This window comes from Seriola dumerili, unplaced genomic scaffold (assembly GCF_002260705.1).
Source record: "Seriola dumerili isolate Sdu_G_001 unplaced genomic scaffold, Sdu_1.0 BDQW01000449.1, whole genome shotgun sequence".
In the NCBI taxonomy this organism is placed as follows: Eukaryota; Metazoa; Chordata; class Actinopteri; order Carangiformes; family Carangidae; genus Seriola; species Seriola dumerili.
In genome coordinates, this window is record NW_019174704.1 from 8262862 (window position 1) to 8367642 (window position 104781).

Here is a 104781-nt window from a genome sequence, read left to right on the forward strand (position 1 = left end):
CCGACGGGAAATTGTCACAGACAGGTGGGTCGCCAAAACCGTCAAAAAATATCCTTGTTTGTGTTTGTCATTCAGATCAAGATAATCCTCCCCACTAGCCGATATGTAAAACTCCAGACGACCTGTGTCTGTTATTGCCCAAACCGGAGGGATTTCAACAAATGTGGATTTTTCAATAGACGTCTGAGTGTATGGAACGGTAAACAGTTCCAGCTCGGTCTTTAGACATTCTTCTGACTGATTATGAATGAGAGCCATGGTTATTTGAAAAAAAACCCAACAACTTTGGTTTAGAATATGTCTTTTGACAAAATCCCGGAGTGCCTGATAAGTGGTCTGCCTCCTTTGACAGCCGACTTCTTTTTGACACCTTTGCTTGTTTTGGCAGCTGTTTTACGTTTGTTTTGACAAAATAAAAGGGAATGGAGCTACTCATGTCTTTTATTACTGGTTACATTTATTCACATATCAAATATTGACATCCAAAACTCTCATTTAGTCCCAAAAGTATCTGAAACTCAGATCAGACGTCACATCAGTGTCAATGTTTCTGTCAAAAATCTCAGTCATGATTCAGTCAAACCTGAACACACAGACATGATAACCCCAATGCTAATAAACGTCCATAAATCTGCTTAACAATCTTTAGTTGTGTTTCGAGTAGATTTACTGAGTGAAGTTGTGTTGCTTAAAGTTTGTACTGTGCATCCATGGTTCATACAGACTATATTATCAGACCTTTAGGGTGAGCTATGCTCTAAAACTGTGGGTGAGCTACTGATAGTTCACGGGATTCCTGTTGGAGACCCCTGCCCTAAATAAAAAATAACTGAAACAAAAACAATAGGATTCTACCCCTTCAGGGTTAGAACCCTAATAAAAAAATGTTTATTTGAATTTGAAAATTTTATCTACTATACCTGAAGATATCAATTGCCACTTCTCAAAATAAGAGGAGCAGGTAATTTTTCTATTGCTTTCTCTTCTTTCTATGGGTTAGATTATTATTATTGTCAGGGTTAGACTGCGTCTATCCACAATTCCTTGTTTTTTCTCCTGTCTCTTTATACTGGTGCAGCCATTTGTGTTTTTAAAGGCTGTATGTTTGCTTTTTTGAGAAAGAAAATAAATGAATATTGTTAAAAATCCATTGTCCAAAAATGAAAAACATCACAAATATTTTTGTTATCCTTCATTTTTATTTTAATAAAAGGCATAGAGCAAGAAAACATAACACTATGATTAATACAAGTGGAAACAGAAACTAAAGAATGAGCACAAAGGGTATAAGCTCAAGAATACATACATATGTGCTACATAGTTGATAACCCAATTAAAACTAATTAACTTCATTTTTATTTTATGAATGGCTTATGATACATTTAAGATTTAGAATGAGCACTACATATAATATGCAGGGTTTGAGTACAACAAATAGGGATTGAGTTTACGGTCGGCTGATGTAAAGCTGCTGTTCTCATGGGCCTGACGGCGGTAGTACCTGCGCAGGGCGGGACTGCCAGGGTGGCACTGTCTCACATGGAGGAAATACTCATCAGGGCGGCTTGAGGTGTAACCACAATCCTCACACACAAAGATCTTAGACCGTCGCTGGCGGTAGGCATACTGTTGGTGAATGCCATGAATCTTCCTCATATGGGACTCCAGAGAGCAACGCTGTGTGAAGGCTTTCTCACACAGCTCACATTTGTAGGGACGGATACCTGCAGCAGGGGGAGACAAAAGATGTTTTTTTCCTGTGTGTTTGTGTTGATGCACTTGTACATTCAGATTGGCACAAGTGGCTTCGCAATTGTGTGACACACATTGCCAAGACTTTTTCGTTTTAATTCTGAATTCCACCAACAATTTTATGTTTTGAGCTGATTTTTGCTATAAGCAGTGGTGAAAAGTAGCTTTACTACTCTACTTTAATAATTAGTGCCTCAAAAATGTCCTTGAGTTTTTCTCCACTACATTTATTTTACAGGTATAGTTCAAGTTAATTTGCAGATTAAATTAACCTGGTAGTATTTAAAAAATGAAGGCTCTTTTTTCATTGTGTGTGTGTGTGTGTGTGTGAGAGAGAGAGAGAGAGAGAGAGAGACAGGGTGTTCATTCCTGACCAGTGTGTGTTCGCATATGCCTTTTGAGGTCGAAGGTATCGTTAAATCCTTTTCCACAGAATCGACAAGGATGTCTTTTCACCAGGCTGTGGCACTTGAGGTGGCGGGTCAACATGCGCTGCAGAGGGAATATCTTGTGGCACACTGAGCACACAAAATCGCCCGAGCCTGGGGAAGTCCGGGGATGGGGCTGGTAAGGAGAAATGATATGGTGTTATAACTGAAAACTATTCACAAATAAATGTCAAATTGGTTTGATGAATATTAAAATTATGTGAATCATATGTTACAGCCTTCACAGTCACCATGTCATTCTCTGGCAAAAACGCACATACCACTTGTGCTTGTAGTCAATCCCACAGGTTATGGTTAAAAGACACTGTGTGCTGATCCCAAGTCGGTCTTCCAAATGTTTGGAAGTAAGTTCAAGGGGAACAGTTCAGGGAATACAGCCTCAGAATGCAGGCATTAGCTGTGACATGTGGTCTTGCACAATGTTAAGAGGACATTCATTGACGCACAAGGTTCTACAGAGAATGTTCTTTCTACTACCCAGAAAACACCTAAATTTCCACAGTTCCATCACAAGATTTATTTCACACTTCTCCTCATATTGCCTGTTATAAAATATGTCTAACATTGTGATGCGTTGTCTAATGCACGGATTCACTCAATCCGTTCTTGCCCCTCAGCCACATTAATAATGGTGCAAAAAATTTTTTTTGAGACGCATTACCATGAAAGTTTTAGACACAATGTTAGAGACAGTGACACTGCGAGAAAGCAGCAAGCTGTGGGATAGTGTGCATTGAGATTTTGTTGTTGACTTACCTTTGATGTTTCGATAATTATTTGACTTAAATAAATTGCATCCAAAAGGCCTTAAAATCCTATAAGCTATGAATAAGGATATATAAATTTTTGTTTCATAAAAGTGTTTCAAAATACATTTTAAAAAGTAAGATAAAGATGGATAAAAATGTTGTAAAATCCATGCTTTAAAAAAATTTCCCACAACCTTTTAAATTCCCCTGGCTTAGATCATTTGAGATCAGAAGTGACTTAACACTTCTTATCTGGGTTCATGTTTGAAATAGTCCTCATGGAGTCCCACAACCTTTTATAATTCCACCTTCAATACCAAGCAGCCCTCGGTCCCTAAAGCCATTTCCTCCTTTGTTATGTAAGCTTTGTTGTCAGGATAAATATATATGAATTTGGATTACTTGATATTATAAGAGTGACACTATTCTTGACAAGAAATGTCAGATCTTACCTTTGCTCTGCTGACCAGGGCCAGTGTACTGGAATGATAGAAAGAGCCCTGGAGCATCAGTGTGGACCAGTCCAGCCTGGCATCAGCCCCGCGTCCTCCTGATCCTGCCACAAGCACTGGCACTCTCATTCTTGCTGCTGTCCCATATCTTAAGGTTGCTACTGGCTGAGGCACAGTGGCAGACTGTTGGGTGTCAGGACTGCAGGATATCTGCTCCTTAGTATTTTCACTCACTAAAAAGAGATAAAAAAAAACTTGTTTACATTGAGGAAATTAGGTAAAAGTCAGATTAATCACTACATATAAATTATGCATCCTAACAGGGATAAACGAACTTGTATGTTACTGCTCACTTTTGATAGGTAAAAACAGATTTAAAAGTACTTGAAATTCTTACCTACTGCATTACTTTCTTTCCACTCATGTTGTTCTGGTTCTTTCCATTGCCAAGCTCCACACACCCCAGGTTTCTTTTTAACAAGAAAAGACCTTGGCATCCTTTGAATTCTCTTGATCTTATTCTTCTTTTTCTGCTACTGAGCTACTTGATCCGTCATCAGTGTTGAATTCTTAAGAGCTCTGTATGGGGGTAAGAGGCAGTCCGTGTTTTGACTGGAGAACACCTGTGTTGACTGTGCGTGTGTGCCATTTTAACTGGTCCCCCACTGGTTTTGCATGTCAGGTAGTGAGAATCCGGGGAGCTTCGCATTCAAGTGGCCCTTGACATGCAAAGTTTGGCCCCAGACAAAGGGCATGGTTGGAGTAACAGAAGCAAGAACAGAGGAGCCACAGCTTTAACTGCTAGGTAAATCAGCTCTTTCGCTTTCTTTTTTTCTTTTCTTTCAGCTGCAATTGCATGGAGGGATTACAGAGCTTCTAAAAACACATACGAAAGCCATTCACACACTCTGAAAGGATGTCAATCATTTGTCCATTGACTGTCTTGTTTACTTAATTGCACAAAACATGATAGCACATTCTATCATGTTGTGTTGTTCCCTGCCACTCGTCCAGTGCTTGCTGAACAGAAAAAAGTTAATTTTGAGAATGAATGGATTAATTAAAATGTTCAAAACAAACAAATCTCCAGCATGTTTCCCAATATATTACTTATCAATGTATTATTTTTTATGTTATCAAATTCGTCTAATGAACAACCGCAAATTGTTAGTGTTGCTCAACCCTTGTCTAATTGCCTGAACAGTCAGTGTATACTTAAGAGGAAAATGAACTGCGTGCATCTTCATCTTATTTTACTGGACTTGCATAGTAAATACAAATTCAGCCCGAGACTAAACCCCATCATGCAAATAGCAATAGAGGTCACTCCAAGAACATCAGGAGGATAATGTACTACTACAAACTGTAAAGAAGTATAAGCCCATTGAAGTCTTGCCTCATAGCTACATTTAGCCACTTTTATGGTCCATTTATACCCCACATGTCAACAGTGCCTACTAAGCATTCACAATACTGCTGATATTGGTCCACTGAAAAAGAAAGTACAGGAATGCTGCATGTTAAAATCAAACAGGTATGGACTGAACTCTTCCAGTTTGTCTGTCAGTGACTATCAATGAGATGATAACAACAGAAACAATGTGATGTTACAAAATTCAAATTGTCAAATAATAGAGAAACTCCCACTGGAGCAACAATATTTAGTTTTTCCTACTAGAAAACTGTAGAGTTTACAGAATACTATGTCATTAGGTAGAAATTGAAGTCGAAGAACTAATGAATATGTCCTCTGTGCTGTATCCATTAAAAATCATTTTTGATAAGTACTTATCTTATTTGTTAATTTGCTGGGGGAGCATATGACTCACAAATATTCATTATATTATGATTTATTATCAAAAGGGTCATGTCTTGAGACATGTTGCTTTTGGTAATAAGTCTCAGTATTGTAAGATGATATGGGCTAATATGTAGTGTTTCCTAAAGAGCCTGTAGGAAACTGTTGACTGTACTGTGTATTGCTGTCCTTCAGAGCTGCTCTCTAACTGTATGCAAAATGCCAGTCTGTCATGAAAATGAAATGGTAAAACTCCAGCTCCATTTTGTAAAAGACAACTCCCCCCTGGCACTGGAGGTACAAGGAAACTATTGTTTTTGGAAAGATTATTAGGGCAATTTCAGGACTCTATTGAAACCTTGCTGTTTATTATTAGGGCCAGATAACTAAAGTGCAAGGATCCTATTGAAACTGTAGTGTTAATTAGGGCCTGAGCGCCCGAGGTTGTAGTTATTGACTTGTGTCTGTGCAATAGAGAATATCCAAAGAGAGAACATTTTACAGATGAGCAACTTTCATTGCATGAATTCACATTCTGATTTGCAGATGTGCAAATTTTGTCCATGACATTATTTGATACGGGTGTGTGAATGTGTTTTGCACCACATTTACTGCAGCAACTGCAGCAAAAATGTGAGTGTATGAGTTTCTTAATTTGTGATTCGTAAAACAGGATTTGTGCACCTGCAGAAGAATTTGAAGAAGGTGTAACTGTTGTGTTGTGTTTGTGGGAGAGAAAAAAATCTACAAGTATGCAACCCCTAGAGCATCTTTTCTCTGTGACCTCAAATTTACTGATACACATGCTTGACTATTTTATACAACTACTAATTCCACTGTCACAGGTGCTTAGTTGTTTTGCACCAAAAATACTGTCATAGAGATCACCCCTCTGGTTCAGATCGACCCTGACAAACAGCTTTGCATCACTGGTCTCTAAAGAGACGCGAAAAGTGCAAAAATGACTAAGAGCCATGAGTTTGTGGCTAGCAGCTTAGAGCTAAGAGTTTACATGGCTACAGAGCCGGGGTTTGAGCCGGGACTCTGAGCTTTGAGCACAGTTCCCAGCTTCTAGTTTCTGCATCGTTTTGTAGCTTCAGCTTTTCAGCCTCGAGCTTTTAGCTTCGTTTCTCGCATCTTCATCCTCCTCGTTAACGCTACACAGCTGATGTGAAAACTAGTTTTTGTCAGTGCTGAAACACAGGCTTGGACTCAAATGCAGACTCAGACTCAGTTCAATAACTAGTCTTTTTAATCAAACGAGGTCGGTACACAGGTGATCAGAAGAAGGGCAACAGTGTCCAAATCGGCAGGCAAGAGGCAATGTCCAAAGATTATGTACTCAGGAGAAGGGGAGACAATGAGAAACAGGAGAAACACATTAGGGCAGGGCAGGTAGTTACACAGGAGGAAGTAAAGGACCTGAAACGAGACAAGAGGGGAGTATCAAAATAAAACAGGAAGTACGAGACAAAGAACACTCGGAAAAACAAAAAGGTAACTAACTATCTAGACAGGGCGTGACAGTTTTAGCTCAATAAACACCAAATTATTTTTTTTAGTCCACCAAGTTTAAAACTTCTGCATACTCAAACTGTGAAGCTCAGCGATAGTTTCCAAGTGGGGACATATTAAGAATTAAGTCAATGAAAAATCCAGGGCTGTCCTATTGAAAACAAATAATCTTGCATTTTAATATGGTGGATGTTTTTGTACAGAGCAAGGGGAATAAAAAAACACCTTTAAGGTAAGTCTGACTTTGTGTTCATACTCACTGGTTTGTCTAACTTTTGGCAATTTGTATAATCAATGAACAACAAATCCTGATAACATAACGATGATCTGTGTGCAGATATGCAGCTGTCAATCATAATTAAGTTTGATGTATGCTACAGCAGCTTTGGATGGATGTATCCTCAGTGTTCACATGTTGTTCAATCTGATTGTTTGTTTCCCCATGAGAAGTGACTAATTTTACAGTGGGTCCTGCTTGATACAATATTGTCAATTATAGTCAATACACAGTAGGGTCCAAAAATCTGACACTACTTTCCCATTCAAGTAAATGGGAACTTTTACTTGAATGAGAAAGTAGTCTCAGAAGTCTTAGACTTATAACGCCACTGAATGAAATCTATGTTTGCTGCAATTCAGCATAAGTTTCATATGATGTTCATGTGAATACACAAAAACAGAGAAAATTTGTACAACTTCTTTATTTCTTTTACTGTGGGAGCACAACCCCTCTGTGATTAAGTTTGTGGTTCTGTTAAATTGTATTGTGTAATACTTAGAGGTGTTTGTGTTTTTTGGCCCTTATTGCTTTACATCGCAACCCAGACCCTAGTGTGCTTTGCTGCAAAATACGTTCCTTATAAGTGTTTGTAAAGTGTTTTCAAAATTGAATGAATAATAATAATATTTCATGCTCTATAAAAAAGAAATGTCAAAGAAATGTTAAGTACTTAAATTCACCGGAATAAGAGCTGAATTTCATTTTCTGCATCTTGACGGACATGATACACCTTTAGTGCACTACACTAATGAATACAGATGGGTCCCGAACTTTCCGAGAAGTTCCATACAGTCAAAATCTCTTTTTTCGTTTGTTATACTACATCTACCAATTATCTTTCTCCTCGAGTCAATCAGGTGTCACAGGCTGTTCTTTAAATATCATGGTTGGCTGTCAGACTGTCATGGTTTCGCAATACACCTCCTCCTGTCACCACCTTATCCCATAGGATGAGCTAGGTGTTTCAATTGAAAACTTCCATCTTCCAGCTTTACTCCACTATTGTATTGCATGTAGACTTGAGAGGATTCTACCTACCACTTATGGTCATTGATCTATTGGAAATGTACACATCAGTAGAGTCTAATTGCCAAAGTTCTCTGTTAACCTCAATAAGACTTGTTTATACACTTTCCATCAAGATCACTATATTGATTTTTTATTTACGGCATATGAATATGTGACCTGTAAGCTTTAAAGATTTACACATGTAGCAATTTGAGTTTAACAGGAAAAAGTTCATGCATTTCCCAGCTATCTTCCATTCTGTAGTAAAATGGCTGCATGGCTGTTTTAAGCTTTATAAAAGCATGTTTGGACTTTTGGCCATTGCCACAGTATGCTGCTGGTATCAGACTAGTGCATATTACCAGAATGTTGAGTAGCCATCAAATAGGAATAGTAACAGCAGTAATTTATTTCTTTCTGTCCGATTCTGGCCAGACGTGCAATTGAGGTTAAGTTGTTTAAAATTAACTCTAAAACAAGCTAGTACAAGACAGTAAGTCTCTGGTCATCTCCATTAAATTTTTTTATTTTAAAAAGAGAACAAAAAAACAAACAAAAAAAAACAGTGATGAGTTTCTGTACACATATACAAGTTACACTCAATTGACTACATATATGGCCATCAAAATAAAAGACTGACACTGATATCATGAAAGAGAGAAAATAGGAGAATGGTATTGTGCATATTGTACGGTGAGCTACTGTAGAGGAACTTTCATATTTACACAAAGACATTACTTTGTATTGAATGCATATAATACAAGCCCAGAATCAAATGGAGAACCAAATAGATATAATATTTATGAATTTAAAGTTTGATTTATGTAATTATTACAACTATATGGTATATGTAATGTTATATAGAATAATTTCTACATTATTATAAGCAACAGAACTTGTAGTTCAAATTTCATTTAGTATCTATAAATTTCATTTAGTATCTATAACATGCATATAACCATCATCAACATTGTTTTTATTGGGAGGTTTTACTCCATAGATTTTAAATTTACATTGTATGCATTGTAGGAACCCAAATGTGACTCATCTCGATTCCTGTTTGCTATGCCAAACAAGTACAAACTGGACTTGTACACATCCAAGCCAAAAATAGGGCAGCTGCTTGGCCGAACCAACCAGAAACAACCAACAAACACCTAACACACTGGAGGGCTTCACTTTTCACTATTCATTGCACCATAAAGCCACTGTTGTTTCCATTGATCAAGTAATGCTTGAAATGTCACCCTTTTTTGGAGCAATTACCCTAATGCAAAGATGCAAAGAAAATCAATCATGCTGCATCATATAACACTCAATGGCTGCAAGAGATACATTCAGTAATCTAAATGACCTGGCTCCACTGGCTTTAGGGGGCATTCAGGGCAGAGTTTTTTGTTGTGTAGAGCCCTCAGGTGCTGGACTTTGTCTTTGAATGATGTGCTTTTCAGCCACATTCAGAAATCAAAAGTGTTTAAAACTCACCCAAGTATTCATTGAATTTGTCATTTGATTTTTGCATCCTCACTGAAATGAGCACAATGGTGGCATGATATTATATGTTTCTTTAACAGATAAAATGAACATTTATTATTAGAGTGAACTCTAACTGGACAAATTATTGCCAACATTATAGAGATAAAATTAAATAACAGTTTTTACCATTATAAAAACAGTCAAATTCTGGTTTAGTAAAGTCGATATTAAACTGAAGTTTTATGTAGTGAACATAAACAAACCCTTGTGCTAAACAGTAGCTTAGCTTCATACAACAACAGTTAGCTTTCAACCCTTAGTTACTGGCTACTTTATTAATTATTGAGCAATCGCCACCAGCCTGAATTATTCATCCCAACACTTACAATTGCTTTACTTGAGTGTAAAAGCAGGGAAAAGGAAAAATGTAATTGTTGTTGTAACAAAAAGTGCCAGTATTTCTGGTAATCATTTATAGAATCTACAGAAGCTGACTCAAATGGCCACAATGGAGGTCAGGGTACAAAAAGTGTCAATCATGGATAGGTAAAGACATGATATTGTTTTAGGGATAAGAGCATACATTTTCAGCCAGTCTTGCCTCAAAGGCATTCATAGTGTTCACTTATGTGTTCACTTGAAAATTCATTCCTACTGTTGAACTTATGTGTTCACTTGAAAAGTGACAGAAATAGTTGTGTCAAAAATGAAGAAAAAAGCTTGACAGAAAAGTTCAAACCATCTTAATTTCTCACCTCCAAAACTGGCATATCTAGATTTCGGAAGATTGTCAGTTTATCACCTCAGGTATTTAGGGACCGATAGAAATTATCACCCTCAAGTTCCAAAATATATTTTTACTTCCAGTGCTCTGTGCTTGAAATGATGATTGATGTGTGGGTACATCTGGTAGTTTTGACAAAATTTAGAAGACATACACTGAGAGAGAACTTAATGCTTCTTTTATTACAATACTATTAAGGTTATTTGGCCATAATAACCAACAGGTTAACAAACGTAAATTGCTGTCGCATTTTCTTTTGAGGTTAAAGTTTTGTAAAATCCCAAGAATGTTCTGGAGACAGATGGAAGCCCAATAAGGCCAGAGTTATTTTCACATCATGTACTGTAAGTTAAAATCTTTCACCTCTACCTTTTAAATTTAACTAACGGTATGTCATGTATTACTTAAAATTACTTTTGTTTTTGGTATAATTTTTCCAGATGACTACAATGAAGCTAGGCTTAAACTCCCTCAGTCTGTCGATTGGAAATGATGGAGGGGACTTGCTGAAAGATTGTATGTGTTTTGGTTGTGTTTTTCATTAATCTGTGGTGCCCAACATGAATAAATAATGCACATAAATAAAGTTCTTGAAATTATTCAATGTGTTATTAGACGCAAGAACATTCTTTTCCCTAGGCAGGGAGGCACCAGGAAAGTAACATCGCCCACTGTGCCAAAGATCCCTAGGCCGTACAACACTCCTTCATTAGACCCAGGGAAGCAAAACAGCCCCAAGCTCCACCCAAGTGGCCACAGCACTCCCTAGTTTCACCTAAGTAGCCACAGCACTCCTGAGTTCCACACAAGCTAATTTTCAGTCATCTGCAAAATTAGTGTCTACATGTTAATATCACACCACAATTTCTGTCAATAGGGCGTGGGTTTAGTTTTAATGGAACAGTTTTTCAACAGTTCCATTGAAATCAAGTGGCCACATTAGCCGGTGATACAAAAAGTTAATTTCAAACCATGTGCATTTGTGTTTTAGCTGCTGTAAGGCGAAACAGTCTGACGTATGGGGCCACTGACCAAGAAACAGATTCCAGCATCAAAAGATGGCTACATCTGGCTCCAGACAGGGATGGTGACAGGAAAAGAGAATGAGGAGAAAAGAGCGTGATTAGAGTGTGAATGCTTCATGGAAGGAGGTGAGAGGAGATGAGAAGCGGGGTGAGGATGGGACTGGAAGAGATGAGGGGAAGAGAGACTGTCTCACAAATAGCATTTTAGTTTTGATTTGAAACGGGTTGATGTGAACATCAATAAATATTTGTTCATAATACAGGCATTTAATTCATTCATTGTTTATTTCATTCTTATTGTTAAAAGTTAAGCCAACAAAGTTTAATCAGTGATCTACAAAGTGATCTTGATCTGCTAGTCGGCGATCAATTGTTTTGGTAGTTCCTGATGTTGGTGATGGTGAGATGAAGCTTCATGAAGAACTGAACCATTCCAGCATTCCATGTGCTTCACCAGAAAAGTGTACTTGACACACACTAAGAAGCCTCGACGTCTCACGTAACATCACCACCTGTTGTTCAGAAAAGACACTCACTGAAAAAACTTCACTTGTGATTATTTTGATTACTTTTCTGCCTGTTTTCTGATGGGTGCAACAAGCGGAGCACTGCAACAGGCAGGAAGAATGGAGGAGAGAAGGAGAGAAGCACCATGGGAGCTTGCTCAAGAAGGTAAGCTAAATCAGGTAAAATATTGTAATACTTAGAAGTATTTATGTTGGTTCTGGTGCTTTTTGTCAAATATATTCTGTGTATGTGGCATATAGTGAAGTTAGCAAGCCTCAAACCTGGACCACGTGTGGCTATGACCTAACGTTAGCTAACTGTTAGTGCAGAGAATCACCTTTTGTTATAGTTGTATCTTAAGCTGAGCCCACTACACGCTCTGTGAGACTGTGTATCGGCCGGGGTCGTGGCTTCCCCATGGGTTTTAAGAGGTTGACCTCATGAATTCTGCTGAGGAAGCCAGCGATGTCTGCCAAAATACTGTCTTTCATCTAGCTAGAGTGAAAATACTATTATCATACGAGACGATCTAAGGTATCCATTGGTACAAAGCCAGCCATGCTAGGTTGTTGGCAAGTGGGCTAAATAATGCTTCAAAGTGAGGCTAAATTTTGGTGAGGGAAAAACTGGCAAAGCTATTTTCAAGTGAGTGCCTTGACATCTCATCATAAGATATGTGAATATAAATGGCTTCTGCAGACATGCCCACTTTATGTTAATAACATGCAGTTTGGGCAAAAACCATGCTATTTTTTGCATGCAGTATAAATGTGTTATTTTTAACCCTATCCTATAATGGTGCATTAGATTATTTCAGCATACTGTGGCCTTAAACAGTCCTGGAGCTACATAAATTGGGTATGACTGGAAAGCTGAGACACCTGTAGATCCAATAAGCCTAACTGTACTCGTGTACTCAGACCCCATAGTAGCTATTTCATTGTAGTGAGACCTTTTAGACCTTATGACACAATGAAATCATAAAATTAAATATCAAATATTAAATATTAAAAATAATTTCAGAAATAATAAATTACATCATAAAAAAACTACACTGGATTTTTAATTACACTTTAACTGCACATGTGGCACCAGGGTGGTATTTAATGGCAGATGGTTAAAAAACACATAGTCTAATCCTGACAGTATACTCAAGCTTCAGTGTTGATATATTTAAACTTCCCAGACAATAAGAAATGTTCTCCACAAGATTCCCAAATTGTCAGTGATCATGACAGGCATAATCCTAATCCTAGAATCCTAGAATTAAAAGTAGGGAATGAGATTGTCTATTATTGTCACAATCTATATCATGCCCACCTATAATATATGATAATGTAATATTTCTAACACAAATACCAAAGTGTGACCACAGTGGTCAGTGCTCTGTGATTGCTGTCCATGCCACTAGCTTCCCAAAAATAAAGCCCTGTTGTTCTGCGCTTAAAGTAGTGAAAATGGGGAGTTGCGCACATATACACATGGGCACACATACATTATTTTTCAGTGTCATTTATGTCAATGTTCATTGTGTGACATAGGTGTTGATGGATGTATGAAGTGTCTGCATAAACTCTTTTTATACGAGCACAGCCATTCAATTCAGCTATATACTGTAAGAACCTACTGTGAAACTACTTTAATCAGTTTAGTCACAGGTGCAGTTATTTTAATTTACAACTGGTGTAAAGTGGTTTATTATATGTAGGAAGGTGTTCAAGATTGTTTGATTGTTGAAAATATACTGTAGTAGATGTGAGTGCTCCCTTATTCCAGTGGTTTGTATGATCATTTCCTTCCATTACCAGCCAACTGCTGCTTCAGGTTCAGCACCCCCTTTAAAAACAATACTTATACACATGTTGTTCAGATGACAGTGAACAACACCAGAAGAGGCTTGTTCCTAGAAGAAAACTGGTGACATTTTCCATCAGACTGTGAACTCTGAATATAGCTGGATAATATACTTTTTGTCTACCTCTTGGGTTCAGCTGGCTGCCTTGTTCTTTTCCTCTCTGTGATTACAGTTTTTCTCTATTTCTTCTACACAGTCTGGAAGGCCTTGGTTTGGGCAGGGATCATAACAGGAGTGGCCCCCATGCGGGTAAGGTTCCCAGGACTCAGTTTAGGGGGAGGGCAGGGCTTGGAGTTGGAGGTACAAATAGGTGTTGAACGGGGATCAGGAGTCTTAGGAACTGTCTGATTGTAGCCAGGTGGAGACTGAGGGAAAGTGGAGGCTTGGCAGTTTTCTTTGAGGGCCACCACAGCAGGAACACAGCCTTGTTGGCCTCGAGGCCCCATGTTGTGTACCATGGACTGAGTGGAGGAGGTGTCTGAGCGAGAGCTGCCAGAGCGGGATGAGGAGATGGAGTTGGGCTTTACCAGTTTGGCTTTGGGAGCCTCTGCATCCTCCCTGAAATGAGCGGTGGTATGAATTCAAAAAGTTTCTTTGACAGATCAAATAAACATTTAGTAAAAGTGTGAAACTAAAATAACACTGGACAAATTATTGCTAACACTATACAGACAATTGTTGCAGACAATCTGTTTTAGTAAATAAGATATTAAACAGAGGTTATATCTAGTGAACATAAACAAAATCTTATGTTTTTAATGTTTAGCTGTTGACAACAAAAGTATGATAGTTTTCAACCTTTGGTTATTTGCTACTTTATTAAGGAGAAACCCTCCCCTGCCTGAATTGTTCAGTCTGACACTCAAAAATGGCTAATTGTAGGATTGCTTTAGTTGTGTGTAAAAACAAAAAAAAATACTGAGTGAAAATTTTGTTTTCCTACTTATGGAGCAATGTTGGGATTAAAGGCAGGGTGTCCCACAAGTTAGTATATAGCAATCAACATAGCTAGTTCTCTTTCTTCATAATGAAAGTGTAGGAGTTCAACTTAACCCCTGAGCTCTATTGTATACCTGATTTCATTTGGAGTGTCTTCTTCTTCATATTTCTTCATCTCCTTTTTGTGACACACCAGCCAGATGATGAGGATGATGATGAGGACACCAAAGGACACACCAACCACTGCCCCTGCTGCTACACCCATTCCCCTTACATCTACAAACAAGTGAACACACAAAAAATACATAATGCACACAGAAACACATATTCACTTGTGTAAGAAACAGTAAATTGGAAAAAAATGAGTTTAAAAGATCACACTGAAATACAATTTCCAATGTGTTCTTTTAATGATATTAAAGAGTAAAATAATTATGAATAATGCTTTCCCTAATTCAGAATTGTGAATACTACAACCTTTCCATGTTTTCACAAGTCCTCATGTCCCTCAAGCATGAACGGCTGAGCATGCTAGGAGTTGGAGTCTATGGGGGCAGCCTTTGGCGCTTTGTTCTTTGTTCAGAGGGCTGAAGACAAAAATCAGGCAGAACAGGCCTGTCTTTGTCTGACCACATGTTCAGGCAGAACACAATTCTATTCTATCCAACGACACCCCCCACCAGGCCAACAACAGGCCAAAAAAGATTTTATTTTAAATACCAAATATCATAGATTTTTTATTCATATGGAAATGATCATAAGCATTTGGGAGCCTCTGAGGTGCGCTGTCGGCCTTCCTCTCTGTGCCTCCCCGATGGCCTCCCCCCTCTCCCACTCAGAGGCTGTCTAGCTGGCTCTGTCATAACTAGTAAACAAACCCATGTCTTTTTGAATGAATGCTGCACTGCAATGTAATGATGGACTGGACCTGAGAAATGCTGGACTTCGTCTTCATCGATTCTTCTCCCAGGATTCTCAAAGATATAGTAAGCTTATGATATTTCATATTTTCTCATGTAACCGCAATGTGGCTGTATTTGGCTGATTGCTTTCACTGTCAATAAGTTCCAACCTAACGTTACAATGTGTTCACGATCAGTATTATGATTGTGGTTGAACTTTGAACCTAACTTAATGCTATTTAAGAAATCAGCTAACATTAGCTAGCCAATCAATATCATGACGAACGAACTCATTTAATAATCTTGTGCGTTCAAATAAACTTGTGCGTGAAAAATAATCTAGACAATGTCCCACAATCCTATTAGGTTTAGGATCAATTACGGTAATTAACATGCGCATGGCTAAAAGCTAAAAGAAGCTAAAAGAAGCTCAAAAAGAATAAGCTAAAAGCAGGGAAAGGACAACACGATATTTCAAAATTTTTCTCCAAAACACGGCAGCCAAACCAAAGTACAGGTGAGGAAGAAGGGAGAGGGACAGATGTGGAGGAAGAAATGAAAGGAGATGGGAGGGAAATGAGAGGGGCAGAGGGTGGTGGGGACAGCAATAATTGTGAAGATAATATAAATATACTGACTTTCTTAATTGACATAATCTTCATTTATAGGAATGTTCTGTTGCATATTCCATCAGAATAAGCAGGCTTTCAAAAGATGATCATCCCAAAGTATGTTCATTGAGGTCCCCTCTCAGATGTACAGGAAAGATGTCCTGGATGCCAACATGGGGTCAGACCACCATACTGCAGCCTTTCAGGCCCACACAACTTTGGTTGAAGGTAACATTTAATCTAATGATTTGATTTCAGTGATATAATTTGACAATATATGCCTATAATGATTTTTAATGTGAAACTGATGTTTGTTGGCCTACTTTGCTCATTGTCTAGGTTTCTCTGTCACAGCAGCCTTTGAGCCAGTGCTGATTGTCAAACATGAGGCTGTGGTGGGTGCTTTCAAATGTCAAATCAATCAAAGAGAAATCTTCACTTTTGGTAGGTGAAAACCGACCTCTGGAACAGGCTAAAGGGAGAGCACTTTGGAGCCTGTATGAAAATATCAATAAATGGGCCGCCTGTGGGAAACTTTCCATACTATGGATGCCATAGTGAAATTTTTCTCCAAGCCGAGGAAGATCAAGTGCAGCAAACAGCCATGCACACTATGTTCATAATAAAGGAGTTTTTCGAGTTATTCTCACTGTTACGGCCGCCACTCTGGCCATTTTTGTTGTGTTTAATTTTCCTGTCTGCCAGGCTGCCTGCCGAGCTGCCTGCTCCGTCCAACCAGATGCTCCACCCTCTCTGGCCTGATCGGTGCGGCCTGTTTGCAGCTGGCCAATCCCTGCCGCCCAATCAGGAACCACCAGCTATAAAACTCCGGCCAGCCTGTCAGTCAAGGCGGCTGACTGTTGGTGGCAGCTCGCCTTGTTGTATTGTTAGAGCTGGTGAATTTAAGATAGTGAAAAATAACAGCTATTGTTAGCTTGTTTTGTGTTTAGTCCTGCCTGTGTATTCCTTAAAACCTGGAAGTGGGGCCAGGGTTAGACTCTGAAATACTGACTACACTACTGATTTCTCCACCTGTTCACACTACTTTTGTTAGACACACTAGGTGCAGGGTTGCTGCTTCTGTTGTGTTTTTTGGTTAGTTTTTGGTTCTTAGTTAGCTTTAGTAGTCAGCTTTTGTTTTCCTTTTACCGTGAATTAGTTAGATAAGAAAGTATTAGCTCATAGAGAGTCCTCCTTTTTTGATTTGAACAGCACCCACCGGCCCCTTTCCTTGGTTTTATTTGTCCCCGTTAACCTTTACCTCCACGAATTTATGTTGCAATAAACAACTCTACACCTGTCAACAACTGTTTTTTGTGTTGCTTCCCTTTCCCCTGTGAGCCGGGTTGTGATCACTTTCTTTTAAGTGTTTTACATGGAAATAACCAACGAAAAAAAAATTGCATCATGCTAAAAAGGAATGAGCAAAACTTTGGTATGCGCACATAGTCTCTATCAGCTTTTGCCAGAGGGATGATGTTGACAATGACAACGACGACGACGACAATGATGATGATGATGATGATGAAAACCAAGTTGCAGTTGACATGGCACAAAGTGGACTGGCATACAGGGATCACTTTGTCAATATGCACTTTGGGTAAATTATCACATTTGCACACAGATCAGTCAAGACACAAATTGTTGGCTATTAAAGTTTATTCTGAGTTAAGTTTTTTTTCCTTTTTTCAATCTGGAGGCTGTAATACTCAATCTTTAACTTGAGGAGCCTCTCTTTTGCCTCAAGAACATCTTCTGCTTCTTTAACACTCTTATCTCCAACCTCATATTCTGCTACAGCAGGGGTGATGGGCCAGCACCAGCAGCAGGAGGGAGAGGAGAGGCAGGAGCTGAGAAAGGTGCTTGGGAGGACCAGATGCCGGAAGGGGAAGAGGAGCTGCTGGAGGAAAGGGAGCTGGGAGGGGAGCAGCTGGAGGAAGGGGAGCCGAAAGGGGGAGAGCAGCAGGATCAGGGTCTTGATTTGCCCTAAGGGACAGAGATAATAAAACATTAACTTGTGACCACTTATATTTCATTGGTGGTTTCTTGTTATGCCAGTATTGTTATTTGATGGCTTTCATAAACAATCACAACAAAATTCTTTGTCAGGATTGCAATCATTACATACATACCCATGCATCTCCACAACTAATTGCATTGCAGGATCAATGCACCCCTCCAGGCCCGTTAAGCTTGTGTGTGATTCGCCTAGGACACTCACTGGGCTGCAGGGGATTAATAAAGTATTTCTGATTCTGATTCTGATTCTGATATATACCATGGAGGCAGTTGGGGGTAGTGCCTTAGGTGCCGAGCCTCCCCCTTACCCAACAAATGCATGAATGTTTTTATTAACTACTGATATAACTACCAGTAGTTCATAATACTACATGTGTGGCCTACATGTGAAAATATATAAGTGAAAATAACAAAAAAAAGTTTGCCATGTGTGTAATTGAAATCAATCAAGCTATGTTATTAGTCTTACCTGTTGCAGAATGCTGCAATCTGCTCTTGGTTGAGCTTGTAGCACGTGCCACCTCTTCTCTCAGTCATCAGCTTTCCCCTGGATGAGTAGGAATGCTGCGTTTATGTTGAAGCTTATTTGTTGCCACGCTTCGCGTTTTGTTTTCGATGTAACGCCGGTGCCAAATTTTCCTTTTATAATATGCCGTTTTTCGAACACCAATTGTGCAAGGAGCAGCAACTGGTGTTGTGTCCAGTTTGGTTTTTGTCATAATGGGTCTACCACCATTATTATGAAGCTACTTAACTACCATTTTGTTAATTATTTTATGTGCTGCCAGACTTGTTGGCTAATAGGCTAATAGGTTTAGTTAGATAATCTATGTCAAGTGAGTTTTTCTTTTCTCCAGTGAGTGAATTGAAGTTTTTATTATAAAAGTAAATTCTCCCGGGTCTACAAAAAACTATCATACAGATGCATTTTGGAGAATGCACTACTTTTGTAAGCCGCACACAATCACAATCTATTATTATTTAATTTGTATTATTTTATTTCTTAGAGCATTTTTTATTATTACTGTTGGATGTTGTTCATGCGTTTTCACTGGCACACACTGGTCTTTCATTAACCAATCGCTGTGGTTCCTGTAAGTGAGCTTGTCGATGAAAATTGACGTCAGCCATAGCAATGGAGTTGCACTCTTGGGATAAGAATTTTCACTTGTCTCAGCAGCTTTGTGAATAGATAGATAGATAGATAGATAGATAGGTAGATAGATAGATAGATAGATAGATACTTTGTTAATCCTTTAATAGTTAATAATAAATAAATATTTAATAGTAATAGGACATAGGCGAAAACCTTTAGTTGAAAACGTTTAGTTAAAAACTTTTAGTGCAGCTTAGGAGTACTCTTAGCGGTAAAATAAAATGCTTTCTGAATACGGGCCCTGATCTCCAGCTTTGTTATGGCCTTTGCTGTACCATTGAGAGCCGGTTGTCTTAGGGAGGCCTGGGCCTGTGTGAGAGGAACCTGGCCAATATGCATAGATATCCTATCAATTCCAGATAAAGATTAATTCAAATTAAAGTCTCACACAGACTGCACTACTCTAAAACTGAACTTAGTAAGATATTTGAATCAGTTTCTCTTATGTGTGACAGATGTGGCACTGCTGAAGGATTACTATCACACTTATTGTCCAGTACTAGGTCATTTCTGGTGAAATATGTTTAATTGGCTTTCTAAACAATATGGAACTAACATTCAGCCAGATTATACCATGGCACGATTTGGCTGTTCTGATAGGACTAGGGCTCTTCCCTCCCATCATAAGCAGGCTTTTAAAGCAGGCATGGTTGTAGCTAAAAAAATAATATTACTAGTCTCAATTGCCCCCATATTTCAATAGGTGGCCCAGTGAAATGCTTTCCATTATTAAGATGGAACAGATGTGTTATAACAAACATAACTTACAAAATGTTTTCCTGAAGGTGTGGAAGCCATTTTTGACTATGCTTGATGAGACATAACTACATAATCTATGAGCCTTGCTGCTATATTGTATCTGTCCTCTGAATAAGATCTGTCTTATATCATCAATACTTTGCTCTTGGGATTTCTCAGTATGAATCCCTTGTCTCTTTATCAACTTGTGTAATTGTACTCAGCGCTTTGTCTATTGTGTTTAATGTGTGTGTGCTTGTTCCAATGAAAGAAAATCAGGAATAAAATAATACAAAAAAACCCTACGAAATCCTCAATGAGTCAATTACTGCTGGGTCACGTTATCCTTTACTGACATGAACATACCTATCGTAGTTTATCGTGATTAAGTCCCACGTACACCATTCCACTGTATTAACCCATCAACTAAAGATAGTCCTCAAAAAATTATGATGAGGATGAACTGACTAGATTTGGTTTATGATTCAATATGATATCTCAAGAACGCTTTGCAGGAATTTCTTCAAATATGGCACAGACATTCATTTGGATTCAAGGAAGAACTGATTTGATGTTGGTGATTAAAGGTCAAAGGTCATGATCAGTGTGACATCACATCCGTCCCAGTCTTGTAAACATAATATATCAGCTAGGCTTAGAGAGAATTTCATTACATTTGGCACAAATGACCAATTGAACTCAAGCATAAACGTATAAGAATTTAGTGGTCAAAGGTAAAAGTTCGAATTATGACACAATTTAACACAAATGCCATGGTGACATCATAATGTTCTACAAACATACTTATCACTATTATTCAAAATTATAACTCAGGAAGAGAAGCACAAGTGACCAGTTTTCCTGCAGCTTGACTAGTTGGTGGAGGCATACAACTGCAATTCTAGTTACAAAATTAAACTACATATTTGCAAGCAATTTCTAAAGATTCACATCTTCCAAATGAAACCAATTAACTTGGGGCTGAAAGCCACAGGTGGGATATGGGACATCTGAAATTGAGGGATGGACATTGTTGGTTGGTAAGAAAATATACAATATTCCTGGCCCCAGCCATTAAATTTCTCGTGACCAATTAACTGAAGATTGTGGGACAGCAATGTAATTCAGTTAACCGATTTTTCGTACTGGTTCTAAAATATTACTTAAGTCAGTCACATATAGTAAGTGTGGCAAATTAAGGTGAGTGATGGTTTCAGTGAGGGACTAGAGGAACTGTGTGTGAAAATCACTTCTGAGAAAACGTGCAATCAAGTGGTGCAGATTTTATGCCCATGCAGTGTTCAGTGATCAGCAAAGGTTGTCCACTCACAGTGCATCTTAACCTCCACCGTGCAGCTTTCTTCTCCTACATCGTTGCTGGCTGTGCATTTGTAGACTCCAGTGCTGTCCTTTGTCAAGTTCCTCAATGTCACAATTTCTGGGTTTTTCAAGTCTTTGAGTTACAACAAAGAAAACAGAGTGTATTCTTGTCTTATTTTGGGGTTTCAAACTAAACTAGAAAATAATTCAATAATTCTCCCAAATGCTTTGTGCAAGCTGAAATTTATTTCATTGTCAACTTATGAAACTGTATGTGTGCTTAACAGTGATCAGAAAGAGAAGAAAAAGAATAAGAATATTGAAATAATAATGTCAAAGATCTGAAGGTATGACCACACATTAACACATTTCTTGAACGGACTCCCTGTCCACTCTGGCTGGATGACAAAGAGAGACACCCAACTGATAAATCACAACTCTATCACTGCTACAAATCTGTTCAAGTCACGTGTGGTTACACCCTGCTTAGTGTCTTTTATTCTTAATGGTCTTCTTTTTTGCTGTAACATCTTGTTAGTTTTGAATTCTTAGATTTTAAACTTTGAACAAAAAAATAAAAAAAATAACTCTTGGTCTTGGTCTAATCTTGGCCACTCGAGTATCTTGGTAGACAAATACTCCAATATATGAGTTGACTTACCTATCATGGCCAATGGAGGCAGCTTGCCAACATACTTGACTTTGTCCAGTACCCTCTCCCACTTGTAGTGAATAGGATCAGAGCCATCCGCAGACTTGCAGCTCATCTTAACATCACCTCCCTCCAGAAGTTTGCCCTCCAACCAGCACTGTGGCTTGGATGGCTTCACTGCGGATAGACAAAAACAGATATCTTCACGTTTTATCTGTGGTGGCAGACGTCTATCAATAGTTACTGGAAAGGGGAACTGTTTGCTCCAGAACTCATCAATCCACAACCACAATCGCGTACACAAGAGATGTGAGGTGTTTGTGTTGCTCTATAAAAAGTAGGATTTGGTAATAGTCGCTTGCGTCTATCTGCATATATATCGTCTGTCATCGAGCACTTGTGTTCAAATAAACTATACTCTGAACTGGCAAGACTGTCTCAAGAATTACCTTTAAACTACTACATATCCTCACCCACCAGTTTTTCCACTGAAGATTGATGCTCTCTGTGCTAACAAGGGCTGAGCAGATTTTTGCTGCAGTACATCCTTGTGTAAAATAGCAGGCAGCTGACTGGAGAAGCAGTTAGCAGATATACTTTGCTTTAGACAAAGTATATGTACGTGTATATGTGGTACATTATACAGGAAACATAAACTTGGCAGATTTAATATTCTATAATGTTTCTTTGATCCACAGGGTTGGTTTTGCAAGTAAGGAGGAAGAAGAGAGGTTTGGTAAGCCCAAAGCACGCTTGACATCTAACTTGACATCTAGCTTGACATCTAGCTAGAAGAGCTAGAAAAAGAAGCCAGAAAAGCAAGAACACTTGTGTACAACCACTATTCTGAGTGCCAATGTGGTGCAACAGGGAATGGAATTGCACTGCTGTAAGAACTGACTTGATTCTTAACCATGTTAAGGTCCAGCTTGCCTCTTGGAAAAGGAATGGCTTCCTCAGTAGACCGGAGGATGAACAAATAAATAATTGGGTGCTAAAATCTGCTGGGGTTTGTTAATCTAAAGAGGTGTTTACTCTTATTGTGGCACTGTACGCATTATAGGCATGCTAGCTTTGATCAGAAATGTGCAGAAATACTAACTGATGTGTTCTTTCCTTGTACACAATTAACCATTTTTTCTAGTTAACTCAAAGAGACAGAAAACCACAGAAGTGGGGACTACAATTAATTCCAGTTCACTCTTTCATATCCTATTAGTATTTGAATGAGAGCTCCAGAGATGACATCATGGTTATGAATTTTCAAACACACTTTCAGAATACCACAGTATGCTGTAGGACACTTCAAGTTCAAATGTGTTTTCTCTCTGTCTATGGCTTCTGTCAACCACTTACCCAGCACTATGAGGCTGATTGTGCTCCAGTGGTATTGTACACCAGTTTTGACCTTGCAGCTGTACTCTCCTGAGTCTGTCAGAGACAAGTCACTGATCAGCAGAGAGGCATCGCCTTTTAAATAGTCTCCAGCAAAGGCTACTCGGCCATGCTCTGCTTCATCTGGGTCAAAAACCCGTCCAGCAAAGTAGGTGATCACCTGTTGGGGAAAATGAAATTGGTGGATAGGTTTGCGATGGGTTAACAAGGTAAGGCATATACAGTAAGTGAAACAATATGGAACATCTCTATGACAACTACCAACTAGAAAATTCTGCATTTTCTGAAGAAAGTGCATGTGATTGCTGCAGTCTGCTATAATTTGCTGCTGCCACTCTTTTTACTGATGTATACAAAAGGGTGTTATTGTGGTCAAAGCAAGGGACATGACCATGAAAGAGAAAATATAGGTATAAAGATATCAGTGTTGGTCATATGTAATATTGATATCACGCCACACAGTGGTGCCATCACACCAAATTTATGACTATGTGAAGCACTGAATCAAGGGCCACATGTCTATCAAACAGTTTTTGAGATATTAATTATTTTATGCACTCCTTAAAGATAAATTAGGAACTCAGTAATTACAAATAACAACAATCTGTTTCTTAATATGTACATTCACATGTGCTTTCAGAATATATTATTATATTGCAGCAATGACTCCGGCGTAATTGGGATTCAAACCAGCAATCCGCTGCTCAGGGCATGTGCCTGCTGCTGAATTTACATTTATTTTGTGTCTGTAATGCAAAGCATTGAAGGCATATGTAACAATCCTGTATATTTATTTGAATTTGTATGAATTCTGAGTCATTCACACTATTGTTATCCAAAACTTTATTAGTGTGAATGCTGATCACATCAAATCATCTTTTTTATTCTGCCCCTTTTTTGGCATCTAGCATCTACTTTTCTTATTTCTAATATTTATATTTTTTGAAATATTAAGCTTTTTGTGTTATTTTCTGCTAGACAATGTTCAAATTTTTGAAAACTTCAGCATCTTTGAACTTCAACTACTTCAGAATAGTTTCAGCTACAGACTTCTGTAGCGCTAACGCCATAATTTAGAATTTACTCTCGTTGAAATGGGGCACCAGTCCTCTGGAAGGACAACAATAAATTACTTCATTGATAAATGTATCAATCTCATATCAGAAGCCATGACTTCTCGATTCAATGGATCTCCAGTCTCTACGTCAAAAGAATACAACAGGACAACAACTGGGTGTAAATAAAGGAGTTTATTAACTAAACTACTATCTACAGAGTAAATGCAAGGTGTAATAATCATAAAGATGAAAATAATAATGAAATGAGCAGTGTGATGAGTTGGCAATGGTGGGATAGAATATGTTATGGCTATACACTGTGGCTATGCAGCTAATGATACTACGTCTACAAATGATATTTGATTATTAAATATTGCTATATTTCAACATCAACCCAGTCATGAGCAGAGTGTTAAGACCGGCCTATTGTGAGTTGTGCTGTAGCTGAAGACCCTCGGCTGGAACCAAGGATCTAGGTGGATTCTCCTGGAGGCCGTATGCCATTATCACGGTGATGGATTCTAACGGTGTGTCAGCAATTAAGCTCTGGTGGAGTTTGCCTGGAGACTCTGTCTCGGGCACTCTTGATTTCTGGTCGGCGTCTCTGCAGGCGGTCGTGCAGATGTGTTATTTGCTGGTGTCTCTTGTGGGTTGATGAGAAATAAACTCTAATGCTCTTCACTTTGGCTTTAGAGGAGACTGGCGTTGACCAGATGACTCTGAAGTTGTCAAAAAGCTTCAAAAAGGAAAACTTGATAATAATTAAAAGTTACAAAATTACTCTGAGGCACTTCTGTTGTTTTGTTCGGTTGGTCTTGACTTGGCTTATAAAAGTAAAAGATTGTGCGTGTAGACAAAATAATGTTACTTGGAGCCTGTGGCAAAGAAATAACAAAGGAGGCGGACAAAACGATCAAGTGCAAAAATGGCTAAGAGCTATGAGTCTGTGGTGAGCAGCTTAGAGCTAGGAGTTTACATGGCTACAGAGCCGGGCTTTGAGCCGGGACTCTGAGCTTTGAGCAAAGTTCTCAGCTTCTAGTTTTCTGCATCGTTTTCTAGCTCTACCTTTCTGCTTCTAGCATTGTTGCTCTCTTCTCTTCTCTTAGCCTCTCTTGTCTTAGCCATGTGTGAATTGATCACGACTGTTTTATCCCCTGGGGGCTGGCGCACGTTTCAGGGGCGTCACCCGTCTTCTCCTTTGTTTCAAATTGGAGAACAGAGTAATTTCCACGGAACTTTTGAAATTTTAATTTTAAGTTTACCTATAAACTCGCACATCCATCTTCCACCGTGACCACAAAACATTAAATGAAATAACATATAAACCTAATGGCACTAATAATGGCAGAGAGGAGTAATAGGAGTGTTGATTTCATATTACATCCTTCAAACCTGGAATTAATCATAATACAAGTGGTTAACTGATCAAACAACAACAATATAAACATTTCCCAAAGCTAATAGTCTATAAATGTGGATTACACAGCAGTTCTTTGACTGTAATAATAATAATAATAGGGACATTCTGGATGTCATGTAGTGTGTGTTACCTTGTGTGAAGGATGCTGACAGTATGGTCACATGAAGGACATTGTCTTAAAATCTACATGTTACATTTCAAACATTCTATAGGATAGATGTTTGGGATTAAACTATTGCATAGGAACATCTCATGAGTTACAGAACAGCTAGATATTTAATTTTACATTCTTCCTCAGATCTGTGTCTGTGAAGAGAGTTCTGCTGGTCACTACCCAGGATTGGAATATGGGTTGTAGTTTATGACTCTTATCTAGAGAGGGACAGAGGAAGGGAGATGGGTGTGTTCGTGCGTGTGTGTGTGTGTTCATGCATGGCACCGAGAGGACAGGAATCACACTTTAGTGATAATCAGTCCTTTTGGTGTTATTTTTCCTATATAAGAAACAATCAAATATGAGAGTCTTATTGTTACAAACTGGAGATTTTGCCTATATTCTCCAGTTGACTGGTGTCCATTGGTTGATCCTCTGGAGCTGACCCTTTGACACTTGGTCTGGTTCTGTGTCTCTCTGACATGCTAAATACATGGTCTGTTTGTGGTAGAGGGGTCCTTTGTCTCTGTTTCCTATCAATTTGATAGTTTGATGGTGTGAAGAGTCACAAAGTGTCAGTTGTGGGTCGATAACTCTGCATGTCCTTTCAATGAACTTTTTTAATGGCTTGTGACTGATGCCAGGCCAAGTATGTACGTTACACTTCATTCAAACTTTAAATTGTTCACAAGACGTTCAGCTATTAATTGATTATTCAGCTTATTGATATCTTCAAGAGTTTCTGATTTATCACAGTTTTTCTTCACACATCATTTCTACCTAGGTTGTAGACAAATTTGTACACTTTCATAGAAAGTGTCTACCTTAGCACAGAGACTAACAGAATTTGGACAGTGAGCCTCAAAGTGATAGGAGTACCCTCCAACTCTCCCATAGACTGCAATACAAATTCAGGAGCTGATTTCAGGAGAAAAGTGGAACTGACCTTTTTTTGTAACTTGTTCCCCTTTCCACATTTTTTACTCTAAGAACACCTAAACCACACAGACTTGTTCAGGAGAGTCTTGTGGTGCTGACAGTTTGATAATTTTGCTGATATTATGTACTGGTTTCTACTAAATGGCAGGAGATTGAGAGGTTCACTGACCCCTTTCTCACATAGATTTGTATGAGCTCTGGCCTATGCCAGCCGGAGCCTCCACCCTGCAGAGAAAAATTATAGCTCCATGAAACTTGAGTTCCTGGCCATGAAGTGGGCTGTGGCCCACAACTTCCGTGAGTACCTGCTAAGTCAGAAATGTGTGGTATGGATAGACAACAACCCCCTCAGTCATCTAAGCACAGCCAAATTGGGGGCCACAGAACAGTGCTGGGTGGCTGAGCTGGCAGTCTTTGATTATACTGTGAGATATTGCCCAGGACGCAGCATCACAATGCAGATGACTTGTTTAGGCAGCATCCACCATCAGGCAACACAGTAGCCATTCCAGTCCGCTGGTCCCCGAAATCTTCCAGGTGGTGAACCCCCCGGCCAAGGAGGTGCGATGTATGCTGTTGCCCCATAAGACAGGCCAGCCGAGGTGCGTCATGTTCACCGTTCCCAGCTTAAACCCGCACCTGCCTCTGGTGCTCATCCCATCCCTGTGATTAGGCCTAACCCACCCACTAACCGAGACAAAGAGTAGGATCGATGGGTGGTGGTGAGATGTGTACCTGGACTGAATAACCCCCGGTCAGTAGAGGTGCAGACCCCATCTGAAGTGGATCCAGCACTCAACTCTGCATTATCTACAGCACCTGACTCTTCTGCCAGCACCAGTTTCTATCCACCCCCATGTCCCGAGGTGGTAAGACCCCGTGAAACAGCTGGTATATATTGACCTTTTAAATAAATTTGTAATCTGGGGGAAAATCCTTGTCTCAGTCCATCTTTTGTCATCTGTATCAATAAGGTATCTGTGGACTAACTTTTTTACTGATGTATTAAAGGGGGTCAGTAGTACCCAAATTTTCAGTTAAATCCAGGCCTCGCCACGGCCCGGCCATACTGGCTAAAATATGTGCTGGAGGGCATGCTGTATCTGTCCCCAATCTTTTAAGCCCACTAGTGTAGCTACCCCTCCTCCACAAGGAGCTAACCCCATAATGTAAGTCACTGCATCGTTTGGTTAGGCTAGTGTACTGCTCAAGCTATACTACAAGGTCTCTGCCAGTGCAACACCACAGCCAACTACATTGCTAGACAACTTGTTTAAACTCTCTCTATTCCAGTTATGGAGAACCCCTGTGTAGAGCAGTTTATTTCTACCCCTATTTCTACCCCTACCCAAGCCTCAAGCCTGGCGACTCAGAATTTATCAGCAGATTAAATTCCAGTGAGTGCAGTAAAGAAATTAACTTGCTACTCAGTGACAGGTGTGATGCCCAGACCTCATCCAAATGCCCATTGTTAAGGTGTTTGCTCCTGAACTTTCACAGGCTAACCAGCCTTCCCCTTCAGAGCCAAGCACCTAGATGAGGAGGTAAAATCACTTAGAGCTCAAAATTCTCTTCTCCTCCGTGAAGTTCGGGTAGCTAATAAGAAAGCCATGCACTATTTAGAAGACCTGCACACAGCAGAGTTAGATGTCTGTTCACACAAGGAGGAATTGTTGAAACTAGTTACTCTGATTCACATTCTTGAATGGTTGACCCCACCTCCACTCAGAAGATGGGACCAATTCCCAACTAACCCTAAGTCCTTGGGAATGAAGTCAGCTCCTCAACCTCCACTGAAAGACAGAGGTTACAGCCACCTGACTTCCCATCTTCCTGAAACTGACACTGAAGAGACAGGTAGTATATCCTTTAGTGAATACTTATGTTCCCATCAGCCACTGCTGTATGACACATGTGCTCACACAGGAGGACCAAAACTTTCAGGACTGTCCAGCCTCCTCTCTGTACTTCCATGAGAATGAAGGGACCTCAGATGCTCCCGCCTTGAAGTGCTTGAGTTTATAGTTAAGGACAATGAAGATTTTGGTCAAGACAACTGTGATCATCACATGACAGATATTTTAGGGAGTTAGATCACAACCCAAAGGGAGAAAACTAAACTTGTGTGGAAGACCAGCTCTAAAGCAGTCCACAAGTTTATGAAGTCACTCCCTCCCAGTGTCAGAAATGACTACAAAAAGCTCTGTCATGCACTGACAGAAGAATTCATTTCTGCTGCTGAAGAGATAGAATCTTTGGTTGCAGTTTCCCAAATTAAACACTTGTGCCATGAGCATGCCAATGACTATTACCAACGTTTGAGGCATGCATATTTTCAGGGTAGGAACACACCAGGCTTAGAAGAAAACTCCATCTTCAAGTCCTTGTTCCTGCAGAACCTCCACTCACATTGAACTGATGATGCATCAAGATGAGCATGATGACACAGATGGCTTGGGAAAACATGGTCACTTGAGCCACACCCCAACTGAGCCTGCCAGTCGCATCACACAGACTTGTCACCTAAAAAGATCACCCTCACAACAGCCCAAAGGGAGGTGAAAAAAGGCCACCAAGTGCGTAGAGATAGGCTCTCCCTCAATAGGAGCAGGAGACAGCCTTACCCAGAAATTCTGGCTTAGACGCAGGACCAGCCAACACGTGGATCAGACAATGACCACATCATCTCTGATCATGTTACCTCAGGCAGTGACAGTGCCTCTGAATGTTCTTTCTCCAGCTACTGAGAGGTTACGGAAAACGATGAAAAAGATGGAAAGTCAGTAAACACAACTGCTAAAGAAACTGGGCAGGTTCTGGGTATGTACATGTACATGGGGTTACTACAGATGCCCAATGTACGAGCCATTGCGAGATGAAAACAAAGCATCCCAAAGTTTGTGATGTAATGTTTCGAGACCGAATTCTGAAATTGCTGACACTGATTCACCTTCAGGACAAAAACCTTGATTTCTTCTGAAACAGATGAGACTGTCCTGTTGTATATATAAGTTGTGCACCAGTGCTGTGCCATGCAACAGAACTAAAAGCATTGTCTGGAAGGACTCATGTACTATATGCAGGAAATACTTCTACAGTGGTCATGTGCATTGCTCCTCTATTTGAAGTATCTCAAAATGAATAACTTGATATGAGTACTTTTAGGCTTGTTATGGTGTGTGTACTAGTTTGTTCAGTAATGTTTTCTTCTCAACATGAACAAAAGTATGCATAGATTCTGGAGCTATTTAAATGTGGTCTAATGTTTGAATGCATAGTTCCTACAGTAGGTTTACAGGATAAGTTTACATGAACAGCTTTATGACTTGCTGCAGAGTACTGTAGCATTTTGCACATTAAGCGTACTAATACGTTGTACCACAAATGTTGGAAATGTAAAGTCTATCTTTGTCTCTATGATGACAGAATTTTTTTTTGCTGTTCTTTTTTCCTACCTCAAGGCAAAATAAAGGTTGTAAAAGGTTCCTGTTTGAAAAAAACGGAACCAGAACTGAAATGTTTCAAATGCAATGAGCAATATTTAATTTTGTTTCTAAAATAAACATTGTTGTGGTCAATAAATTGCCATCAATTCCTGATGAATCAAATATGATACAAAAAAAATATCATATATGCAAATGATTTCATAAAAAACATTTTTTGATTTTTTCAAAAGGTCCAATGAAGACTTAAATTTCAAAAACTTTGAATTTTCTGATGTTTTTCATGTGTCAGGCTTTAAGTGTAGATTTGTGGGCAAAAATTAATTTTATTTTATTTAATTCCTTCCTGAATATATATTAAACCTCTTGCGTCGAGAGACACTCACCACTCTCTGTCTGTTGGTTGGCTTGAGAAGCAGCCATTCAATGTCCAGAGTGGGATCATCACCCACCAAGAATTGATGGTGGCAGGGCAGTGTGGCATTGTTTCCAACAACCCTTTTCATCTCCATCTGGCCGTATGTTGTCGGCACACCCAGCACCACTGTAGAGAGACAAGCCAGTTCAAGATTACACTTGACCATATCAGATAATTAATATGAATAGAGTTGTATGGTCCAAGTATAAATCATGGATAGAAGGAAAATGGTTCAAGAGATCTTTTCAGGTAGTGGTTTCAGAAAATTGATTTATAGATCAGTTGTGGTGAGGTAATTGCGCTTAACCTGTGCAATGGGAACACAAAGCACTGCAGGTTCGCTCCACATTTTGTCATTGTACATGTAAACGTCTACTACACTTCTTTCTTACACACACCTCACTTTATGATATAATGATAGCACATAGGTTAATCATAATGCAGAAGTAGGCCTATTGTAGTCAGTTGAATTTAATCTTTATTAAATGATAGCATCACAGTGTGTCACAGACAAATATAGCAGCAGACATCTTTTTCCAAGTGAAAACTACCCATAATCCAAAGCAGTCAAGGAACTATAGTAAAGTAAGGAACTATAGTGTGAACACAAAGAAGACTGAGAAACTATCAGAGTTGATGTGGACCATGAAGAGAACCTCTTTTGAATGAACTTTCTAATGAAGTAAAATTGAAAATGAGGCATTTGATTATCCTGTTTAAATCTGTAGTTATATTATATTGTGGATCAACAACAAAGTTGAATACAATCATACAAGTGAGCAAGCCATATGTTGAAGATATTTTCCAATTTCTCCATATTTTTTTCTCACTATGATTGTAATAAAGGTAAAAGCCTGAAAGAATAACTTAAAAAAAGATAGTCTGTTTCTTCTAACTATCACTCTGATTGATCATTTTACAGTAAATATAGCATGTTGAGGCATTCAAACTATTGTTATTCAAATCTTTATTACGTGCCTGCAATGCAATAGCATTGCAGGCACATAATAATAATAGCATTGCAGGCGCATTGTACCATGCTCCGGTGTCCACATTTTTGGTTCTAGAAAAAACCAAAGCCAGATACTCAGTGCACAAAGGTCTTGTGCCTGTCATGGTCTGGTCATGTTTCTGATAGGAGTTACTGTTTTTTCACAAATAGCAGTTGTTTGAGAGGCTCACACGAGGTAACCCGCATTTAAGAGGGTCCCTAGTGGTAAGATAAGATTTTGTGAATATGGCCACTGTTTGCTTCAATGTCCAGTTTGTTTTACATTTGATCAAAGCTGATTGTTGACTTTCCAATTTTAATGCTTTTAATGTATACGTATTTAATGGCTTTATACTTGTATTTTTGTCTTTTCTAGACTGAAGCATTTTGATGATGGCTGCACCAGTAAAACTGCAGATTATCCTTGGTGCCAACAATGCTGAAAAACTGACCATAGAATCGAGCTTGCCAAAGTCTGTGGAGGATCTTTCAAACGAGATCAAACATCATTTTGATATAGAGGGGGGCATTAGACTCCAGTACATGGACAGTGACTTTGATAATGAGTTTGTTAACCTTAACCAAATTAGTGATATTCAAGGCAAGAGCACAGTGAAAATCATCCACTTGTCAGATGCTCCAGACTTTAACCAAGGCAACATGAACCAGAGTGGGGATGACGCATCTTTTTCATCTCCTGACACAATATTACTCTCCTCCTCTGATTCAGTAAGTGCTCGATCACAGTGGCCCACAGAATTCCAAATACCAAAGTTTCCATATGATGTGGAGATGCAACTTCACAGTGCAAACCAGGCCTTCATATCAAATGGAGTTCTTCTGAGCCCCAGTCACAAACTTAAATCAGACATCTTGGAAAGTCTGGCTGAGCAAATCATCAAGTTCAAGGCATACCCTTCAAACTATGGATAGATAGAATCTGTTGCTGAAGCTTTAATCAAAGCACATCCATGTTTGAGAGAACAAGGATCTTCAAGTGGTTTCTACGGATGGAAAATAAGCCTTAAGTACAAGATGGCAAACTACAGGACAAAGCTTAGAAACTTGGGGTCCCAAGAACTGAGCATTAATTCTCTCAAGCACAAAACTGCAGATAGATGTAAGCCTGCCTATGATGTCAAAAAACCCAGAAAGGCAGAGGTAAACTTTTGTCCTCCCTATCCTGCTGGAGAGACCCAGGACAGCCTCGAAGGTGAAAGATTGGCATTGTTGTCTGAGGTCAAGAAGAGACATAATGATAAACAGGACAGATCAGAAAGGTGATAACTTCACTTTATGTTGATTACTGAGGTCGTAGTGGGCGGTGGTGGTGTACTGGAGTGCATTATATTGAAAAGAGTTATTAATATCGTGTCTACCCCATTTACATGCATGAGGGGGGCAAAATGTTACAACAATGACAACATGACAACAATAGAACAAGTGATCACATCAGAGGAAGCTGACAACCTTGAAATGGTCTCTGATCATGATTGATAGATAGTATGAACCATTCAAACAAGGCTCCTTTGTCTCTTTCACACATACACACAAGCTACTGACACAAATTGAAATGAAAACATTGAACTTGAAACATAAATCACAACAAAATCAGACCTTCATTTGCCTTTGTAGGAAAAAAATCCCCTCGTTCAGAGCCTTTCTGAAACCTTAACAAAACAGAACCTCTCACTGTGTTTCTGTGACTTCTGATTGTATGTAATTAATCCATCCCTTCACTAATCATGTGATCTGGCAGCAGAGCCAGCTGTAAGGTCTGCTTAGAATTCAGATGCTTTTAATGAGGACAGCCGTGACATGTCAGTGTCACACTGACATCACCATCATAACTGCAATCATCACCATAGCTGTTTCCCCATTGGTTCACCAGACTTAGTCACAGCCTCGTCACTGTCTTGTCACGCAACTCAACAAGAATTTGTCCTTGGTCAGGGGTCACCGAGACAGTAAGGGAACTGCCTTTACTGACAGGATAGGCTGACATGATGAACCTGCAATCAGGTTTGATGATAATATCGGAGGGAGAAGGATATTTTGAATGCATGATTATTCCTAAATAATTCTTAATCACAGGGTTAAAGATATCCACATCTCCATAAGGAATTGGGTTGTCTTCATATAGAAATGTTTTTAAATGTGCCCCACCTGCATACACAATGATGAACAGCAGTGTGTACGTGCTAAGAACTTGTCTAGGTTTACGCAGAATTTAGTAGTGTCCAAAACAGACCAAAGTCAAACTTACAGGAAGAGTGGACATGACTGCAGTGCTGCTCGCTTTCAATCACAACACAGATGATTTTGGGTGGACTGGATAAAACAGTGATATTACCAACCGTTATTGTTGACCTGGCATAGAATATTAACATTCTATATTCATTTCTAAATTAAATTTGGAAATGACCATCGCATCGACTGTGAGATCTCTAATCCAATAATGGCAATGGGCAAATCTCATATGTTTTAAGAACATTAATGTATGTAAACATTTTCGAGTAAAATCTAAATGTGAACCTCAAAATAATATGGCCCTTTTAACTGTAAATTACAGCTGACCTATTTAAGCACCAACCATACCTAATTTCTGTTAAACTGCTTCTCTCCCTGTGTTGTCAATTTGCATTCCAGTGTGGAGCAAACACAAGCGCTCAATCTGATTTGAATCCACCTGGAGAGGAGGAGGGAGTTTTCTCTCACAGGACTCGTGACTGTCAGGATGAATAATGTTAATGTGGGCTGAACACTCAGGAAGTCATTTGACATTTGCACAGTGGGTGGTGTGTTCATGAGCAGTTTGACATGAAGAGAAACCGGGCCTTCCTCCTCACTCATCATAATGAGCTGTACACAATATACCGTATTTACACCTTCTGAGCGAAACTGAGACAAGATTTTATAAATACCAAATGACTTTCAAGGAGAATATCTTTCCATTTCTCTCCTGTTTGTATTTCAGCTGACAGTAATATGGCTGTATCCGATTAAGGGTTTTCCATAAAATAATTTCTAATATGTGTCACATTTAGCAGTCAGCAATAGAATAAATGGTTTTTGAAACACTTCTATGCTAACTACTGTAAATTCAGATTAAAGAGAAACTATTCAAAAGGATTTGTTATCCAGACAAAGATAATTTGGACAGATGATGCTCCCTTTCACTTGGATATAACTGACAGAGGACACACTTAGTGGGCTCAGTGGAACAACAGTGATTGAAGTTAAGTTTCGTTTTGATTTTCCATTCTTCTTTATGGTCGATTCCGTCAGTTAAACAACAGTCACCCATTTTTGTAATAAACAGTCTCAGCACATCTTAACAATTGAACATCTTAAAACACCTAATTTTCTCTTTCTTTCCCTAGTTTTTTCTCCGATGTTTTCTCTCACCATGTGTGGGTCTGTGATCCCAAGATCGCAGTCTGCCTATTAGTGACCTCTGGTCTAGTGTGTATTTCGGGCAGCAGGGCAGTCTTCGTAGGATTGAGTAAAAATAAACAGGCTTTGGATAAAAACACCATACTTGTTAGCAGGATTACTTAATTGTTTGATTCAGGTCTGCACATGGAATTTATAGCAAGAAAGCAAGAAAAATACAGAATGTGGCCAAACCTATTCTTTGCTTGTACAGCTTGTACTACTCATTCATATGTAAAATATACATTGTGTTGACAATTTCAAATTAAATTCTGTCATACTTTGAAGGTGGTTGGTAGTGTGAGTGGGAAGTAGGGACCAGCAGCAGGAGTTGTTAAACTATATATTATTCAGGCCAGCCACACAAAAGAATGACAAAGAACGTATATCAGAGCAGAACTTCTGCAGGAGAAAAGAAAAAACTAAAATTAAATTGTGGAGAAGTCCTCTCTGTCCACACTGCACTAACCCTCCTGTCACCTGCTGTCGATGGCCAATCAGGAAAGCCTCTGTAATGATGGTCAGTTCCACACAGGTGGCAACAATCAGTCAGTTGGTGCTCCGGATGTACCTCAGCAAAAATAAATATTAATCAAAATATCAAATCAAGACATATTGTGGACATGAAAAAACAAGCAAACATCCCCCTCTATGGAACAAACCAAAACCCAAAGAAGCATTATCTGAAGCCAGAAGCAGTATTTCCAAAGTTCGGGTCATGGAGGGAGGAGGCTCCATGACAAATTCACATTGTTAGAATGGCTGGTCTAAAGCTCCTGTTTCAACAGGAACTATGGCTGTTAATATCCATTAAAAGACTTAAATAAAATCTTTTGGGGTTGGAACTTTTTTCAGACAACTTTTCAAGTGTTCATACTCTGTGTAAAGGTAAAGAATATCCTGCCATTGACCACAACCAGTATCTGACCTTTCTCATGTATTGTTTAGGCTCAGCAGGATGCCTGGAGGATTTGTTTTTTCATTTGCAACTGCATTATGAACCCTGCCCTCTCTTTTCTCCTCCTCCTCACACCAGCTTGAGCCCATCATCCTCAAACCTCTCATCCACCTGTCCCTTTTGCAATCCTTCTTCTCCTCCCTCCTCCTTCTCGCTGACACTGTGTTGAGTTATAGGCTCATGAATCGCTCCGTTTCCAAGTCTCAGCATTTCTCACTTGGCCTGCGGACCCTTCTTTATTACTGCGAACCCTCGTCAGTAAATTTGATCACCCACCTCTCGACTAGTGTGTGATTCATTTGTCATCTCTAGCAAAGATCAATCTAAAGGCTGACAATAATTCGATAAAAAGGCATTCTGTGGAGGAAAATGTGTTCGCAAAATGATTCAATTATCTCTTTGAAAACTGCAGATGTTTGTCTCTTTCTAGCTCTGTCTCTCTCACACACACACACACACACACACACACACACACACACACACACACACAATTGAACTGAACACAACTGGACTGAACTGAATTTAACCCATTCACACTCATTAACAGAAAACTCACAACAATCACTATACCAGAAACTATTTTGATTGAACTTAGGAACTGTATTTAAATGTGATTTATTTCTGTTTCTTATATTGATATGGGATGTATAATTGGATAAAAAGAGAGAAAAGAGAAAAAATAACTGAAAAAGATTTAATAATGTCAATTTAATATACAGGTCATTGATGCCCTTCAATTAGGCGGTGAGGGAAAGGATGTGTAAGAGCAGGACACTTGGAGGGAAACTTGAAGCAAAACCCTGATTACAGGAACCCTGATGAAAATGAAAATCTGAGGAAGAGTTCTAAGCTGACAGGACTGACTGACTGACATTTTATACTTTTATTACCTTTCTCTTTTGTTCCCAGCCAAGTTTTCATTTTAGCTTAAAAATATCAGAATCCAGTAACTACAAGTGAGTGTATGCCAGATGCTGTGGTTTATAACTTACAGGTAAGGACATAAGACCTTGAAATTGATGGACTTTGTGCTGCATCCCAGTAGAGATTATTTTTGATCCATTATATTAGGCCACAAATACAAGACTTGCATTTCATTTACAAGTTCAAAGTACACGTTGTTGCTTTTTGTTTTTCAAGGCCAGACCCAAAGATCCTGGTAGAGTTTGGGTTATCTGCTGTATTGGTCCTGCTTTAAAGCAGAGCCAAAGGGTGAATGTACTTGCCATTTTTTTAAGGAAAACACCAATCTTTAAGTGATAGTTCTAGTTATTGGATGTGAGGTTGTGTGAGGTACTTATCTATAGTCAGTGTATTACCAGCAGTAGATTCAGATCAGTGCACTGCCAGTTTCGTGAAGCAGCAGGAGCATCTGCACAGAGTGATGAGCTGCAGGGCCATACAAAAAAATATGTATTTTAGTCACTTAAGAACATGCCCACAGTAAAAAGCTAATATCAGTTGAAGTGTACATTTTATGTTGAATATTTTCACCACTTTGTCTTGCCGTCCAATAGCCCTTTCCTTTAGAACTACATTTTCTCAACTGTTGAACTACAGTATTCCTATGAACAAGTGCACCTACACTTAGGTTTGTCTGACTTGAACAGCTGAGCTGCAGAGTAATACAGTGCATAGTTGTGCTTGTGTGTAGGAATATAGTGGTTCAATGGCTCTCAAACTTTAGTTCCAAAGGAAAGGGCTGTCTGACAGCAAGATAAAGTGGTGAAATATTCAAAATAAAATGTACATTTCAACTGTGCACCCAAAACATTCATGATTTTTGAACGTGAAGAAATTCACAGTTTTCAGCTGGCAACAGTAAAGTAATAAAATTAAGTAATAAAAGTCATGGGATTCACAATCATGGATTACCTGTGTATCTTTTTTCTTTTATATTTATCCGCCCAAAATACTCTTTTAGAATTATTTCGGTTGACATACAGTCATTTTAACATCGTCTTTAAATTGTCATGTATGAGGCAATTTAAAGAGTTTTGGATTCCTGTTCCTTTCAGCATGACTCCTCTTTTCCAAAATCAAAGATGAAGTAAGAGTCAGGCGTAAATAATGAGCAAAGAAGTGTGGTCTTGAAGGTGTGTGGAATGCGTCTCTAATATGTGGGCATTTTTGTGTAGTGTAATGTTTTTGGTCAGGGTTATAAATGTCACAAAAAATAATGAGGAATTATTTTGACAAATCCCAATCCTATATCTTTGGAGGATATAGGAAGAGGAATAATTTGTTGCATTATATGCTTGGAGCACCAGAATGTCATTCAATCAGAGGATGACCGGGATCCAAGCAGACCTCACGGGATGGGGTTATCCATTGAAGTGAGGAGAATCAGAGATACTGCCAAAAATATGTTATGTTGTCAGATCTAGGGTGTTGCTGTTGAAATTCAAAATCAGTCCTGGAATTTTCACCATCAGTGAAAAGGGTAAGCTGTAAAATAACAGTGGTATTGACAGTGATTGGAAGAATCAAAGAAAATGGTAAAGTAATCAACATTAACTACAGAAAATGAAGGCTTCACCATATCACATGTTGGACATAACCAAGGTGGTGCATCCGTATTGTGTTTGTTGGCTAATTATGGCAGTGCATCCTTGTAGGTATGGTGAATTTTCATTGCAAATTAATTCCTAATGTATGGTATGTTGAATGTAATGTGCCTGTTATTACTCATAAATGTGACAGAATATTGTATGATATTAAAATCTTTTATTTGACTACCTAGAATCCTGAAATATATTTTCTGTCAAAGGAAATATTTATCACTTTGTAACCCAGCAAAAAACAGAACTTCAGATGAGTAAGAAGATGATCAGGATCCAAGTGTGATTGACAGCCCTGTATGGACATCCTGTCAGGTGAGAACAAGAGACACAATGGCTTATAACGGTATTCAATTAACTTTGAACACCTTTAGCTTGATCCTAAATTAAGCAACTGCTTTAAGTTTGGTTTGTATTTTTGGCTAAATCCCATATATCCACAAATAGTGACCAGGGCCTTTATTTATCTAAACTGAAGAAGATAACAGGCCTTTATTTGAGGTGGGCTTGTACTATATGCATAAGTCAGAGAAATTATCTGTATGCTGTGCTAATAGGCCACTCTTTGATTTAAAGATAAGTTATACTTTATGTTCTCTTTTTTTAAGAGTTTGTAAAACATCTCTCTCCACTAGGTGGCAATAGAAATGTAATTAGGCATTTCGAATTTGATTTGACAGCGCTTGACGAAGATCACTGTAGATTGAAACATTGTATTATTATTTCTATTTATTTATTTATTTATTTTGATCCGGCACCTGTGAAAGTCTCTTGGGATGTGCGTGCTTGTATTAGATGCACGCATTAATTTCTAATTCCCTCTGTTTGATAAGTATAATTGGTCATATTTTAGTACAAAGCCTCGTTTTGATCTGCTCCCGTTTGCCCTGTTACTGCATTTCAATATTAATACAAACTAAACACTTCCTGTTACTGTTTCAATTTAACAGCCCTTTAGTGTTTCACTGGACAGAAACCCTTCATTTTAAAAGGACTTATATTGTGACACGTGCTGGCATACCATATGCAACAACAGCCAGATTAAAGGATTAAAGGATGACAAAGCAAAGTGGATCAGAGTGAGGGAGCGAATAAAAGACTTGATATATGAGTAATCCAGAACAACAAAGTGTTGAAAATTGCCTGTTTATATTCATTTATTGCTTAAATCTCTGGAGTTTGTTCAAAGTCTATGACATTTGAGAAGAACTGGGCCCTTTAACTTCTGTCATTGACATTGAATAGGCAATTAGTATTTCATTTGGTCTTTGGAGTGGGAATTGGAATGGGACAAGTGAAGACTTAAAGGAATTAGATTTATCAGAGATGCATATTTAGAAATTATTTTCTTATCTGTTTTGTACAGGTAAGTTCCCATGGTGAACAGAAAACAACGGAAAGCCAAGAAGAATCAAGTGATGGTGACATCTGTGAGGATAATTAACATGACAAAGAACAAATATGCAATGAAATTGAAAAAACACCCAGCAATAAAAGGCATGTACAACCTCTAGGAACAGTGTCACAATACAGTGAGAAAGAACTACATGAACAAAGAAGAAAAGAGCATGAGCTGCTCCTTCTACCATTAAAATCAAAACATCGATTGACTGAGGAAGCAATCGAGAACATACTTAGTCATAAATGCTGTCACGGGTAAACACTCAGTGTCAACCACTAAATATCCCTTTTACAAAAGCAAAGTGATTACAAGGACTATATTCTTGTCAAGCATTTTTGTTGAGATTGTACTGTCTTGATGGAAGCTAGAGGTGAAAGTTACAGAAGTTGCTGTAAAGAGGTGGATGCAAAGGAGAACATAAAATCAGAAAACTTTCATTGTTCTCCCTCTTGAAGCACAACTATGAAACCTTATTGCACAGCACAAATTATCGCAATTGACAGGTGATAACCAGGCTAAATTAAATCCTGACTCAATTGATACGTAATGGTCTTCTCTACAAGAAAGCCTGGAAAACCTTAACACCTCGAAATGATTGTCACAACTTTTCAATCACCTTTTGCTGTGATGGTGTACCTTTATCCAAATCCTCTTCAGAGTCTATATGGCCCCTTTTGTGCACTCTAAACGAACCTCTGCCCCATCTGAAATCAGACCACATCATGTTAACAGCATTGTGGTTTGGAACTAGAAAGCCCCCGATGAACATCTATCTCGACCCATTTGTAAAAGATTGCATTGATCTTCATGAGCGTGGCTTTGATTGGGTTACTTCCACTGCTGTTCATGGTACCAGCAAAGTGTATGCTTTAATATTTGTGAGTGATTCTGTTGCCCATCTGCTCCTACAGAACTTCAAAAAGTTTAATGGAGAATTTGGATGTTATTTCTGTCTTCAAAAAGGAACACTGGTAAAACGTGGTCAGGGGAAGGCCAGGGTTCACCCATATGAGGAGAATGTACAACTTAGATGTCAAAGTCAGACTTTGGAGCTTGTTACAAGGGCTGTTGAGGCAGGCACACCCTCAGTGGGTGTGGAAGGTCCTTCTGTGTGGTCCCTTTTACCTGGATTTGATATAATTGAGGGATGTGTACTTGACTATATGCACAGTGTCCTCCTTGGATTTACAAGATCTATCACTTCACTCTAGTTTAACTCTGAAAAGCATCAGTCTCCTTGGTACATAGGTATGTCCATTCCACAAATTGACCAACTACTGTTAAAGATCAAACCTCCACGTAATGTCTCCAGAACACCTCGATCCATAAAAGAAAGGCGGTACTGGAAAGTCCATGAATGGCTGATGTGGCTACTTTTCTATAGCATTCCAATTCTCAAGGGGATTCAACCTGACAAGTACCTGAATCATTGGCTCATTGTGGCAAGTGGCAGTTTGTAACAATAAGACTCTGTCTAATGATATTGGATTGTTTCTTATATAGGACAAGTAACAACAAAAGGACTGATTATCACTAATATGTGAATACTGGCCTCTCTGTGCCATGCATGAACACACACACACACCAACCTCCCTCCCTCTGTCCCTCTCTAGATAAGAGTCATAAACAACAACCCACATTCAAATCCTGGGTAGTGACCAGCAGAAATCTCTTCACAGACACAGATCTGAGGAAGAATGTAAAATTAAATATCTAACTGTTCTGTAACTCATGTTTCTATTTAATCCCAAACTTCTATCCCATAGAATGTTTGAAATGTAACATGTAGACTTTAAGTCTTAAAGTCTACAGATTTGCAAATCTGCGGGTAGGCAGTTCTTGATCTGGGACAAAGCTTTAAAATGGTAACCTATATTTAATGATAAGATGAGATCTCTTTCAAATAAAAGTCAAGGACATGTAGATTATACATCTGGCTGCAGGAGGGCTTTATTTTAGCCTAACGTTTCACAGAAGACATTGGGTGCCATCTGTTTGCAAAATAAGCAGAAAGGAGAAAACTAAGAGGGACTGCAGGAGCAAGAGAGTCAGGAAATTTGAGTGTAGGAGAGCAGCATAGCAGTTCCCTAATGTCAGCTTAATTGGTGACTTGATAACCTCAGAAAACAGGGATCAATTCATTCTATTTGCATTTAATTTCCAGAGAAAATATGTACTTCATTCCTAATACTCTGCAGCCAGTGGTTTTTAATCGCACACTCCACGCCATTGTAGCACTCACAGAGTCAGTCAGTGCAGCTGTAGTTCATGCAGACAAGACTAAGCCTATTAATTATACCTGCAACACCAACTGATTCATGTTGGTGTTCATTCACCTCAATACAGAAGTTATTTGGTTATGTAAGGGTTAGGCTGTTATAGTCAAATTGTTTCTTATGGTGTCTCTCACTGTTCCATGATGTATGACATCCACCCTGACACTTCAGTTTTCATATTAACAGAGAAAACACACACAGACAAATTGTTTGTCACACACTCTCCTTGTGGATTCAATAAAGCATAAATTCAAAAGGAGCTGTGCTTCCTGGGTGTTTCTTCAGCCCTTGTATGAACACTACTTTGAAAGAGAACCTTTCAGACAGCAAACATGCCCTGCAGCTGTGTTGTCAGGTTGATCAAATATTGTTGATTTACAGTGTCACATTCAAAATATCTGCATCAGTCAAGCCTCCAAACAAAAACAGGCATAAATTACATTTACTGCAGTTATGGGCAGCCAGATCATTGGTACTGACATGAATGCAGCATTTCATCTGTCCAAACTGAGCATGGACACACTATTAGCAATCTTTCTCTTGATGGCTCCACAGTGATCCAGATGAACGTTAATGACCAGACTGTGAATCACCAGCCACCAGCATGATTGCTGTCATTCAGGAATGTTTGCTTCTAACAAACAACTATGTTTCAGGGACAACCAAACCCCATGAGCACAGTGCTAAATTACTGCAGCACATTTGAGAAAACACACCAACATTTATGACTGAACAGCCTAAATCTCTGTGGGTTGGGTGGACTTAATATTACAAGACAAATATTTCTGAATGAATATCAACCTCATTTTTCACAGCAAAAACACAGAGAACATATTGTCTGGAGTCATACAAAAGCCTCTCTTTCAACAGACAGGCAGAGAGGATGCTTTAAATACCAAAATATGACAGGTGGATTTTGGAATATTAAAACCATTTTGAAACTGCTTTGCATAACAAAATACTGCAATTTGGTAGAATACTTCCGGTTCCCCTGGATCCGAGAAACTGGCTCGTGAATATCAGCTGATAAAACATTCTCCTTGTTTTAAATCCCTCATAGCAAGAAAAATAGCTCTTGCACAGCATCATATGACGTCCCAAAAAAGTATTATTCTTACAACCATCCACGGAAGATTTAAATAATGTGGCTAGAAAACAATGGCAACACCCAATGGAATATTTGAGCAAAATAAAGCAAAAACAGACAAACATCAGGTCATTTTCTCTGCCTGTAGTTTTCACTAGGTGTCCTCTAACATGTACTTGAAATGGATAAACACAAAACAAAATATCTTCATTAAAATGAGCAAACTCCTTAAGGTCCTGTCATGTAAGTAAGCATACAGTAGAAGCCTTTAATCTCTGTACAATAGTTCGGAATAATTGTTCTCAACAAAGTTCCAGGTCTTATCTGATACTCTCAGTTGAGTCAAACTCGATATATCATATTGTTTTAACCAAAACTTTACAAATAAGATCCAAGTGGTAATAAACTGAAATTATCTTGTAAATTGTTAACAGATCCAATTTATTCCAACAATGTAACAATGTAGCAAAGTAACACCACTGTAATGCCACTGTGATGCCGGTATGTGAGAATATATGTGTTTTGTAATTTGGGTGAAACAGCCTTTACATATATATTCAGATGCTGGCAACTACAAGGTAAGGCTCAAGGTGAATCTGGACTAATTCAAAGAAGAGATGGCATGTGCATCAGAGTAAGAGAGGCGTTAAGTCCATGGACACTCCAGTTCAATCTTAAAGTGAAACAGCAGATTTAAACCTGTCTACCTATCTGTGTCTCTTGACTATCAAAGTCATCTACGAGACACACTGCAGAGGCAGAAAGAAGAGACAAGAGGGAAAGAGAGGGATGGGGGAGAGATGAGGAAGGGCGGCTGCCAGAGATTCAAGACCAGAGTGCTGCAACATGTCACATCCCACCTCTGGCACTGGAGACTTCTTTCATCTCCACACTTGACAGATCCTTTGGCCTGCCACTGGTGATCTGCTCTATATATAGAGATGGGGGACAGATACAGCTTAACCCATTGTTTGTGTGATCAACTCACTGAAGCCACCTGACACACAGTGCATGTCAGATTACACAGTAGGTGCAGGCGCCAATCGATCTTTGAGGATATCTGTCATATATCTCTGTACTGCACAGGACAGCAGGCACAACAAAGGTCACATAGAAATTGAATTAAAAAATATAGTGAAAACTGAAAAGCAACTGGGTGAAGGAGACAAATCCAAAGCAAGATTTAGATAATGTTTGTTTAGCAGCAAGGACAGAAGAGCCTCATTTTTCATGATTCCCTTGGACCATAAATCCAGCAAGTTATTCATTCAGTCTCTGACAATTACAAATTAGAATTTAATCAGGCTAGCTTTGTTATTCTAGCATTAATAGCAGATAAAAAAAATATCCTGTAAAATTGAAATTGTATGATATTGGCCTTTGACACTGTATTACATTGATTCTCAAGGTCACAAGAGCAGGCAGTTGTTGGATGATAATAGCTTTCAGCACAGCATGCCTAGTAAATATTCCTACCTATTGTATGAACTGTGCTTCAATGTGAGAGGTGAATTGCCACAAACTCAGCACTGTAGACTACCCTCAAATACATTTTCAATTAAGAAATATGTAGAGCTTTCAGAGAAAATGCAACTGTTTTCATTATAACTAAATTCTAATTGTGATGCCATCAGATTTATTGAGCTGTATTTAATCTGTGGCAAAATCAAGGACAAGTTTTCAACCGCAGAGCGAAGGAGGCAGTGCCATGAGGTAGAACATGTTGTTTTTGCCATGGCCTGTCGAACTCACTCCCATAATGCAACTAATGAAAGCTCCCATCACCCCATGGACAACTAGACTAATTGTAATGTCAAGGCCCTGTGTTGTTGCAACAGCTGAGCGTGAGGCTGAGATGTGTTCATACATGTCTGATGTATGTGTTTGAACTTACACACAGGCAGTGGAAACCAACGAGAGGCATATCTATTTTCTATAGATGTGAATTTCACAGTGGACCTACACAGGATGTGGTTTGTCAACAAAGTAAACAACTGTGTAGAGCTAATGAACAAAAATTAATCACCTCACATATCAGTGGATTGCTATTTCGTTTGCACCACAGGGTAGTAACACGAGGATTTTGTGCTTCCCCTAGATCAGTGATATCAGATGTATGTTATTTTGACTCATATGGCCTTTGACTTTAAGAAAAGAAGAAGAAAAGAATGTCTTTAAACATAACACTTCATTCACTTCTTAATGAACATGGAATTATATTTCAGAAGGCACAAAGGTGAGTGTGAGCAGTAACTCCAGTTATAACAATTAGTGCAGCACTGTCATCGTAAAATAAATACTACAATCATTATGTCCGACAGCCAGCTTGGTTTTAGTTTTTGTGATCTTAGAGTGGCAATCTCAAATAAATGTCTGTTAAGTCACTATCTATCACTGAATGAGGTAATAAAATGTTGATTGAGCCTATGACCCACTAATTAAAGTATTGCAATATATATATATTTGCAATCTATATATTTGCAGTATTAAGAACTTGGTGTCTGTGGCGACATTCATTTAATTGCTGCTAATGCAAACCAAACATTTCCTACTGCTACAGCTTCAAATGAAAAGGATTTTACTGTCAAAACACAAGTTGACTGTTATTATGACATGGTCACAGATAACGCAATTTGTTTGTCTGTAAGCTGAGCACTTACCTACGGAAGGCCTGAGAGGCAAGTGAATTTTTTTCTTTGCAAGGATAATTTTTCTAGGTTTTACACCCCCAAGAGGCAAGCGACTCCTTTATTATAACTATAACATTTATTCATTTGCCTCTCAGGGGTCGTTTTTTTGGTTTGATGTAATTTCCATTATTCATATTTTGCTTTTGAATTAAAGACCACAGGTGACTGAAATCAATGGAGAGAGTGAACAGGAACAGAACAAATTTATAGGCAAGAGATGAAACAGTAGTACATAACTTGCTAACACACATTATATGTACCTTGTGTTAGTGCATGGAGAAATTAAATATCACCCACAGGGAAACATGAAGGCTTTTAGTCAAGATTTAGACTGTGGTAGTGGTGCACTTCATCCTCTTGTGGCCGAAATCAGTATTACAAAAGCAAACACTTAGAAAAATCCTCGCTAAAAAAAACAACGACCAAGAGGCAAGTGAAGAAGATATTTTGGGGTGCAATCTTCTAAAAAAAAAAAAAAATCACTTCCCTCTCGGGGTTGATTATATAGATGAAAAAAAAATTGAAAAACAATCCTCGCAAAAACTAAAATTTCACTTGCCTTTCAGGGCTTCCATACGACCACTACTGTTAATCAAAAATGCATCTACAAAACAAGACAAAGGTCATATCCTGTGCCAAGTAACCAACTCTTTCACCGTGCCCTTTTGTTCGCATATGCTTATATCATTTTTACAACGCAATTTAGAAATGCTGCCAACTCTATGGGTTAAGGGTTGAGGCTTTCATCTCTGGGTTGGAAAAACAATAGACACGTTCACAGACCCACGCTGTGTGCGTCATAAATCAGATCACAGTTCCTCTCAGAATGATGGAAAAAGGCTAATTGTTACCTGACTTTCTCATTAAAATGACAGTGGTTTATTTTGCTGCCCAGAGAATTCTGTGACCTATTAAACCACATCTGCTGTTATCACCAGTAACTACAGGTATCACCAAATCAACCAGGGCAGAAATCCTCCAGATAGCCAGTGTCTGGACAACAGTGAGATTCTTTGGTAATACATGTGCATTTCAACAAAGACACATTTGGGAGCGCCTCCATGTATATTACTATCTTATTTCTACATTTATATCTATTTCAACTTTTTCTGCAAATTAAAAATTCAACAGTACAATTCTATTATATTCTTCTAATATATCAATGTGAATCACAGTCAAGTTATAATGGCTTTTGTTATATTGTACTTCGTAGTTATGTTGTTCATTTCTTCAACACTGTCATTTGGACATGGTGCTCCACAGTGTGTTTATAGTTCAGTTATTGTGGTATCAATAACAATAAATAAATGTATTAATGAATATGCAAATACTGCAATATTTTGTCCTGTATCTTGCTGGATGTAGTTTGCAAACAATGATGCAGCACACCAACCCACAACCCAATACAACTTCTCTAAGCACCTGTCTGAGCACAACAAAAACGTGAATAATTCACCCCCCCACTGACCACCACACACACACCACACACACAATAATTAATCAAGTAATCAGCAGGGAACATGCACTGAACTTACCCAAGAGCAGTGTGAGGAGAGGAGAAGTGGGCATCATGGCATCCAGTAAGGACAAATCCCTGTAGGAGAGGAAAGGCTCGACTTCACAGTAACTACAGTGTGACCTGAAAGAGGACTGAAGACTGCTGCATGTCCTCGGCACGCCGCGCAGCCTACAGCGTCAGCATCCTCACTAATTCAAATGCAGCAGCATCTTTCTGCTTTGTTACACTGATCGCCATCATCAAGCGACTCTTCTCCTTGAGCTCACCCTCAGATGGTGTTCTGGGTGTTTCCCTAATGTACACGAGTCCACACGCAGCCTGTCCCTGTCCGTCCACTGCGTGGAAAAAAGGAGGTGCAACAAAGGTGTGCGCGAAGCAATCGGTAAAAGGGGGACCTCTACAGTCGATATGGGCGTATACCTATTTTACATGATACAATTCTACTGTAACACTGCGTCCCAACACAAGCATCCCTCTATGGGACAAGAATGTGACATCACGTCAAACAGGGATCCCGCCAATATGTACCATAGGATGGAAAAAACATAGGATATTTGCAAACTACAACTATAAAAGAGTCAACCAGATGTCTCTGTTGTAATTATAAGATTATAGTGCATGAATGGTGTTGTATCTCACATAATATTTTGTTAAATATATCTCAGACGAATAAACGACAGAGAATGAAGCTATCGAACTATGATGGCTATTTTACTGGAGCCAGGGATAACATGTCTGCTCTTGAGCAGCATCTTCCATACAGTGATGCCAAAACATGTTAGAGCCCCCTTTAGGTGACAACATAGCACAACATAACACCACAAAACAGCACTGGTTGTAACTATTGTTCTCTAGGTCAGCCAGTTTACATACTTTTCTTTTACGCCACATACAAAAATTTGAAAAAACATAATATTAAAAGATTATCACTACAATCACTTTATAACTGTCCTGGTCCCAAGTAGTGTAGACACATTACACTATAAAACCTTCAAGGTTATTTGACAAAAAAAATGAGCAATGCAACTTGTTCTTATTTTTCATATGTATTTTGCAGGTTGCGGACTCCTCGAAACTGCCATCTTTTTGTACATTGAAACGTGTTCTCTGATAGTAGGTCCACCAGAAAAAGATACTTTCAGTTGTGTCTCTTGCCGACCACAGAGTGCAGTCAGTGCTATACAGTGTAAGCACAACAGTTACCAACTGTTGTACCGATCAAATAATGTACCATGAAGCTGTCTGGGAGCTTTTCCATGAAAGCAAAAGAGGGAAAAGAAGGAAACAGAAACTGCATGTTTTCAGCTTGACAGAGGAGTGATTGTCTTTGGTACTTGGCCTGCGGCCTCGTGCCTATGAACGAATCATATACATATCATATTCAGTACATAACCACTCCTTCGTGATATTGCTTAAATATTCTATCGTTGAGCCGAAAGAGCATTCAACTATCTCAAGCCGGCCATTCTGTGCAAAACTGTCTTCTCCTGAAGTGACATGTTCTCTCCCTCCAATTTTTATCTGTCAGGAGAAACCATTTACTTATTTATAGTGGACCATATCCTAAAATTTGCTGATTTTGACCATTTTTACACTATGATATTTTGTCCATGATGGTTTATTTTTCATTTCCTTAGCACTTTGATCAAAGTATTTAAATATTTAAATATAAGTTTTGGTCTTTATAGCTAATTTCCTCCATGACAACTTTAGGTGGTGGGAATTCTTACATAATTTAATTTAAATTTTATTAGGGCTTAAAGTTCTACATATTGACGGTTTCCCGCTTTGAGTGACAGGGGGGTGAGTGTATGCTCGCCATAAGCTTGCATGCACCGAAGACTCGGCTACACACGTCAAGTCAAGCCAAGTCAAGTCAAGTCAATTTTTATTTCTATAGTGCCAATTCACATCATAAGTTATCACAAGGCACTTTTCAAATCGAGCAGGTCTAAACCTTCTGTATATAATATTATTTACCCACCAAGAGCAAGCGCTAGGCGACAGTGGCAAGGAAAGACTTCCTTTTAAGAGGCAGAAACTTCGAGCAGAACCAAACTCAGTGTGGGCGACTGAAAGGAGACCTAAATTCTAGGAATGGAGCGCACAAGACGAGGTATAAGGTTTAAGCAGATCAGACAGGTATGAAGGAGCAAGTCCATTTAGAACCTTATATGCCATCAAAAGCAACTTAAAGTCTGATCTGATATGGACAGGAAGCCAATGAAGGGAGACTAAAATCATTGTAATATTGTCAAAATTTCTAGATTCAGTAATATTTCTAGCTGCGGCAGTCTGAACCATTTCAAGACTTTTAATACGAGCATGTGGCAGGCCACTGAGGCCAGAAAACAAAACATTGCAATAATCAAGTCTTGATGAAACAAAAGCATGAATTAAGATTTCAGCATCAGTCTTAGAAGACCGAATCCTAGCAATGTTATGTAAATGGAAAAAGCCCGTCTTGGTGATATCTTTAATGTGCTGATCAAAGCAGAGGGAAGAATCGAAAGTGACACCAAGATTTTTGGCTGTCAGACTATGAGACATCACGCAGTTATCAAGAGTAATTGTTACTTGATCAGACTGGCCACATGATTGGTTGCAACGGCCTCCCTGATCTGAACCTGAGTGGTGCATTGTTATGAGACCTCAGTCATAGTTTGGCCTTAACAAACACCATGTTCGAGCATAGGATACCTCATAAGTGCATTGATACCAGAGCACCTTAGGCCAAAGATCGATGATCAATTTTGTGATCATATCATCACATCTGCGGCCATATGTGTTGGACACTCGGGTGAAGAGAGTGGTAGAGCTGTCAACTGATCACCACCCGGGGGGAGTTGGATCAGGTGGTAGGGAAGGCTGCTGGATAGACCTGGCAAACCCAAATGTGTCATGAGGGTGAAGTGGGAACGACTGGCAGGGGCCCCGAACCGTGAGGTCTTCAACTCCCAGCTCTGGAAGAATTTCTTGTGCATCCCTGGGAGGTTGGGGACATGGAGTCTGAGTGGGCAATGTTCAAAGCCTCCATTGCAGTGGTGGAGCTGTGGTCAACCTCTTGACATCCACCTGTTTTTAACTGCATAATTTCATTTGACATTAAATTTGCATACATTTGCATGTGCAAATGAAAATCTTATAACAGAGGGCCAAAATAAATTTATGAGACATCATTTGAAAAATGAAAATCTTCTAGTTTATGAAAAAAAAATGTTTTACATGGGTCTAAAATCCAATCTAAAATACATCAACTTATGCATGGTATTTTTTGTATTTTTGTCCTCACCTGAAAAAAAGTCATATTTGATACCCACAACTAAGATATACAGTACTTTATACAAGAACTATGAAAATCATTATATTCCCATTCCTTCTACATCTTGTCAAAAACTCCTGTGTGAAGTTTCAGGCCTCTGGGCCTAACCTTATGGGATCCATGGACTTTTGTCACTGCTCCCCATGCACCTTTCTTAAAAGAAAACTGTGGAAAACTGTGCTTTAACTCTAATCTGAAATATAAGTAAACATACTAGTATTTTGATGCCTCAAAGACCTATTGAAACGTTTCAAAAAAGTGCTGATCCTTCTCTTTCTCATACCTCATACATTTCCTTCCGCAGCCCCTCAGCTGTTTTCCCACCTCTCACAGCCTATTAGCATTGGCTCAGAAGTGCCCATCCCCCCTGACTTGGCCTCATTTGACGGGGCAGACACCTGTCTTCAAGCCTTGTCGCCTTGTCCAGAATGACTAACAGGGGCAGTAAGCAATAGTAGCTGTCCTCAATGTAGCGTTAACGCCATAATTTAGAATTTGCTCTGATTGCTCTCATTCCACTCCTTTTTTCCCCTGAATAACTGACTGAAAACATCTCTACACTGTCCTAAAGGAGTTTAAATCGAAAAAACAACTGGACTTGATTATTTGTCTGGGAAGACGTTTCACCTCTCATCCAAAAGGCTTCATCAGTTCATGTACGCATCTGACCAGGCTGGGACTGCTTTAATATTTATATTGCAAATTTGGATATAGTTTAGAAAGACACACACCTGTGTATATGAGGTCCCACTATTCACACTGCATGTCAGGACAAAACCCATGACATGAAGTCTGAGGAACTCTCTGTAGACCTTAATGACAAAACTCGAGAGGCTTAGATCAGGATAAATTTATAAAACCATTTTTCTAAAGCTTTGGGTGTTCCCAGGAGCACTGTGGCCTCAATAATTGTGAAATGGAAGAAGTTCAGAACCACCAGGATTCTTCCTGGTGTTGGCCGTCAGGAAGGTGACCAAGATCCCAACACACACTAATATAGCTTCAGAGGTCCTCTTCAGAGATGGAAAACCTGCTGAAAGGACGACCATCTCAGCAGCTCTCCATCAGTCAGGCCTTTATGGTACAAACTGCATGGAAGCCACTTTGAATAAAAGGTATGACAGACTGCTGGAATTTGTCAAACACGGGGAAAAAGATTCTGTGGTCTGATGACACAGAAATACAACCCTCCAAACACTGTCTGGCAAACTCCAGCCACTGCTCATATCACCTGGATAAAGCCATCCCTACAGCAAAGTATAGGGACAGGGAGACTGGGGAGAACTGAGAGAAGGGTGAATACAGTCAAAGACGGAGAGCTCTGTGAAGAAAATCTGCTCCAGAATCCACACAACCTGAGACTGGAATGACGGTCGATCTTTCAGCAAAACAATGATCTGAAGCAGACGGTCAAAACAACACTGGAGTGGCCATACATGACAAACTCTGACTGTACTTGAGTGACCCAATCAAAGCCTAGACTGAAACCCCATGGAACATCTGTGTAGAGACGTGAAGATGGCAGTTCATAGACACTTCCCATCCAATCTGACGGAGCTTTAAAGAATAGGCCAGGAAGAATGGGGTAAACTGCCCAAATCCAGCTGTGCAAAGCTTGTAGACTTACCCACGTGGACTGGAAGCTGTAACTGCTGCCAAATGGGCTTCTACAAAGTGCTGAGTTAAGTGTCTGAATAACATGAGATTTCAGTTTTTGATTTTTAATATATTAAAATTAAATCTACAACACAATAAAGTGAAGGGGTCTGAATACTTTCTGAAACTGCTGTAAACATGGTGCTGTCCAAAGTCCCATTCCCTCAATCTTGATCTCTCAGGGTGTACATTTGTTCAACAACTCTAAGAACAAAATCATTTATGTAAGACAGTATGCAAGATCACTATGAAGTAATTCATAAAACAACAGTCAACCAGCACAAAAAACTGCTTATGTCCTCTTCACTGCTACATATCACTCTGGCCATCATGTCATACTGTCTGTTCATGTCCTTAAGTGTTTGGTGCCATGTGTGTCTTTAGATGTGTGTTTTTGTATAGCCTGAGGCAATTCAGTTTTCCTGGAAGGGACAATAAAGATACTTTGAACTTTTGAACTCTTTGTGCACTGACAAGCTTTGAGGAATGACCAGCAAGTGTTTTAAACAAAGCAATACATCAGCAGACAAACATTATCACTGGATATCAGTTCATCACAGATAGTATTAAGTTTTATGTAAATTCTAAATTCTAAGTAAATTCTAAATTCTCCATTGGTTGAATTACAACAGTCCTGAACTTTTAACAAATCGTGAAAGGAAGAATAAAATAGCATTGCTTACATTTAAAACTATTAATACTTTTTATCTGTGAAAAAATGATCATGTGTACAATGTGAACTAAACTCTGGTTTTAATTAAAAAATGGTTTTGAAGATAACCTCAGTTAATTTTAACTTGAGTCATAGTTCTGTATCATTGTATTATTTGAATTGTTAATAACACATTTTCATCTGTCTAAATCCATTACATTCTCCATTTTCTAGTCATTTTTCATGTCTACCTCACTATCAAACAGGGCAACACACTGTGGTGTACTTCATAATATTCCAAGTTGCACACTGCCATCTAGTGTTTTTCCTATGGCTCTAATGCTGTGTCCCAAACACACTACCCATCACTGATATACTGTTCTGGCAGTTTGTAGGTAAAGAAAGTATTGTGTTGTACCATTTTGTAATAACAGTGATTAAAAATTATTTCTGTATTTGATACATGTTTACAGATGGCAATTGCACTTGAGCTTTAAAAGGCTACTGTTCAGAACTTGCGGAGTTAAACAACACATTTCATTGCATTGCACTGTGGGACAGTAGCATCCATCAACACAACACTCTACACACAATATATTTAGCACACATACTTAATATTTGTGTGTAATTTACTACATACGCCACACACTGTTGCATTCAGTATGTGTTTGGCAGATAGAAGTGTCACGGTATCTGGACAGTTTTCCCAGGAACCAGAGTTTATTTGGTTTCATTTTAAAAACAAGGGAAAATTAAAGTAACTCGAGACTAAAGAAATAATACAAAACTGCAACTAACAAAGTACATTTTCATGTTACAAAAAAATTTCTTTTAAATAAACTGTTACTAGAATCTTGCTATTTTTGATGAAACCTCTGATTTTAACTTTTGAACAATACTAGAACAAATGATCATTGGGCAGCTACATATGAACAGAAACTGAAATCAATGAAAACAGTCACTTAAATCACACTGAATGATGAATCTGCTTTCTTCAGGAAATACAGCAGCACAACATTGACACCTGCATAGTCTTATTCATGTGAGTTGACTTTTGTTGCTGCCTCCATTTTCTACAATCTTGCGCTTCTTCTCCTGTGTTGATGCTTTGAAGACATTGGCTCTGTAGTACTGCAGCTCTTTAATGCTCTCCCATATATCATCCAAGGCTCTGAAGGAGAAAACCAGAGTTTTGACTGTGTTCCTTATATAATGCATATTCCTGTTAACCTTAGGTTAACCTTAAGGATATTTCTGATTAATTTAAACTTGGATCTTATTTTCTCAGGTTTTGCTGTCAGTTCTGTTGGTTATGATAACAATGTACTTACAGAATCATTATTATTGTTAATAATTGTTTGTTCAATTATATTATTAATGAACATGGCAATTTTGCTAAAATGTCTGAGAAAGCAAAAAACATGAAAAACTGTAAAATGATCACCCAAACTGTCCATTATAAACATCCACCACAAGTCAGGTTTCCATTGTAGTTTTGCGCAAAAAAGACAACACAAGAAGTGATTTTTAAAAAATCACTTCTTGTGTTTTCATTGCGTGATGTTAAAAAAGCTGGAATTATATCACGAGAGGCGAAAACTTTACTACACATGATGACAGATTTCCAGCAGTCTGTCTCTCAGGCGGAACTGGCTCAGTTGGAAATGGGAGTGTTTCCATTTCAATTTTGTGAAATATCGCTTTGTCAAATAACTGTCTGAAAAACCAACTCATGCATTTTGCATTTTTTTTTTTTTTTTTTTTTTTTTAAATTCACGTGTTTCTATTCCATTTCCTACTTCAGCTTGGACCTCCTGTGCTTACTCTAGTTGTGCAGTTTTGTCTGACTGCTTGTGTTTTGTCCAAGTCTGACTTTATTGTAGTGGTGGCACTGCGGTCAAAGATCTCAGCAATTTCTTTGGTAAGCAGTGATGGGCAAGTTACTTGAAAACTGTAATCAACTATTCATTACTAATGACATCACAAGTACAGCAAAAACTATGTGTTACTTTACTTTCATTATTCAATTGCCAGCTACATAAAAAGTGCGTTTCAAAACTCCAAATCCTTCACACACAAGTTTCACCTATTCTATTTAACATATGTAGAAGCATAAAACAAGATGTTGCAGATTAGCGAGCAGGTGAATGTATGATTTGGAGGCGATACCGTAGCTAGCTTAGCCTTGGTGACAGCACATAGCCCTCCAGAGGTCCTGACCTCATAAGCCATTGACACACACCCCAACTTTAAAAAACAGAGGTGACTCCTGAATGTACACACCTCTTCCACTGGTACTGGCTTAACTAAAATCACCTTTTTTGATTTTCCATTGGGAATAAGTTTAGATGGTAGCTGGTACTTTTTTTGGTTTTGTTTTTTTTGTTTTTTTTTGGAATTGAGGCGATACCAAAAGGTGAGGTGAAAATACTTCAGACGACTGATTGGTCAGAGAGAATCATCTGTACTGCTCCATCATTGTGAGATGGGAGGCTCTGAACAAATCTGCCATTTTCAAACAGCCAAGTGACTGTACAACGCTCACTGTAGACTGTTATGTTTCTGTTAGTTATTGTTCTATACTTTTACTACGGCAACCCGTAAAACCAAGCGGTGGTCAACTGAGAAGGTGCAGATGTTTTTCTGTTTGATATTCCTTCAACATCCTCCATTGATCATGTGAAGATGATGTAACAACAGCTTTGTGCGTCANGAATAAGTTTAGATGGTAGCTGGTACTTTTTTTGGTTTTGGTTTTTTTTGGAATTGAGGCAATACCAAAAGGTGAGGTGAAAATACTTCAGACGAAGTTGCCGAATTGAGAAATACTATCTGCAGTGGAAAAAGAAGTACCTAGTACCAAAAGCGAGTCGAGTAGAGTGGAATTGAGTTGAGTCACTACCATGCGAGTCTGCCCACTGGCCACAGACCCCACACTGTTATGAACCCTCCATCAAACTCCCATAAAGACAGCAAACAAGCTGACCCCCAAATGTCAAACTAATGGAGCATTACTGTAACACGTTACCAAGTAATACGTTACTGCACAACATTGCTGGTGAGTACAATGTAATCATAATTGACAGCATCAAAGGCCAACACTACAAAAGATGACCAAGACCTCCAACTATTGTATTTCAGAGGTATCTCCTGAAATGAGCACGCTAACCAACTAGCCTCGACCCGACCCGTCCCGTCCCGTGCTGTAAAACCACTTTATGACACAAGATGCTGAGTGAGTCAGATTAGAGTCTAGTCGTTCCTCAGTCCCATGAAGAACAGCTTCTTCAGAGCTTGAAGCTACGCTACACCTAGACACCAGCTTCAGCTTCAGATACACCAGCTTCTGGAAAATGATCTTTATCTCCATCTCAAAGGGCTGCTCCCGACAAGAAACCATGTTCAACCGCAAAGAAAAGAAACAAAAAGCAAGTTAATCTTGGTGTTGCTTTCCACAGCTGGAGACAGCTCTGGACAAGTAAAGAGATGCGGTTTAATGCCGAGCTCACAACTTTTCTTTTGAACTTGTGTAACACTTAATGTTGGTCTTTGGTGAAAAGTATCATTCGTGCAACCAATGACAAATAGTACCAACAAACATTTCAAGTGGTATAAATGTATGACATGGACGTTGTCGACAGACGTTTTAACGTTTTAGTAGAATTTAGCGTGTTCCTGCTGGCTGTTGCCCAGCCAGTTGGTAGATTTAGGCTTATTTTGACTGTACATTGAGATTGTATGGATCCAGTAGACTGAGTGAACACACATCGATCTGTTCACCATACTCTAATCACTTTATATTACAGTTATGATATTGGGCAGGATTGAATTTATTTTGGCTTTGTCCGCACACAAAACAACTGTGGAGTAGTATGTCACGTTTTATTGCTGATCATATATATCCCCTATTTATATTATATTGGAAAAATGTATTGCTTGGAATCATTGAACTTGACAAGAGTCTCTACTCTCAATTTTTATGTGATCAATTTGCTTATTTTTTTTTAACCATATTCTATATTCACAAATCCAAATTCTTGAGCAAAAAGCTACATTTTCCAGAGCTGACAGCTAATATCAAACAATACATTTCCTCAATATCTGAATGTACAGACATATAACCAATTTAAGCTTTTAAAGACATTTATTTAAATATTTATTTTCTTATTTTTCTTGTTATCAACATTTAGTCCCCCTGGTATATTTTTACTTGAATTTGTAACTGTATGATTGTGATGTACACACAGTGTAGTTCCATTGTTGCGTCATTGGTCATTGTTATGTACACTTCAATAAAGTTGATTTACAATTGTAAAAAGTTTTTTTTTTTTTTAATTAAAAAAAATAAAAGCCTGTTACAATTTTAACAACAAATGTACATATAAATAATATATTGTTGTTTTCCCTATGTTCCTCATGATTTAATTAATTGGACGGGGGCGAAGAGATGAAATGATCCCCTCTATGAAAATGGAGCAAGAAGCACGATCATACATATTACACCTTTAACATGGACTTTATATTGTAATTTAATTTGTCAAACATTTCCATTCTTCAAATAAATTGGCTTCATTATTCTTTGGGCTGTGTATTTACTTCTTTTCAACAAAATATGTAATTTGCCCAGGGGTGGACAAACCTTTGCATACCACTGTAAATTGATTTGTTTTTCTTATTGTTTACCTGTGGCTGGCTTTCTTGTGAGGCACCATCTTGTATTCTTCTGGAAACCACCGTCTGAAAGTGTGTAGAGATCAAAAACGAACCCAAATCAATCTCCTTTTACATTGACCTTGTAATGTACAGTCACACTAAGAATGCTAATACTATTTTTGATTTCTTTTGATGTACTAGTAAATAGAGACAATCCAATCACTGCGTTACGAAACCTACTCAGCGATGCAATATTAAAACTGGGCCTTTGACATGCAAACTGATGAATGTTGGGCCCTGTTCAGACCTGGCATCAAAATTCGTCTCCAGTGTACACTTGTGATTGGATCTCACTTCCCTGCTCTATATTCACTATGTATGTGTTGTTGTTTTTACCCAGTGTTGTTTGTGTGTGCGCGCGTGTGACAGAGAGAGGAGAGAGAGTGGAGCAAGGAGGGGTTGAGCTAATCAATGTGCTGCTCACAGCTCTACGGTGAAATAAGGTTTTATCCATTTGAAATATTAAAATATTTTCCGTTCTTTATGAAACTGTGTTGGGACTAATCAGACAGTGGCAGAGGACACCAGTACAGTAAGCCTCTGAATGTGTGATCGTATCTCAAATGCATCCTCAATGTGTGTCGGCTGCCTTCACACCTGAACTTAGAGCTGTCCACTTGTGATCCGATCATCTGAGATTGATGTTAATGCCAGGTCTCAACAGGACCATAGAGAAGGTTAGGGATGCCACGATCATCCCCCCCCCCCACTGACACCGATCATCTATGAGTGAGATCGGCAGATCCACGGCCGATACCGATCATTGTTGGCATGCATTGCAGATGGCATACGTTATATCAGTCTCACACACGCCGGCACATATAACAAGGTGGGAGGTGGGTCTACACTACAAATAATGCTACAACAAATTCAAATACTTTTTCAGACAGACGGATATAATACCATCTGAACAAAACAGAGCACTGAGAGAGGTCAAAACTGAGAAAATTTCCACAACTCTGCACAACAGCAGATGAACTCTCAGACACACACACACAAACACTGGCCTGCAAATCTCCTTGATGGTGCTGACGTCAATGATTCTATAATGAAGGTGGTACATAAACTGTGGCATGTGCTTGTCCAAGAACCTCTTGTCGGCATGCACAGAGTTCCCTGCAAGAAGAGAAATCATAAGACATGAGTATGGGAGCCAAGTCAGTTGAGTAATAGTTCTGCTGCTTGTGCTAAAAGGTAACTCACCAGCAAGGGGACACTGTCCAGGCGGGGTGTGCTGTCTGACGAAGGACAGGAACTCATATTCTGCTTGTTCCAGGGTGATTTTACTGTCCCGTACAGCCTGAGTCAGTCCTGACTGAGACACAATTACACTGGCTATTTATAGTGCATTTAGAAAGTCTTCACACACATTCACTTTTTTTTTTTTTTTTTACTCTATGTTACAGTTTTATGCTAAAATAATATAAATTCATTTTTCCCCTCATCAATCTGCACTCAATATCCCATTATAACAAAGTTAAAACTGAATTTTGGAAAATTTTGCTAATTTATTAAAAACAAAAAAATATCACACTGACATAAGTATTCGGACACTTTATTCAGTATTTGGTTGAAGCATGTTTGGCTGTGATTACAGCCTCAAGTCTTCTTGGGTATGATGTCACAAGCTTTGCACATTTGGATTTGGGGATTTTATGCAGTTCTTCTCTGCAGATCCTCTGAAGCTCTGTCAGGTTGAACAGGTACCACTGGGTGGATACCATTTTCAGGTCTCTCCAGAGATGTTGGATTGGGTTCAAGTCGGGGCTCTGGCTGGGTCACTTAATCACATCGACAGAGTTGTCTTTAAGCCACTCCTGTGTTGTCTTGGCTGTGTGCTTAGGGTCATTGTCCTGTTGGTGAACCTTCTGGCCAGTCTTTCCCTATACCCTCACCAGTCTCCTTGTCCCTGCTGCTGAAAAACACGCCCAAAACCTGGTGCTGCCTCCGCCATCCTTCACGATTGGGATGGTATTGGGCAGGTGATGAGAGGTGCTTGGTTTCCTCCAGACATGATGATTAGAACTGTGGCCAAACAGTTCAATCTTGGTTTCATCAGACCAGAGAATCTTGTTTCTCACAGTCTGAGTCCTTTAGGTGTTTCTTTTTTTTTTTGCAAACTCCAAGCAGCTTTCGTATCGTATGGCTGCTACATGTTCAACTGAGCAAGCAGCTAAGTTCACAGACAGCATTTTGAACATGATTGTGACAGACATGCGCTCGCTGTCTATGAAGGATGAAGGCTTTCAGAAGATGAAAGATAATATTAGATGCAGTTTAAGCAATAAAAATGTAAATTATTCTTAAAAGGAAACCGATTCCTTCCCGCTTTCTTTTCTCTTGTTTATATTTTCTATTGCTCTTTAATGAGTATTACATTTTATTTGAAAAGTATTTCTTGTCCGCTTACTTGATTAATCGATAGAATAATCGGTAGAATATTCCATTACTAAAGTAATCAATAGCTTATAGCCCTAATTCTTACATCAATCTGCTGAAATTAAATATATTTACATTTTAGATTCTGGTAAATTTTTACATGATAACATGATGCATCTTGATTGGTACATGACAACAGACTGCACCTTAAAACATGTCTTTTTTAATTTATATCAAAAGGTGAATAATTTATGATTTTCATGCCATTTGTGTTATTTTCTTGCTTTTTATTTATTTGTAGACATCAAATCCCTCAATGGCCTTTGTGCCCTAAAAACATTTGTGATACCAAAGGCCAAATAGACTTGCCCCTAAAATGTCAAAATTCCTAGCCTGGTGTGGGCTCCAGGCTGCTAGTTTACATAAAGTACCTGGTGTAACGAAGGATGAACTACAAGCTAGTCAGTCAAAAACAGTGCATTTCTCCACCTGTATGTGATGGACTTCGGAAGAAGTTTCAAACAATCACTCGTGTTTTCACCTTTACATTGCAAAAGACTGAACCACACTTTTGAACTTTTAGTTCTCACCTTTGTATCTAAGAAATGGGTCTGTGTGTGTGTTTTCACTGCATGGTGAGCTGCCCCTCACACACACACAAAGGCTCCGGTATTCTGGATGGGGATAGATGACCGTCTAATTCAGAAATGGAGTTGGTGAAATAAAATGTCCTAGATAACAAATAGGAAACTATTTTCTTAATTTCTCCAGTACCGAGAGCAGAACCGATATTGACGGAGCTTATCAATACTACAGTCTTAAATAATTTATATCAGGGGCCCGTCTAATACCGTCTAAAGCCACTCACCCTATGCTTTTCAGAACATCTGGGAAGATTAATAAAAACGGATTGCAACTGCAGTTACAAACATCAAACACAGAGTACCGAGAAAACAAGTACTAGAATTTTGTCGGGAGGCAGCAGCTTCCCAATTATCTATGCAGGAAAAACCCTGGTTTTGAGTAGTTTAACTTGCACTATAAGTTACTTAGGCAGCTTACCTTTCCATGATGCTCCTTACACCACTCCGACATCCCTTCCAGCAACTCATCTGGCTGGTTAATTATCAAGTTGGGTCCCTATGACCGAGAACAGATGAGTTTAATTTACACAACAGACGACAACAGGCAGTCCCATGTTTAAGTTTATGTTACCTGAGCCAAAATGTTGAGGTCAGAGTCTGTGATAATGCATGCCATTTCAATGATCTGGTCCTTCTCAATGTCGAGACCTGTCATCTAAAAATAAATAATACACAAGGACTTAGCTCTCTAGCTGTGCCATTCAGACATTTTGAAGAGCAAGCATGAAAGAAGAAAAAAAAATTGTACCAATCAGAACTTTAACTTTGAGCCTGCTGTCACATATTACAGTGTTATAAAATGTGAAATTATGTGACACTGTAGTTGCCTACAGGAGTGAAATAAATGCTGGTTGATGGACCAAATGTGTGATGTCTACAAGTACAAAATAATGTTAAGTGGTGTTGCTGTATTTATTGCAAAGTTCAACTAAAATCACATCTAGTCATCCTTTTTGGAATTAGATATGTCATTAGATCTGTATTATTAAAAGGTGCTATATGTCAGTATTTTAACTTAAAACATTCAAAAATTTGCTAAAATTATCGACAGAATGTGAAGTTTTAACAGTTTTGATGTCATGTCATAGATGTCCATGTATTGTACTGCAGAGATATCTACTGACGTTAGCACCAGCTAGCCCCAACCATCCCCGTCTCAGACTACCACTTTGTACCCAAAGAGGCAATAGTGAGTCACTGTTAGGGATGGGTACCGAGCCCCGGTATTGAACGGGCCCCTTGGCAGTGATTTTAAAGAGTTAGGACCACACCAACATCTAATCACACCTAAGAGACATTTGCAACTACCTTGACTTGCTGTTTAATGGGCTGTTGCTGCAGCCAATTAGCTATCTAACCTGCAAAACAGCATGTGCTTTTCCACAGTGGAGTGGATGTTTGTTTGATCACTAATTGAACAAGCTATGGTGCAGGACAAGATACATGTTCATATTTGAAACCAACTGTGTAAGTATGGCCCTGTTCAGACCTGCTATTTACATCTGCCTCATGTTACCCAGTCACAAGTGGCCAGCTCTAAGTACAGGGGTGAACACACCCAAGACGCATTGAGGAGGAATTTGAGATCCCATTGCTCATTGTAACTTTTTTTGTGACTTAAGATCTAATGTGTGTTGTTCAGATTCTGTGGCTCTTGTGTAGCAAGCTGCTGTCTGGGATCAGTTTGATTGACATTAATAGGCCTACTTCAGGCAAAATGTAATTGGCTAAATTGAAATAAAGTCTTCATCTACATAGACAGCTAGGGGAACAGAATTCCATTAAATTAATGGTAAACTAAGGGGTTATTATGACACTGAAAAATATAAAATATAAATTTCTCCCTAATGGTGTCTATTCTTTTTTAAACAAGAACACAGGATAAGTGATCTTAGAGCAGTCAGGTACGCTGTAGCAGACAACTACTTGGACTATAAAGATATTTCCCTCATCCATGAGGTGTTGCATTCTGATGGACTATTCACATCATCTTGAAGTAATATACTATGAGCTGGACTCTTGATGTACAAATGTGTAAATACTTACATTCATGAGCCTGCCAGTCTGTGTGGCTTGCAAAGTCAGCTAGAATGCAGATTTTGGCTCCCATTTTAGCCAAACCTTACCGTCCTTTACTGTCCTCACGCATTTACAAACAAGCTAGTTATTTAACGTTATACCGACACCCCTGGTTAGCTTGGTGTAGCCTTTGCTAATTTTAGCAAACCTATATACAGGGGCGATTAGTTAACTATACTGCTACAAGCTGGGATTTATCTTGTGACTTGCCTCCAGGTCCACCCAAATCATTCTCTGAGACATCGAGGTAGACGACATGTTGATTCTTCTGGACACCTGAACGTCAAAACCGAAGCTGACTCTAGAAGCAATGCCGGGGCCGGATCCGGGAGCAGTAAATGGATTTATTACACTGGTAAACGGTACGTTTTTGCGCAAAACACTAATGCAGTTTGAATGATACGCTGCCTTGGTAGACCGGGGAACGAGCTTTCTACTCCTGCAAAGAAACCCCAAGCGAGTGAGGGACCATACAGAGGTCCGCAAAAACAGTGACATCCTAGGCCGACTTTCGATCTGAATTGTCGTGATTTTTCAAATCATCTTCTTCTTCTTCTTCTTCGTCTTCTTCTTCTTCTGATTTAATTGTCGGTTGCTAATCAGCTCTCAGATGCATTACCGCCATCTACCGGACTGGAGTAGGTGACGTTAGATTGGCAGGGGAAAAAACAACTAAATATTCTTTATCAACCAGTGTTTTCGAGATACTTAATTAGATGACTGAACATTCCCCCTGATGAAAGTAGGTTCCCAACAGTGCATGTTAGCTTAGCCTTCACTAATGTTGATCTCAGAGCTTTCCTTTTGAAGTTAAAAGTATTGCTAAAACCTAAAGGGAGCTAGTCCTATCCTTTCACCTCACAAACATTGGTCCTTTGAGCCGGATAGCATTATTCAGGATGGAGTCAGATGAAGAGATGTATCCTGATGTGAGGCCTAAACGCCAAACACGTTGACCTACCAGATTTCAGGACTTCAAGGTGGACTGCGTGGGAGATCATCACAGAGACCTGTCACAATGGGGCCTAACGTCCCCTCCCATAGAGCAGAGTGTTTCTCCCCCAGGAGGGCCTGATACCTTACTGCTCTACTGCAGACAGGAAACTCTCCAGGACAGTTTGGGCTCTGTTGTTCGTTGCTACACTCAGGTAAAGGAGGAGCCGTGAAAACCCATCAATACCACCATGCACAACCACTCTCTATCTGCACACGTTAAAAAAGTGCTTTTGAGCTATTCTGCAAGAGGTAGGATGAAAACAGTGAAAAGATGATGTGGGTTATACTACTGTATAAGTTTATGGTTCCCATCAATATGCCAAAGGCTGTTGGGAGCTGGAGCAGAGTAATGTCTTTGCCTTAAGGTTCGTAGTGACAGCCTGCGCATCTGTACTGAGGATCCACTCGTCTTAATGATGCCTGCACACAGTGCTCTAAAAAAGGAAATACATTGATATATGCATCATACATTGTCCACAATTAGATCATATTTGGCATCTTTATCATAAAGTTGCATACCAGTATATTACTTTTATATTTCATATAAACAATGAATATGCGCTTTCTAATAGCATTCTAACTTAAGGATAATTAGTACCTTTATCAATAAAAAGGAAAATATCTTTGATGTAATATGCTGCTCACTCTGCTGTCTTTGTTTAGTAACACTGTAGAAATCAGGCAAGTATTCATACTTTTGATAAAAACTTGTCATGATCTCAAGTGACCCGTTATCATCTTGTAGCCGGTGCTGGGGTAGAGGTGCTGAATGTCAGTCACCATCACGTCCAACTCCTTGTCACTGATACTATTATTCAAGTCTTCTCACCTGAGTACACAGAAAGTTTCCCCGTTATTAGTGTGACAAGAGGTGTTACTACAGCTACTGTATCCCAAGTCAAGCAGGGCAATGATTCAGACAGACTATTCATACAGACAGAAAAGCGTTCATGGAGTGAATGTTAATGTATTTCTTTAACATTCTAGATATTTACTCTGTTTTCTTTGTCAAAGTTGAAATTCTTGATCAGACTTTTTACTGTTTCATTTTGCATTGCAAGATAGATAATGAAAAGACTGATCATCTATAACATATGTTTAACTGTACACATGTTCTGAATTTACAATGTTTCACATAAAGTATCTTTGGGGGTTTGCGTGCGCTGAGTCCATGTTTTTGGCCAGATTGTACTGAAACGGGTATAGTATGGACCCAAATGCAGCACACAACTGGATATAGTTTGTAATGGCCTTTATTTATATATATGGAAACTGGAAACTGAGAGTGCTTACCTTTGTTTCCTTAATGAATTATGAACCAGACATTCAGCAGGCCCATGTGCATAGGGGATATAATGTCATTGACAGTCCAAATGACACGGAGTGTTACCATATTAAAATTACATATTTCTCTCCGTTTTTGAATTACTGGAAACATTTGGGTAGCATTTGAAGTCAGCCTAGTAGAGTAAAAGAAACTGCTTGATGAAGGAGGATATGCTATGTTCTTTGTTCTTTGTAGGACACCACAGAAATTACAGTTTGCCCGCAAGGCTTCTTACATGTACACGTATACACACACACACACACACACACACACACACATACACACACAATATATATATATATATATATATATATATATATATATAGACATACATGATGTAGTTGAATGAGGTCTGGAGGAAGCATCTAAACAGATAGTGCCCAAAACCTAGACAGTTAAATAAAAAAAACGAACAGAGTTTCAAATAGAGTATTCTGAAATGCACTGGCATTGGCAAGAGGCCAAGTATGCAAATCTATCACTGACAAAAAACCACTGACTCAGTGAAAAAAAAGGCAAGATAACAAATTGCATGTTTTATAAAGGTGTGTTCCTATGTTTCTGAATTGATGCTTATTCAGTCCCTTAGCAGCAAAAATAATGAAGTTTCCAGTTCTTCTTTCACTGCTGCCACAGCACAGCAAAAGTGAAGTACTACTTAATGGTGCCGTGACAGAGTCTGGGGGATAGCACATTATACTTTGTTGTAGAGTAACAAAAACACTCTCTCCAGTACAAACATATGTGATTTCTCTTAAAAAAAAAAACTTGACTGAATACATTTGCTATATTCATAAGAGTCGTCACGATTGGACTCTTTGTTCTAACAGGTTCAAATTGTGGAATGACTCAGAACATGTGGCTTCAGTTTCCCTTCACTATCCCTGATCCAGATACAGCAACATGTATATTTACAACTTATACTGCTACTGCACCTGCTACTTTTACTACCACTGCTGCTGCTTCTACATCTAATTCTACTACACCACTGAATCTAGTTTTCTGTCCATTTTAACATGTTCAGGGTAAAACAGTACCCCATACTGCTTCTGCTGAATAATATTGATACAATAATTACTGTTTGCTTTGAGCCATGAAATACAATAACATTGTAACATCTGTGGTTTAGTGCTACTTTCCCTGCTGCTTGTTTTGCTGGCAGCAGAGAAAGTTGCAATGAACCACTGCATGAGATGCTCCCATCTCTTTATCTGAAATAGTCTAAATAAACATCTGAAGAGGTGTCATGACCACTGCAGGTGTAGTGAATCTTGTTGTCTTCAGCCGGCAACACGATGGAAAGGACAAAGCAGACAGAAATCAGAGCTATGCCAAAGGAAGACGCAAAATGGGGGAGGTTTGAAAGTGAGAATTTAAAAGAACGCGTGAAGGAGACAAGAACAGGAAGAGAGAAAAAAAGGGTTGAGGTAATGAGAATACAAAGGCAGAAGTGCAAGTGGTTAGTGCTGAACAATGTTATGAGAGAGAGCAATGGAGGTGTGCAGGAAGACATGACAGCAGGATTGATTCAATAGACAACAAATACTTGTGAGAGGGAAGAGGAAGCAATTTAGGTTTATGAGAAGAAACCGATAACGTTGACAAAGCAAGTGAAACTTTGGGTACAACTGAAATATGAGGTGAGTCATTTTTCTAATTACAGACGATGAGAATTCACTTAAAACTTTAAACTCCCGAGTCATTTTGAATGGCTCACATATGCATAAAGACATGCAGAACAGTACTGCTGCCTATCAACTTTACGCTCTTCACAAGCTCTTTAGCTCTGACTACTTTTCCCGCTGTCTCAAAGCATCTGGAGCTCGTAGCAGGTATTTTGTTTTCACAGTTGTCACACAGAAAATGAAAATATCTGTCTCCTTTGGACAGAGCATAATATTAAATCCTAAGAAAGATTTTAAGGCGTCACAATCTTGAAAAGTTAGTATATATCAGTGACAGGTGGAACATTGTAGTCCATATAAGGTAGTGCTGTACTGAGCACAGGAAGTGGTTTAGATATGAAAACCTCTTAAGCAGGAAGTAAAGATTTCCCACAGGCTGCAGATTTTGCAACAGCAAGTAAACTGAAAATAACTCAATGTTAAAGTGCCTCATATGAAAATAAGTATGTGCAACACTGCCAGAAACGTTTTTGTTCTGTTTTCTCTTTCTTACATCTGTCTGAAAACATTCAAATGAATACAATTCAAATACAGATCTTTGAAATCTTTTATAATCAGTGTGTTCGTATGTGTGTATGTGTGATTGAAAAGCACAAAATGCATAGAAAAAAACACACGATGAATGTGAGTGAATGGGTAAATGTGGCGTGTGGTGTAAAGTGCTTTCAGTGGTGGATAAGACTAGAAAAGCTCCATATAAATGCAGTTAATTTGCAGATTCATATTTTACATACAAAGCATATGATGAATATATGATGCACTGTTCCAGATTATACTCATTTGTACACAGTTAGAATAACAATAAGTATAAAAAATTTGCTGCTTATATGTATTTATCAGTAATAATCATCAAATAATACTTTCAATGCTTCAATTTTTTGATGACACTTTACTGATTGTCCTTATTTTTAATTTTGTGAAACCGTAACTGATTAATGGAGGGTCTTTACATTGTTGTATTAATACTCGCACAGTATTTAACTCCTGCCACTACAGGTCTCTCAATCAAAACGATAACAAAAGACATCATGTGACATCATGAAATAGCGGGGGGTCAGGGAAGTTGTTGTTTTCACCACCATTACCATAAGCTTCTCCTGGTTTGGATTACTTCAGTGTCAGTTGTTCAGGAAATCAAACAGACTCTGTGATTACAACCATTAAAAACACTGAATAAAGCAGTTTCACATTTAATGTCAGTGTTTTACCGAAGCTGTACGGTGGACACAAGACATCAGGGAAGGGGTGGGAGCTGAGATAGCTGCTAAGATGTGTTTTGATTGTTTCTCTGATAACCTAGGGGATATAATGTCAATGACAGTCAACCAAATGACACGGGGTGTTACCATATTAAAATTACATATTTCTCTTCATTTTCGAATTACTAGAAACATTTGGGTAGTATTTGGATTTTTGAGTACCTAACTCAAAAAAATATATAACATAGGTCTAGTCATTTTTAGACATTTTAATGTGGAAAAGTTACATATCACAAGTTTTAGTAAAGGATCTCAGTACGTCAGTCCTTCGCTATGTCAAGTACAACAAAATAGTGACCTATATCTGATCATGAAAGACTTTTCATTCAGTTTACCATACAATACCATATTTGCTTTGAGGAAAAAAAAACCCTTTTCATTGAACAAAAAAGGGAAAAGGAATCCATCACATGTTTGATCACATGCCAGGAACATAAACGTTTGTCTTAGAACTGAGATTTGATATAATTTGATATTTACAACTGAAAGCTTGTCTTGTGTTTGAACGTCATTAACACAGAATAGTAAAAAAAGAAAATCATGTTTGGATATATTATTTGGTAGTAATTAAACTATATTCAAATGTAGCTTATCAATAACACATTTACTTCATATATCATATTTCTCTCCCTTACATAACAGTATATTAGTTTCTATTAACAATAAAACATATTGACATCAGTATTACTTTGTATCGAAAATCAAACTTTTTGGTATCACATATCCTTTTGAATATACATGGTTTACCTTTTTAAAACTAGTTGGCCTCTACTCATCACACATCACATCACATCACACTACACATTTATTGTGTTGCTATCCACTTCCTTCCACCCTGTGGTCCTTTTCTTCTCGGCATCTTGTCACGTTTCTCTCATCATCTCTCCCTTCAACAGTGAGTCCAGTATTTGCCAGGTGAGGGCAACAGTTATGCTGTACAATGACTCCAGCAAGCGTTGGGTGCCAGCAGGATCTGAGAGTCCTTCCTTCAGTCGCGTCCAGATCTATCACAACCCTGCGGCCAACACCTTCAGAGTGGTGGGCCGCAAACTGCAGGCCGACCAGCAGGTATATAAGAATCTAATTGTAAGAAGGTATAAGAGGGTATAAGAAGGCCTCTGACTAAATTCATTGTAAAGGTGTTCATGACATTGTAACCTATGACCTCAAAGTCAATCCTCAGTAGAGTCACTATCCTGTGCTTCCTGTTCATGCAAGGTGGTGATCAACTGTCCCATTATCAAAGGGACGAAGTATAATCAAGCCACACCAAATTTTCACCAGTGGCGAGATCCCAAACAGGTGTGGGGGCTGAACTTTGGCAGTAAAGAGGATGCTGCTCTGTTTGCTAAGTCCATGATGCATGCATTAGACACTCTCAATGCACCGGCGAGCACAGGTAAACAAAGTAATGAAAGACAGCACATGAGGTCCAGGTTGGCCAGTGTTAGGTGTGTCTGTATCTCATGCTCTAATCTTTATACTATAAAATCATGAATAGGTCACAAGAAGATTGTTCCTTTTTGTTATAGTCCTGTAGTCACGTATTGCTGTGTGATATGACAATAACATGTTCTTTGAAAATACATACATTATCCAGCAGCATGTTAAGTGTTAAAAGATGTGTTAACAATTATTTACAGTTAGTGACAAATGTCAGTCATCCCCATTGTTACTGTAAACTAAAATCAAATATGCTTTTAGAAAATTATTTGAATTGAAATAACTGTGCACATAAAATTTAATCAACACCTAATACAATGTATAATATGAAAATATGCTGTAAAGATGAATGTGAGGCTGTAGTGTAGACTACAAACCCTGACTACTTTACTTTCTTTTGGTTCAGTAATCCTCCAATTATACACAAAATAAATGTTTTTGCTCAGGCCCAGCTCAGAATGGACCCTCTGCACAGGAACTGGAAAACCAGAAAAGGTACTGTTCATTAGAAATGATATTAACACTGCAACTCACGTGTCCTTCATCAGTAGTTGCTGTCTTGGACTTCAACTATTGGTTTATACAATTTTCAGAAAATAGTGAAAAATGCCACAGATAGATTGATAGATTAAACACAGCAATGTTAATGGGAACAAGCTACTGCAACAGGCTGCCACTAGTTTCCCAAAGCCTGACTCTCAGCTGTGAAAGAAGCCTAATATTAAATTATGAATTTTCTGTTGCTCTGTGGCCAGACTAGAGCGTCAGAAGCAGGAGCAGCAGGAGAAAGAGCGTATGGAGAGAGAGAGGCAGGTCTCCAGTTCTGCATCTGTCCCTCCTGCTCCTCCTGCCCCACCCGCCCCACCAGCACCCCCACCACCTCCAGGCCCACCACCTCCCTCTGGACCTTGCCCACCTGCACCTCCACCACCTCCTCCTGGGGGCATGGCCCCACCTGCACCACCCCCACCCCCTGCAGGAGGAAGCGGAGGTGGAGGGGCAAATGATCTGGCTGCAGCTCTGGCAGGAGCCAAACTGCGTAAAACAGTCAAGGTAGGGATGGTATGATTTTGGTGTCCATGTTCTTGTAAGTGACAGACTGTTAAAGTCGTCCAATGGGCCAAAAACTTAGTGGATGTGCTTTTGTGTATCAAGGATGAGGGAGGAGCAGCAGCCCCAGCCCCCAAACCAGCAGCCTCATCTGGTGGAGGCGGAGGAGGTGGTCTAATGGGAGAAATGAGTGCCATCCTTGCTAGGAGGTAAGTTATTATTTAGACATATAAGATAGATATCTGTGATGATTTGATATTAGGGACTTCTGAATTCCCATAATTCAACTGTATTAAATAGGAGGAAAGCTGCTGACAGTCCTGCTGCTAAAAAGGAAGAACTTAGTAATGTAAGTTTCCTAAGTCATTGATTTCATGGTTATTGGATTTTCTCTCATTATTCTGTAGTATTTGTAGAATGACCAGTAAAATGTAAGATATGAGCAGATGATAACTTGTTTGTCTGCAGGAGGAGTCTGACTCCTCAGCATCAAAATCCTCAGCACCAAGAGGTGAGTAACATTACTGTCACCGCTTCTACAGGATTATAATAAAGAAGAATAAATTATTAGTATATCTCCATCGTGACATTACATAATACTGTGAAAAAAAATATTTTTAAAATTCTAAATGTGCTACTTAATTATTTATCCTTTGTCAACAAACAAAATTTTAGTTTAATTTTACAATAATATACCACAGCATAGCATGGTATGAAGAAATACATTTTATCTTATGGCCGTGTGCTGTAATAATTCAAATAATCATATTTCACCAGAAATCAAGGAAAAGTCCAAGGAAACATCTGCCACTATGCCAAGGTAAGAGACTGATCCTTCAAGCTTTCACTATCTATACAACTATTACACAGACACCTACAAGTTCAAAAACCCAATCAGTGGCTGTTCTGAAAGGTCTGCATGTCTTTTTTTGACATTTCTTTTTTTTTCTTTTTTTTTTTTGCAAAAGGCCCAGATCTTTAACCAACAATCAAAAGGACACCAGCCCAAGTTCTCCCTCCTCTAACTCATCCACTACCCCAGTGTCCAGGTAAAAATTCCCTCCACTGTCCTCCACTGTGGTTTCAGAAGGCATTCAGAACCCTTCAGTCCGGCAAAGTTCATTCTGTTGTGGATTTAATTGTAAATTCAAAGAAACTGCCATTATTGCCCATTAACATACAGTCAATAATCAATAAGTCAATTTTTGGCTTCATTCATCCTTCCTTCATCTCTGACCAGTCTCCATGTCCCTGCTACTGAGAAGCCCCCACGATGCATGATGCTGCCATGCTTCACAGTAGGGATGGTGTTAGCAAGGTGATGAGCAGTGTCCGGTGCTCGGAACAAAGGGTTTAGATTTTGTCTCATCAGACTAGAGAGTCTTTTTCTTCACACTCTGAGATCTTTAAAAGTTTTATGATAAACTTCTGTCTCTGCAGAGGACTTCTGAAGCTATTATAGTGACAGTTGGGATCTAGGTCATGGTTGTTCCAAACTTCTCCCATTTCACAATTATCGAAGCCACTGTGCTCCTGAGCTTTAGAAATGGTTTTACACCCTTTCTCTGATCAATGCCTCTCAACAATTTTATCATAGATCAGGTCTACAAAGATTTCCTTGGAGTTCATGGTCTTTGTCCTGACGTGCAGTGTGCATTGTGGGATCTTATATACACAAGTGTAAGTCTTGATAAACTCTAAACAGTCAATTCAGTTCACCACAAGTGGATTCCAGTCAAGTTGTAGACACATCTCAAGGATAATTAAAGCAAACAGGAAGCACTTGATGACAGGGTCTGAATAATTTTGTAAATGAGAGGTTTCTGTTTTTGTTTTTTCTTTAAATTTGGCAAAAATTTCTAAAAACATGTTTTCACTTTGTTATTATGGATTATTGAGTGTAGACTGAGGAGGGGTCTGAAGGCTTTCTGGAGCTACTATAGTCCTGAGATGCTTGTGTGCTGCCTACAGTTTGAACATGGAAATGAGCTCTGCATGGGTTCTACTGCTGTTTTCATCTGATGTGCTGCTTTTGCAAATCACTCACTCCAAGAAATGAAACGCTTGAAATTTTGTGATTCTTCTCTGTTATTATAGCATAAGACTTTTAAGCTGCTGAGGTGACCTTCAGTGTCTTGCTTCACTTCAACATGTTGCCATGACAGTGTCTTGCAACTGAATTGAGGTTTTGCTCATGAAATCTGACTATCACAACAATAATGAGTATTGACAATAAACTCCAGTCAATAAGCAGAAGTGGACATTTTGAAGGTACTTAAATTATACTCACCACAGGAACTTTGCTCAAATGGCTTTGTAAAGACTTGAGGAAGTGGTATCTCTTACTGAAACACAAACTGTTTTTGGGACGATGGCAGATGATCCATTCTAAACACTGATTACATTTACTGTATAACTGTTCGCTGCTTTTCTGTTTCCCTCTATGTCTCACTCTCCTGAGAGTTCCTAATACCTTTTATAATATACTTTTTGTCTGTCTGAAACAAAGTATGATGCCTCTGCTGGCCAGCTCTATAAGGCCTCCTTAATCTCAAGGAATACTGTATGTTTTAGTTGAATGTAAAAATGTATTTTTCCATTTTAGGATGAAGGTGGAGAAAAGGAATTCAGATGGCGCAGGAAATTATGTTGATATGGATCAAATCAAACAGGTTGGTCCCTCTATCTGTACTTGAACAAGAAACAGCTCTAAAGTCTGTAAAGTTATGTGTTATGACTTTCTCAAAGCAGAATATTTATTTTTAAATTAATTTAAAAAAAAATACAATTTCTTTCATGGGAAATTATGTGGCTTTTGTTTGTAATGAACAGAGATGGTAAAAACAATGTTATGTTGTAAGGTTCTGCATGTGTTTCCTGTTCACAGTGAACTGCAAGCACCAGGAAGTAATGACATCAAACCACAGACTCTCAGTATTAGACATAATGCTCTGTCCAGGATTCCATACTGTGATTTTAATTATGAAGCAGGATTTATCAAGTAAGAACTTTGTAATAACTTTGTAATACCAAGGTCTTGTGTGTATCTGCGTGTTTGTAGGAAATCCTTGAGGAAGTGAAAAAAGAACTTCACAAAGTGAAGGAGGAGATTATCACAGGTAAGGTCCAGCTTGTGGAACTCTATTAATATTTGGAGAATGATTTTGTGTTACACCTGTATATTACTGTTTTTCTTTTCAAGTGCTGATCAAGGAGCTACAGAGTGCACAACTCAAAGGTGAAGACTCTTGAGCTACTGAGGACTGGAATATAAAAATATAAAATACTTTTTTTTCATTCAGTGCTCAGGCAATTTCATATTTTTACCCAAGAGAAATCATATGTTATTTTTACAAAGTCAAAACAGGCAACAACAATAAACTGATTTGTATGTATTGTTGTGTTTTCTTCATATTTTCCAGTGGTACCATTTGAAGTCTGACTGATAATGGATTTTTTAGTATATATTATATATATATATATATATATATACGTAAATTAGCCTTGATACCAAATACTGACTTCTTTTTTTTTTTAACTTTAACTGATGTGCCTGTCATCATCAGACTTCCTCCCTACTGTACCGTCCCACCTCCTGTCCAGCCAATTAAATATTCATAAGGTTCAGCTGAGGTTATGTAGAAACTCCAACTTTCCCCCATCCTAGATTTGTGTACTGCTGTGCTTATTTATGTACTCACATCTGTAGAAAATAACAGCTGGGTGTAATATTGTTCCATTTATGGAAGAAGTCCTCTATAAATGTACTCAATTACAAGTAAAGTAAGTCTTGCATTAAAAGTACATAAGTGTTATTGCCAAAAAAGTAGTGCATAATGGGTGTCAGAATGTTAATTTATTTGATATGATTATTGATGTATTAAAGTGTGAGCAGCATTCAGTGTTATAGCAGGTTGAGGTGTTCAACATTTAAATATTTACTGTTAGTCACCAAAATGTATTTAAAAAAAACTGAAAATTAGTTAATATCTTTGAACAAAATCAACATTTTACATGTAAACTAATCAATTTTCCATGCATTTCAATGTATTGTTCTGATAAAACTGATTTGTCCTTAAAAAAGTTCCAGCATATCACAAAAAGCAATGCTTTTCAACACTTAGCTGAAGCATTAGACCTAAGCAGCCATTCTCTAATCACTGAGTGCAACCAAGCAAAATTTCATTTTGGTTTCATACCCAAAACAGAATAAAGTTAAGTAAAATAACACTTACAAAATGCAAATTCATAACTTAATTACTGTATTAGATTCAATTTAATTCTGTGTTTTTTTTCTGTGTTCGCCTTGTAAGCTTGCCTCATGAGCCTACAACAGTATTAAAAACATTATAACATTGTGAAGACAAGCTAAAATCACTAAAATGTTCCTGGGCTTCCTGCTCAGAGATGGTCAATAATATGTCCAGCAGCTGGTGACATGGGTTTAACAGATGACATACGTAAAACTTCATTTTATTAAGATTAGTACATTTATACTATAGAATCTAGTGCAACTCAGAGTGAGAAAGTAGCTGGGGATATTTTCTTTACTATTACTGAATGGGAAATACTCAGCCTGAAAGAAATTAGCCAAATGGTGGAATAAATAACCTGTGAGACTTTACAGTTGGGATTTATTATGGTTCCACGAGTCGGGAATGAGGCCTCAGGTCAGACTAGCAAAAAAGTATCTAACTTTCCGTCCCATTATGAAGCTCAGAAAACACACGATTCTGTGTCGGTGTGCTCTTTAAAAGCCTTACCTGTTGTACCATCCTGTTTCGCCTTCTCTCGCTCCAGTACTTGGTACACATGCCTCATGGTAAATAGCGAGAGAAAAAAAGTGACAAGCTAGCTAGCGCACCAACACACACATACACCCGGGCACACAAACACTTGATTCTGAATAAATTTTCTTCCACTTATGTTATTCCTACACCAGGCTAATGGTGTTATCAACTAAATGTCACCAGATAACAAAATCTAGTTTCATGCAGTTTATTTTAGTAATATTGCAGACGGTGCTTTTCTGATTTATTTCTCTGATGCATATTTGTTTTACCAATTTCCTCCTGCACGCTGACCGTCACCTTTGCTGACCTCACTAGAAAAAAACAACACCATCTAGCGGACTGAAAAAGCAATTGATTTTATAATTCTAGTACCAAAAAGTTCAATTTGTATTTGCAATCTATATAATAAAAGATCAGTACTTGGCATCCATGAATCCATACAATATCGTTTCTTTCTTAAACGCGGGGTCAGGCAGGGATGCCCCATATCACCTTATCTCTTTCTAATTTGCGCTCAGCTACTCACTGACTATATAAAGCTTAGTCCAGTTAAAGGTATCTCAATTGCGGGCAATGAAGTTATCATCAGCCAGCTGGCTGATGATACAACATTATTTTTGCGAGATCTGTCTCAGATACCTTTATCTATTGATCTGATAAATACTTTTTCTGCTGCGTCTACTCTGGACTTTGCTTGAATATAAAGAAATGTGAATTGCTTGCTCTTAAACAATGTGACATCCCTTCTATTTGTAATATACCAGTAAAACACACTATCACTTATTTAGGAATCATCATCTCTAAAGATAGAGAATCCAGATGCAATTTGAATTTTGACTTGATTATTGACAAAACCTACAGAGAGATTTGTCATTGAAAGGTAGAATTTTACTAACCAAAGCTGAAGCAATATCCCGTCTTACATATGCTGCTTTGTCTCTTGATGTTAACAAAAGGGTCTCAAAAGATATTGACAAGATGTTGTTTAATTTGATATGGAGAAACAAAACCCACTATATTAAAAAATCGGTAATAATGAACTCATATGGTAAGGGTGGCCTCAACTTTCTGGACTTTTATACTTTAAATGATACTTTCAAAATAAATTGTTTAAAACAATTCATTAAAAACCCTTTTTCAATATGGAACTTCATACCAAATTCTATTTTTTCTAAATTAGGAGGCTTAAATTTCTTTTTGCTATGTAATTATGATGTTGAAAAAATCCCCCCAAATTTATCTTACTTTCATAAACAGATGCTTCTTTCCTGGTCTTTGATTTACAAACATAACTTTTCCCCACACAGATACTACATCTGGAACAATAAAGACATCGTATACAGAAAAAAATCTTTATATTACCCCTTTTGGTTTTCTCACGGCATACTGCTAGTTCGTCAATTGTTTAATCAAGATGGATCACTAATGTCATATGAAGAATTTATTTTGAAATATAGTATCTTAATCCCTATTAATGAATTTAATACTGTTATAAATGCAATCCCTGATGGAGTAATTATGTTATTAAAAAATACAGCAGGACACAATCCAACTTTAATACCGACTGATCCATCCAAACTTGAAATTGGTCAAATTTGTTTCTCATCAATACGAAATAATAATCATCGTATACGTTCTTTATTTCAAAAAGATGTCGTATCAATTCCTTATGTGGTATCTTATTGGAACTCCTTTATTAATAACCTTAATTGGAAAAAAAATTGGAATTTGTCAGCTAAATTTTTGATAAACAATAAAGTAAAAGAAGTGTCCTTTGAATTGATTCATAGATTTTACCCAACAAAAATTTTTCTGCAACGATTCAAAAGAGATATTGATGTTAATTGCTCTTTTTGTGAAGGACACCCTGAAGATATTTTTATTTCATATATATATTTCATTTATTCTGGTCTTGCTCCTTTTCCACCAATTTATGGATGGATATTTGTGATTTAATTTCTACTTGCATTTTACCACACTTTTCCTTTTGCTTTGAACATGTATAATTTGGCTTCATTGACTATCCACCAACAAAAAAAGGACATTTTTATGTAATTAATCTGATCATATATTTGGCAAAATGGCATATCCATAAATGCAGATACACTGCCCTAAAACCACTCTTTTCTATTTTTAACAATGAGGTCAAACAATATATAAAAACCATTAATTACTCCACTAATGAGAAAGCTATTAAAACTATTTCCATGTGTGCTCTCTTTGATATATTTTTGTAATACCTTTGTAATATTCTATTTCCTTTATATGTTTGTAACCCCCTGGAGATTATCATTGCACTATTCTTTTGTATTGTTGTGTATGTCTCAGTAAACTTGTATTGAAAAAAAAACTCAGTGCTAAAGTAGTAATTACGATGTTTCGCCAATGGGAGGCAGCAAACCGTGCCCAGTTTACCCGGAAGAAGAACAAGAAGAACAAGAAGAAGAAGAAAAAGAACATGAAGAAGCAGCAGAAGAAGAACTAACAGAAGAAGAAGAAGAAGAAGAACTAACAGAAGAAGAAGAAGAAGAAGAAGAAGAAAAAGAACATGAAGAAGCAGCAGCAGCAGAAGAAGAACTAACAGAAGAAGAAGAAGAACTAACAGAAGAAGAAGAACTAACAGAAGAAGAAGAACTAACAAAAGAAGAAGAAGAAGAACTAACAAGAAGAAGAAGAAGAAGAAGAAGAAGCAGCAGCACCAACAGAAGAAGAAGAAGAAGAAACAGAAGAAGAAGAAGAAGAAGAAGAAGAAGAAGTCGTCGTCGTCGTCCACGGTGTTTTCCTGGGTGGATGGCCTTCTCTAATCCAGCCTGTGAAAACTGCATTGAACCGAGACGTGGGATAAAGTCAGTGAAATGTGTGTTAAAGCTTGTTGTTATATCATCAAGTGTAAAAGATATCGGTTTACGAGATAAGCCGAAGGCCCTGTAAATCAGTTGATAAGAATAGCTGTGTGACTACCTCGCTATTAGCAAAGCTACATCAGTAACCTGCAGGTACACATGATCGCAAATGTAAGAGCGTTTACAAATAATAAACATGCATTTTTAACCTATGATAGATCATGCAGTCATTAGTAACATTATAATACAGTGGTACAATCCTGTAAAGGTGCCGCACGGAGAGCACAATGTGTCTTTTAGTCGTAAAATACTAACTTAAAACGTGATATTAAGCTTTAATTAGCAAAATTAGGTCTACCCTAGATGACATGTATTTGAAATTTCGAAAGCGTTATTTGATGTTTTGGTGGTTCTCGTCCACTGTAAATATAGATTCATTGTCAAATGTTGGTGGGTCAATAACTGACTAGATTGACAGTTCTCAGGATAATCTCCCGTACATAGTTCATTGAAAGTTAATTTATCACTGGTAGCATATAGCTAACGGTAGCTGCTCTTAGCGTTTAATGCTAGCGTTAGTGTTAGCTAAATAACGACAGCCAACCACAACAGAGAGATTATTTTAAATTATTAAGAACAAAAATTCAATAATCAATAATTCAACGTTTTCTTTATCTCTAATTTACTTGAGTATGGAATAGGATCAGGACCACATGCGGAAAAAAATATTTATTCTTTTTTGAATTTTGATTTTAATCACAGAATTCCGACTTTTTTCTCAGAATTTTGACTTTTTTCTCAGAATTGTGATTTAATATCAGAATTCTGACTGTAGAGACATACATTTCCTGCATGTGTGAATTTGACGTTAGTGTTATTAGTTCTAAATGTAGCACTTCTCCCTACAGTAGCCTTCTCTGTTGGATGATCAGATCACACATGAAACTCATCCATTTACTTTCAGTAATAACTTACACTGTTTGCCATTGCTGTTAAATATTTTTATTGGTGTAAAGGTGAAAAAAGGTGACGGCAGGATCCGATGCTAGCCAAATGTCGATTTCTTATCTGCTTTTTCAATGCGTTTTATGTATGCTGAAAGGAATTGTTACCCATACCTCTCCAGAATGGAGTTATTTCTCACATGTGCATCAAATTTATGCAGATAAACAACATTACAGAATTATGTTGATGAATAGTTTATGAAGAGAGTTTATTCATTTTCATGTTCATTTTAAAAGATTCTTAAATGTTAAATTGAACTTAATAAAACTTTAGACTGTTGGTCTGGAAACAAAGTGAACTGAATTTACCCCCTGTACCCACTGTTGACTTTCTTAACTCCTCTGTCACTCTTTTAGAATGTTTCTTTTATTTTTTTAAGTATTTGAAGATGGCCATGTTTAATTTGCACTGCTCGTTTCATTTATTAGGTACTACTGTTTGGATTTGAAACAGTGACTGAGACAGGCCCAAAAGAGAAATCCACTGTTCCCCTCCCCGACCTCTCGTTCCTGACCCTCTTTGAAACACATCTCTCACCATGAATGAAGTTAATATAGTCAGAGAGGGTTGGCTCCACAAAAGAGGTAAGGTAATATGCTGACAAAGGCTTGGCGTTACAAGTGTTATAAATGGTAATGTTTAGGCCCACCTAGAATTATAAACTTGAGATGTCAATCAGATTTAGCTAAAATGTTCATGTTAAAATGCCAGTGATGTTCCTATTGATTGAAACTTGTACTCAAATTTCATTTCTCTTTCTGACCCAGGTGAATATATCAAAACATGGAGGCCCAGGTATTTCATCCTGAAGAGTGACGGTTCCTTCATCGGCTACAAGGAGAAGCCAGATCTAAACGACCAGACTTCACCACCCCTCAACAACTTCTCAGTAGCAGGTTTGTCCTGCACATGGTCAAATCTAACTCAGAACATTGCTTTATCTTGATAACTATCAGTTGGATGTTTTAAGTGTTATACTGGTCAGACTCCAGTTTTCCAGTCTTCAACAGTTTCCTTTAAACGTCCATCTTAATTGTATATTTCACAGAATGCCAGTTAATGAAGACAGAAAGACCCCGGCCCAACACATTTGTCATCCGTTGCCTACAGTGGACTACTGTCATTGAACGTACCTTTCATGTGGACAGCAATGAGGAGAGGTAAGAACAGGGTAAAATACAATATCAAGCAAGCTACTATCTTTGTCTAAGAGAATTGTGTCACACTATGGTGCAAACACTTGAAGTGATGCCTAAATGGCATTCAATGGCCTTCATCTGTAAGAGGCGCTCCAATACTTGGTTCATCTGTTTGAGGCCTCATTCATGTAATGTCTGACAAATTCTGGGATTTGTGCTTCTCAGAGAGGAGTGGATGCGGGCAATCCAGTCTGTGGCAAATAGTCTGAAGATGAGAGAACATGAGGAAGAGGAGCCGATGGATGTGTTTGGCTCACCTAGTGAAAGCAGCCTCGAGGAGATGGAGGTGGCGATGTCCAAGAGCCATGCCAAAGTGGTGAGAGGATCAGTTGTTGGGGACATAGAAGATAAAGAGCTCTAGTCTGAATGAATACAATGAAATGTTGGCAATGTTTAGCTTTTGCCTTTTGAAGGCATTTGAAAACACAAACAAAGAAGCAGTATTCATTTTTGAGGAGCACTATATGAAGCACAGTGAGTTGTTGTTTTAACTGTATAGTTTCCGCAGTAGTAATAGTTCATTAAGCAGTCCCTCCAGATGTTGCGATGCCGCAATTGCAATACTTAACGCAAATGCAACCAATTCTTGTGAATTCTGCGCGGCCTTGCATTTGTGTCCAATCACTGCAACTTTTTTCTGCAAATTTGATATGCACAGTGATTTACAGACGCACTCTGGTGGACACGGGACACAATGTCTCCAGTGGCTGGGAGCTGAGCTGCCTAGCCTGTTAAAACATATAGTTGAAAACCACCAATGTGTATGTGGCTTAAAACTAGAAGTCAAGTTTGAGCTTCTGGCAGGCAACTACAACACCTACCCATGCATAGGGGATATGATATCATTGACAGGCAAAAATTTCACAGAGCATTACCATATTAAAATTACATATTTCTCTCGGTGTGCGGATTACTGGAAAATATAAGTACACAACTCTTAAAATTTTTTAGACATTTTAATGAGGAAAAGTTACATATTAACAAAGAAATGTATTTTTATTAGGAGATTTTCACCTCGGTACTGTGTAGCCAGCAATGCAGAACATTGGGTCAGTTGACTGCGTCATAATGTCTGTATTGTCTTGCATGCCTTATAGAGATACTTTTAGAGAATTGGCCAGACGTCGAGCCTCATATAAGACCAATTTTGTATTGCTCTCCTAAACCTCTTTTACTTCCTTCTGTGAGGTTTGCTCAGATGAGTGTTCCAACAAACATTCTGAATTGCTTATTTCAACCTGATTAATGCCATTTGTGTGTTCATGAGGTTTGATTATTATATATATTATAGATATTATACATATATACTATAATTGATACCCCCATCTCCCTCTCTGGCCCTGAGTGTGAGAGGCGGGGCAGCGCTCTGGGTGAGGCAGTGTGGAGGTAGGGATGGGCACAAAAACCTGGTATTAAATGTGCCCAAGGACTACATTTTTAAAGGCTGTAGTAATGATAAGCTAAGTCATACGTTCAGCTCTCGGTACTTGACAAAATTAAGAAAATAGATTTCCTGTCTATTACTGCAACTTAAAAGTTCTCTAGCACATTTTATCTCACCAACTCTGTTTCTGATATGAAATATATGAATATGAAGGCATTCATCTATGAATGATGCATTTTTGCTTTTCCCAATCCTCTCTCTCTATTTACAACCATAAAAAGCAGCAGGATAAGAATCTGAACTAAATGACATGTTCTGTCTCTGTTGATCATTAAATTAGAGCAGCTCCTACACACAACAAGCAGCTGCATAACAATCAGCTGATCGGAGTGTGCGTGTGTTCACGTTGCAAGCATCACTTGTATGTGGTTATATACGTGAAACTGGCATGCAAATGAAATTTAGTATTAATTTTATACTAGAAATAATAAGTTATTACATTAATGAGAAAACAATTAAAATATTGCTTTGACATTTGCAAAGGAATGAGCAATTGTCGATAACTCTAATTATCGTTGATCATCACTATCATTTTTCATCGGCACAACCCTAAAATACTACAGAATGACTTAAGACAAAGAAAATCCAGTCTAGTCAGAGCCCAGACCTTAATCCAGTACAGATGCTGTGGACTGAGTTGAAGACACCAAACATCCTAAGAATATGTCTGAGCCGTAGCAGCTCTATAAGGAAGAATGGTCCAAACGTCCTCCTTATCATTGAGCAGCTCTAATCAGCAGCTACTGGAAGAGCTGGTTTCAGGTTATTGAAGCCAAAGGAGGTTCAACCATTTATTAAATCCAATGGTTCACTGACTGTTTCCACCAGCACTGAAAATGTTTAATGGGTGTGTTCAATATAAACACAAAACAGTATAATTGTTTGTGTGATATTATCTTGTTGGTCATGCCCTAAATGCACTTGTGCCACGCACTTCAGACCATGCGCTTTAGATCGTTAAAATAAAGCCCACTGTGTTTTTCATTAATGACTTAGTTGAAGATCAGATCACATCATCTCTGTCTGGAGGTTTATTTTCTCAAACTTGTGTTTTTTAATTAAGTTTTGCACAATTTTACACAACTAGTTAAAATCCACATTACTAATGAATTCTCACACCCCAGACCTGTGTACTTTACAGACAATGAGTGACTTTGAGTACCTGAAGCTGCTTGGCAAGGGGACATTTGGGAAGGTGATTCTGGTCAAAGAGAAGTCCACCGGAGTACATTATGCCATGAAAATACTGCGCAAAGAGGTCATAATAGCCAAGGTGAGTAAGAGGTGCTTGTGCATGCATGCGTGTGTGTAAACAATTTGTTTTAGCTACAGCAGTTACTCGCCTCATTTTGCTTGGCACCTCAATACCTTCAGTGGCCTGATTTCCAGTATGGGGATATTATCTCAGACTACAAAACAGTATTTTCAGTATGTTTAATATACTATTTACCATGACCAAACTCCCTAGCCTAAACAAAGTGTTCTTTGTTTCCTTAACTTAAAAATGTTGTAGGGATGGGTTCAGTGGCATTTTATTGAATCTGAAATGGGTTCCAAATATGTTTATTAAATACCTCATCAAATTTGTTTTTGGTGTTGAATTAAAGCATCGGTTAGTTTATAAAAAAAAAAAAAAAGTACTATTTTTATCACTCAGTGCAGTAACACAATAAATTTCAACTGTTTTGTGCAACAAAAGACAAAACGTGTGTAATGTGCAATTATTTATACGGCTGCTAGATTATGGCAAAAATGATTATTTTGATCAATATTGTGATCACGATTATTTAACACAATGTTTTTTTTTTTTTACTTTTCATAAAACTTTGTCTTTTTTAACAGTGGACTTTCTTGAACTTTAAGTACAATACAATATACACTGCTCAAAACAAATTAAGGGAACACTTAATCATCACAGTGTAACACCAACTCAATTGAACTTCAGGGATATCAATCTGTCCATTTAGGAAGCACAAGTGATTGTGAATCAATTTCATCTGCTTTGATGCAAATGAAAGTGACAACACGTCCAATGGAGAGGCAAAAGCAAGACAACCCCCAAAAGGGGAATGGTTTTGCATGTGGTGGCCAAAGACAATTGCTCTCTCCTAATCCTTCCTGACTGATTCTTCTTTAGTTTTGTGTTTTGCTAGTGTCCTTGTCACTACTGGTATCATGAGGCGGTACCTGCAGCCCAATCAGGTTGCACAGGTAGTCCAGTTCCTCCAGGGTGGCACATTCATACTTGCGGTCGCAAGAAGGTTTGCTGTGTCTCAAGAGCATGGAGGAGATATCAGGAGACCGGCTGTTACACGAGGAGAGCTGGACAGGGCCATAGAAGGACATTAATCCAGCAGCAGGACCATTACCCACTCCTTTGTGTGAGGAGGAACAGGAGGAGCACTGCCAGAGCCCTACAAAATAACCTCCAGAAGGCTACTGGTGCGCATGTTTCTGACCACACTGTCAGAAATAGACTCCATAAGGGTGGCATGAGGGTCCAAGTCCTCTAGCGGGACCTGTGCTCACAGCCCAGCACCATGCAGCTCAATTGGCATTCGCCAGAGAACACCAGAATTGGCAGGTCCACCATTGGTGCCCCATTCTCTTCACAGATGAGTCAGTCTGGAGACGCTGTGGTGAATGTTAAGCTGCCTGTAACATCATCCAGCATGACCGGTTTGGTGGTGGGTCAGTGATGGTCTGGGGGGGCATATCCTTGGAGGATTGCACAGACCTCCATATCATAGCCAACGGTACCCTCACTGCTGTTAGGTACCAGGATGAAATCCTCAGAGCGATTGTCAGACCTTAAGCTGGTGCAGTGGGCCCTGGGTTCCTCCTGGTGCAGGACAATGCCCGGCCTCGTGTGTAGGCAGTTCCTGGATGACGAAGGCATTGATGCCATTGATTGGCCCTCACGTTCCCATGACCTAAATCCAATTGAACACCAATGGGATGTTATGTAGCGGTGCGTCCAACGTCGCCAAGTACCACCACAGACTGTTCAGGAGCTCACTGATGCCCTGATCCAGGTCTGGGAGGAGATGCCCCAAGACATCATTAGCCGACTCATCAGGAGCATGCACAGACGTTGTCGGGAGTGCATACAGGCACGTGGGGGCCATACACACTACTGAGTCACATTATGAGTTGCCGTGATGAAATTCAAGTTGGATAAGCCTTTTTGTGTGATCGTAAATACGTCCCTCAGTGGGTTGATGATTTTGGTTTCCATTGACTGTTGTTATGTCATTTTGTTCTCAACAAATTCTATATATATACAGTGGAGGAAATCATTTTTTGATCCCCTGCTGATTTTGTAAGTTTACCTCCATAATTTTTATGGTAGGTTTATTGTAACAGAGACATCTGTATCATATCAATCAAATACAAATTAATTTATAACCTTTATTTAATGTTTTTTTCTGGATTTTTTTGTTGATATTCTGTCTCTCTCTGTTAAAATAAACCTACCATAAAAATTATGGACTGTTCATGTCTTTGTAAGGGTGTAAACTTACAAAATCAGCACGGGATCAAATAATTATTTCCTCCACTGTATATAATATTATTATTATTACATCAGTAAAGATTTTCAACTTGAATAATTCGTTCATCAATATCTGATGTGTGATTTAAGTGTTCCCTTAATATTTTTGAGCAGTATAGATAGATATAGATTAGATACTCAAGCCAATATTTTCTGTGACAGACACCCACTCATCATAATCATAATTTCACAAACCATTTTTTTAATTTAACGTTTTAGAAACCCTACTGTTCAAGCAGTACAACACATCAACCCTGGCAGCACACTTGTTTATAGTAAAGTTGATATCAAGCACTACCAATAAGAAAAAACATAAAATAAAAAACAGATTTCTAAACAAAAAGCATTGTGTCTATGTAGTTTTTCCAGATACACACGATATTACAGAGCACAGACAGTGTAGACAGACCTGTCACCTGTCCAGCACGGTGCTGTTAAACCAGAAACACTGCAGCTATACAGAGCATGGGGATTACAGAGTGAGCGCAGCTTCAAAATAAGTTTTAAAAACACGGTGAAAAAAAACAGTTTCCCACAGATTTCGATTCTGTTTGTGGCGCTGTTATTAAATAATAGCATATATAAGGTGCTCCATTGCAAATACTTGTTGCCAAGTACATGACAAATATACAGCAACATATACAGGTCCATCTCTGTTTGCTGTCAGTCTCACCTGTTGCTTCTGCCCTAGCTGGTTTTCCCACAGCAGCATGTTGGCTGCTGTCCTCCCTCTCCTCTTCTACATCTGTCTTCATTAGATACAGCTATCACCTCCTGGTGGTCTCTTGCTGTTTCAGCTTCCAAGAATTCATTCAAATTATGATAAAATACACTTAATACATTTTATTAAATTACTTAAGTCTTCTACATATGAGACAGATATAGATATATCTCTCATAGATATATCCCTACGATATTATAATAATTTTGTCAGGACTGCAACAGCGGGGCAGGCTCTATAATTTGGAATATCACTGCCTGGCTGGCTGACTGACTGAGTGATCATATTTCCACCACTGGTCAGCCAAATGCCTGGTCACTAAGTTGGAGCTTCTGGTGAACACAGGTTCTGTTGGGTGGATATTTACAGCCTGAAGTGTTGCCAACTTAGCACATTGTCACTAGATTTAGAGACTGGGTATAAATCTTGTATATAACTGGATGGTGTATGGATGCCGACTGGGGGCTTAGGGCTACACCTCTTGTTATCGGCAATCGACAGAACCGCTCTGGTTTCCTGGCCAGGAACTTCAGGGAACTACTAAAGAATATAGTAGATCTGAATAGCATGTTAACAGAAATACCAGCAACTGGAAATGAGATACTATGCACAGCAATAAAAGCCCTGTTAAGTTATGACGGCCATGTTTCGTTTTGTTTTTTTTATCAATCTTGCTTATTTTTAACAGAGATTTGTCTGTCAGTCCCCCAAGGCTATCTGTCAAATTTGGTGTTGCTAAACTTGTGAGTGTCAAATTTGAAGTCAATCAGACAAATGGTGTGAGGGGCACTTTTTTGAGCCTTTTTGAGCCTTAATTACAGCACCACCATGTGGCAGTTTCGTGTTTCTTGCTCATTCCAGCTCACGGCAATTTGAGCCGCAGCAGAAGACAATACCCTTATAAACCTGAGCAAAAGCATGCTTAATTTGAGTGTGTAATTTCTGCTGCTAGGGGTCTCTCAATCAAAACAATAGCAAAAGACAATGTTGAGTGACGTTGTGAAGTAGCAGGAGATTATAGGATTTTTTGTCTTCACCACCATTGCCATCAGCATTCTGCTGTGAAGAGCACTGTATTTTGGGATTATGACAACTGTTGTAAAGGTAAGTGGGCATCCCAGAGGAGATTTCATGAGTTCCACTTCACAGATGTCAGCTGCCGATAAATGGTAATAAAGGTAATGATGCCTCGCTAGGCTGTTGCTGACTCAGGGACAAGTGGCAGAATAAAATGAGAGACCACTGTATACATATCTAAATTCTTGAACATTTGGAAACAAAAATTATGTCAAACCCCAATGTTACAGTCTTAATGCCTGTTGCTGATTTAAGTAAAGCTTTACATATTATATTGCATGTTTTCAGTCTTCAGTCTTGTGTTTGTTTGCAGGATGAGGTGGCCCACACAGTTACAGAGAGCAGAGTGTTACAAAACACACGACACCCCTTCCTCACGGTGAGAACACCTCTTTTCTCATGTAAAGCTGCCTGCACTCACTTAAAATGTTCTTTTTCATGAGCCAAATTGTCCATGGGTCAGTCAGAAGCTCTCAGTGCTGAGCTCCTCATGGATGATTTCACCATTTGGCTCAACACTGAATGCTTATCAGCACAAATAGTGTATTCATTTGCATATAGTCAGTTTTAGCCACGTTAGCAGCGTACAGTAATTCTAGGGACACCAGTATTGGGCGGTCCACCACTTTTGATCCAGACTGAAATAAACTCTCAGAACATTTCATTTGGAATACCTGCTTATTCATGTAATTATCCAATCAGCCAATCATGTGCATGCATAAAATCCTGCTGATCAACTGCTGATTTTCACACACAACAGTCTCTAGAGTTTTAACTCAGAATGGAGCCAAAAACCAAAATCATCCAATGAACAGCAGCTCTGTGGAGGAAACACCTTGATGAGAGAGGTCAGAGGAGAATGGACACAGGCTCTCCAACACTGCACAGTTGAAGACTGGAAAAATGTAGCCTGGTCTGATGGATCTAGATTTCTGCTGAGGCAGCAGATGGAAGGGTCAGAGTTTGGCATCAACAGCATCAATCCATGGACCCAACCTGCATTGTTCCAACAGTCCAGGCTGATTGTGGTAGTGTAATGGTGCCAGGAATGTTTTCAGAGTTTGTAACATTCAAACCATGATTGATTTTCATTAAGGGCCCAGTCCATCTGAGTAGTGTTGCTGACCAAGTGCTTCCCTTTATGTCCAAGTTTACCATCTCCTAATGGTTACTTCCAGCAGGATAATGCTCCATGTCACAAAGCAAAAGTCGTTGGTTTCATGAACATGACAGTAAGTTCAGTGAACTTCAGTGGCCTCCCCAGTCTCCAGACCTGAATCCAATAGAACACCTTTGGGTGTGGCAGAACAGAACATTGGCAGCATGAATGTGCAGCTGACAAATCTACAGAAATGATCTGAGGCAATTATGTCAACATGGAGCACAATCTCAAAGAACTGAGGCTGTTTGATAGCAAAGGGAGGCCCTACACAACTATTAGTATGGTATTCCTAATAAAGTGCTGCGTGAGTGTGTCTCAACATCTCTTTGATGAATTGCCATGAAATTTGATTCAGACATTCATGTTCTTCTCAGGATGAACTAACTAACTTTAGTGATCCTGACATTTAATCCAGCGCCATCATCGGGTCAAAATGTTAGTTTGTCCAAGGCTTTGATTTATGACATATACCCCCCAAAGTACTCCCATCACCCTCAGCTCTACTTTATGTGCAGTACTAAATGGCAAATAGTAGCATCTTGACATGCTATGCTAAGATAGCGATCATTATGCCTGCTTAACATTAGAATGTTATCATTGACGCTGTGAGCATGTTTAATATGCTGACGTTAGCCTTAAGCTCAAAGCACCACAGTGTTTGTTGCAGAGTCTTTATACAAACCTGTTGCACATGATTGAAATTTGGATGATATAAAGCTAAATTCATTATTATTTGTGTGTATTTTAAGTGTTTTGTTTTTAGGGTGATACCTAAAACAGAACTAACTAAGTTGACTCAGTTGTGGCTGAATATTCCACTTGATTTTATTTTGTTATGTGCCTGTTGTTCCTGCATTCATCTAATTTTTCATTAAGTTTGAAAATATTCAGCATTATTACTTGATCATGTTTTTCATCAGTACCCATTACATACAACTGTGGCAAATACTCTGCTCTTGTTTTCCATCACCTTTCTCTATTTCAACAGCAGATAGTTAATTTTGAGATAAAACTTTGAAAGCTTTGCGCCATGCTGTTTTCCTGTGTCGCTTTGTATATGATGATGTCTCCAAAAAAAAAAAAACTAACTATTGTTTGACTGACAGTATTAGGTTTTACATGCAGGCTCCTTGACTGATTGGATGTAAGCAGCCAGTATTCAGCTCAGTATTTGTCTTTACAGCAGGAATTTAACCACCAGTTCGCAAAAGCTTTTAAAAACACTGTCAAATCATGTTAGTGAGATTGGAGGTATCTTTCAAAGGATGTTCATCATGCCTGATCATGTGCCTCTTTTGAAGCACTTTATTTCACTGTATTTTTGGCCCCTCAGATATATTTTCCTAATGTCTTCATTTTCTTCCTGCAGACACTGAAATATGCTTTCCAAACCAATGATCGACTCTGTTTTGTAATGGAATATGCCAACGGAGGCGAGGTGAGATCACATTCACACGTCCCAGTCACGTGGAGATATACTAATATCAGTTTGTGTTAACACAAACAACTTGCCCCGCACACACAGATTTTTTGTAATGGGCAAGTGCTCTCCACCTGCTCTTGCCTCTTTCAGCTCTTCTTCCACCTGTCACGGGAACGAGTCTTCACAGAAGACCGGGCACGCTTCTACGGTGCCGAGATTGTGTCAGCTCTCGAATACCTGCATTCACGTGATGTCGTTTACAGGGATCTGAAGGTGAATATTGATTATATCCATCAGTTCTGAAAATATATGAAATATCATATCCATAAAAATCAATAAATAAATCAATAAATCATTAAGTCACAGAACATGACTGCTTGATAATTGGTGATTTTAGATTGCCTTACCAGGACGAGAGTTTTTAAGGCCCTGATTCCAATCTGAGTCCTTTAATATTGGGTACTGCTGATAGCGAGTCCAATCTAATGCCAATGTTTACATGAGTTTAATGTAGAGTAAAAAGCCTGTGTATCTGATCTTTTCTAAAAACTTATTTGCCTACATGTAATGGAATGAATATACTCCATTACTACCCACCTCTGTTTCTGAGTAAGCCAGGGGGAAGGGTGGTAAACATTTTTGAATTCTTGACTGAGTATTGATCAACAACTCAAATGATCTATTATGTTCTCCTGATTAAATCTATCATCATATCCATGATCATCAGAATCAGATTTGATGTGTATTTTGTTCCATCTCAGCTGGAGAATCTTATGCTGGACAAAGATGGCCACATCAAAATCACGGATTTTGGCCTTTGTAAGGAGGGCATTACTCCAGATGCTACCATGAAAACCTTCTGTGGAACGCCTGAATATCTAGCACCTGAGGTAAGGCACTGAAACTGACTGGGTGGCACATGTTAAACACAGCTGACCTCTACACAAGCAGTCCTATTTTCCTACACATTTAATGTGTCCACATCTTTACCACCACAATCTGCTGTATGATACATTATCCACATGTTCACACGCATTACAGACAGCTGCGATTGATGAGAGACACTTGTTGTTCTGCTCTATTTTGTTTTTTGGGTATGTGTGTGATTAAGAAAGTGGAGCATTTAAACAGATGGTCTTGACCAGTGCATGTATTTATTAATCACCTCAAAGTCACTGCTAAGAATCACACTGCACATTAAGCTGGAGCTACACATACCTCCCTCTGACCGAATGGTTTGATGAGGATGAAAATGATGTAAATCATATGCTGTGGCCTTCACGTTCACCAGATCTCAACCCAGTTGAACACCTATGGGATTATCCTCCAGTAGAGTTCAGAGACCTGCAGAATCAATACTAAGGAGCATTGAAGCTGCTCTGGCAGCAGGTGGTGGCCCAACACCTTAATAAGATACTTTACGTTGCTTTTTCCTTTGTCACTCGTCTATACGTCTTTTAAGACATGGTGTCCGAATTGCAAGGGTTCAAAGGTAACTGGACAACAGCAGTGGTAGCAGAGCTCACACATGCCTTGGAGTTGATTGATAATTGATAGAGTACCATGGTCTATATGGTTCCTTGTCAATGATCAGGGGAAGACTTCATGACCAAAACCTCAGAGGATTCACCACAAGATTGAAACCCCTGGTAAATCTCTGGTAACACAGAAAGGCCAGGCTGCAGTTCACTAAAACACAGAAAAAGAGAGAGTTGTGGAACAAAGTTCTATGAACTTAAGAAACAAAAAAGCCTCTATCAAAATGATGGAAAGAGGAAAGTGAAGAAATAAAGGAACAGGACCACATTATCTGTCAAATATGGTGGTTCTATTATAGCTCAGGCATGTACAGCTCCAATTGAACTGGCACACTGGCATTTATGGATGATTAATGATGATGAAAACTCATTGGAAGACATTTCACCATTCAGGAGGACAATGATCCCTAGTGTATGACCAAGCAACCAAGAAGATTTTCAGGATGAAGTGGAAAAAGTTCACACATCTCTTAACTCTCTAAAGTACACAATAGTTTTGTCCTTGTATTTCCTCTTTAATTATATTTTCTTCGAATTTTTTTTACATTTTAATAAAATTCAGTTCAGTCGAGTCTCTTTTTTTTCCAGCTCTGTGGTTTTTTTAAGCTTATCTGTATTCAAATGAAAGAATCCAGGTGGAGGATCCAGCTTGTCCAGCTCCCTGAATGGGTCTTTGGGAAATCGATTTTGCTCTCAGGAAGTCATCATGCAAAACTGAAAAGAAAAATATAGATTTAGGTCAGAAAAGTGTGGAGTTAAGTGATGTGTACCAATTATGCATGAACAAGGCTGCAAATTCAAAGTCACTTCCTGCTGCCATTGTTGCCATTAATTAGGCAAATGTCTGTTCTTCCTCAGGTCCTAGAAGATAATGACTATGGCCGGGCAGTGGACTGGTGGGGTCTGGGTGTAGTCATGTATGAGATGATGTGTGGGCGTCTGCCTTTCTACAACCAGGACCATGAACGTTTGTTTGAGCTCATCCTCATGGAGGAGATCCGCTTCCCCCGGAACCTGTCACCCGAGGCCAAGTCCCTGCTGGCTGGCCTGCTCAAGAAGGATCCCAAACAGAGGTGTTTAACCGGACTGATCCTGGATGTAGTTTCTTTTTGGAAATACCCACGTAATTCTTACATGATCTTGTCTGTACTGACAGGTTAGGCGGAGGGCCCAACGATGCCAAAGATGTAATGAGTCACAAATTTTTCATCATCATCAACTGGCAGGATGTGGTACAGAAGAAGGTAAGACATTCTGAGGCTGGAAGACGTCAGACTGAGGTTTGCAGGTTTTGCTGATCCAGTCTAACTGCTTAGTCAGCCTTCATATCTCTGATTTCAGACTCTTGTCATCAAGGTTACATAATTATCAAGTCCAACTTTCACCAGCCCCATGTAGAGAAGATGGTCTTAGGGTTGTGAAATGGGCTGCTGAATCTCAATTTATGTTAAGAATTGAAAAAAAGCATCCTGAATTCCAAAGGCTTAGTTGGAGCCAGCAGTCTCTAAACAACAATGGTGTAAAGTTTTCTAGAGACACTAGATTGGCACTCAGTAGAGCACACACCTCCGCCAAGACCAAACAATACCCTACCTCACAATGTGAAGGAAAGTGATTGCCAAAAAAAAATCCCCAGATCTGCTCCTCTAACTAAATCTGCACTAAAATTTAATTGGTTTTTTCTTGGCCCATGCCCCAACTCTTCATCAAGTTTGGTGCAAATTGGTTCAGTACTTTTTGTGTAACCTCATCACTTCATGTCTTGTCTTATGCTAAAATAAAGACAAAGCCAAAACAGAATTTTAGAAATATTAGCAAATTTATTAAAAAGCAAAAACTGAACACTCACATTGACATAAGTATTCAGGCACTTTACTCAGTGGTGTGCAGTGACTTACAGATAGGCATGCACAGCTGAGCAGTCTCTCTATTTCTTTCTCACCCGCTACACACACAACCTACATACTGAGCTATTCCTGAAAGGAGCTGTGCTACTTCTGTAACAATATTGTCTCAAACTTACTGCAGATCTTGCACAGAGATGATTAATCAGTTTCATTATTAATACAATTACTTGCTACTGCTGCCTCTTAACGCTTAATGCGCAAGATTAGTTTCCACAAACATCTGCGCAATGCACATGCGTGTAATGCGTCCAATATCATAACTGATCTCAGAACGGTAGAAGCTGAGTCAAAAGCTGAGTCAAGGACAGCTTGACAAGCACACTTTGGCTTTCGCTAGTCATCCATCAAAGATCACAGGATCCAAGATAGGCTGCTGTTCTCTGCTTGACAAGCTTCAACCTTTGTCAATGGGACACGGTCACATGCATGAAAATGACAAAAACAATAGATACAACAGCTGGAAGTCAAGCTAGCTTTCAAAGACAATACCCTGCTGCAGATGTAAAGAGATATATCGCTTCCACATCAGTATCGTTCTGTTTTTAGCTTTAGGTGGGCAAGCACTGCTTACCCTGCTTGCCTTGACGGCACACCACTTACTTTACTCAGTACTTAGTTGAATCACCTTTGGCTGCTATTACAGCTTGTCTTGTATGACGCAACAATCTTTTCACACCTAACCTTGGGGATTTTCTACCACTCTCCACCTCTGTCAGGTTGGATGAGGACCGTTAATGGACACCATTTTCAGGTCTCTCCAGAGATGTGGAATTGGGTTGAAGTCAGAGTTCTGGCTGGGCCACTCAAGGACATTCCCAGAGTTGTCCCTAAACCACTGCTGTGATGTCTTGGCTGTGTGCTTAGGGTCATTGTCATAATGGATGGTGAACCTTTGGCCCAGTCTGAGGTCCTGAGCGCTCTGAGAAATCTCTGTTATTTCCTCTGTTCAGCTTTCCCTAAACCCTGACGAGTCTCCCTGTCCCATCAGTTTGATGTTGCCACCACCATGCTACACCACTGGGATGGTACTGGGGGTGGGTTAGAGCTATTTTGACTTATTAAAAAAAGAATGGTCCGAAATTCCTCCTGAATGTTGTGCAGGTCTGATCAGGAGCTACTGGAAGCTCTTGTTTGAGGTTATTGCTGCCAAATGAGGTTCAACCAGTTATTAAATCCAAAGGTTCACTTACTTCTTGCACCAGCAATGTGAATGTTTAATGGCTGTGTTCAATAAAGACACAAAAGATTATAATTGTACATGTTATTTTAGCTTAGGGATACTGTGTTTGTCTACATTTTTGACCTAGATGAAGATCAGATCATATTTTATGAGAAGTCCATGCAGAATACCAGGTCATTCCAAAGAGTTCACATTCATTTTCTTGCCACTGTATATGAACAATGCAGCTTCCATCACAGACCCCTGTCTATAAGTTACTAAATCCAGTATGGTCCCAATTAAATGGCCATTTTACCAATCTTTTCTGTCTTAGCTCACCCCCCTCTTCAGACCACAAGTGACATCAGAGACAGACACTCGGTACTTTGATGAAGAGTTCACAGCGCAGACCATCACTCTCACTCCACCAGACAAGTGTAAGTATCCTCTAACTGTGGTAGAACCTTCATGTCTGGGAGGCGACACTGACACAGCCTGATCCACCACTGTCCAGGATCAAGTTCTGGTTTCATGGTCTGAATGTGACAACTGACTTTTGCTGTCTTGTTCTCACAGATAATAGTCTGGACTGTGAGGATCCTGGCCAGCAAGCACATTTCCCCCAGTTCTCCTATTCTGCCAGCATAAGAGAGTGATAGCATCTCAGATAGACAGACGGACACACACACACACACACACACACACACACACACACATACACACATACACACACACACACACGTGCACGCACAAACAAAAACACAAGAGGCATGAACACTATGGCCAGAACGTCCATCTGTAATGAGTGTTTAGTCCTGGCAGGATCTAAGTGCCTCAGCTGGTGGCCATATTTCTCTATAGAAACCCCCTCCATCCACACTACAGACAAAGTCTGGCCACCCTGGCTGTACTGTATCAGACTGGACTTCAGTACTTCACATAGTCAGCACAACTCATCAACACAATCAGGACTCTGCCTGTAGCACCTCTGGATGGCCTATAAACAGCTGCTGCTGCTTTTTCCAGACTGTAAACCATCGGTAATTTTTAACATTGTCCTTTTTATGGTCTTATGAGAAGCCATATAGCTCTTTCAAGATGTTTCAAAGTGCTCTTCTTCAGAATTAGCTGTTACCACTGGTGATAAGACGTATATGAGGGAGGAAGAAGTGTGGCAGTTTGTTGGGTGTTTTTCTGTTAGGTGTGTGTCGATTTTTTTTTTTTGTTTTTGTTTTTAGTGAGTTTTTGTTTCTTTTGTTTGTTGTTTATTTTTGTCATTTATTTTTGTTTGTTAGGGTTAGGTGAGAAAATGTGGGCATCCAACCCAAACTCTGTGTTTTTATACAACACTTACCCAACATGCATCAGGAACAACAGATGAATTTATAACACATGATGATCAAAGTGTCTTCATGGAGAAAAGCTTTACTAAAGCGGAACACAAGAGGCCCACAGAGAGGCTGTCCTTTTTAAACTGTATGCAATGAAAACAAGTCACTTGTATATGACTTCACCTCAGACTGATCTTCATCAAGTGCGACACAGCAATTAATGGGAATTGGGAATATGTTAATGCACAAGGTGTTTGTTATTTAAACTTTTTTTTTTTCTTGTTTTTTTTTTTTTTTTAATTTGAACACGTTTGATCATCTTGATCAGCAAAATACACACCAGCGATGTGATTTAAGAGGCTCAGTAAGCACTCAATGATATAAAGCAGACCTCATTTTATTCAGATGGCCCATGTTCATAATGTAGCTGAAAGTTTCCTGGATTGGTGTCACCTCACCAAATTGTGCCTGTTATGGAAATCATATGAATATGAAAAACTGTCAGATACTAAAAGTACTGTTGATTTTTTTGACTGAATAGTTTCTACATTTTGCCAGTTTTAGATTATTTAATTTCAACAACATTCTTGTATAGCTTCTAATGTTTCAACAGCATCATTTAACATTTGAGAACTTTGGCTTTGTTTGTTTTTTTACTGAACGATAAACAGATGTTCAAACACTCAAAGTAATGTATCACCATGTCAGAGACTATCATTTTGGCATCTGTACTGAAACTTTGGTGTTATATGGGCACCACTATTGAAAGTTTTTTAAGTATAACTAGCCCAAGCACCAAACTGATTTCGTATCACTTTCAGAGAAGATGCTAATATTGGGAATGTCACCCTCTTTTTGCATTCAAAGCTAATACACTCATACCTATGATATATCTTATCTTTGTAGCCTTCCTGTGAAAGCCGTCTTTCCTCAAATAATAAATCACCATGCTAAACTTAACTTGCTGGAGATTTTACAAGTTTGAGTCCTCCTGGCCACTGACTATCCGTCATCTTTTTTTTTTTAATACTTAGAATGCTCCAGTGCATCCAAACTGTTGCTGCTTTTCAGACTTGAACGTACCACTAGATTTGATTGAACAGCTAAAAAAAAAAAAAAATCCAGCGAGGTGTGTATATCATGAACATGGTCCATTGTTAGATTTTGTTTTTGAGTGCAATGTGTACTTGGAAAAGGTGTCTTTTTGTTATTTTCAGTTCTTCCCATCTGTTATTAACAACATTAAATGGTAACCAGTTGGGGTGCACCGTTGAGAATTGCAATGCTGGGTGTTATACTGTACATGAAAACGCACCCAACATATTGTTGGTGCTACACTGTTGTGTCACTCATAATAAAGAGCTGGAGCAGAAAACTTGCTCAACTTCCCGTTGCTCACAGAGCCTTCTACCGCATATGCTGTTTTTAAAAAATTTCCGTTATTTTTATTTTTGTCTTGTTTATCTTGTAGATTTACTTCTCAACTTGCTGTTTTCCCTCATCTTTCCTCTACCCTGAACATACTTCACAAATGGTCTCAAATTAAGGAAATTCATAATCGTTGAAAGAAATGTATGTTTTTCAGTTACATTATTCTATTAAACTGTTCATTTCTACTTGTCTATGAATGTAATTCTGAAAGACAATGATTCAATATATCTTTTTAACTGTCTTAATACATCATGGTGTCCTGATTCTTTTCATCTCTGCTCTGTAAGGTGCCAAAGCTCTGTTCCTCCACTTGGTGTCATTAGTAATACAGATACCAAACACTTGTTAGTATAAAGCATATCAAAGTAGCGGTAGGTAAATAACTGTTTACCTTGAGACAGGAAAGGTTTTGTTAGTCTAGCCCTCAGCTGGGCAGTTTTCCCACCTTGACACTGTTAATTCATCTGTCCTAACTGTATGAGGCAGATGTTACCAGCAGCCCGAGATCACAGAGAGCAGATCTTATAAGCTGGTTGTTGCCTGCCACACTTAAGCCTTTAGCCTTGCTGATGTGTTTCTCTGCTGTTACTGTAACTACAGCCACAGCCACAGATTGGCATAATAATAGCCCAGGTGTCTTTCCAAAGCTACTTTGGGCTAAAATCTGAACACAGACACTAATATTCTGTATGTACTGATCATGTATACATTGGTTTTGCAGATCATTGAACACATGTACAGACACTGGGTTTATATTCCTCCCCAGTCCTCTGCTCACAAATGTGTCCTTGTTTTGGCTCATCCACTGTGTAAGGTGATTTTGTACCTCTGCAAGTATCTGCAGTCCCATATAAAGAACACATCAGGCTGGTTACCTAATGTTTGAGAGCAGGAAAAGCAACTGTGTTGGATGGGTGTGTTAATGAAAGGTGGTGACAAAACTTTATTACACTTTTGTGGAGAATGTGAAGTTCCATCAGAGTGCGGTGCAACGTTCCAGGTGTTTCCCGCTGCATTTAGACTATAAATGGTCTCTATTCACATTGAAAGGGACATTTATGTATTTTTGTGTGGTTTTGGAAAATGTAAAAACATCTCACGTGTAGTTCACACTCAGGGGTCATGGTCTGGGATGATGACATCACTGCAGTCAAGGTTGGATACTTTTATCCAAAGTGTCTGACCAGGGATAATATAACAGTAAAATGTCTGGCTTAATGTAAATAAGAGAAAATATCTGGAGCAGTAAACAGACTTCCTAAAATATTTTTGAAGTTTTATCTTCAGTTTTGTGCATCACCATTAAATGGCTGCAGGTTTGAAGTTCCCATCTCATACACTATTGAAAAAATAATGCTGATTTTTGTCTTGAGTGAGGTGTTTTCTGTTAGTGTTTTCTTAGATACCAGCATGTGGTTTGAGAATCAGCATCATTTGGACTTTGCTGTTTAGCAAATGGAAACACAATTTTGGTATTTGTGTCACTTATTGTCAAATAGGAGCTTTTGTGCATCAAAGCAGAGGAAACTAAAAGAGGGATAGGAAACAAACATTTCTGACAATATCAGACATGATGTAGCCCATGTTAATCCCTGAATGTTGAACACAACCATCAGTGTTCACTGCTCATCCATATTGGAGTCGTGAATTAGATTACATCCAAGGTAAGAGTGAAAATCTGATTTTTTTTTTTTTTATTTCCAATTTTATGCATATCACATCACACGAAGCTTTCAGTTTCAAACTGTACACATATACATACAGTGCCACTCTTCAGTAAACATGACCAAAGGCATGTAAGCAGTCTAATAAATGTCCACATAGACAAAGCGCGAGACTTCCTAAGTTGAGACGTTCAGAGGATGTGCGAATTACATTCTTACGTAACCAGGCAACCATTTGCGTCTCTATCTCTGCTGTTTGTCAGAGACGGCGGAGCTGCAGTGTGGTGCGCTCGACACACACGGGAGCCTCACGGCACTCTTCAACACCGCCCCAGCAGAGAACATGTGCTGTCGGGGAGCGACCACGCCTCCACCCGCCCGTCTCACATGCTGCCGCACACATCCACTGTCTCCTAGGTTGCGTTCAGACCGTACGGGAATACGGTAGAACAATGGAGGTCTCGCGACGTCGCTGTAGTCTCTTAAAGGCACTCATCAGCTGTTTCACTATGAAGACGGCGTTTTACAAGAAAAAAAAAAAAAAAAACATGTCAGCTACGAGAAACCCCATGAAATATCATGCGAGTAATGATCACAAAATTAATTACTGATTGTGTTTATCTGTCAGAACAATTCATCATTAGCCTGCCTATTCGGGTGTAAATTAATAGTCTAGTTAAAGAATCTTGGAACCATATCAATTAGGTCCACTGGTGCTGTGGGTAATATTTGGCCTATTCACATTTTAGGGATACGTGAACGTTGACCTGGACTTGACAGGTCCATAGTAGGGTGCTCTTTTAACTAAAAATAATTTTCCGTATTGGTATTAAAGTCCGTCTTTCCTGAATGCGGCTAGTTGTAACCGGCCCCTCGCGTGCTGTGCTCCGATATGCAGCGGAAACGTGTCGACCACAGACCACACCGTTCTTTATTGGTGTAAAATCAGTTCTATACCAATAGACCTGCAGTGCTCTTTAATGTAACCCGTTCGCTCTGACTGGACTCCAAAATATGACATGACATAGGTTATATAATAAGAATTTCACTTGTGACAGAGTCAGTAGTGTGAGTGATATTTTTGTTTATGATTAACGACGTTTGAATTAGATGAAAGATTAATTCATTTGAATTGCTGTGTCACAGTGGTGAGGTTAGCGCAGATTTATATCAGCGCCGCTGTACCAATGCTATCTTTATGTGCTCCTCCTAAACTCCCTCTTTAGAGTTCCGTATTGATAAACCATCTTGCACAGGCAGTAATTCGGTCTTTTCTGACTTGTCTTGTAAATCAAAGAGTGAATGAGGTCGTTTACCTCGTTGTAGAGTGAAAGACTTTCTGTCCTCCCATTTGTGTGTGTATATATATATATATGTGTGTGTGTGTGTGTGTATGTGTGTGTGTGCGTGCGCGCGCGCGTGTGCTTGGTGTCTTCATGCCACTGTAATTTGATATGATTGTTTTTTATGCTTTCTTTAATCACAATCAAAGCCAAATGTGAATAGCCTTTTCCTTTGGTCACAGATGTAGGTTACATGTAAATTTACTTTAAAAAGCTATTTTGACATCGACTACGGTTGAGTTTGTGCTTTCTTCACTTGCTTTAATATTTACAACAGCAATTAAAAACATCATACTAGCACCAAATGCACCGCTCACGTGGACTGTCAGCCATTACCATCTAAACACGTGGCTCCGCACGAGATTTGCCAAACCACCTCCGTTACGTCACTGTCGAGCTGTTCAGCGCACTGACACACTCATTAATATTTAGACAAACGGGGCGTGGCTACGCAAATGAACATCATGGATGCTTTCAGTACATGATCGGACTGGCTGTGTTTCCAGAACCAGGACGCTCCGGTAACAACAGATTCACCGTGTATCAGTTTATTAGTTTCTAAAGTCAGAGGCGTTGCTTCCGCTGTTGTGGAGATGCTCTGTTTTCCTTCTGGTAAAAGTGAACCGTTTTTTCTCATACCAGGGATAAAACACGGACAGGTGAGCAAACTGTTTGTAGCTACTTACTTTCAAAGTATCAACATTTTAGTCCAGTGAGCTAATGTCCAACATGAGCCTGTTCTAGATTAACTTTAATATGTCCTGGTCAGCAGTTCTGTTGTACTGTCATCACAGCCTTAAAATGTTTGTATGTTTTAATGAAAATTGGCAGTGAATGGATTTACAGCAGGCTTGTGTTTTTTTCACTTGGCAGTGGCAGCAGTGTATTACATAACAGTGTTGAGGGTGGGACTGTACAATCTTCCAGGGACCATTTTATCAAGTTCTTCCTGCTGCCTCATCCACATGTGCATGCCCTCATGTTTGCAGGAGGCTGAGGCAAAACACATGACGAACACTGCCACTCAAATCATTAACCTACAACCATTTATTTACATCAACTCCATCATAGATCACAGTGTTGTGTGTTTCCTATTTAAACTATGTTAATACATTTTACTGTTTACAAAAAACACACTTTCATATTACTGTTCCTACAGGAGCTTATAGTGTAAGTGCTACTCAGGAGAGTTCATAAAGATAATAATAATGATATAATAATAATATCACTATATGATGTCATTGTATTCATATTTTTTAAATAATTGTTGTATTTCTACAGTTAGAAAAGTAATTTTTGTAAACTCTACCTATTGTATTCTCAACTAAGTAGCCTACAAACAGCCTCTCCTATGTGAGATATTTACTTGATTCATGTCCTGTAAACTATTTGTTTGGCCACAAATGAACTGATTCTTGATAATGTCTAAGAAGTAGCAAGACAAGAAACTTGACGCAGAGGTCACAGTTCTGTCAGATATGCTCATTGCACTTTTTACATTTCTTTCTAAATTTACACAGTGGATTGTTTTTCAGTAGCAGTGGATATGTGGACAACACCTGATCATAAATCACATAAACTTCACAGTTGAATATAGAATGAAATTTCTCAGTGAAGTCTATTGTCCACGAAGTAGGCTGATCCTAACCTGTCATTTGGGAGTGCAAGGTCCTTTGGGAGAAGCTAAACTTGTTTTCTGTTCACATTTGACTATAACACATCTTGGAAAGTGCTATGTCAATAATACAGCATCACATATTAAGTAGATGTAATCCAGTTTGAGAGCACCTTGCATTTAATTTGCCTATTAATGAGGAAAAAAAACAATTTTACTGTTGCATTGTACTTATTGAAGTATTTTAACCATATGTGTCCATATCATTGTTCAGATTGATATTAGTTTATCTAGTCATTATTATTTATTCAGTCTCATCAAGGTCAAATCTCTTGCAGGAGAGATCTATTCATGCATCATTGCAGTAAGACAGGCCAGTAACACAAAACAATAACACAAACATGCATACAGACACAAAAATAAAATATTCACAAGTATTATTAAATATATTAGTAAGAAGAATGTTGAAATCCCTCAAAGGCACAAGTGACTCTTAACTTCAGTTTGTGTTGCAGTTTATTCCAGTAGGAAGGTCCATGTAACTGGAAACCAGTATGTGGGTCAGGGATGCTGATGCCTAGTATAGTGAACTGTATAATGGCTTTTTTTCTTTTGAAAGATGGAACAAGCTCTGTTCTGTATAAAAACTCAATTTAAGTTGTTATTTTTTGACCAAGATGTTCAACATGAGTAGGTAGTATATAGGGTAATCTGCTGTCTACATTTTATCATATTCCACTGAGAGAACAGATTGGAGTAAAAACAATAAAGTTACAAATTCCTGTGAAATTCATACCTTTTAAAAGACTAAACAAAGGCTGCAGGACATCGAACACAGTCTGTAATCTGGACTGATTTTCAGTAGAGCTGATGGTATACATACAGCTGTCCCTAAGGGCAAGGTACATACAACATAGAAAGCACAAATATTCAGGGAAATGCACAATAAATTCAAAAATGCTAAAAAAAAAATACGGAAGCATATACAAACAGAGAAAATACAGGCAACAAGTATTGCTACACTGGAGCAATTCAGCGTCCCTGGAGGTTCTCAGGGTCACTAGGTGGAGTGATGGACTTGATTTGGACAAGCAGCATACAGATGCTTTTGCTTGTCCATCAGACTTTATATGCCGTGCCTAACCTAACCTAACCTAACCTGTTAAAAAGGTTTGAGGAAATAACCATTCAGGTGAGAAAGTAACTATTTACATTTAATGTGGTCGATTTATTCAAATAATTCCTGTTTGAAAATTTGTTCTGACATTTGTGGAGATGTGAGGACCCACCTGCCACTTGAGATTGGCATGATTTATTGTACAGTTTAACAACAGCACTGCTTCTGTGGATTTTCTGAATAAACAGAGGCTAATATAATAAGTTTTGCTTTATTTATTAATATGCATTACAGATTGGATAACTGATATTTTGCTAGATTTACTGCCAGTGAGATTTCTTCCCCTGAAAAAAGTCTGTTCATGGACCTTTTGAGTAAAAATAATTTTGTCATATTATGTAAGGTGCAGCACTGAAGTGTAGGTACCAGAGCTCAGCTGAGCTAAGTCCACACTCCTAAGGACAGGACGAATAGCAGCACTGTGACATCAAGAGCTCAGTTCTACAGTTAGTGAGTGAGAGTGAATGATTCACTGCAAGTGATGTGGTGTGAACAATTATTGAAATTCTCATCCTTCTCAGAGATCTGGTGACTTCATAAAACATTGACAGTGAATTCCAATAAGTCCAATTAAGTGAAAAACGATCTCCCCACTTTTTTCTAGTTTGAAAACCATGTCTTCACTTTTACAATTGACTATCGCTAACATTCAGTTACATTGCTGTAAATACTTTGTTCAAATGTACATCATTTGCCTGTTTCCTGTCAGTCTACTGCAATATTCTGTAAAATATGCAGATTTAGTTTACTCTTAAGTTGCAGTCTTCTTCTGCATCACTGGCAAACTGACCACATATCCTGCAGGAGGTTGTGATATTTGTCACATAATCAGTAACCCTTTCATCAAAACTGAATTGAGCAAGAAAAATAATAAATGTAGCCGCTAGTGGCAATTATCTGGGTCCAAGCAGCTCACAAGCATTTAATTAATTGCTATTGAATTTTTGCTGAAGCAGAACTTAAGCCAAGTGGGGTTGACTTTGATATCCCCAGAGAAGGTGACTTACTGATTGTGCCACTGGGTAAAGCACATGCCTTCATACAAGTTGAGGCAATGACATCAGCCAAACCGGGGTATTTAGTCCTAAAAAAAAATCACACATCTTTCTACTGGTTTCAGAAGTATCATCAAATAATTTGGTGACTTTGAATCCAACACAGAGCAAAAAAGAAAATGTTGTGCATAGAGTAAAAATTACAACAACATTATCAATATCACTGAGGACTCACCGTTTGTCTGATCCAAACACTGTTTGAAACACTTGATATGTACCATCTAGGGAATTTACTTTTTACTGCATTTACTGCATGTCATTCCCCCTCTCTCTGCCTCCCCATTTCCTGTGTCTCTACACTATCCTGTCCAATAAAGGCACAAAAGCCCAAAAAAATGTACTTTAAAAAAAAAGAAAGAACAAATATAGTAAAACATTAAAAAGACAAAAGGCCATGATAAAA

General features: G+C 38.7%; 6 protein-coding genes across 7 annotated transcripts in view; 3 read left to right on the plus strand and 3 right to left on the minus strand.

The window, feature by feature from the left end:
• Positions 1-1401: 1401 nt before the first annotated feature.
• Positions 1402-2298, minus strand: LOC111234568 (transcription factor Ovo-like 2). The gene is made up of 2 exons (XM_022762717.1): positions 2127-2298; positions 1402-1724 (listed from the first exon to the last, which is right to left on the minus strand). Exons 1-2 carry the CDS (start codon positions 2239-2241, stop codon positions 1402-1404), a joined length of 438 nt encoding a protein of 145 aa, XP_022618438.1. The 5' UTR covers positions 2242-2298.
• Positions 2299-13838: 11540 nt separating this feature from the next.
• LOC111234569 (CXADR-like membrane protein) lies at positions 13839-50717 on the minus strand. The gene is made up of 10 exons (XM_022762718.1): positions 50567-50717; positions 47906-48068; positions 47750-47808; positions 44385-44453; positions 30783-30940; positions 23344-23542; positions 21997-22164; positions 21346-21468; positions 14724-14865; positions 13839-14208 (listed from the first exon to the last, which is right to left on the minus strand). The coding sequence occupies exons 1-10, from the start codon at positions 50715-50717 to the stop codon at positions 13839-13841; spliced, it is 1602 nt and encodes a 533-aa protein (XP_022618439.1).
• Positions 50718-53505: 2788 nt separating this feature from the next.
• Positions 53506-63693, minus strand: rexo2 (RNA exonuclease 2). The gene is made up of 7 exons (XM_022762498.1): positions 63389-63693; positions 61671-61754; positions 61518-61595; positions 59280-59391; positions 59084-59192; positions 58047-58100; positions 53506-54534 (listed from the first exon to the last, which is right to left on the minus strand). The coding sequence occupies exons 1-7, from the start codon at positions 63674-63676 to the stop codon at positions 54402-54404; spliced, it is 858 nt and encodes a 285-aa protein (XP_022618219.1). The 5' UTR covers positions 63677-63693; the 3' UTR covers positions 53506-54401.
• A 3253-nt stretch (positions 63694-66946) lies between these two features.
• Positions 66947-74331, plus strand: LOC111234396 (vasodilator-stimulated phosphoprotein-like). The gene is made up of 13 exons (XM_022762469.1): positions 66947-67141; positions 69342-69513; positions 69664-69844; positions 70335-70383; positions 70644-70941; positions 71044-71147; positions 71239-71287; positions 71407-71449; positions 71716-71758; positions 71907-71987; positions 73544-73610; positions 74000-74057; positions 74141-74331. Exons 1-13 carry the CDS (start codon positions 67137-67139, stop codon positions 74188-74190), a joined length of 1200 nt encoding a protein of 399 aa, XP_022618190.1. The 5' UTR covers positions 66947-67136; the 3' UTR covers positions 74191-74331.
• A 4135-nt stretch (positions 74332-78466) lies between these two features.
• On the plus strand, positions 78467-97765 carry LOC111234315 (RAC-beta serine/threonine-protein kinase-like). The gene is made up of 14 exons (XM_022762325.1): positions 78467-78588; positions 80008-80163; positions 80347-80475; positions 80628-80739; positions 80944-81094; positions 83364-83495; positions 87887-87952; positions 90105-90173; positions 90309-90431; positions 90920-91048; positions 92555-92769; positions 92853-92940; positions 95097-95199; positions 95339-97765. Exons 2-14 carry the CDS (start codon positions 80118-80120, stop codon positions 95416-95418), a joined length of 1443 nt encoding a protein of 480 aa, XP_022618046.1. The 5' UTR covers positions 78467-78588; positions 80008-80117; the 3' UTR covers positions 95419-97765.
• Positions 97766-100987: 3222 nt separating this feature from the next.
• Positions 100988-104781, plus strand: part of LOC111234525 (CLOCK-interacting pacemaker-like) — a 22684-nt gene continuing 18890 nt past the window's right edge. Inside the window, exons 1-2 of one of the 2 annotated variants that reach the window (XM_022762672.1) lie at positions 101036-101052; positions 101174-101190. The gene's annotated coding sequence lies outside the window, so the exon portion shown is untranslated. Of the gene's footprint in view, positions 101191-104781 lie in introns of both variants that reach the window. The other variant, XM_022762671.1, reaches the window with a different exon arrangement.

Bases quoted from the DNA above. Each gene is read 5' to 3' on its own strand.
- LOC111234315 (XM_022762325.1), top strand. From the start codon at position 80,118: ATGAATGAAGTTAATATAGTCAGAGAGGGTTGGCTCCACAAAAGAG. The intron at 81,095-83,363 runs GTGAGAGGATCA...TGTACTTTACAG, and splicing joins CCAAGAGCCATGCCAAAGTG to ACAATGAGTGACTTTGAGTA. The intron at 92,941-95,096 runs GTAAGACATTCT...TTTCTGTCTTAG, and splicing joins AGGATGTGGTACAGAAGAAG to CTCACCCCCCTCTTCAGACC.
- LOC111234568 (XM_022762717.1), bottom strand. From the start codon at position 2,241: ATGTTGACCCGCCACCTCAAGTGCCACAGCCTGGTGAAAAGACATCCT. The intron at 1,725-2,126 runs GTCAGGAATGAA...CCCCTGCTGCAG, and splicing joins GCATATGCGAACACACACTG to GTATCCGTCCCTACAAATGT.
- LOC111234569 (XM_022762718.1), bottom strand. From the start codon at position 50,717: ATGCACAAGAAATTCTTCCAGAGCTGGGAGTTGAAGACCTCACGGTTC. The intron at 47,809-47,905 runs GTAGGCTGCGCG...CCTCTCCTACAG, and splicing joins TTAGTGAGGATGCTGACGCT to GGATTTGTCCTTACTGGATG. The intron at 23,543-30,782 runs GTGAGTGTCTCT...TTTCCCCAACAG, and splicing joins CAACCAACAGACAGAGAGTG to GTGATCACCTACTTTGCTGG.
- LOC111234396 (XM_022762469.1), top strand. The intron at 69,845-70,334 runs GTAAACAAAGTA...GTTTTTGCTCAG, and splicing joins CAATGCACCGGCGAGCACAG to GCCCAGCTCAGAATGGACCC. The intron at 74,058-74,140 runs GTAAGGTCCAGC...TTTCTTTTCAAG, and splicing joins GAAGGAGGAGATTATCACAG to TGCTGATCAAGGAGCTACAG.
- rexo2 (XM_022762498.1), bottom strand. From the start codon at position 63,676: ATGTCACTGTTTTTGCGGACCTCTGTATGGTCCCTCACTCGCTTGGGG. The intron at 59,392-61,517 runs GTAAGCTGCCTA...ATTGTGTCTCAG, and splicing joins GTAAGGAGCATCATGGAAAG to TCAGGACTGACTCAGGCTGT. The intron at 58,101-59,083 runs GCCAGTGTTTGT...ACACACTTTCAG, and splicing joins ACCATCAAGGAGATTTGCAG to ACGGTGGTTTCCAGAAGAAT.